This window comes from Oreochromis aureus, linkage group 1, assembly GCF_013358895.1.
Source record: "Oreochromis aureus strain Israel breed Guangdong linkage group 1, ZZ_aureus, whole genome shotgun sequence".
NCBI lineage: Eukaryota > Metazoa > Chordata > Actinopteri > Cichliformes > Cichlidae > Oreochromis > Oreochromis aureus.
In genome coordinates, this window is record NC_052942.1 from 37,117,564 (window position 1) to 37,225,209 (window position 107,646).

The window sequence follows — 107,646 nt, forward strand, 5'->3', positions numbered from 1 at the left end:
ATTTTTTAAAAGCATTTGGTTAGCAGCAAACTAAAGAAAGGAAAGATTGTGTCCTCCGGAGAAGGACACCAGTTTTACCAGAGCATGTGCTTGGATGCAGAGGGTATTTAAAAAAAAGGTTGTGGCTTCCTCTGATTCATTGCAGGGGGTCTTTTTGAGATCCATAGATGCCCTCTCCTGCCCTTCACCCCAGGGTAACTCACTTTTATTGGTAGTGGTGAGACAAAAGGTCAAAGAATTTGAAAAAAATGTATATATAGATCAGTGCCAGCCCACTAGGGCTTAAAACATCCATAACTGTCAGCTAGTTTTATGTGCCACCCCGCAGTGGCCTCCATTTTGTCCTGTTGTCTAGAATCACTCCCACTGGGCATCTGCTTTCATCATCTGAAGGTGTTCTCCACGTGAATGGATGCTCTTGGCTTTAGAGTGAAGCTGACACCAGACAACTTTGTCTATGATGTCTGAACAACCCAGGCCTCTCCTGAGGCATGTCTGTTGGGATGATGACCTATAACTGTGGCAAGTCAGATTCCCGCCCTGTTGAAGTCTGCAGACACGTCTTTCTCATCCACAGCCTAAACACATTTTGGAGACAAATACATCAGTTCTGTTTGTTTGCCATCAACTTTCTGGCAGAATGTGGTCTGGCTTTAAAATTAGATTTTTATAAAACAGCTTTTACTCAGTGCAAACTTTTCACTGAATTTAAACAGTTTCCACTATTCAGACAGTTTAACTGTTATCATTTGGTCCAAATAACTGCCAAGTATGACAATTAAGTGTAAAAAATGTTTAGAGTAAGGAGTCAGGATGTAAAAGAATTGTAAAATATTGCTATGGCTTTGCTTTCTGTTAAGATTGTAGAATTATGGATACCATATATTTTTATATTCATGTATTTCTTATTAAGACAAGCAGGTCCTCTTAACTAACACATTCCCCTGTTCGTTTTATCTAACAATAGTACTACTCCACAATTATTGGAGGTTAAAGGTCAACTAAAAGGGAAGAAACAATCTGGTCTTGTGGCCGTTCATCCTGTAGTAATAACATTTAATCTAATGATTGGTGGTGTTAGACACAAATTTTCATTTGTGTGTGTGTGTGTGTGTGTGTGTGTGTGTGTGTGTGTGTGTGTGTGTGTGTGTGTGTGTGTGTGTGTGTGTGTGTGTGTGTGTGTGTGTGTGTGAGTGTTCCTCAATGTGAATTTCCCAAAAATATTTATTGTTCCTCATATGGAGGTCAGAGGGATGTTTGAGGCCTATGTCATCTTGATTTTCACGTCAGAGCTCCAGGTTTGGCTCATGTTAATAAAATATGTTACAACATATTACATGTTGTAACATGTTACAAGTTCTTGTTTAAGAAGTCGGCTAGCAAAAAGATGGATGGATCGATAAATCGATCGATAAGATCAGGCATTTAAAATTACTGGGTAACGCGAAGACAAATATCATTCATTGGGTTATAACACAATGGCAGCCTTGTCTTTTGAAGCTTTATTTTTCTGGTTGTCATGGTGATACCTCCCTTCTTTCTATGCAAATATAAATGTGCAATTCAGACACTCAATATATTTCCTATAGAAATGAATTTCTTACACATCTGCATTCACTAACACACATACAGAAATGTCATACTTTGTGTTCATGAACACAAAAATGTAGATTCATAATTTTGTGACTCTTTCGCGAACTGCCACGAGACCATGCTGGGGCAAACTACATGAAAGTGGGGTAAAGCAAGTTAGAGAGTCTATTATATCAATACGTTATTAAACTGAAATAATAATTCACACACAGTGGCATTAGTTTGGTATGAATAACAACTCAATGTCTGCTGTTGATCATATTTTTGTATCAAGTATGACTGAATCAATATATAATGATGCATACTATAGACACATATACGGTGATACATCCCTTATCATGGGGAAAATATTGTGACGCACTTGATTAAACCTGGATTATGCAAACTTTATTTCAAAATTTCTTAACATAGATTAAATTCATGAGAAACACCCTCATAAAGATATGAATGTATGTGAAGTATGCCCAACTCAGTCTAAACTCAGTGAAATGAAACCCATAATCTTCATGTGTGCCAGTAATCAGCTTGTGCTGCAGCGACTTCTTTTTTTAACCAAGTCATTTACACATTACCAAAGTCTTCCCTACCTGTGGCACTTATTAAACCTGCAATATCTGATTTTTTGCCACTCTTTACAGGCTGTCATCCTAACAGTGATGTGACCTTTTCAGCTGATAATGGCGTGCTTACAAAGATTTCCTTATTTACACACCCAGGGAAACATTGCCTTTGTTTAGAGTGTCTGGACAAAGGTGAATCTCTTTGAGCTTTGTTTAGTTTCTAACAGTGCTGAGGGTTAGCGTTTGCCTCTTTCTGAGCAGGTAGATTAAACCTGTCTCACAAATATTATTTGTTATAGCTGCTGTAACACAAAAAGTTTGAAACACGGTAAATAGAACTTATGAAGTAGCGAAATGAAAAGATGATTTTACAAATAGCTGGTAGAACACAATCCAGACTGGCCATGTCAGGGTTGGGTTTATCTATATTTTTTGCTATTTTAAAGACAAAAAGATGCTAGATTGCATCCCCTGAAACACTGGCACCTCACTCCTTCTAACACTGAACTGATCTTAAGATTCTTCTTCTTTTGAACTTAAGCCTTTCTCGTTCCTGATACAACGTCTTCCCCTGCAAGGCACATTTTGCAACACCCGCAGGTCATCACACAGGATCTATGCCTTTTGCTTGACTCTCTAATACCTCCTGGCTTTATCCAAGTGCACAGATGGTGAGCCTTAGCATCTTTTGTGTGACCTTCTACATTCTAGCCTGATGTGTCTTCCTGCCTACAGTGACGAAAAATGGAGATGGATGACTTTTTACTTGTTTGCTGCCTTCTCTGTCTTTTATTAGTTTGACTTGGATCTGAAATAGAACACAAGAGCTGCCAGTGCATTTCAGCTTGGTCTCACGAAAGAAGGTCATGGTTTCTTGTCCTGCTTCAAGGTAGGCCTCAAGCAGCTCTACATGCAGTTCCTTGACCCATACACTGACCTTTGGATGCAGCATGCAACAGAATTGTTCAAGAATAAGAATCTCCTCACTTTGTGTCCTCTGTGGTTCTGCTTGGCCACTTCTACTTGTGGTAGAGTCCCCCTTATGCCACAGATATCCCAGGGGGTCTCGTCTGGTGTGATGTCAGGTTTTTGTGGGTTTCGATCTGAAGTATTTTATGCTTTCCAAACAGGACTTTGCGATATATCACATTTTTCACTACGTAAAGGTATTTTGATTTTGCAATTACACTAATTTGATATCTTTGGATAATAAATAAACTAACTAATAATAAATAAATGAACTCTGTATTTCAGTATTGTAACAGTATACTGTTCAACCTTTAATTTAAACGTTAATATGTAACTTTTTAAAGTCGCAGCAGTCTTCAGCAGTGAAGCAGTTCAGATTCAGGGTTTTGAGCTCATTGGAATGACAGCTGAGAAAGAGTTACCAAACTTGGTCTAAGCAGAGCTTCTAAACCAAATGTTCACTCACATGGGATACAAAGGGAAATATATGTAAATGAAAATCCCTGAAAATCCCTAATATATACACAACTTGATTAACTCTTTTTTTTTTTTAACAAAAAAACTCTGCAAGGAAACGTTTGTAGCAACTAGAATGTTAACTAGAAATGGATCTTCAGATATGTTTCTTAGACTTAATCTAGTATTCCAGACAAATGGTTATGGGGGTTATGTTCACACTTTGCTATCTTTTGTGTAATTTATGTTGTAATTAATGGCAGCTTTCTGTGTCAATGCAATAAAAAAAGAAGTATATATAATGACAAGGAGTTGTTTATAGTGACGATCCCACAGAGACTTAACGCTTTGTTTTGCATCAACAAAACATTTTTTGTCTTTAAGCTCATTCTTTGTTTCTTCTATTCCCCAAAAGCTCTGAACACTACCCAGCCAGCAACAAACAGAAGAAAGGTAAATATATGGGCGCTTCAAGCTGCTTTAGAATTTCCCATCAAGAGTTTGTGAAGTAGTCTTTGCTACCACTCAAACAGACCTTTTTTTAATTGTCAAACCCAAAACCATTGATGATAGAAGGTTATTTTCCATGACCAGTTATTACCTCACATTCATTTACTTTGTTTAAATCATTGGCAATGAATATGTTTGAAGAGGAATGTTTGTCTACCAATGGGCCGCTATAACATACTTTAAGAATAAGAACAACTTTATTTATCCTGAGGGAAATTCTTTTGTCATGTACATGCTCAAAGCAGCAGGAGAGACAGAGGAACAGATGAAATAGATATAAGATATACAATATATACAATAAGAATAGTGTACAGTAATATACAGTAGGATAACTCTAACAGAGTAATATACATAACTATCCTGGTGAATAAATAACTTAACTATCAGTGCAGGTGGTTCTAGAAAGTGACAAAGTATTGTGCAATAGAATAAAGGGAGTAGCAGCGTATGATGGGGGGATGAAAACAAATATTCAATAAGTACTCTTGGGTAATATTGCACGGTCTGGGAGGGAACAGAATAACATAGGTAATAGTCTCAGGAGAATCACCTACAGAGTGAGGAAGAGTTAAATAGTCTTATTGCCACCGGTACAAAGGATTTCCTGTGGCGGTCAGTTCTGCATTTCGGGGCAATGAGTCTTTTGCTGCGTTTGCTCCGATGGTCCATCATGGGGGCGTGCATGGGGTGGGAGGGGTTGCCCATGATAGAAAGAAGCTTTTTTAGCATTCTCCTCTCAGACACCTCCTCCAGGTTCTCAAGTCTGACACCCAGGACAGAACCAGCCTTTCTAATCAGTTTGTTCAGCCTGTTGGCATCAGCTGTCTTCACCCCACTTCCCCAGCACACAGCTGCAAAGAACACGACGCTCTCCAACACCGAGTGATAGAACATGGTCAGCATTTTCCTACCAACATTGAAGGACCTGAGCCGCCTCAGTAGGAAAAGCCGACTCTGCCCTTTTTTGAAGATAGCATTGGTGTTCTTGGTCCAGTCCAGTTTACAGTCCAAGTGTACCCCCAGGTACCGGTAGTCCTCAACGATCTCCACATCAGCCCCACTGATGGTGACAGGGGTAGGAGGAGGAGGAGCCTGCTTCCTAAAGTCCATAATCAGTTCCTTTGTCTTTGTGATGTTAAGTTGTAGGTGGTTTAGCTCACACCACTCGACAAAGCTGTCCACCACACTCCTGTACTCCTCCTCCTGTCCATCCCTGATACAGCCCACGATGGCAGAGTCATCAGAGAATTTCTGCAGATGGCATGACTGAGACTTGTACCTGAAGTCAGATGTGTAGAGAGTGAAGAGGAAGGGTGATAGGACCGTCCCCTGCAGCCTCCCTGTGCTGCTCAGGATGTTATCTGAGCGGCAGCTCTTCAGTCGGACATGCTGTGGTCGACTTGTTAAATAGTCCGTAATCCAACCTACCAGTGGGGCGTCCACCTGCATTTCTGTGAGCTTATTCCCCAGCAGTGATGGTCTGATCGTGTTAGAAGCACTAGAGAAGTCAAAGAACATGACCCTCACAGTGCTCCCAACAATGTCCAGATGAGAATAAGCCTGGTCCAGCAGGTAGATGAGGGCATCCTCCACGCCGATACGGGGCAAACTGCAGGGGGGTCCAGCCAGGGCTCCACCAGCAGACGCAGATGTTTCAGGATGAGTCGCTCCAGCGTCTTCATGACATGTGAGGTCAGAGCCACTGGCCTGTAGTCACTGGGGGTCGACGGGTTGATCTTTTTAGGGACAGGAACCAGGCAGGATTGCTTCCAGAGTGATGGGACTCTCTGCATTTCCACGCTCATGTTGAAGATCCGTTGTAGAACTCCAGACAGCTGGGAAGCACAGCACCTGAGGGCCCTGGGACTGACACCATCAGGGCCAGCAGCTTTGCCGGAGTGGAGTCTGCCCAATTCTTTTTTGATGTCATCTGCTGAGAGGGACAGAGTGAGACAGTCTGAGGGGGCAGGAGAGGGGGGGAGGCGAAAGGAGAAGATGGGAAGAGCTGGGTGTGGAGACAGGAGACGCAGGGCAGTCGAACCTATTGAAGTGTAGATTTAGGTTGTTAGCACTTTCGACGTCCCCATCCATCCCAACACCTCTCTTTTGTCTCAGGCCAGTGATGGCCCGCATTCCATTCCACACCTCCCTGGTGTTGTTTTCCTGCAGTTTGTTTTCCAGCCTCTGTCTGTAGGACTCTTTACCCTCTGCAATCTTGGCTTTCAGCTCCTTCTGCACCAGTTTCAGCTGATCTCTGTCATCGTTTCTGAAAGCTCTTTTTTTCTTGTTCAGGGTTGCTTTGATGTCTTTGGAAACCCAGGGCTTATTGTTGGGGAAGCACAGAATAGTTTTTTGGGGACCACAGTGTCAACACAGAAGTTGATATAGTCTGTAACACAGCCTGTGAGATTGTCAATATTGTCCTGATTGGAATCACAAAGAACATCCCAGTCAGTTGACTCGAAGTTGTGATTCATCAGAGTATTTATTTTTCATATTATCAAACCTATTATTAAGCTGTATATTTTAGCCTTAGGGTTGATAACTTATGATAACAATGTTGACACCAGTTTCTTAGATAAACACGTTTTAAAATAACACTCTTTTTAAACGAACGCTTTTGTATTGCAAATATGGCAAGCGCACACAATAAAATACAAGTATTTGTGTGTCAAGGTGAAGATGTGTTGAGTGACAGTGATTATGAGTTCAGAGATGAGAGAAGAGTAAATGACAGCCTGCAGAGAAGGAAATGAAGGGGGAAGGAGATTGCCAGTACCTTAAATTACTCAATAGTATCTGATAGGAGACAAGAAATGAGCAGTGGTTAATTCTAACCACAAAATAACAACGATGTGGTGTCTTATTGCAGAACTGGCCCACATATCTCCAGTCTCTGCTCAGCTGCATAAAAAAACTAAGGCATCAGAAATGTAATAGTTTCAGTTTTCACACATAGTTCCACAAACACATCCTTTAGAAGCAAATTGTTTTACTCACTGACAGGCAGTTCATCACACTGATGTCAGCGGATGAACAGCGGGGGTCAGGATGGGCAAAAAAACCTACCCTTATCACAGGCTGAATGCATTTCTGTGTTCATCTAGTACAGATGTTGTGAAGATGTATGAGACTAATGGCAGTGCTGGAGAGATAAAGCTGTTCTCTTCCCATCAGCTCTCTACCACATCACCATTGTCTGGTTCCTCAAATGAGACTGTGAGGTCCAATTATGATTTGTGATCTTTCAGCACAGCATATAAAAGTCACCTCTGACTGAGGATCCCAGCTTCATAAAGGAATTCATTTTAAGTAAAAGAGCCAGGTCATAAAGTGTGTTGTGTCTCTACAGCTCTGGAATTTTTTTTAAGTACACAGTCTTCTCAGAGATTAGAAATGGGAGTTTTATAAAAGAGCAGTGCCTTGACTAGCAAACCTTCTTTGCATGTACTACTTGCTTTACTAGTATTTTCTCTTAACGTCGTTTTGAAAGTCCTGAAGTCCATTGACAATACGTGGAACCTGTTTCTGTGTTTAATCTTCTATTTCATTTGCTGAGTCTCTTGTCCCTTTCAAAATTTGCCACTGTCCTGTTAACATTTTTTTTTTTTTGATCACCTTGTGAAACCTTATGGTGTACAGATTTGATCAGATTTGATTGGGGTTGTGACATTTTGGCAACAAATATTTCAAATCATACAGCAAGATGTTAATTACAAGCTTCATTGTGGATAGAGCCACCTGAATCTCTTTGTCTGCTCCAGTTTTGTCCTAATCGATGAGCTTGGTCTGCCCTTCATTTACTCCCAGGTGTATACCGTAGGTGTTCACCAATGACTGATCCTCAAAGATGGCCTTGTATCTATTTAACCGCCCCTCACCCAAAGCTTCTCAAATATGTTGTATTCATTAGTTTAATGATACTTCTGCAGCTAGCCATGTAGTGACAAATATGTCGACTAACTCTTCCTAGTATTTAGTTGTTTCTTTGTTTTACTATTTCATTTTTAGATTTCAACTAGCTCACTAGCTAGCTTAGTGCTAACTAATAATGTTACTCTTTGTTGTAACATCTGCATGACCAGCTGATCACTTTATTTGTGCTGGAAACATTTTGACCATTTCTAATTCTCAGTGGGGCCTCTGTAGTTGTTTGCATTTGAGAATCAAAGTTTAATTTGGAAATGGCATATATATCAGACCGGCAGGCGATTACGGTAAGGTTACAATCTAGGAATAGGAATTTTGGCAAACTCAAGAACGTATGCCATTTTGCTGTGAAGCCACAGTGCAGAAAGCCCTTGTGTGCACATCAGATAAATTAAACCAATATCTCTCTTTTTCAGGATTTGTCTTCACTTTTTTGCACACACGTATCATCCACCAATATTGTCTGCTGCAATATGTATAAAACCAAATTTGCTTTAAACAAAAAAAGACAAAAGAAAAAGAAATAATATCTTATAATGTTCTATTGTCTGACACCAGTTACCTACAGCAAGTTAAAGTTCATGGTTAAAAAAGGGTCATTTTGCCTCAATCAGAAAGTAGTCAAAAGATTCTGTGAAGCAACGACACCTCTCACAGAAACACTATGAAATAGCACTTACTGTAATTCCCAATCAAAGACTTACAAGTAAAGCTTATATCTGTGAATACTAGACACCTCATTAGGCAAGCAATGTACAAGAGTCAAGTTCAGCTGCATCAGGTCCCACGCAATGGACCTAATAGTGGTTTAGCATCATTTCCATTTTGACTAATCAACTGAGTAAGGCATCTGCTCTTGCCAGTTTGAAAATGTGTGTGATGAACAGAGTGGACTGAATTACGCCCAGCTTGTAAGTTGCAATTAATCTTGCAACATAATGCAGGCAACATCATGGAATATTCAGTCACACACTAACACACTAGCAGATTTAATGTTGTAGCCCTCAGGAAGAGAAACTGTTGTAAACAAACACATTTTAGAAGAATGGAACCAAAATTTATCTGTAACATCTAATAAAGATTTATGGAACGTTACAGCCTCCTAACATAAGAGCTAAAGCGTGATCGGGATCAAATAAATTAGCCAATGAATATAATGTAGAATCTGTAAAAAAATCATTTATTAATTCAGGCTATATAGGTTATATATTCCCTGCTATGCATTGTGTCCAACTGTAATAGTGGTATATTAAAGTTGAATACTATTATTAACATGCAAGATATTCATGCAAATATAAGATTAATATTATAATGTTAACTTAGGAGAAGGAAAATATCATAAGGTGCCCGGGGAAAAAGCGATCCAATGTCTCAACAGCTGTAATATTCTTAGTTCAGAGTAAAATATCACATGAAGATTAAAATGGTCTTTAAAAAAAAACATGATTTGCTAGTATATTGTCATCCCAGATTTATCAGGCCAGCCAACATGACAACAGCCCACCAGCAGCCTTTTCGCTGGCCAAGATGAGACATGATCGCTTCTGAAGTGTGAGAACATTTCAGCATCGGCTAATTAATTGTAATAAGGCTGGCTGGCACATACGTTGGCAATGACAACGCTTGGGTGAGAGGCGAGGCGAAGCTTCCCTACTAAAGCCGGTGTGGAGTTTGAACTGTCAGGTCACTGTGCTCCAGAGACTTGGTCTGGCACTCACCTAGATACACATCTGCTCTGATAAATCGCCTGCATCACCCAGTGCATACATTTCATTATCGGCTTTAAGGGGGCGAAAACAACAAGAATCGGGGTTTTGAGCAGAACTTGGGTGAGAGGGAGGAACAGGAGCAGAATATGCTGGGTGTATAAAAGAAATGCCCTCCTCATTTTCCTGTTAGTCACATTGACCTCTATCAACCTCTATTGACAGCTATATGCAACTACAGAATCACACAGTTTAATTGTCTTCTATTACTATAGGATGATATTAGTGCCAAATTATTTGAAACTGTTACATTAATATGAAAGCATAAAACAACACAGGTTCAATCCCCATTGCAGTGTGCTATATTAACAACAGCTGAGGATTATTAGCCTTGCTCAAGGGTAACTTGACAAAATGTTCTGAGGGTTTGATAAATTCTGCATGGTTTCTGGCTTTCACAGGGTGGGAAAACCGTATTCTGCAAGTAACACAGTTTAAATGAGGAGGCTTTATCCTGCACCACACACCTGATAAGGGATGATCACTCACTCTGGCTACATCCAAAGGCAATTCACCACGACTCTCTTGTCCATCAGCTCTTTCATTGATTTTATGATTGTTCATGTCCTTGCTTGTCAAGAGCAAAGCTCCTCTGAGTTTGGTCTCAAAATGTAAGAAAATCTCAAAGCATGTGTAAGAGCCATTTTTATTCACAAACTCTACCGCTTTTCAAGTCTACTCAACATAGAACAACACTGCCATCACCTGGCAGCCTCTGCTCATTACTCTTACTTGAACCCATAGCGACAATGCTGCAGAGGGCACCAAACTTGCAAGAAAGAGCAGAGTTATGCAGTCCTGCATGGAACTTGAAATTAAATGGGTCAAGGAGATTTAGATCTAGGCCATTATTGTCAAAGAGAACAATGGGCATGGACGTAGGAGTAATTGGTAGAAAAGGGTAAGCATTTGTCATGTTAGTTCAGACTGAGTTCTGCGCATACTTAATAGGGTTTCACATGATTTACAAAGGCATATTTGCTTTATTACAGCCAATGCCATACTTGCTGTCACTGAGTATAATTAATGTGTCACACTTTGGTTGCTTCCTCTTTCTATGGTTTAACTTTAATAGTAAAAGATTTATTTATATAAATATCCAGCACTAACAATTTCACATACACTGATTCCATTTCAAAACAGATTCAGTCAATCTGAACTCAATCTTTTTACAACTATGAGTAATTCTGAATTGAAAATTTTAATTAAAAAAAAAAATTGCAGTTTTTATTTCTTTCAAAAAGAAGAATGTGACAAAGTTAGAGGGTGTTGTACTTCTAGCTTAAAGCTCACATTAGCATGCTAACATACTAACTGTGCTAACATGCTATCACTGATATTGCCAAACTAAACCGATTGTTTACCGTGTTCACAATATTTATTTGGCACTATATTGATATATTATTTGTTTGTCTCCTTTTTACTGTTGTTGTTGTTGTTATACTATTTTAACATGTTCAAAATAAAGATACATTCTAACTATTACCTAGTAAAAACTGATTGAAGGTCACAGGTGTGTAACCACAACTGGAGCTGTCCCCTCAGAAGTGGTCCTGAGAGTAAATGACCCACCCTGTAATCATGTAAGACGTTTGCAGTCACATGAGTCAAGTTGTGAATCAAGGTGTGAGTTGTTAATGTCACACAGGCCACTGTGAGACATTACCCTACCCCACCCCCATGATGTAAGTTACTATGAGCAGATGATTGGAGAGTGGGTCAACCACTCTCAACACCACCTCCCTGGGGACAAGCTCACTAACGGTTAAACACTTGGGATAGTGCATCAGAACTGAAAAGCCTCTTGGATGAGAGGTGACATGCCTTCATAAACCAAAAAGAGGTCCAGTTCATTTCAAGTGCTTGAGTTTTCCAGGTCAGAAAACAAAGAAAGCAGCTTAAGAACAGACCATGAAATGCCTCGATGGAAGGAATCATGAGAGGTCATCATCGGGTAAACAAAGCACAATCCATCCACTTTTTGAGACACTAAAAAAACTGTACACTTCAAACATGCCTCAAATCCTGATGCTCATCCACTTTAGAGCCTGAAGTCGTTAATATAGTGTCATCAGCCCACAAAGCATTTTCTCAGCAGTGTTGTACAGCTGCTTGTGTTTTTGGAGCTCATACCTAATCTCTGGTGTCCTTTCATGAAAACTTCCCCAGTTTAATGGCGTCCTTTTGCACTTTTAACTTAAGCCAGGTTCTACAGAGCAGTGTGTACCTTAGCAAGCCCCACCCAGCCACACACACATACACAGACAAAGAGAAAGAGAAACAGAGAACAGATAAAATAATAAATTGATTGGGATTCACTGACTGATGTAGAGATTCAGAAATAATTAAATGTTAAATCATAATGAATTATTAAATGTTAAATATGAGCCATATTCATTTAAGCAAATTAAATTGTATAAAAAAGAAATACATATTCACTGGTGGTCTCAATCATTTTACGTTGCTGTAACCATGACCAATGTCCAACGGACACATGGTACTTTCTAGATCTGTTCTTTTCCATCCTTGATAATACAGAAGAAATCCAGTGAAAAATAGGTTTACTCATTTATTAATATTTGTCATTTTTAAATTGAAATGAAAGTGCATAAATGATTAAACTTACATTTTTTTGCAATTCAGTATGGTCTGATCCATCCACATAATGTAACATCATGAACTCAGATACAGCCATGCAAATTTACACTCCAGGCACATCTCTAACAATTTCGTATATTCTGTATCTGTGTATGAGGGTCATACTTCTTTATGCTCTGCAGGTAGGTCCCTTTAGTGGAGGAATAAACCCCTGTGACTTGCACACAGCCCAGCATGGTCACCACCCTGCACTCTACCTCTCTCTCCTTCATGCTGACAAGTGGGATCCATTCTTCTGTGTCTGGGTTGAAGCACTCAGTGAGGGTGGTCTGGCCCCCTACCATGCGCAACCTGCTGTTCAAAGACACCAGGCACATCCCATACTCTGCAGGGAGCAACAGCATGACAATCATGGATTTATTTTAATAAAAAGGTTAAATTAACAGTAATGTGGAAGTTCTGTCTTTTTGCACATACAGTCAAGAGCAGGCATTTAATACTAAACAAATCCCAGATAAGTCTGTCTTTTCTATTTGTTTTTCGTGATTAGATTTGGTAACACAGCTACCTGGATGTGGGTAATATTATGGTGGTTGAAATCCACTGTGAAACTTTACACCTTTTCTTAGATACAGTTGCCCTTGAAACCAAAAGATCCATCTGCTACATAATTTCAGCACCTGACAAAATGTTAAAGAGAGAAAAGCAGAATAGAGATTTGATCTCTGACCTGCCTGCTAGCAGCCTGTGGGCTTCTTTCACCAGCGGGAGGGCGCACATAGAGCTGAGAGAATGCTAGCATGTTGAAGCACTTGTCCACATCCAGGAGGGCCTCGCAGGCCCTTTTCACTGCTCAAAACTGCAGTAGGTCAGCAGCCCTTAGCAAGCTTTTCACGTTCAGCGAGGTTATGTTGACTCTGGAGGAGTAGACACGAGTCACCCAAGGCCAACACAAGCGTCGCGACTGCCCCCAGCAGCTTGGATGAGAGAAATAAATAATATCTTTACTTTCAAACTAAAACGTTTGTACACATTTGAGAACTTCCTATGAAAGTTAACCTCTAAATGCCAATTTCATTATTACATTTTTGTGAAGAGGACCCCCTCTGTACTTCTACACATTTATATTATTTGTGGGTTTCTTTTTTGTTGTTATTGTTGTTTTTACTGCATGGTAGTTACTTTAACAGCTCCACTGTGTAGCAGTTTGCACATTCCTCTAACAACCAAACGATCCCTGCTTTGATCCTGGGAGGAGAGACTTTGTGTTTGTGTCAGGAGAGGAATCCTGAAAGGTGTAAAAAGGTCTCCCAACTCTAAAACAAGCAAGACAACCTACGGTGGTTGTATTGCTATGAGGGAAAAATGGGAAAGCAGGTCCATTTGCATCCAATTTTCTTTACTATGCATAGCAAATGAGTTACAGATGCAAAAATCATATGTTGGAATGAAACTGACTGCTTCCAAACAATCTTTTGCCAAACTTTCCAAGGAAAATAAACCAAATTCAGAATACTTGTACCCAAGTTTGACAGCTTCAGCATTCAAGGTGGCTCTTTCTAGGCATCTTCATTTAACACAAAAATCCTCATCTAAAGCCTCTTGCTACTGAAGAGTGAACTCAGAAAGTAAACAAAGCCTGCTGAGTCTTGGACTGTAATACCAGGTTAGATCTTAGACAAGTGCAATCGAGTTGTTGGCCCTGATTCATACTCTAAATCCATGTTCAAACCGTGATGCATTTGTGCCAACCTATTGATGTGTGGGGGGGGGTTCAGTCTTAGGAAGGAATATCTTTGCATCTCCACAGGATGTAACTGCCTCTCTGGATAGAGATGATAAATCAGTCCTTCAGTTGCCACTGATTGAAGTCTGGGTGACAACAGCCCATTTGCATTTATTCATTTGGCAGACACTATAATCCGCACTGATGTACCGCTGAGGCACAATCCAAAGCACAGCAGATCAAGAGCTGAGAAAAAAAAAAGACCCTTCCAGGTGTGATGTAATACGCAAGTGTGTTGTAATTTTCTTTTTTCCTTCTTCTTTCTTCTTCTTCCTTTTTTTTTGAGAATCTAGTGAAGAATTAAGCAAGAGAAATAGACAGAGGCAGTGCAAACTAGGCCAGTAAGTCAGAGGCTGGGCTCCAAGCAAAATTTGACAACAGTAGCCTAAATCAAATTTGGTAAATCATTCCACCAAACCAATACAGCTCTACCATGAAGTTCTAAATACCCAAGCAGCAACCTCCAGCGCTGAACAATGAGGCCAGTGAGCCAGTACCAAACACAGTTCCTTTAATTGTAACCCAAGGTTGGCAACAGAAGTGACTCAGTCCCCATAGAGGCCCATGTTAAGGTGTCCACCTCCAGCAATGAAATGATCATGTTTTTAAAATTACCTAAGCTTATGGCTTTGGTCTTTACAGTTATTTTTCCCTAAATAACAACTGTATTTGTGTGTTTCAGGTATTGATGAATTTTGGAGTATTTTAATTGAATTATATGATTTTTTAACAAGTAATAAAATGATTAGCTGACGGGGGATAGTCCGTCCGAGAAGATTATACTTCACACAGGGATCACATCAGATGTACATGTTTGATCTCTGATGCAGTTTTGTTCTTGTTCTTTTTTCAGATCAAACCAGGATGGTTTATAAAGTAGGGAATGTAGTCTGAACAAGGTCTGTTATTTTGAAAATAGCCATCCCTGTATGTGACTTCGTGTCCTCTTCATCCCGCTGCACTGTTTGATTGAGTTTCATTAAAAAATAGCCCTATACACACACACACACACACACACACACACACACACACACACACACACACACACACACACACACACACACAAACACCTGTACAGGATCTCACAAAAGTGAGTACACCCCTCACATACAGCTTGTGTGTACAGCTTGTATATATCTGTATCTATATCTATATAGATAGATATAGATACAGATATATAGAGATATATATTGTCGTTAAAATCTGCTAATTTCATTCTTTCGTCTAGAGAGACTAAAAGCTAGCTACGATATTTGTCACTGAGTGATAAAAGTACTTTAGATTTTAGGAAAACAATTAATCTTAAATAGAAATAATAAAATTAATTGTTATTCTAATTTAATATTTCTGATGAGAAGCTTGTTTTCATCCATTTATGACAGTCTGTACAGTCGGCACCCCTCAAAAATTTATTGGACTACATTTGATATTTTTAGTATAATTGCTCATTGTGAAACAAGATTTAAGGCAATACCTCACAATATAATGAAATCTCACCTCACCATTACAGTGTTACAAAACCATCTTAATTACTGCAGTGGAAAATGTTTGCACTGCATTAGTATGGCAATATATTGGAGATAATACTTTAAAGAAATGGGCCCCAATATTTTATCACTGCTGGTGAGAAGTAAGACTTGCCTCTAGAAGGATTTGAGTAAACCCTGAGAAAAAAGAATCAAAGAGGTAATTAATTTGATTTAATTATTGGAATTCCATATTAAGAACACACAATATTATTTTATCAAACTGGATTGTGACAGTGGCAACAGAAAGTCAATCAATGCATATGTCTCCATGAGCATGGCTGTTGAAGTTGTACATAGAAAACTGAATAGTCTATTCAGATAATATATACTGGCTACGAGAAACCTGAGCAAAATCCTAAATGCAGCTGCTTGATACTTCAGAGTTAACGTGGTAAAAACAAACATGGAAGTATTGTTCAGGTAGCTTATAAAGTAATAGAGGTTTATGCAATTCAATAGACATTATATTTAATGTACTACTCGCATTAATCCAAACCTGCTTTCAAAAATCAACTTAAAAGAAACAGACCTGATCTGTAAAGCACAGCGACAATACTGGAGAACAGAAAGATTCAGGACTACAGAGCAGCACAGCTCTATTAAATGCTAAATAACATTAAACAAGTACAATCCTTTAGGACCAGTTATAATAATGACTTCATCTGCATTTTCTAACACCCCAAACAAAGAATTGCAACTGTGGAAAAACTGTTGAAACGTATTAAATCTTTCTTAACCAGATATCAGCTGAGGTAAGCTCATGTAAAAATGTTACATTCAAAATGTTGACAAAAGCACCTTATTTAAAGTATGTATTAGTTACATCATAATGTCCCTTTTACAGATGTATTTTTAGTCAGTTTACACTAAGACAGACAACTTAATGCCATTTAGCAGTTTCAAGTTCCTGGTATTGTGCATGCTGTAACACTGTCTGGAACATTTGAATGTAATACATCACAATGCCGTCAGTAACACCAGTGCTTTTCTTCTCATAAATCAAAATGTCTTACGCAGAATATAGCAGGTAAGAACTGTATAGTGTTTTTGTCAGGTTCATAAAGAAAAAATTATAAAATAATAAAGTGTAAAAGACAACTAACATTTGTAAACTATAAAGTAAATGTAATTAAATGTAATATCCAGAACCCATTGTTTGTTCATTGGTTTGGACATATTAACATATATCCAGTCAGCCAGTTTCCCAAACACAGACCGAGTCTGGTGCTCACAAAATGAATAAAATTTAAAAAAGAAAGAAAAGAATCAGTGAAGGTCTCCACTGAGTAAAGAGTTTAATCACCAGGCTTAATTCAAGGTTGGGAAATTGAGTTAGCGTGTGTTTAGACCCACAAAACATGAGATTTTTTTTTATTGTCAGTTCAATACAAACAACAAACAGAATTGTGCAAAGGTATTGAGCCACCCCTCATTTCTTTATATTTTGCTTCCAAGGAGTCAGACTTCATTTTCATTTGATAATGTAGTGTTCAGTAATAGTTCTCCAGGCTTTCTAAAGATCTTCCAAAGCTTTTCCTTGGACACTGCTTTTTCACTTAGTTCAGTCCCTGTACCTGACCATTTTCAGAGGAACATTTTTGTTTGTTCTGCTACTTCACGCTGACCTATCAATCATTCAAGCAATAAAAAAACACCTAACTCAAGAGATGAGCAACCAGTGGTGTATCTACAGATAACAGATGATTTAGCAAAGAATGAATTTACGTTTTTTTTTCTTTTGGCACATTATTATTAGCAGCCTGCCATAAAAACACAAAGTTTGCTCCCATTTCTTCAGTAAAAACACCAAAGATGACAAAGTTTGACAGGCATAAATTTGTATTTTAGTACCAGTGAGCTGATTTCCAAAGTGCTTTTAGAAAAAACACTACAACAGTCAGTGTGTAAAACAGGACGCTCTTTCGTGGTTTGGGGAAAATAAAAAATAAAATAAATTAATATTAATTTAATAATAATTTTGAAAAGTAAAGGTCATACCGAATATTGACTTTTTATCTTTATAATTGTAGAAAAATGCTGTTTTTCTTATATATACTTAATTTCCACGCATGTTTCCACATGTTTCAATAAACTGCTGTACCTATTTTCTATCTTTCTGCCAAAATTGAAGAAATAAGGGGTGGTTTAATATTTTGACACAGTACTGTGGCTAGATATAGTGCAGACTGCATAAAGTAGATTGATTTAAGGTTTTCAGTTTAATAAAATGCCCTTAACTTGAACCTTTCAAGAAACCCTAGTCCAGAAACGTTTCAATGGAGACATCTTTTAATTTTTCTTGTAGTCTGGGACTAAAATTAATCCATGTCTCAAATCTGCTCAGAAATTTCCCTGACTTCTACTTTATCAGATCCAGTTAACTTGCTGGTTCATCTCTGCTTCTTGGATCAGTCCCAACAACTGAGATCTTGAATACTATACTAAATATAGTCTTAACTGAATTCTTACCTAGTGTCCAACATACACTGCACATGTAAAAGCTGCCCTTGTGATGAACTCCCTACGTATTGTTAGTGATTTCAGGCGCCTCTAGTTTCAATCACCATAGAAAATGAGAAAAATTGTAAAGATCACAAAGATAAAAGATAAAGGTAAATTTCCCTGCAGACAAATTACCCTTTTTAAAAGACTGGTTTACGTGTGCAAATGCTGTCATTTTAAATAAGTTAAACATTTCGGAAATTGTTTTTTTAAATTTTGAATTATAATATGAAAAAAAAGAATACGGGCAGCATAATGCATCCTGCAGTGCAGGCTCAATATTTGTAATATTTCATGTGCCACGGCTACGACTGCATGCTTGCTTTCAGCTCCCGGAGAATGTCAGTGCCACTGCTCCAGGCAATGTTTTTAGCTCTTAGAGGAAAGTTGCCCTCCTGACCTTCCAGTTTGGCTAGCAGCTTCTCCAGAGTGTATCCCTTTCTTGGCATTACAACATCGCGGCCTCTCAGACGGGAAGTAGGGCAGAGATCATTCCCCCCATCCCCCGCATAAAAGATTTGCTCATACTCCACGCCGACATCAGATTGCTCAGAAAGGTAAAGCTCCAGGACTTTTTTCTTGCAGAGGTTGACAGGGCATCGATTGCAGTCGTGAGAATGATAGCACTGCACCTCAATGTGGCCCAACTCATTGAGCTTAGCTGGGTTGGTAAAAACCTTGTCAACAGCTGCCTGGAGTCCTGCAGCATGAAGAATCCATTCTATAAACAAGGTGTTGGAATCAGAGATGACTATGCAGTCAATGACACTTTTATTCTCTGCTATAAATGTCAGCAAGTCAGTCATTCCAGCTGTAAAGGGGATAGTCTCCATCACACTGCGAACCCTGTCTGGGCTCACCTTCTGCTCTCCTGCGGGCATAGATTAAAAAATGTTGAGGGCAGATTTCAGGAAGTAGTAAAACAAAAACAAACAGCATGACAGACTCTCACCTATGTAGTTCATCACCCTGCCCATGTACTCAGTCCAGTAGCCTTTTCTGTACGAATTCTCCACAGAGCCAGGAAGTGTCTTATCAGGAAGACACCTGACAGAAGGAATAAATAAAGAAGATAAATCAGGATAAATCAGCCATAGTGTTTCTCTAATGGTGTATTGAGGTCCTGGTATAAAACAGTAATTACAGAGTAGTAGCGGGAGCAGTGCCACAGACATGAGGAACTGATATTATGCTCAAAGAATAGGAAAATCTTTGTCAAGATAATACATACAGATGGCAAGAAACTTGGGAAAAGTCATATATGCTATCTGAACAGCTGTAGTAAAACTTTCTTGACCTACCTGACCACCCAAGTGTCACTGTTGGCATCGACCACGGTGTGGTCAAAATCAAACACCATCAGAATTTTCATTTTTCACCTTAAAAGCAAAATAGCACAAAAACTAACTTTTTAAAATAAATTAAGCAAGATAATAGCTATTTTTAAGCTCCACCCTTCTATTATTTCGTTTGATAACGGATACTGTTTTCAAGCGGCCTGTTTACGTCTTATCAGCTCAAAACACAAGTAACTGAGCCCACAGTTTCGCTTCTTAAGAATCACCCTTCCCATTAAAGCCGATTGTTACTTGACATCTCAAATAACATTTATTTAACAACATTTATTATTCTTTTCTCCATCAAGACTACGTTAAAACTAACCAACTTTTAAATGCCTTATTTTTTAAAGGCAGTACGTGTAAACTCGTCCCCTTACAAGTATACATCCCACGGGTAGAGCTAGTCAGTCCATTACAACGGTTCCTAACGTGCTGAAGACAAGCGACTGGGATTACATAGCTTTCTGTAATAAACTGTAGTAAACTATACCCAAGATAAATACACATAAAATACATAATAATAATGTAAAATGGTGAGCAACTGCAAAATTACCGGTACGAGTCCGTCACGAATTCACCGGTCTTCCTTCTCCTTATCTTGCTTTGCCGCAAAAAGTGGAACAAATCTCAGCTCATTACCGCCACCTGCAGCTTCTTTTGGATGTTGCGTTAAAACGTAGTAGTTCCTCTACTGCCCACAATGAGCACATAATTTATAAGACATACCATCTTTCTACTTTAGTAAAGGTGTAGATCTTTCAACGTGCAACACTTTTGTGATAGTTTTGACTGATAAATACTCTTTGTTTTATTAATATATTCCACCATAGCACTAACTATCAAACCACACTTCCCATATTTGGCCTCCGGGTGGCAGTATCCCACAACTGCACATACGAGAACGCAGAAGAAGAAAACGTCAGTTTATTTCCTGGTTTCCTGGTTGTATAGTCTGGAGAGTCTGTGCAGATTGTTTTTCCGTATCTTTAATCTAATCGATCGGTGTTTTTCCACCAGCATGTTAAAAGGTTTAGGGACGTGGTTGGGTCTGGAGGGCCCGACCGTCACGAAGACGTCGGTTGACCAGGAAAAGCTGAACGTGGAGCAGGAAGAGAAGGTGGTAGAAGCACAAACCGAGGTAAACAAACAGCAGCCAGCTGACCAGGATGGAACACCAGAGGCGGAGCAGGAAAACTCGGAACAGTCCACTGGACTGGGCGGTGAGGAACAGCTAATTTCTGGATAATTAACTCTTAATTAATTCTAAGCTATGTGCTCAAAGTTACTCAGCGTGACGTAAGTCTTTCTATCTGTGTTGACCCTGAAGGCTTTCCTGTTCATCTTTTTTGTTTGTTCTTCACCCCGAGCAAGAGCAATGTGACTTCAGGAGTATCTGTTCCCTCATATATGTATCTTTTATTGCAGTGGTAATGATTTTATTAACGGACTCTTTCTGTATTTGAAGGTTACATCTTCAGTTTTGCTTCTAATGCCACCAAGAAAATTTCTGAGTCAATGGTGGAGACTGCCCAGACAATCAAGAAGACAGTGGAAGAAGGAAAAATTGATGGCATCATAGACAAGGTATTTTGCTCTCAAATTCTTTTTGACTGGTTTTGCATATTTTAAAAATGGCTTGGGGTTCATATGTGCATTTGTGAGTTCATAGGTCAGTTTTCTGTATTCGCTTACCCTAACTGGCACACAAAGCTGGTTATCAGTTCGCTAATTTAACCCAGGGTTTCTCCTAGAACTCTGAAACTTAAACTAGATCAATTTAAATGTTAAAGATTTATTAGTCTAATAAAGAAGACATGGAAATCACTTTGGTTTGTTGCAGGTCAAAGTAAAATTAACTTGATTGATTGAACAGGTATTCTTTATATGTGTTCTGTGTTCTGTCAAACTGTGAACATAACCTGCTCCCAACATTTGGATTTTGGATTTTCTCAGCTGCAAACTCAGTGCTGTTTAAAGGTTTGAGAGTAAAGTTGTTGTTTTTTTATTCAAATATAGGCTTAGTCTACATACAAATTTGATAGGAGTTCAGCAAGTACAGTGTAGGTGTCCTATTTTAGGATCAGATATTAATACTTGTAGAACAATAAAGTTGTTGTAAAATTGTTTATTAAAAAGTAATAGAATAAAGTTGTGTCTAGAAATCTATGTTATTTATTACCTAGGCTTATTAGGGAAACAAAGATGCTATAGACGCTATAAAAGAAAACTTTACACCCTCCTGTTTGTGCACAGAAGTTTGAGGGATCTTCCAAGAATAGTGACACTATTTTCTGGAGAATTGATTAATCAGTAGGCAGTGAGTTCATATCTGTTGATCTCTAGTCTGGATCTTAACTTGCTCCGGATGGCGATTTACCCCAAGTAAGACGTGAACCACCTTTATAGTACAGAAAACCCAGGGGTTAACCCTGAAGTTACCTGGATATTGTAGTATTATTAAGTAGTTATGCCTCTGGACTTCAGGGCTTTATTTATTATCCACATAAACATACTGTCCTGTAAATAGGCTACACATTCTCTTGTTGTTTCTTGTTATTTTTTGGCAATTTTTGATCAATAAAAATAGCTTGAGTAGATTAAACATTACAAAAAAAAAAGGTTTTCAAAGTATTTTTAAGTCTAAAAATGTTGAAGTCTAAAATTTGTAACAAAGTTGCCAGATTTTTTTATATGCAAGTAAAATCCTGGATTTTATCATGACTTTTTCAGTACTTTTTGCTTTGTTAACACTTTCTATTTATGCATCCACTTTTCCAATCTATTTATGCATGTGTGTGTGTGTGTGTGTGTGTGTGCGTGTGCGTGTGCGTGCGTGCGTGCGTGCGTGTTTCTAGACGTTTTTAGGAGACTTCCAAAAAGAGCAAGAGAAATTTGTCCAGGAGAAGAAGGCCAAGAAATCAGGTAAACCAGACTTTAAAGCATGAATGTTATTTAGTAATGACCTCTACAGTCACCAAATCTTAATCTGATAAAACACCTTTGGGATTACAGTGACAAATCTGCAACATCTGCTGTGTGATGCTATCATGAAATCACATCGCTGCACGATATTTCCACAATTTTATTGAATCTGAGCAATGAAGAATTAAACTGGTGCTACAAGGTGAATGAAGTGTAGTCATAACGTTTTCCAAAGGCAATTATTGAACCACTATGAAAATAAACATATCAATCAAAAAGTTCAGCTATTAATTTCTGAAAGTGTAACTTGCACTTTGAAAGTGATACACTTGGTTTAAAATTGGAGTCTTGTGAGACCTGACTGGGATAAACTGTGTAATCTTCAGCTTTACGTTGCACCTGTGAGGGGCAGCAGAAATGATGATATCACGATTTTATCAGCATATGTCACATACTGGCCAAGCAGCTTCTATTTACAGAGAACCAGGTGTGTACATGTGTACATGACTGTGTGTGTGTGTGTGTGTGTGTGTGTGTGTGTGTGTGTGTGTGTGTGTGTGTGTGTGTGTGTGTGTGTGTGTGTGTGTGCACGCATGTTTGTGTAGAAGCAGCAGTGCCACCGTGGGTCGGCTACAATGAAGAGGAAACAATCCAGCAACAAATTCTCGCTCTGTCCGCTGTAAGAAAAGGCATCATGCACAATATGCAGTATGAATGTATGAATGGGTAGCTATTTTTGTGGCTGCTGTCTTACTTATTTAAATTTATAAATCATGCTTTGAGTAGAAACTGAGCTATTTGGTTGCTGATTCTAGGACAAGAGGAACTTCCTCCGCGACCCTCCCGCTGGTGTTCAGTTCCATTTCGACATGGAGCAGATGTATCCTTTAGCTGCAGTCATGCTGGAAGAAGATGAGCTCCTCAACCGCATGCGCTTTGACCTGGTTCCTAAACAGTCAGTGCTCTTGAAACATTTATGTGTGTGTGTTTATGTGTATTTAAGTGTGTGTCTATGCAAATGTACCTGTTTTTGCCTCCATTTATAGCAGAGTCAATCTAAAACTGATATTTAAAAATGGATGGTGACATGTTTGTGTTTGACAGTGTGAAGGAGGAGATGTTTTGGCGGAACTATTTCTACCGGGTGTCTCTGATCAAGCAGTCGGCTCAGCTCACAGCCCTGGCAGCCCAGCAGCAGCGGAAGGATAGTGTGGACAAAGGGGCCAGTGTTTCACCTGAAGACGTCGTCCTAACAGGTCTGAATTTTTAGCTCTGCAAGAGAGGTAGAGACCACCAAGCAAACTTTGTGGTATCCCAGCTGCAGGAAGGCAGGGCAGATTTACAACCTCAATTCAACAGTGGAAAAATTAAATGTAGTGTCTTTATAAAAGTGGTTTATACAGTCAAAGACCTTCACAGTCCTGCAGGCATCTAAACACCATGTAAGAAAGAAAGCGGTACAGCTCTCTTAAAGTTACAAAGGTATCAGTTTAAAATGTAAAAGCAGAAACTGTGAAAGGAGCTGAAAGCTATATTTATTTTGCTCTCTAGGAAACGTTGGCTTCCCTCTGCCAGATGGTCTGAGAATTCAAGAGGACTAAAGATTACTCGCTCAGATCTTTTGTGGTCTAGAGCCACAGAGAGCTTTATATCCAAACAGCACTACTTTAAATTGTTCTTTGACACACTGGAATCGATGGCAGAAATTGCTGCCATGTGTTCTTTTCTTGGGCTTTATTGATACTCTGGCAACAGCATTCGGAATAAAAGGAAGGTGTCTGTTTGATGTGAAGTCATAATGAAGGAAATGGAAAAACCCAATCCTCTTAATGCATCGCTGAAAACTCTTTTCCTCCCTCATTTAAATGGGCACATACAGTGTTTGTAAAGACTGATGTGGAATTTATTGTCCTTGTCTGTTTGAGTAGCTCATTGGCTGCAGAGAGAGAGAGAGAGATTGTAAGAATTCAGCAAACACAAAGGCTTTCAGAGGCGCTGAGGGTAGTTGTCCAAAAAGCCAAGAACAAGTTGCCCAATAGTGATGGTTTATGTAGATAGAATGCTGATTGGTTGATAAGCTAAAGGAACCAGGAAAAAAATGATCACCAGGAAGAAGTATGTCATGTAATGTAGGTTTTCTCTCTAAGCTTAAGGATCAACACTGGTGGAAACATAAAGAGCAGCCCACATTACCAGTTGTTCCACATATTTTTAACACTACCCCCACATCACAATACTTTGCTACAATGTACAAAATTGAGCTAAGTACTGTGTTAGTACTGTTTGGGAATCTCTGTGTAGCACCTGTGGACTTCCAACACAATATCTGAATATGTGATTCAATTATTTTATTTAGGGAAAGAAATCTGTCTTTTTTAATTATTCAACATAAACATGAAAAATGTAATTTGTTTTGTATTTTCTGCTTGGGTGAACTGGGAAACAAATTAGATATTTTATTTAAGGACTCAACGGTAAAGAAGTCATATTATGTAGTGTTATAGAGCTATCTAAATGGATCAGGCGGCATCCATGGTAAAAGCGATTATAAGGTTTGTGGTCAGATTTTGATAAATGACCTCAGACACTGTCCAAAGGTCAGAGGTTAAAGAGTAAGTCCATTGTAATAACAATGTGTTATTTCTTTGTAGACAATGTCAGACCAAAAACGCCACCAGTTTCCATCAGTGACATACAGAAGGTAAAAGCACTACACACGTTGAACTTTCCCAACCACCTTTCAAGAAGTTAAGAAAAAAATCAAGAGTCGCTTTCCTCTTTCTCTGCTGCCTGTTTTCCTCCTAGCCAACACATGAAGAAGAGGAGGAGATTTCAACAAGTCCGGGAGTGTCTGAGTTTGTTAGCGATGCTTTTGACTCAACGGCCATAAACCAGGAGGACCTGAGGAAAGAGATGGAGCAGCTGGTGCTGGACAAGAAGGACAGTCCTCCTTCTCCTGATGGTTGGCTTTGGAAGAGTTCCTATGCTTTTTTTTAAGCTCGAAGTATTTCTTGTTCTGTAATACTTCCTCCCTTTTATATCCAGATGAATCAGCAGATTGGGAAAAGGAGCTGCAGCAAGAACTTCAGGAGTATGAGGTGGTGACTGAGTCGGACAACAAAGATGACCAGTGGGATCAAGAGATCGAGAAGATGCTCCAGTCTGATGACAGCTAGTGTGTTTGATGCGTTTACAGTCACTTATCTGGGCTGAAATTAATGAATCGTGACCAGTGATGCACGAGGGGAGGAACTTTACACAACTCTCATTTCTATCTCGTATCTGATGAAGTGTCGTAGATCCAATTATAGCAAGAATGTGTCAACTCTGCTTGAGGCAGCAGTCATTTTCTGGCATATTAGTGAGTTCATTGCTCCCTCCTAAATGAGTTTTCTCTATTTGGTTCTCCCAATCAGCTGTCTTTTTGATGAGAAATATCATTAGATGATACTCCAGTACAAGTACTATGAATTTTATAATGGAGGGAAATGGTCTTTATTATCTTTTGTTTGTTTGTTTTTCAATCTTTGTTGGACAGTCGTGTATACGTCTTGCTATAATCTTAGTACAGAGAAGTCAAATGTAAAGTAACATGTATGTAAATAAAGAAGATTGTAACACTAAACTGCCGGGTGCATTTCTCTCTAATTATATCTGCCTGTGCGCTTCATTGCTACTGCTGTGTTTCATTCTGTTTTATATGTTAGCCTTTAATAAAAAAATGTGTCTGTTATGGATAATTATGCCTCAGGTTCAAGGTGGACACAAAGTCAAGGAAAGCTCATTGAAAACCTTCTTTTAGCAACTTTTAAACTATGCTACAAATCTTTTAAATCAGCTCTAGCATGCTACACAATGTTATTCTACCTTAAAATATTTATGACGTTACTATTTTTTTAATTTTTATGTTTTGTGACTGTCTGCACAGTCGGAGGCATGTTTGGTGACTTTCAGTGAGGATTTAGTGCCTCCTCGCCCAGATCGAGCACTGGTGACAGTTTTCAGTGTCAGGTAATGGATTCTGTTACGTCCCCACATGAAGGCTAGGCGAAGAGGGTGGGGGACAGTAACAGTTGGATCCGGGTTGAAATGAAAAGGACGCCAGGCAGCAGTGTTTAACACAAAATAAATCTTTATTATAATTAATATAATAATTAAATATATAAATAGAATTGGCCGCTTCAACTAAGAAAACAACTATAAGGCTTCAACAGAAAAAGACAGCAACGCTGCTATTAGCAATAACCAGGCAGGCCAAACCAAGAAATGGAGGCCGCCGTCACTTAAGCAAAACCACTGCCCAGTTGAGCTACTCACAACAAGCCACGCACAGTGGGGCTGGTCACACACACAGCAGGCCTTTTCCACACCTAGACCAGACGCGCACACGCACTGACCAGCACAGAGGAAATCCACCAGCAGCCTCTCCCACATCCACACTGCTCTCCTCCAGCTTATATCACCTCTGAGGGTAATTGGTGGTAAACGAGGGCAGATGAGCAGCAGGTGTGTCCTAAAGGAGAAGGCAGGGGCAGAGAGAGACAAGGGGAGGGGCAAGAAAGAAGGAGGAGGAGAGGGAGAGGACAACACCACGCCCACACACTCCCACATCCTCACAGGATGTAACAGATTCATTTGTATATACATTCCTACTGCTTTTCACACAAGTGGTCACGCTTTATAATCCAGTTCCAAAATCACTGGTACAGTCTTTAGAATATAAGTGAAAGAAAACAGTAATTTACAAATCATTATCAAAATTTAATCCCGTGTGCAGCTTGAAAACAGTAGTTTCAGTACTGTGTGTCTAAACAATGGAAATTTATCTTAGAGTTTATCAGGCATCTAAAGTGATATTGTATGTAGTTGTCATGTGTTACTCTATAAAAAGCTTTGAAATGAGTGCTCATTGAAAAAATAAAGCAGTCCTGCATATTAAGCAGAGTATCCAAGAGTATCCAAAGCAGATAACACAGTTCAGCCTCAGGGTGGAGCCAGAGCTACAACAATGGTGTTAGCAAGCATACTGTATATGAGTTTATCTCAGGGGCGATTCTAGGATCAGAGCTTTGGGGGTGCTGAGCACCCAGAGAGCTGCCCAGCCAGGCAAGATAAACTTTACACGTCACGATGAGACTTCTTCCCCGTCTCTGTGAGTCCATGCATCCTTAAATGTCTCCAGTTGTCCCGAGTTCCCTCTGACTGTCTCCTTGGTGCATTTAAACCCCTGTTCCTCCCTGTCCTCATCGTCTGTTCATCTCCGCTATCAGTCACCATCTCTGTGCAAGTCTGCAAATTTCTTTATTAAATCATAAGATTCTTAAATTCATCAAGTCTCTCTCTGCCTGGGTCCTCGTCACAAAACATGACATCACCGTTTTGTACATTTTAACACGACCCCCACATTTGTGAAAGAAAAGCAAAACACTTTTTTGAGAAGTCTGTAACAAAACCATCAAATCTGATAAAGGTTATTTAAATGATGCTCATAGTGAGTAAGAAGTAAACTGAGTGCATGTTTTGGACAGAGATTCACTTTTAATGTGTATGTATAATATAATACAGATACATAAAAACACTCCCAAAACAGAATAAATTATTACAAAATATTAATAAAAAACTATAAAAATGGAGGCAACTTTGCCTGTGGTAGAATGTATACAATGTATGAAAAAATCTTTACTGCAGATACTAATTTAACTAATTTAATAATACTAATTTTGTGTTGTAAGATTTATGAGTTTCATGCTTTCATAGTGGTACTTGGGAGAGCTTGACATTTTTCTCAGGTGGTACACACTGTAAAAAGTTTGAGAAACACTGATAAGTGTTTCTCTGCCGCATAAGTCTGTATGCGGCAGTCATACAGACAACTGGACAGTCCAAAAGTTGGCCTACCTATTACTGGCTGAGGTTTTAGGAGAGTTGTGGCTGAACCACATAAAAATATATCATTAATTTTAATCTCCCCAATCAATGATAATGTTATGTTGGAATGTTGTTAAAGAGGGTCAAAAATCTTTCAACCCAGTTTGTTTTGCAGATTCTGTACAGCAGCTTTAATATAGGGAGGACAAAACTTCCAGACTGTATGAGTAAAATCAGGTTTTTTCTCTTCGTCAGTTTAATAGTTTCTGTTGTGCCTGTCACTGTTCCCTGTCTGTTTTCTTACCTGGTTCTTCCTGACCTTCTACTTTCTCCTCACGTTCCCCTCTTTCCTCTCTCCCTCTTTGGACTGACAATCATACACAAATAGATTGTATTCAATTAGATGAAAAAATTACATTAATATGAAAAAAAAATTTATTAAGATCACTAACGAAAAGTCCTCTCTCAGTGTACTTTCAACCAAAAGGCAAATAACCAAACCACATGAACATCTAATAAAAGATATAAAATATTGAAACACTGATCCAACATTATCCTTTATTGATGGATCATTTGTTCTTACACTTTTACCTGAATGTGGTTCCTGTTTTTGAAAAAACTTCCTTATATCCATCATGAACCTGGCTGTCTCTCTGTACACACACACACACACACACACACACACACACACACAACAGGAGTTATAAGGTTAATGGGCATTCAGTCAGTTAGCTAGTTATTATCCATTTCAAACAGGACAGTGGTAACAACAGCAGGCTACGGACAATTTTAAGTTTTAGATTTTAAATAGGCTGTATACATTTCAGTGGGAGCAACAGGACGGTCAGATGTCGCTGAATTTACTACAGAGTAGGACGGATTGTAGGGTAGCAAACATCATTGGAAAACACGTTTTCAACACTGCAGGTTACCTGGGTGTAAGGTTTTTCAGCTAAAAAGAAACATGACTCCTATCTAACTACATAAAGAGTAACTGAAGGTTAAATGCTGCTAATATGTCCTGTTTCACACCAGGCACTCCACCTCCTCTCCGCTGCGTCTCAGCTGGCTACCATCGCTCTGGCAGCAACGACCCTAGAGCCAGAGTGGGGGCGAGCTGGAACAAACCATTTTGGGAGGGGGGAGGGGTTATCTATACTTTTGTTGTTAAAATGTTCCGTCTCAACCAAGTACTGTATGCTTTTTATATTTTTAGTAGTGTGTCACACAAACAGCAAATATTGTCAAAAAAAAGTAAGAAATCTTTGGGGGTGCTTTGATTCATTTTGGGGGTGCTGAAAAAAAAAGGAAAGTAAATAATGAATACATGAAAGGCCAAGGCTTTATCAGTGAACTGTATGAATATTACAGCCATGACAGTCATTCATGCCTCAACAAAAAGCAGTCATTTAATATTCAGTGCTAAAACAAATACACTTTTCTTTAAATGTTTGCTTAAAGAAGGTTGTGAAACATTAAAAATGATAAATAAACAATAATCATTTTTGGTTAAACTGGGGGGAGGAACACAAGTATTTCAGCAGAAACCAAACAGGCATTCACGATACTCAGTCTAAAACAGCAAGACGTAGAGAAAACACACACAGACAAATAAAGAGAAAGACCGCAGACAGGAAAGATTTGTAACCGACACAGTCATGTAACCTATGTTGTAAACATCAAACTCACATGATCTGTGTGCTCTACACGTCCTATTATCATTCTCAGCTTTCAGCCTAATTTTTGAAATGTTTCGAAATGTTTCATACAGTCATGCCACTTATGAAGTCACTAACATAGAGGTTTTTGGGGGAGTTTTTAAATGATGAAGAATAAAATCCACTAAATCCATTGTGACAGAAATGTGAAAATTTTATTTGCTACTGTCAATGACATGAAATCATTTTTTTTACTAACAGTTGGCAGTAGAGTCTTAAAAAGTCAAGACAACCCTCCAGCAAATTAAATGAACATTCAAGTATATCATTAGTACTGAAGGCCAGCCTCTGCTTTCATGCAGTGTCTGACTTAATCCTATAGTACACTTAATGCTGTATTTGTCACACTGATGCCTGTTCTTTTCTATGCCATATTTGTATAGAAGGCAGGGAGTTTCCAGAACAGAAGCATGCCACCAAATATTAATTATTGCAGATGAATGGAGTTTTTTCAGTCTCTTGTGAGATCCTAACGAATAATAATTTCATTTCTCTTAACTACAAGCGTATATTCTCAAATGTGTCTTTCTTCCACTTAAATGTTATATCTGGAAGGTCCTGATATTTTAGAGGTCCACAGTGTTGACCATGCAATTATGCCTCATTCTTATGTTCTTCCTACGAGAGTAAAAAGGACGCTCTGAAGCCCTTTAAATTCCCAGAAACGCCCACATACGTACCACCTCAAAACTGCGTTAAAGTACTTGCAGTATAATGTGTAGTTTCTATGTACAAACAATGCTTTGTTCTAGCCAAATGTGAAGTGGAATTCGGAGTAGGGTGCAGATGTGTGAGAAAAGAAAGTCCTTCAAAAGAGTGATTCACTCAGCGTGGAATGATGTCCTGGATGTTTGGTAGTAGAAAGTCTGTAATCATGCGAAATGAGACAAACACATATCTCTGCTTGTGCCAGCCAGACAACAGACCTGCCCCAGCACGCTCCTTACAGTCTATATGAGAGTGGAAGGAACAGATGCCACACTGTCTGTAGTGTTAATGCTACTCCTACCACTTTGGGGATACTGAAATGAATTGCAAAATAAATGCTCATTGGGACTAGCAATCAATACAAGAATCAATAAACCATGTGTGTGAGCTCTGCCTTGTGTTCGAGGTGTTTCCAGGCAGTTTTATGGGTAGGCTAATTCTCAGTGCTGCTGTGAGATGTCTTCTCTCTTTGTTCTGTCTCTCATTCTAATTCACATACATGTCACTCACATCACATCATCACAGCTAGACTCCACCAGCTGGCCTCAAGTCAGCTGCACAACCATCACCATGGTGATAAAGCCCAGCAGATGAGGACCCGTGTGTGGTTTACTGCTTGTGTGCGACACTGCTTTAATAGTGTTTTAATAATGCATAGGGGCAGACTTCTCTGTGCGTATGTGTGTTGTTGTGTGTCTAGCCCCCATAGCCTGCAGATCTTCTGTCTGACTTCAAGATAAAGAGGAAGAAGAAGAAACAGAAACAGAAATGAAGAAAAACCCCATTAAACTGTCTGAGCTGCACTTCACACTTTATGTGCAGCACATAATATGCTGTTATTACATTTTACTGCGGGTGTTCAGACAGCCTAGGTGAGGACTGCAGAGGAAATAAACGTAAAGAGGAGAAAATACACCAGATAATTTCAGCATTAATGATGATGAACAGCGGGCTGTAAGAAACAAAACATTGAAATGAGAGCGCAGAAATAAGGCACTGTACTCCCAATAGTCTGCTAAAGGGTGGAGGCTGCTATCAAACAAAGACAACAAAGAAAGTTTGTTTGTTTTTGGTTTGTTTGTTTGCTTGTTTGTTTGTTTGTATTGAAACTATACCTCCACTGAATTCATGTTAGCATAGAAATATTTCCTATGCATATTTTTCTTTGTAAACTTCACAACTGAATTCCTCAGTTTGAATGTTCCAAGTGAATAAGTTAATTCTTATCTTTCATTTATTTAAGTGGTAAGGTGAATATTTTGTCTGTTTGTTTTGCTATACATAATACACGCTCTAATTCACAATACTAATTATCTTGCTACATGTGGTCTATTGTGTCTCTTCTCACACTTCCTTAATTCGTCAACCTCCCCCACCTCTTCTCTAAGCACAATGCATTTCTGCATTGACTTCACCTCCACAGAGTCAAAGATGCTTTCATTTATTGATTTGTTTGCTTGTGTTACAAAGACAGTGACCATATTTATTTTGTGTTAGGCTGGGGAAGATTAAATCAATAATCAAACATGACTGTTTTAGTTGATACATTTAAACTCCTGTTGTTATATATGGGTCCACATATAGCATTAGCTCAGACTAGCAAAAAGCTAAGCTAACGCTCTGTGGCATTAGCTACATGTTTTAGTCTTTCACCAGCTCTAGCTAGCTTTGATACACAGTACTGTGTATTGGACTGCATTAACTGAAATACACCACTGTCTTATCTAGAAGAAACAGTAAGAGGGAGATGGATAACTTTCTGAGAAGTATCTTTATTGTTCACACTTCATCTCTACCACCACATACAATTTCCTCCCTCTGAGCCCATGTCCATGAACTAACCAATCAGGAGCTAGAGGCTTTCAGACTGAGATAAAGGTGTGGAAACCAGTGACAGACATTTAACACAAATGGCAACCTTTATACATATATGGTGTCCATATCCTTTACCATTATCTACTTTCATAATTGGACTTGAAGCATCTTGTACAGCTTCTAATTTAAAATCACTAACACCACATTCTCATGTGCTAAATGTGTCATATGCACACAATGTCAAAGATAAGTCTTCACTCAGAGACACCCAGGGGCCCCAGCGAGGAACGTGGTAAACTGTAAGTTATCTTTTCTAGACACAAGGTTTCCTTTCAGTCATCAGACACACTTGTCTGGTGGCTGGACTGCAGCTGTGTTTGGTTTCATATATTGTGCTACTTATTACAGTTTTTATTTTGCACAATTCTGAAATTCTGAGTTCAAGTTGTTAGAACGATGAGCAAAAATTTTCACATTTTCTTGCTTGTGCAAACAATTTGTGACATGTCACTTTGACTTGTCACTTTGTGACAAGTTATTATGAGCTAAGTAGCTTTATTCTCCAAAAGTTGTCATCACAGTACTCCATCGGATATGCAGAGGACATTTTTTAAGATATGGTTTTTCTTGCAAAACAAACCTCTAGATTGAGCATGAAAAAGTGTGCTAACAACAGATGTGGCAAACACAGCATATTTTCACTTCTTGGATTGCAAGAGGAAGGATTCACTGCTTTAATTATGAGAATCTGTTGATCTGGCGCTATATGTGGTGATTCTCAGCAATATTTTGCTATTGTCAAGAAAAATGTGTAGAATAAGACTTTTAGGAACTAAAAAATGGTGAACGCACTTACTGACAAAACTAATGATTTTGACTTTTCTGGTTTCCACAATTTCACCTGAAGTGGACGTTTTAGTACATGTGACTTGTTCCGATTGACCTCCTGAGTGAATTAGTGTGTCCTGCAGTTTAACAATAGTGTTTTGTATGAGCTGCTTTGAGTTTCCAGAAACGTACCCAATGGAGTGAAGTTATACTGCAATATTTTTCTTTTCTTTTCTTTATTTTTTTCCAATATGCAGTGCACACTGGCTTCCTAAGAAAGTTCTGCTTACATTATTGTGCAATAGTTGAGCACTATTGGTCCAGCATACAATTGAGGATAATACTGTTAGTATTGTTGAAACTGCTATCAATGGAAATGATTGCTTGGAAAAACTTTAGGTTGCAATTATATGATTTCACCTCGTGTCACATCATTTGGAGAAGGACCTGCTGCTGCTTCATTCTCTCTGGTTGTTTCTAAAAGGAAGTTAGTGGTTTAAAGTTGTGCTCAGCCATTTTGATAGATATAGTTTCATATCTGACAAGTTTGTTTTTGTTTGTTTTATTCCAGGCTAGCATTCCAGCCAGTGGTACCCTGGGTAGTCTGTTCTACTTTTCCTACAACCAGGAAGCCTGTATGCAGTGTTGATTTCCATTACCCCCAGAAGTTGGATGTCTTATCTGGGAGTCATTCGCAAGTTGTCCACTTTCCACTCAGTGACTCGCTTCTAGCGGTAAAGTGAGAAAAGCAAGAAAGAATCGAATTTGTTTTGTGCTTTAGCAAGGTAGAGCCATTTGTGCATCATTAGAAAGACAGCACAGTGTTTGTTTTTTGTGGTTAACCCCCCCCACACACACACACACATACAGCTCATTCATGGATCATGCCTATGACTTATTTAGCAAGTCACAAATACACGAAATACACAAAGGTTGCAGTAGAGATTACAAGTTTTACAGTTCTACTGCTGTTTACAGATCTGCTGCATTTGATCTCGGAATTTCTGAGTCCCAGTTTCCCACAAGTTTGACTTGCAGCTCCACCAACCACAACTTCACAGTCCAAAATGGCAGTAGTGCACATAAACATTACTAAAACTGTAAAAACTTGTACAATGCACTACCACTGTTGCACAGTTGTGACCAGGCTTCTTTTGTGAACTTGTGAGTGACATCATTCCGACCGCCGACAACTGCCTTCAGAGTCAATTGGGACAAAGCACAGAATGCAAGTGCCTTAGCCCCATTTACAAAGCCCAATTAGCTAATTATGTGTCAGGAACTAACAGCTTTAAGTTAAACTATCTTTGTTGTATACTCATTTGAATAATTATTTTAAAAATGGTGTGAAATGTACTGAGGTCAGATGAACTTGTGGCAAGTCTAGAACTGATTGAGGACCCTGTTGTTTCTGTTGCAAAAGCTAGCTTCTCTTTTATGACAGAGCTATAAAGTAATTATTGTGAACCCCAGAAAGCTTTGACCATTGTTGCTTAATTTAACATAAAAGAGGGCCCTGTGAGAAACATCAAGACCAAGAGATCACAGGCTAACATAGTCTGAGCAAGACTGAAAGTGAGAATTAAATTTCAGAACACTTCAGATTTAGGTCAAGATGGTCGAACTAGTTACTAAAGTGAAACGTCACACAAGGTGTGGAACAAGAAAAAACTTGTCAAGGCCTCGCATGTAGCTAAATGTGTTGTAGTTGTTAGAGCCTTACATTTCTGTGCGCACAATGCAACAGAATGCCTTGGCAAGTGTCTCATTCCAAGGTGGTGTGTGTGTTTCCCCTAACACTGCTGAGTATTTGCACAGTTACTTTTTATTGTGTTGGCAACATGTTTGTTCCACAATAAGACTTGAGCTTGAAGAGGATTTTCTTTTGGATCTCATTCTTTGGTAGCTGCTGGTGGGAAACCATAATTGCAGTATGACTGACTGAAACACTTTTTTTGCTTGTTTGTTTTTCCTGTGAAGCTGACATTTGCGCAACATGACATTACCGTGTGCATTGTAAAAGTATTTGTCTTACAATTCAGCCTAGATTCTGACTGCATTTGGAGCATTCCACAGGGGATACTATTACCCAATCAGGGGGCAGAATACGCAGGACATTACTTGTGTTGGCAAACATGATCAAACATTTCCTCCTCTGCTGCACCTTAGCCGTTTAGCACAAAGCCTTTAATAGGTCATGTATTTAGGGAAGGACTTCAGCCACTCACATAGTCTGTTATGGTTTTGCATAGTGATGGAAGATAAGATAGCTAACTTTCGCAGATGCGTAATCGTCTGCTAAGTCCTACTTTGTCTAACACTGCTGCCTCTCATCAGCATTTTCTTCCTCTTCTCAATTGTCTGTCTGGCACCCATTAACCAGCTGGATTTGCACTCTCACCACTACTTTCAAAACTGCACTGCACTTCTCAATGACAAAGGTCTTTCACTTTGAGTTCTGTTCCTGTTTGTCCTTTGTGTTTGTCTTTGGGTGTGTGCATGATTCCAAGCACACCTGCCAGCGCACACACAGTGAGCCCTTTATTACCTTAACCCACGCAATGCAGCTGACAAACTCAGCTCCAGACAAACACACACACATGCACGTATTACCAACCAATCATGCAGACAGTTAAACTGAAAAGAGGAGCCAGGTGCTCAACCAAGCCATTTCCTTCTCTCTTTCTCATCTTTCTCCCTTCTTTTTCTTCTATATTTGTCTTTTCAGAGGAATACAAAAGCTTAAATTTGATATTTTAAGAGGTATGCAGTGGAAAATAGGTTTTAAATTGTTTCGTGAGTACAACAAATGGTATCAGATATCAGTGCTGTGGGTTTAAACATTAACCTGCGGCTCAAGATATTTCCTGGCTTTTTCCGTTTTGTGCAATGCAAATCAGAGTCAAGTTCATTCAAACATAATTTTATTAACAAGAAAACAGCATTGAGTATGAAATGCTGCTTTAACCACAACTTCTTTTTTTGTTTTGGATATTTTATAATACTTCCACACAAGACAGTGCATGAAAAGAGTTTTTGAACATATACAAGCATGCACTCTGTGCATGTGTGCACCATGAAAAAAGGTTCTTGTTTATTTTTTGTGCAGCTTTGGGGTTTCCTGAAAGTTGCCAGTAGTAACACACTCAAGCCTTTGTTGCTCGATATCTTGCAACATAAAATTTATCGCGATTAGGGAGAAATGCCTGCTGAGTCATAAACTCAGCTCAAATATGTAGAGTAATACTTCTTCTAGTCTCATGCAGCTGAAGATTATTTTATAACCTAGTTGATAGACTGTATCTAGGACACCACAAGGAAGGAACAGTGTTACAGCTGTTCGTAATGTTACACTTTTTGTTTTTTGCTATTGAGGACATTATTTTTCAACCCGAGGGCCTTGGTTGTCTGTTGTTCATGCTAAATATCACATTATGACAAAATTTTAGTCTTTTGCACTTCACCTGTGGGGTTTTTTTTCATTGATTTCTTTGCATCTCTGTTCAAAGCATCTCCAAGGTGAAGCTGTGGTTTGTGGTGGTATTTGAAGTCTGAAAGCATGCCAGCTGCTTGTGGCATTGACGTTGTACAGTCATAACTGCCTTCCTGATATCAGTATCACAAAAAATAAGTCACTTTTATGGCATGTTGATCTATTGATACGGTGGAGACAGGCCTGACTTTTCAAGTGTTCAGGCACTTAAGAAGTAGCCTACTTAATTGGCATTTAAGCACGCATGGAATAACTGATTTGAGCTTTAAGCAATGCCCAACTCAGAACAAACCTTCCCACAGTGAACAAAATAAATCGATATGAATCCAATTATACATTTTAGGAAGTTTAGAAGATGTGATAACAAAGCATGATGTAATAAATGTCTATATGCCAATAACAATGACATTAAGTGGGCAGTTATTCAATAAAGCTATGCGGTGCTGAGGTTTGTCTCCTTGAAAATGTTCTTAGAAGTAGAATGAGTAATTGGATTCTTCCTCTTCAGTTAAGCCCTCTCTTTCTCTCTCGCTCTCTTCTGCTCCCTCTCGCTTCCCCCAAGATCCAGGGATAGTCACTCTGTCTGGCTTTCCGTTTAACACCTTGCTGCTCTGACAGCAGTCAAGTGAAACTCGGAATTTTAAAAAGAGAGAGAGACATACGGACAAAATTGTATGGCTTCAAAATAAAAGCACCAATGTCCAAAGTGTGAAATTGAAACTTAGTCAAGTTCAGTTTCCTAAAAAATAATTACTCTCTGGCTAAATTTAGATCTGACGTAAAAAAAAAAACAAAAAAAAAAACGTCCATTCAGGTCTAAGCAAAATAAATAAATAAAAAATAATTAAATAATGCAAAAACTCATCTTGTAATCTCAGACAAATTCTGTGTGTTTGTTAAAAGTATATGCATCTTTAAAAAAAAAACAAAAACAAAAACGAACAAACGTCAAGGGAATAATTTGGGGATGGTTCGATGTTGAGGGTTTTATTTTGAAAGTCTAAATGAAAAGTTCCCTTATTATAGTAAACTCGACAGCTGCCGGCGTGGACACCTTGTTATCTGTGGACAGGCTTCGCGGTGGTCGGCTTCAATCATCGTTTTACGGGGACACTTTTTTCAATCGCTCACTTTCCTTAAAAAAACAAAAAACGTTTTTATTGTTTCACGTGTGTCGAACTGCTGCTGCCGAAATTACCGAAAAAAAATAGCAGCAAGGGTCCAGGAATGAACTTTTCCTTATCCCGATTAACATTTTCGCTTTCTTTGATTGGAGAATCCCGGACGGTGTGGAGCTACACTTTTCCATTTTTAGTGGGTTCACTGCGAGTGGAACAGTGGGCGAAAGTGTTAGCTGAAGACTTTGAACATCAGAAAGTGTGGTGGTGATTCTCACGAGGAGACCTGAAACCTCGAATACTGACGGGAGAAATATTCAAGGTAAGCCTACGCGCTCATGGAAGAATAATACTGCTTACGTTGGTTGGCTTTAGAAAGTTAAACATTTAGATATAGATATATATAGATATGTATATATATCGTATTATCTCTCTCTCTCTCTCTCTGATAGATAGATAGATAGATAGATGTGTGTGTATGTATTTATGTATGCGTTTGAGTATCTCTGATATACATTTGCACCTCAATCAATTTATGAAAACATTTTGTGAATAAAATGTAAACTAAAATAATCTTACTAAATAATCTTTATGCTATAAAGTGATAATTAATTTACAAAAACATTAAAAAGGAGAGAGAGACTAAGGCTCATTTGTTACATGCCCTGTAAGATAATAATGGTGGTTCAGCGTTAGTATTTATTATAAATGGCTTGGTTAACAGTGGTCGACCCATTTTTAATGTGTTATTTTGCCTCGTTTATTTCACATTAATTTCTTTTTTCATTGCTTATGTGCGTGCTTGAGCTAGGAATACATCAGTGCGTTGTTTACAGTAAAAAGGTTGTGACATTGGTTACCATTTTCTTCACCTCTCTCAGCCTGTATCTGTACAAAGAGGTGATGTCTGGGTTCATGCTGCTGCGTGAAGGCAGCCATCAAAGGTAGTGACAACAGCTCGAACTTGCTCTCCTTACAGCTGTAGCGTGCGGTTTCCTGTCAGTGATGAGATGCACAATCAAAAGACTTCACTCATGTAGAAAAAAAAAGACTCCCGTACAACAGAAGATGGGCAATGGCCCAAATTAAATTAGGTAAAGCAGCACATGCAGATATGAGAACTACTGGAAACTGAAAGTGATAAAGTAACAAATGAGAAGGGTATTTTTTTTTAACCATACATCTTGAGAAATGCAAATGCTGCTGTGGTTGTGTGACTCATTGCAGAAAGCGCTTCTCCTTTGTGCTGACTTCTTTTTTTTAATAATGAGGAAAAGAAAGCCGTTGATGGCAAACCGAACCCCTTGGCGATCACCTAAGGCCACACTGGGGGTGATTTAGACTTAATAATATGCAGTCTTTTGTCCGTGCCAGAGTTCGTGTGTGTGTTGTTTTATTGATTTATTCATATCCCCGAAGGAAATGTGTGCAGCATTCCACCTGCTCCTCCAATTTCCTCGCAGAGTATGTTGAGATACAGATAAAGGAGCCATGTAATCACATGCACAGACATGCACCCTGCATCACTGTGGTGCTATGGGAAGGTGTGCAAGGTCCAATGCAAATGTACCCTCAGGAACATTCCCCATGACCCATATTCCACCTAACCTTGAAAAATTTCTCTGCATTCCTGCTTTGACTCAGCTTTCCTGGGGTTTAGTTGAGTGTCTGCTGCGTGTGGTGAGATGAGAAAAAACGAACAACTTATTACAAACACTTTCCATTGAGTGTTTTAGAATCTCACTTTGAGCCTCATTCAGTAGCCGCTCACCATTAGTGCTGTAAATCAACATGACAGCAGCAGCACTGATGGGCCCGTTGCTTCATGTAATGTGCTTCAGAAAAACAAAGACATCTTATCTTTTAGGAAACGGTTGCACAAAAGTGTAGCCCAGTGAAGTCTCCTCCTAGCGGCACCATTTAATCCAGTGTTAGAAAAGGCTTGAAATTCTCATTAAGGACCCCTTTTTTGTCCTTTAATTGATTCTGTAATTTTTCTTGATGAAAAATCATATAGGGCCATAAAATAAGTAAATCCAAACACATATATAGATTTCAATGCAATCAGTGAATATTCTAATTTAAAAGTAAGTGACAGCTTTGTAAGTGTAAGCTGTCAGTATGGGTGTGCACAGCTCTTTTAACCACTGGCTTAACCAGCCTCTGAATCAGCCAGTGGTCTTTGACCCTTATTCATGCTCGCTGTCACTTCAGCTCTAAAGCCTGACAACAAAGAGCAGCTTTTGTTCCCTGGCTTACTCTTCTTCCATGCACATTCTTTGCTGCTTCACTCTGCTGCTTGTAGCCGAGTGGGGTGAATTTAGATTGAAAACTGCCACAGGAAACAAACTCGGGCTACTTTAATGGCACATGCAAAATAAATATGTTAATATGTCTGTAATTTAAAATGCTACAGTTTGTTCCAAGACTGAGGGTAAAAGAAATGGTGAAACTGGATGGGTCGTTTTTTTCACATATTTAACTCAGGTGAACAGTCAGCAGAATAGAAGGACACATATGAAAAGCAGTGACAGAAAATGTTACCCTGAGGTACTTTAAATCTTTGAGAATGACAGGAAATGGTATTTTCAAGGTACTTTTACTGAAACCAGGTCACGTATGTCAAGGGGTTTAATAGGAGGTGCTTATCATTTGTAAGAAAACATTCTCATTAACTCATGAAGGATTAAACTAAGAATAGAGTAAAAATGTAAACGTTGCCCCTTTTCACAAGTGAATTATATAATGTGACACCTAAGTTTTATGAAATGTTTATATGAAACAAACATTTACTTTTGAAGAGAAATTCTAATGTGAGCATCCTAGCATGCCCTCAGTGGCAACGCTGAAATGCTGGTCCTAGTAGTTTCGTCTACTGTCGTCAGAGCTTGATCTTTTCGTGTTGGGTTGAAAATCAACCCAACTGACAAATTATAATTCACTAGAAGATAAGTCTGTCACATGCATTTAGATTGAGATACTTTTGGTATACTTTGTTGCTCAGTTATGGCTGTATCTAGCAAATGTGTGTGCTGCATAGATGCCAGAAGTCATGGCGTGGGCTGTGTGTCCCAAAATAACACAACACACTTAACATCTAGCCCACATTGCACAGATCTTTGTCTGAGGCGATGCAACACATTTCAGTTCATCTGCTAGAGGTGTGAATTACCAAAGACCCAAAGGTGCAATATTATCATAATACCTAACTCAATGATACAATTTTATTGTTATTCTGATACATTTGCTAAATATTGCAATAAGTTATTGTGATATATTGTGTTTTATCATCTTTTTTCTGTTGCAAATTATGTCTTTAGTCATTTTTATTCTACAGCAAAGTGTGATTGTTAACCAGCCAGACTGACCAACACAGTTTATTCAAACTTGTAATTAAAGTTGCATGCACCTGACAAACTGAACTTTTTCTATTGCAATCCAGTCCAGCTTACTAACTAACTAAAATACTTTCTAGTTCAATGCAAGCATGTAGACTGTTGTACCATTAAATACATTTTGAACCTAGAGAGCGATCACCATTTCTGAGATGTGAGGTGTTGTATGAATCCAGTGCCTGTGATGTCCACATGTGACAGGTTAATGCAAACCTTTCTGCTGTACCTTTCCTCAACTTTGCACTTCCCTTCTCTGTAGAACCTAGGTATGGCTGTATACATGAAAAAGCATTGAGATGGTGTTAGATATCTGGATCCCATTGTCTTCATCAAGCCCAGGTGATCGATGTGTTATCTTCTTAGCTCACTCTGAATTGGGAGGTAGCTCTAGTGTTTACTTTGGCATCCATAGCTGATTATTTTCAGAGTTTTTACTATCATACAGTACTCTTTACAAATCCATCTACTTTGTCTTGTCCTTGTAAAAAAAAAAGAAAAGAAAAAAAGTCCAAAATAAGTCCATGTGTCTGATTTAGATGTAGATGGCACTGCTTTGGTTTTCTTTCTTTTGCTTTACATCACCCACACCAAAAAGTACCAGTAGTCGGTACTTCGTTTTCACATATGCCAGAACCAACTCCCCGAAGCCTAAAGCTATAACAAGATGAACACCTGCCTAGAAAGGTAACTACACATTGGTGTCAACGCAGCCCGTACAGTTGTAAGCGCTGGCCACAATGTTGATAACTACCTTGGACTACCTTATATTGTAGTACAAGTGTAAACGAGGTTGGTTATGTAGGTCAAAGTACAACCACAGCAGGTTTATTGGTACCCCAGCACAGTGTATTTGTGGTAGCAAACTGCTACCAAACATACGCCGCAACTGTAACTATAACAACTATAACCCTGCTTGACTTATTCAACCAAGCTGTAGTCTCTATTGAAAAGGCATACATAAAACAAATTTAAACTACTGGATTTTTTAAACAGATTTGTCTCTTGTAACAGCAATTACCTATCCTCAAGCTTCACAGCCACATCATTAATGACACCTTGGTAGTTCAAGGTTAGGCCCCCTCGGACCTTCAGATTCCCTAAAATTTTTGTGTTAAAGATTCAAAAACATTTGAGAAACAATCTTCAGAGATTTTGGTCCATATTGACACAATAGGATAACGCATTTGTTGCAGACTTCTCATGTCCACTTCTCAGTGTAGTTTATGTTTGATGAATGAGAATGAAGAACGGCAAAGACAGTAGGCCTTGATGAGCAGAAACGTTTCAAGCTTTTGTGGCAAAATATATTAGGTTTGGATAATTCACTAGCAAATATAAAAGTGTTACATATCCATGTATCTTGGAACACAGATTGCGTACTCCGTCTGGTATCATTTTCTGCCGTCTGTGTCACACATTGTTTTGACTTTTGTGCCATAGTGTGAGAACTTGTAAAGATGATTCATATAGGCAGGTGAGTCAGACCCACATATGTCATTACTGGAAAACAGAATCAAGCAGACAGGGGAATCACAAGTGTTGTCTCATTAACACAGTTGTGGGTAGTTTGAATGGATGCATGAGTTCACATAAATGCCTAGGCAAAGGCTCTTATCATATCATCTTATAAATGTGTAGGAGTGACAAACGGAGTGAATTTAGTTTCTGGATGTGTGGAGTCTTTGTGCTGAAAGGTGAGAAATTCTAAGACTGCTACGGTATGCGAGCACTGCGTCTCACTAACACATTTCCACGTATGCCAGGCTTTGGTCATTGCGTCTCTTTCACACCAACATTCACACACAAGTGTAGGAAGTGAAAGAAAAGGGGAAATTCTTGTGCTGAATTGATGCCTGGCCAGTGTACAGGAACAATAGAGAGTGAGTGCAGAATTAGAGTTAGTTTACGCGACAAGCTGAAATAATAAGAGAGAGTGAATATAGTTGTTTAAATTATTAGTGTCATTGCAAACTTTGCAAAGAGTCGCACCCAATTATGTAATTGCACATAAGAGTTTTGATAATAGGCATCATTCTCACCTCAACTAAGCTTACACTGTGTGTTCACTCTGGATGTGGTGACAGTGGCCATTTATTTTTAACCTCTGATCTCTTCGTAGATATGCTGTCCATAATGAGAAAACTGTAATGAGCAGTTCTTGGGTGATGCTGCTACAATTCATACACTAATGATGTGTGTGAATTCACCACCACTGCGATGCAGGATATCATCTGATCTTTCACCCCAACTCTAAATTTAAAGTTTGGGCGTTGTGTTAAGTACGTATTGGGACCACGTTATAAATGTGCAAACAAAAAGACATAACAAATTAAGACAAACATTTTAATACCTCAAGATTGACCTGCTTACCTATTTATTTATTTATATACACAGGAACTCTCTTTGATGAGAGTTTAGATATGGGGAGTTCATAAAATGTACTTTCATGAGAAACGGAACAGCTGACAAAGTAACCACACCCATGTTTATTCACAACTTCACCTTTTATACCAGGGCCTGAAACTCCCCAATATTAAAAAAAAATTGGGGGGGAAGTCTTCGTGTAAAGGGGGAATTTATACTCTTTGAAGTGCGGGTGATCAGGGCTGGTTCAGCCTGCTATTTCCGGGTGGGCAGTTACAAAAAAAAAAAAAAAAAAGCTGGGCCGCTTGGCAAGCCACCTAGTTACCCACAGATTGCTGGCTCTGTTAGGATCGCCTCTATCTAAGATTACTATTGCAGATTATACCTTACAAAAAGAGGGATAATGAAACAAACAAATGACTGAACTAATATTTAGAACATAAAATTATTTCAGTTCGTATGTATATGTATATATGTAGGAGGTGGTCAGCTGACATTTTGAGCCAAACTAAATTAGGGTTTCGTGGAAGAATAATTTTGGGAATTTTAGCTCGAAAAAGTCCAAATTGGTGTGTAGGTGTAAAGGTCATATGTAGGACTTTGATGACACTATTGTCATGTTTTTATAACCTTAGAATGAGCCTTTTGTATCTACAGAGGGAGTCCTGTTCCACCGAGTCCACCAGGAGAGACAGAGGTGTGTGTTTAGGTTAAGGTACAACAACAGCTCATTTCTACATGCCCTAGCATGCTACCATGGTACAAGGGCCGCCAAACAAGCTCATCACTTTCTGCTTTTTAAGATTCATCCAAGCTTTGGTCTCTTTGAGCTTTCGTTTCCGTTGTAATAACATACATGAAACAGACCGATGGAATTGATGTTTTTCCTTAACAGATGTCTCTCTCATGAGACGTACTCATAACAGCAATTATCCCATGCTTAAGCTTACTTCTTCCTAAGCCACTTCATTAAGCACACCTTGGTATTACAAGGTTGGATCCTTTTTGCCTTCAGAACTGCTGTAACATATTCAAAACAAAACATTCCTCAGATGTGTTGGTGCATAGTGACATGATAATATCACACAGTTGTTGCAGACTTATTAGTTGTGTGATGTGAATCTCCCATTTCGCATGTGCTTTGTTAGATTAAGATCTAGTGAATGAAGAGGCCATTTGAATTTGAGTTTGTGAAACGGTGCATCATCTTCCTGAAATCAGTCATTAGATGATGGCTGTTCTGTGATTGTAAAGGGATGGACAACAACAATACTCAGGTAGGCAGTGGCATGTTGGAAGTTAGAGGCCCAAATATGTACAAAGACCCTACCACTACCACTCTGACCTGCTGACCTGTTGATACAGGACAGAATGCTTTTATTAACACCAAATTCTGACCCATCAAACTATTGCAACAGTTTATCGTCTACCTTTGGTGAGCATATGTGGATTGTTATTTGAGTAATTGTTGCCTTCTTATCAGTTTAAAGCAAGCTCCTCCTCTGAACAACAAGACATTTTTACAGAGAACTGCCGCTCAGTTGACATTTTCTCTTTTTCTGACCATTCTCCCGAACCGTAGAGATAGTTGGGTGAAAAATTACAGTAAATTGACACCAACAATCACGTCGTGTTCAATATCTCATAAATCACTTTTTTCTTGACATAGAGGCTGAAATTATGATACAGAGCTCCACAATGAGTCATGTTATTATATCATATTGTATCATGCTATTCTAGTCAAAGTTGTAATTCAGATAAATTGAATAAAGTTTTCTATAGATTATTATTGTTATTAGTTTTCATTATTATTCATCCCCACATGTTTATTAATTTGTGATCCTTGATAAATGAAAAGACAGTAACATATTTTAAACTACAATATCTGTTTAACTGAGGCAGAGAAATACTACTGCACTCCTTCCTGGCAGGTCACTATATTACATATTAGTTCCTTAAGCATGAACCACTTGAAGTTACACCTTAGCACCTTTTGCTTTTGTCACTTTTAAAGTATCAGAGAACGAAATGCCAAAACCACACTTTGACACGGAAAATACAAAGGTTTCATTTTCACACGTCTTTGTGTTAGATAACTGAACTGAAAAGTAAACTGTGGGATATTTTGATATTGTCTTCTTGGCTTCATGTCAAGAAGACATCTTATGTCAAACCACAGTTCTGCAGAAGTGTCGCAGCTCAGAAAACATCTTCACAGAAAAGCTAATGTTCAGTTATTGCTTTCAAACTAAATGCTTCAGTAAAAAGTGGCGAGGCTTCTGTGTTGACTGGGATGACCATAGTAAAGATATGTGACACAGATACACAGATAATGATAGAATAGACAAACTCCCTAAAATTTAGAGCATTCTCATGTCGGTATATATAAGAAAACGCATACCAGCCACTTTCACAAGTTAATTCAATATGACTTTATTTACTTGACAGATTGTTATCTCAAGGCAATTTGTACTGTAAGCTAAAAACCCTATCATTTTTATAGAGAGAATCCTAACAACAGACATCCTCTATGAGTGAAGAACTCTTTTGACACGAGGAGACCTCAAGCAGAACCAGGCCTTGGGAGGGGCAGCCAATTGCCTTGACCAATTTGGGTGTGAAGAGAAGGAAAAAGGAGAAAAGAGGAAGATATAGAGGCAAAAAACAACAAAGAGAACTGAGCATGTTGACATCACTGACTTGTCAAACTCTTAAACTGAAGCCCAGGCAATAAAGCATCAGTGAAACTGCCACATAATGCAAAAAAGTAAGGTTGCATTTTGTGTGTCCATCAAATAAACTTCCTGTTTGTGTGTGTTTGTTTGCTTATTAGTATGTCTGTGCATTACTGTGTGGGTTGTGTAAGGCTTATATCTTTCTCAAGTATCGAGTGTGGGTGTTATAAATAGCAAGCTGACCTCTCAGGATATGCAGTGTGATATTTCCCTGTCTTTCTCTTTTCTTTTTTTTTTGTCTGTCTGCCTGCTTTGTCTGTGGTTCAACAGGTTCCTGTCTGCTTTTTTGATTTTTTTCCAGACATTCTCACTGTCACGCATACCATGCAGTAAACCCACGCGGCGTAGTTGCAGATGTAGTATTTGTTAGGTTTTAACTTCCATGCTATGAGCTTGTCTGGATGTGGTGATGCTTGAAGCAACACGTGAACCTTGTGACACCAGTCTAGGATGAGTTTCTGTCTTTGGTTGAAATTGAAAATGACAAAAATGCATTTGTGGTTATTTGAGACATGTCTGTCTGTTGACAGTCATGTGATTGTCTAATATGATGCAAAGTGGATTTTTTTTCAAAGAAAATTCCCAGTTGTATATTTTTCTGCTTTAAACACTAACTGGTGCACTGTGTGGACATGGAACCTGTCAGCATAAGCTTGCTTGACTATTCTGCACTTGACCTTGGAGGAAAATCAGCTCACTGTAGGGTTATGGAAAGACTGAATTGCTGATGCATGTATATGTGTTCTCATTCCCATTACAAGGGGAAGACTGTTTCCATTGATAAGAGCTTAGAAAGGTCGCTGTGTTTATTTTGAGGCTGAACTCATTTGTGTTCACTGATATGAAAGGACAGATAACAAACCAGGCGTCCAAATGAGAATGGTATCACTAAAAAAAATGCCATTACATTAAACTGGGGACTTTTTGTTTCGTTTTTTAATGACTTCATGTAAAAAGAATATAATTGATATGCTTGTTTTATTTGTTCTAACATTTTCTATATGTGGTTAAAACTGCCTGTAAATGCACACTGTGCTCTTTCATTTGACAATACACATTTTAGCCACTGATTTTAATGGTGCTAAATTGCTGTTCTCCTTGCATAAGCATTTACGCAGTTATGAATTTGTTCCTCTTTTAAAACCGTTTCACTTTTTGTATTTCTGCAGAACAGGTGTTAGCAACCGAGCCGCAGCTGATGGATAATCTGAAGTTTGCGCTCTTCTTAATCATCCTCACCACTGGTAAGATCACCACATCTTAGAGACACTTTATCTTTACGATGGTTTGTTCATCATAAAGTAAACTGCATTCATGTTGTGCCACTTCCTACATTATATGTTATGTTGCCCTTTTTAACGATATTCTAGAAGAGACATTAAATGAACATGACAGAATTCTCAAAAATAGATTATCAGTTTTTCATAGCATTTACTTTATAGTATTTTTTCTCTATGTGACCTCTGTTTGTGAGCATTAGGCAGCTAGAGTGTCTCAGATACTAAGGAAATACTTTGCTGACACATGAGAGTTAAAGTTTCCACTACCATAAGAACTATCTTCGGTCAGTATCATAAAGCAAGGCAGGACACATGGGCTCCAATAAGAATCAATGCAACGCCGAGCTCATGAACTGATCATAAGTTCAAAATTTGTAAATTGTAACTGTGACCTATTACCCAAGTGCTGGCAGACACATTCATTTACATGTCAGTTTTCTGCTCTGAACCTAAATTCTAGCCAAAGTAGTGACATTTTAGCAAACAGTGCAGGTAGATGGCAGGATTGTGTTTCTGAATGCAGAGGTGTAGTATTCATTGCTTTCAATCATGTAACCAAAGCAAAGCCCTGGAGGGGGAAAAAAATATAGCAACAGCATGCTAGGAAACACTCAGTACTCTAGAACTGCAATACAACCCACTAAGTTTCCTACTAGCTTCAAACCACAAATATTTAGATCACCTCAGTGAAGAGAAGTGAAAAATATTATTTGAGCACTTGTAGTCCACATTGCAAAGTCCCTGCTAGAGGTCTACTTTAGAAAAGTTTAACTTCTCTCTTTTGGATAATCCCTGACCTTAAACTACCACCAGGATGAAAGCACATACAGTTGAGGGCAGCAAGAGGTTTTTTTTATCAACTGGACTGGTCACTAATACCATTGTGAAGTAGATGAAATTTTTCATTGTCAAAACAAGTGGGAGAACCAATTAGCTAATGTTAGCTAGCCATCTAATCCATCAGTTGTTAGTTTTAGGATCACTATAATCGAAGTTATATTCAGTCGTAATATAGAAGTCATATATTGGTTTACTGTAAATTTACTTAACAGTTTGATGGTCTGAGCTGTTCTTTCAGTGTGAAGGGATTGATGAAATTTGGCTACCAATGTTATATAAAAAGTTTAGAGGAGTGTGTTCACATACATATTCTTCAGTTTTTTAAGAAGTTGTAAACAAACTGAGTGGAACTATATTAAAAACTGTCCAGCATTTTGGCTAAACAAACGTGCAGCAGAGGAAAGACACCAATTACATTTTGAAACACTCGTTATATTTGGTAACATGCTGTTGTTAAAGCCCTTGTGTTTATTTATGAGGACCCAAATGCAGACGCTGAAGGCAGGATGTTTATTGGAGGCCGAAAAACAAAACAAAACAAAACAAACAAACATTAGAAACGAAGGCAAAAGTACAGTGAGATAAACTAACAAAAAATATACTGGGAAAAAAACTAAGATTAACTATGACAACTGTGACATTAGAGCATGAACATTAATCTGAAAAGGTGCATGACGTGAGGAAGGAAGAAAAGAAATTGTCAGGGGGCCGACTCAGAGGCTCATGGCACCAGAGTCCATAAAACAACAGTTCGGGAAACCAGCTGTGGGGCCAGCGGCGGCGATGGAGCAGATCAGGAAGCCGACAGCGGGCCCAGCGGTGGTGACTGTGGTGACATAGCCCTGGAAGCCGACCACGTGGAAAGTGTTGGCAGTGAAGTGCCATGGGCGATAACCCTTGGGCGGCTTGGCTGGCTGCCAGCGGCGACATGAACATGTGCGAAGACAGGCTTGGGAGGCAACCAGCCCGCTGGACTGGCTTGGTAGATGACTGTGGATGGGCAGGCCGTGCAGGACGTGGACAGGCAGGCGAGGCAAGTGGCGACCTCTGGCTGGATCAGGGCGTGGCCAGATGGCGCGTCAACCACTGGCTGAGTCGTGGCAGGGTCAGACGTGGTAGGTGCAGGTGGTGGACCTGAAAGCAGCGTGGCAGCTGCAGGTGCTACGCTGCAGCTCCACCACAGCTGCAGGTGGTGGAGCTGAAGGCAGCGTGGCAGGTGACAGCGTGAAAGCCGTAGGCGGCGTGGCCGCAGCAGGCGGTCAAGCTGTGGAGGGCACTACAGCCACGGAAGGTTGAGCAGGTGGTTGCTTGCCATATCAACTTCAATTTCCAGGCAGTAGTTAGCAGAGATGGGCAGAAATGCGTTACTTGTAACGCGTTACTGTAATCTGATTACTTTTTTCAAGTAACGAGTAATGTAAGGGATTACTATTGCAAAAACGGTAATTAGATTACCGTTATTTTCCCGTAGGAACGCTGCGTTACTGCGTTACTAAAACCGTGATTTTTGCGAGAATGTCTCATGACAGTGGCGTAAGCGAGTGCGACGTTCGTGACAACAGCTGTGCAGATCAACAATGGATAATATATCGAGTGCGGGAGAGGTATGAGCGTGCAGCGTTTAAAGCGTGGAAGTACTGACCTTACTTTGAGTTTGATTCCATAAAAGTGACAAAAACATTAGTGTCCACTGTTCACTGCGTGGGAAGAAAACTTCTTTTACAGCGAAAAAACCCCTAAACTTCTAAGCAAGCAGTGAGTGCGCTACGACGTAATGTGAAACTCACAGAGAAACTTGCGGATTCTTCCACTGACCGCTGCAGCACACCTGCACCAGGGTAAACCTCCGCCTACCCCAGTCCTGCTTTACAGGTGAAAATAGAGCAACAGGACCGCTGAGTCTTTGATTTTATTTATTTTCTGCTGTGTTTTACTTTCATCTATTTGAAAGAGTGAGTGTAAACACAAAAAAAAATATTTCATTTTATGTGCTGGAAATGCAGAAAATAGGTTTAAATGTTAAACAAATTTCTTCCAGTCAGAGAATGTTCCATATAATTAAGTTTTTGCTTGATGCATAAAGTTAAAAGATTTACTGTTTTAAAAAGAGACGTTTCCATTTGATTACATTTTGTATGATGGATTATGCAGAAAAAGTAGAATTGGGCTGAAAGATCTATCGCTTTATCACCTATTCAGGTTGTAAATCGTGTTTTTAAAAAGTAACTACGTAACTAAGTAATTAATTACTTTTGAAAATAAGTAATTAGTAAAGTAACTGGATTACTTTTGGGGGGAAGTAATCAGTAATTAGTAACTGATTACTTTTTTCAAGTAACTTGACCAACACTGGTAGTAGTAGTAGTTGGGTAATCTTGGGAATCCTGATGAAACCTCTCAGCAGGATTCCCAAAGTTATATTTTCATATATTGATATCAGCACTTGCCTGAGGTTCTTAAAGCCAGAAGAAAAACTATTAGGGAGTGTGGTTTTTCTTTTTCGAGCCCCGTCTTTGTGGAACAACCTTTCTCAAGATATTAGGCAGGCATGCTCTGTGGGGGTTTTCAATACATGTCTTAATTTTATGCCTGACATTTTTACTTGTCCTTATTGCTGTCCCCTTTTGTTTTTTCTGTTTTCAAACTGTATTGTTTTTATTTATTTGTCTGTTTTACCTGTAAATAGCTTTGTTTGAAAGCATTTTATAAATGCAGTTATCATTATTATTATTATTAGTAGTAGTAGTATTATTGTTATCATTATTATTATCATATGGTTGCAAAAACCCTTGACACCATAATTCTCCTCCCGCCCAAAGAACAAAATAGTTAAAATTTTCTTTTTAATTTTTGTGCCCATTATTGTCCATGTGTTACCCTGTGAAATGTGTTAATTATGTTTTAACACTGTGTGCTTTATTTTAACAGTTTCCAGTGACAATGACCTGGACTGGAACTTTTGCGGAAAATGGCGCCATGGCAACAACCCCCTGAGCCTGAACCTCAACATCTCTACTGGCTGTAAAGGGATCTCCATTTCAGCCAATGAGAGCTTTCTGTCCATCAACGGGCAGATGACAGCCCAGTGTAGGAGATCTGAAGTGATTACCTTCAAGCACCTTGGATATGAATCAGCGGGGGACATCAAGTTCTGTCTGGACTGGGAGCCACTGCTGGACCTGTTAATGCTGACAGTAAGTGATAACAATTTTTAATTTAAGTCTGGGTTCTAAATGCTTTTTTTTTTTGTTTGTTTCATCATTTCACACCCATTATTTTACTCAATAACATTAAAGTTCAGGAGAACTCAACTAAAAAATGAGTGTGAGCTAATTAAATGAAAGATGTGGAAAAAGAACGTGTATAATAATATACCACCACCACTTATAAAAGCCATATAACAAAATGTAAAATTTATATGATATTCTGTATACTGCATACACTACACTAGCTAAATTCAAGATTATTATGATAATTTCTGTTTTTTGTTTTTGTTTTTCCTGTTGTGATGTTCAGGTAGGAAACAAGAAGCTTATTCTGTGCTCACCTGCAAGCCTGCAGGATTCCTGCTGTACTGACCTGAGTGATGGCCCAAACACAGAAGGAGCAGACTACGGCATCCTCAATGCAGGGATTAAAAATGATACCATCACCGACAAAATACGGATGGCTTACAACTTTCAAGCACATTCCACCAACTACAGTAAGGAAGATTACACATAGTGTGTCAGCATATTCTTGATAGAAAATCTGTGAATGAAATATATTTAGCAAAAAATAAAATTGATGTTCTTTACTATTTTATTTGTTCCAATAAGTCAGTTTGTCTGTATTGATGTTAATATTTAGCTTTGCTGAACCAACATTTCAATTTCTGTTATCAAGTGCAGCATGTCAGAATCAGAACTTTCTCTTCTTTTCTGTTTTTGCAGAAGAATTATGTGAACAGGCAAAACGGGAATCCGGCCCCAACAAGTAATTTCCTCTCTTTTCCTCAAATGCACCAGCTTATTGTAGGGATATCATGGCAGGATGTTTTTGACTACATCCTTCCTGAAGTACACAAACTTTGATTACAAACGAGGAGTGAAGACATTAGCTGTCTGATGTAATGTTGCTCCATTCAAATGAAACATGAGAAACTTAGAATCATGGCTGTGCCTGATGTTTGTGTCCAGGTGTGCTGAGCCTCCGTACGCTTACAAATCTGACGTGGAGATGAAGGAAGATTTCAAAGCCCCATTGTCACATCACCTGTAAGACAAACACACAAAAGTTAAAGACACTTGTCTTCAGATTAACCTTTTCTTTTTCAAACCAACCAGTCTGAGAAGGCTTTGATGATTTAGTTTTAGAGAGTGGATGCTCTTTGTGATAGTGTGTCAACTGTTGTATTGCAGTGTTACTGTTCTGAACTACCTGATCTTACAATCAATCAATGATCAAAGTTGTATTTGTAATCAGTGATGGGAATAACGGCATTACAAGTAATGGCTTACTAACGGCGTTACTTTTTTTATGGTAATCTAACTAATTACTATTCCTATCGTTGCAGTTACTAACAAGGATCCGTTTTTTTTCAACAAACAGACGGTTGAAGCTGTGTTCAGCTTACCGCATCTTATATCAGCTGCAGGAAGTAGCTGTAAGTAATCTGGACGCTAGTTTTAAGCAGCTGCGGAGCGGACGGTAATCACGATCAAGCACAACACCTGGAGCTCAGGGGCAAAATTTCAGTGCTGCTGTTTGACTGAGGAAGAATAAAGTTGTCGTGGTAAGTCGATCACATGACCACTTAAAGACAAAGGAACAAGGTGCCAGTTTTATTGTGTCGATAAAGCCACGTCAGAAACCAGAGTCATGATAAACAAGATAACCAGCGCTTTTTCCTCAATAGTTTGCACGTTAGCGCCAGCACTCTCTGCTTATGAGCAAAAAACAAAACAAAACAGGCGGAAGGTGACGTAGAGAGAGAGAGAGCAGAAAAGAGAGAGGGAGTTTTGAGATGTGAGATTTGTGACGTTTAGCGTGTTTAGTGTAGTTAATGTGTTGTCTTGTGTGTTAGTGTGTAGTGTTGTGGATAGTTTTGTGTTGTGTGTCAGAACAATGAGGCGACTGCTGTTCAGGTAGAAACAGCAGTGACACACCTGCTGCTGTCAGACCTGCAGGTATCAGGCTGTGATGTTCTCCATGTAGTGGACACAAAATATGTTTTTGGAGTGGCACAAATAATTTGTGGCCTCTTATTGAAGAACAGCTGATTGTTCTGTAAATAGTTTGAAATGGTTATTTAAAAAAATCAAGGTAAATGGATGCAAATAAATTTGTTGTTTGCAAAACTTGTGCATAGGATTTTAAAATTGACAATTAATATTTGCATTTAAAGTTATGAAATATGATTCATTAAAGATGTTTTATTGTTTCAAAAATATAACTTTTTCTACTCTGATTTTATGGTTTTGTCTGATTTTAGATAAATTCTGGTTGTACAGTATGACAAAATGAGAACATAACTGTAAATTCAGGCACGCGAAACGCTAAAAGGATGATACCGAACAAGGCAAAGTGAATAGTTTTAAAGGTAAAATGTGGAGAGAAAATCAAGAGTAGTAAAAAAAATGGCCAATTATACCCTGGACCCCACAGGGTTAAACGTTGTTTGTTTGTTTTTTAAAGTAACGCAATAGTTACTTTTCCAAGTAATTAATTACTTTTAGAATATTGTAACTCAGTTACTAACTCAGTTACTTTTTTGAAGAAGTAACTAGTAACTATAATTGAATTACTTTTTCAAAGTAACTTGCCCAACACTGTTTGTAATAAACTATACTGAAACAAAATGAAATTGAAAAATAATTGAAATTTAATAAAAACTAATGGATAGCTTAAGAAGATGATCATTCTAGCAGGGATAAACTAAAAAAAACATTTTGCAGTTCATTGTAAATAATTTATGTTGCCCACTCTGGCATACAGATATGTTTTATAGGTTAAGAGGAACACAGAGGGCAGAAAACATGTCAGGTTTTGGATTTGTGTACAGTCAATAGTGTCAGTTATTATCTAGTGTAGTAATGAGTTTAAAAACTGGAGGAGTGAAGAATGAAGTTAGCCATACCTTTGCTTGCTTTAGTGCTAGGACTGTGACAAAATGCAACCTTTCCTCCTTAGACACAGAAAACTGTCCCGCTCTGCAGAGTAATATCACCTCTTAAATCCAATTATTAGGTTTCTGTAGGTTTCACCTGAATCACACATCTGCAGAAGTGAGATTTCACTTTCAGTCATACGACTGGGATGAAGATTCATATTTTTAGAGTTTGCCACAGCACTGCTGACATTAGCAAAAAAAACCTTCTTTGCATCTGAGACTGTGTGCTTCCATTTTTAATCCAGACTTACTTTATAGCACATTTTTGAATAACCTAGAGTATTCATTCAAGTAGGTGGGAGGTTAGTAGTGATGGATGTTGAAAGTGACATTTTTTCTCAGAAAATCGGTGTTGGAGGTTAGTCACACCAATCAGAAAGTGACTGATGGCAGCATTCGATCAACGGACCCTGACCATAACCCTGACCCTAACCCTAACCCTTTTACAGGATGGATGTTGCAACAAATAAATGCAGGAATGGCTTGGCGCGCAAAGAATAACGTCACAACAATGTGATTGGTCACTTGCAATGTTGAACCTGGAACAACATTTTCATGATGATCTCAAACGACGATATCAGACACTAAAATAGAGTCATTTAGATTAGTAACCCAGGAATCTCAAAGCAGAGCCACAAGCAGAGCTACAGAGTGTGACAGGTTTTGCTTTCATTGTAAAAACTCACAGTTCTTATATGTGCTCTCTTTTCCAGGCCATTGCTGGTAGACCTGTCAAGTTCAATATCACTGTCCACCTCCCTGCTGCTTTAAAACAAACTGCGAAAAATGTTAGCAAAGTAGCCTTCACTTTCTTCAAGAACATCTCCCTGTTACAGGTAAGGCTGTTTGCCTTCAGTCGATACAGACACATATGAAAGGATTTCAGGTGACCTCATTTAGCTGTCAGCCTGCCATTTTTTCCAGTCTTCACATTTGCGATACTATCTGGAATACTTTTGTACTTTGTGTGCAAATATTTATGCTGCATTATGTAAGAGGAAGGTCAAGTTGTGTGTGTTTGTTTCAGGAGGCTCACAAAACTGCCAAGCCTATCAATGATGTGGTGGAAATCACGGTGGAGAACGAGATCATCAAAGATCTGTCTGAACCCATTAGGATTGATTTTTACCACGATGCTGTATCTGTAAGTTTGTGTGTTCCTGTGGCCTTTAGCCTGTATCAGTACGCTCCCCACTCACTTTATATTACTTAAAGCTAATTCCTTAAATTGAACACCTACTGTACCAAATAGTAACTGCTGAAATTTACTGCAATGTACTGCAGTACAGATGTCAATAAACACACAGGCTGTCCAATGTGGCTCAGGTGCGGATGCTGTTAAAAGAAAAACAAGACGCTTTTACTTCCGTGACGTCTGCATATCTACCTCCACGGTGCAGCAAACACACAGAAACCACTTATAGGTTTCTTTTCTAACCTTATGTCTGGCAGAAACAGACTGTGTTGTTTATGCAATTTATGAGGCTGTTCACTGCTTCTGTGCAATGCACACAACAACACATAAAAGCACCTTTCACTAAACTGTGACAAGGATATTCTTTGACATTGTGGTGACATTGCAGCTCATGCCCCCTCTCTCTTCTTTATTTCAGAAAAAAAAATCAAGGACATGTGTTTCTTGGGACACCAGAAAAGGTGGGAACCATTTAGAGATGAATATTATGTGCTACTTTACATATTTATCTGTACTTTCGTTTATCATAATTTTCAGTAATGAGGACTGATTTGATATTTCCCTGTTGCAGATTCTCTGCAGGTGAACTGGTTGAAGGATGGATGTGAGACAGAACAGAGAGGAGAAAACCACACCGTGTGTCTGTGTAACCATCTGACATACTTCACTGTGCTGGTGGTGAGACATGCGGATACACTGCTTTTCATACAACAAATAAACAACAGACAGAAACCAATAGTGATGAGATTAGTAATGATTTTTAAAAGATACACAGAAATCAACAGTCTTCATTGTACCCTGGTGTGTTGTGAAGGCCATGTTGCTCACTGCACTGTTTCCTATGGCAGGACCTGAATCGTCGACCAGTGCCCCACCTGCTGGAGCTTACTGTCATTACATATCTGGGATGTGCCATATCTCTGATCAGCTGTGTTGCTCTTATAATATATCTCTGCAGGAAAAGGTACAGATGTATTTATGTAATATACAATATATATGTATTTTATTATTTTATTATTTATTTTATTATTTTAACTTTCCACTGTCTTTCAAGGAGGCGATCAAAGGAGCAGTCCTTGCCCATCCACGTGGGCTTAGCTGTGTCCCTCGCCTTCCTCAGCCTGAACTTTTTCTTTACTGGAGTCCTGGCTAACGTGGGAGGGGAAAGTGTGTGCACTTGGGTTGGAGCAGTACTTCACTACGCCCTCCTCTGCTCCTTCGCCTGGATGGGCATCGAAGTGTTGCACACTTTCTGGTTGGTCTACATGGTCTTCACCCCCCGCCTGAAGCCCTACATATGGAACCTAGTTGGTTTTGGTGAGTTTCATTTCTGAAATGTAACTCAGGACACATAAAGGTAAAGCACATGTAAGACTCTTGATTATTCTTTTCCAGCTCTTCCTGCTGTTCCCGTTGTCATCCTGGCTGCAATAGGTGATATTTATGGGCTCGTAGAGGTGCCACCAATGGAAGACCCTGATAATCCATATAAGATGTAAGCCTTTCCTTATCTGATCTAAAATTATTTGAACAGTGAATGAATACAAGCAAATGCTAGAAATGATAAAATCATGCTTTCCTGGCAACAGCAAAACATTTCAAGAGGATTATGGGAATCTTTAATAAAACACTGAGCATGTTTTGAACATCATTTGGCCTTTAAATTAAATTATTTTTATGGATTTTCTTCTTTGTCTTCTGACTGTTTGATTTTTCCAGGTGTTGGATGAATATAACTGAGAATAAAGGCTGGCTAGCTTTCTGTTTGACCAACATGACGATTCTGGCCCTCCTGGTGTCGTCTGGCCTTGTGATGCTATTCCTGGTCTACAGGCAGATCCGCACCAGGGATGAATGGAAGCAGAACCGCGTGGCGTTTCTCAGCATCTGGGGCCTCAGCTGCTTATATGGGACTACTTGGGGTCTGGCCTTCCTTGAGTTTGAGCCCATTTCTACCTTTATTCTCTTCATCACCTGTATCCTCAACTCATTTCAAGGTCAGTGCTTTTGCTGTATAGTGATTCCAGCAAAGCCTGTAATGCAATGCAACTTTACCTCAGTGTGTTATGTAGATGTTTTTGTAGCACAGTAGATGGAAAGAATGGAAATGACAGACTCCTTGGACACATGCCATTGGCTTCACAAACATGATGAGCTCATGTTTTTGAACTACTTTGCATTTGTTCTTATTTATGAATACATTCCAGAAAGCTGTCAAAAGAGGATGCTGATGCTTCTAAACATTAAATTACATCATTGTCATCAAATGAATACACCGATTCAAAGAAAAAGTGACTTGGAATAATCTCCATGTGCTTTTATAGCTTTAAACTATTTATAGTTGATTGTTGGATGGGAGTATATTCATTGTTGGCTCATACACTGTGACTGTACATGGAGCCAGTGGCCTATTGTATCAGTGTGGGAATGAGACAATGGCCATGATTAATCAAGGCCTTCAGTTGCTGTTGCCTATCAGAGATAAAGCTGTTTCCTCTCACATGCAGCATGCTTGTTTTTGATTCAGCACCAAATATGTGATTTATTAACCCCATTATTACTGCATAGTGGTATCAGAACTTATTTCAGAATGTGTTCTATGCCAGCCATATAACATGCAGTGGCTAAATGCTACATCGATAATTTTATTTCATGCCCCTACCTACAGGTGTATTATTTTCTTAAACATAGAAACAATTTAGAGCCCAATCTAGCTGTTTGCTGACATGACATTATCTGCATGTATAATGGCTTCAAGTTTGTATAGATTAGGATTCTCTGCAACTTCCCTGTTGCTAACACACACGCTTGGAATGGTATGAACACAAAGACCATCTGATCCAAGCAAAGGCAGGCAGAATAGAAATGACTAATCTATGACTCGTAACAGTAAAACAAGATTAAAGATTATTTTAAAATAGAATAGAATAGAATAGAATAGAATAGAATAGCTCTTTATTGTCATTGTTACAAAATCAATGAAAGGCAGTTTGGCATCTCTCCATGTGTGTGAAGTTCACAATAGTGTAAGTATTTAAACGATAATGCAGACAAATTTACATTTACACAAGAAAGATATGTACAAGTTATACATACACCTGCATACATACGGATACACTGATAAACTGAATTGTTACGATATCTTTGTAAGAACTACCACATAAATGATACCACTGATTATTTATTGTAGAAGACCTGTATTATATTTTTTCAGCAGAAGTTGTCATAATAATATGCAAAGGTTTCTTTTTCACAAAACAGAATATAATTTCTCATTTTTGTTCTTAGTTTTTAGAGTCATTGTTCAGCTACATCCAGGCAGCTGATAAAAGCATGAGTGTATTGGTTTATATTCCACTTCTGTACACTGTAAAGTAATTTATTTTTAAAAATTCTTTAACTAAAAAAAATATTAAAATTATGCAATATCTTTAATTTTAGAAAAAAATATTTTAAGGCTTTTGAATCATTTTAGAAACATGTGAAATAAGCTATTCTGCTGAGGAATGGGGGCATTTACTGCAAATAACAAATACTAAAGGCTCATTTTTGTATATAGTATATCTGAGAATGTTTTGCCACTGACTTATTCTTACTGCAAATCATGCTCGTTTACTGCTAGCATATTTACTGCAAATTTTCTGTCCCTATCACACTAACGTCAAAGATTTTGTAAAACAATCAGATACTGTAACAACTGAGTGAAAACAATACATTTTGAATCTTGGTTTCTCGTCTGTCCCTCACAGGTTTCTTCCTGATGCTGCGATTCTGCATGCTGGACTGGATGCAGAAACAGGCTGGTGGCTCTGGTCTTGGCAGCAGCAGCACCGGATCTACCAGGCAGCACATGCTCCAGGCTCAGGAGAAGAGTTAAATGAACAAAGATGCAGAAGCCGTACTTTGAATGTAAAAATACTGCCAGTATGCCACCAGTGATGGAGGAGCTGGAGGTTGGCCAGGACGTTTCTCCTGGATGATTGTTCTGATGAAATGTGACTGTCAGGTGTGGTAACTGCAGGAGAATATGAGCTACAGCTAAAACAAAAGTAAAGCGGGTTCTCCATGTATCCTATGTTTCTTAACTCTGTAACTTGGAAGTAACGAGCACAGGTCAGCTGTACAGGCAAACACAAATATGACCTGCTGTGAAACTGTAAAAGTGAAGATGGGTCAGTATCTCTTCCCAGACATAATCCAGCTACAGTAACTTCCCAAATTTTGAGTGTACAGTTTTTACAAAAACATAGTTTGTACAAACTATGTTTTTTGATCACTCTAAATTATTTATTCTTGAGCTTGTGTTCAATTTAGTAATAATCACAAGAGGAGAAAAAAACATTTTACAAATTATATTTGCTGTTTATTTATATCTCTAGATGTCACACATTCTGAGTTATAATTAATTTTGGTGGCTAGCTAAATATAATATATTAATACTTCAGTCAAGTTGCATTACAAAAAGGCATTTAATCACTTGATTCTTCTAATTTAGGCCAGTGGCAAAGAAATGACAGTATCACTCAGGAACTCCGTATTCAGGCCTAAAGCCTGCGTTTGCAGAAAAGCTAGACTGGCTCTAGTTATACAGGAGGGGATGTCAAAGTTCAAACTAACGTATGTGAAATTAGAAACTGTAAGTTGGAAATAATTATGAATTATTCCCAACACGGAAATTGCGGAACACGGAAATGGATGCAGGTTACTGTGCTGTGATTTCTGTTTTATTGTATAAAAAAAGAAAGCTATATAATACTACTGATGATGTTTTGAACTTTAGATAAGCTTTTTATTTTATATTTTGTATCATGCACGCTTTTGTATAGCTGCTTCCTAAGTTGTTTAAAGTAGCACTTTAGTCATTTAAACATGTACTTGTTGAGCCTCAGTGAGTTTTCTTTTGTACTGTTTTGATATGCAGATTATAAATTCCATATTTGTCCACACTGTAAATTAATAACTGAATATTTTATAAATGAATCCAGAGTGACTGTTTTTTTCCCCAAACCTGATTATCAGACCTTTGTCTTTAAAATGGGCCAAAATGCGTTTATTTGGTTGGATGTGTTCCAGTATTAAATAGAAATGTACAATTGTTATGTATTTCATTGGTGTTATGTTTCAGTCATGTCCAGCAGAACTCACATGTGTAAGCTTTTAGATACTGTGATGTTTGCACTTTTTTCAAAATTTTAAAATTAAAATATCTGTGTATATTTAGGTTTTCTGGACATATATTGACTTTTAATAAAAAAAAATCTTTTGGTTAAAAAATGTCAAACTGCTGTGTGTTTGTCTAAATGCATGCCACACTGCACAACAAGAACATTTGCAGCTTGCTGTTTTCCTGCTCCCTCCCTCTTATCTGCTTCCTCCCCTGGGTTTTGTTTTGTTTTGTTTTTTCTTAATTGTTGCTTTCTTGCTGCTTGTTTTCCGTCTCTTTTGTGATACAGTGCGTACGTATTTGGTGGAAGAAGCCAGCCCGATAGTTCAAAGAAAAACTTCATGGCTTTTCTTAATGCCTTAAAAGACTTTCATTAATGAATTTCATGATATAGCGCTTTACTATTTTTTTACCCTATAGTAATAAAGTACATCCTTGCTCCTAGCATCTGCATGTCACATTATTCTGTCTTTTCAGACATGGTGTCTTTCAGAGGACAGGTCTTTGTTCCAAAGATTCAATGGAAACATTGTTTCATCATCCTTAACATGTAATATATTCATAATAAACTAAATAAAACAGAACACTTTACATTGACTTTCCCTATTGAAATGAATAATAATACATTATATTAGATATGCAGGGCCTAGCCTGGCGACCCCTACTGAATACAGACACCCTGGTTGGGAGGCAAACCCCTGACCTGACGTTCCAAAGGGAACAATCCAGTACAATATACACATTGTGCAAAAATCAAGTCTTAAAATCAGTGTTCAAATTCATAATTGGTAGAGTTTAGCATTTAAAGGATAAAAAGATTATTGAAATTACATGTATAATTCCTTGAAGCTTAAAACTTCACATTTTGAGGTTAATCAAAGAATTTGAAACTAGCACATGGTGAAAATATGCAAACACCCCAGGACCCTCTTGATGTGAGGCATCTGAGCTTAAAAAGTTACTGTTGCATTACTAAATAACTTAGCTGCCAACAGTTACTTGCTCTGTGGTGAGCCTGTCATGGTTTTTGCTGTTTAGGAAACAAGACCCATCACTTAAAATTGAATTATTTTGTAATACACTACTTTGTTTTTTATGCATTGCACAAAAGGTCTACTAGAGAACCTACGGGCCTCAAGAGCCAGTGTCCTGCAGGTTTTAGATCTCACCCTGGGTCAACACACCTAAATCAAATGATTAGTTCATTACCAGGCCTCTGGAGAACTTCAAGGCATGTTGAGGAGGTAATTTAGCCATTTAAATCAGCTGTGTTGGCTCAATGACACATCTAAAACCTGCAGGACAACGGCTCTCGAGGTCTGGAGTTCCCTACCCCTGGTCTACAGCTATGAATGTGTCCTGGATTTTTGCGGGTGTGCTGACATGGATAAATTTGTTTCATCACCTGACACCTTACTAACAGAATATTGGCACATTCTGTTCAAGGACCTCTCTGCCCCATGCTTCTAACAGGAATGCTCTAATTACACATCATCAAGTGCCAAAGGGCCAATATAACTGAGAGAAGTGATTAGGGACATGGCAACAACAATGTGATGATACTATTATTATTTTTTTTCAGTAGTTACAGACAGGACAGACATGACTGGGGGATAGGAAAGGGAGAAAGAAAGAAAGAGTGAAGGAAAGAAAAACAGAGGGGAAGAGGGGAAGAAAAAAATCAGCTGGATCACCTGTTGAGAGAAAAAAAAAGTGATGATACTATTATTTGTAGCATCCTGTGATTACTTTTTTGTCATCTTTCTTGCCTCAGTGAAAACACATTTAGTCCCTCTTTTGTACTGGAACAATAATATGTTGATCATGGGCAAAGAAGATCTGTGGGGTGGATGCATTGGGGAAAAACCAAGCTGGCAGCAGACGTGTTGCAGGCATCACACAGGTGTCTCCAGGCTCTTTCACGTCTGTCACATATACTTAGTGTGAACCTGTCCTCGGAGCATGGTGCACTGATGGTCGATCTGTAAGTTCTAGTGTTCTCTAACAAATGCCAATTTAGCTGGATTGTGCTTGTCTGTGAGCACGAATAAAGAACACTGGGCCCTCATGCAAAGTGTTCGTGTCATCAGAAACATGCACCCGAGTAGCCCACTGGAGGACACTTTCTGCTGTTACTCTTTACACAAAGGAGCAGATAACAGCATTGCTGCTGGGTTGATGTCCTTCTACAGACATGTCCAGGTCTTATTGTCCATTACCTGCCACCTAGTACCACTCTCCTGAGACTGTGCTGGGAGACACGGCAAATCTTACATTGGCATGGATGTGCCATCCTGGAGGAAGTAGACTACCGTTGTAACCTGTATGAGTTGTCGGTAGCAGTAGCGACGAGGAATCTAGAAAACGCTAGAGAAAGATCAGTCAGAAAGGAGCAATGGTCTGTCACCACTACCTGCAAAGTCATTCTGTTTTGCTTCTCCACTGCACCTGTTGCATTTATTTGCACCAACACTGGTCCAGTGGATTTCCAACGATTTATGGTTCCTAACTGGACAAGATGCTAACTTAACTAACTTTAACAGAATTTGTGTTATACTGTGAAAATCATGTTTCTCTCTCTCTCTCTCTCTCTCTCTCTCTCTCTCTTTTAGCAATATATGTGATTTTGAGCTCTTAAAATGTTAAAAACATAGCGCAGCATCTGATGTTTTATGTTTAAAATTTCCTCGCTTAGTGCTCAAACCAAACTTACGCCCACGGTGATGATATGACAACATAACGTTCTCTGAATGCCATTTTCTTTTTATTTATTTCAAAGTCTTCCTGACAGATATGTTCGTACACGTATACGCAGTTATATACGAAGAGTCAAAAATACTGCAAGATCACGTGACGACGTCTCCTCCTGAGCAGCAGCCGGTTGTTTACGGGGTGATGAGGACGCACTGCTGGCCAGCTGTCAAAGTCATTAGACAGGAGGAAAAACAGCGCAGGTACCACTGGGGAGCACGGCTTTGAACCCGTCGTCAATTAGCGGGCATAGTTTATGTGTGTTCGTGTTCGGAAGTTTTAGCACTATCTGAATTTAGACAGAGAAACGGGAGAAAAGGGAAGTCCGTTTGCTACAAGCTAGCCGCAAAGAGCCCAGACGGTACAGGAGGTAAGAAGCTCCGCATTCAAAATTAAAGCCAAAATTACAATTAGCCAATTCAATTCGTGAGAAATTAAAGCTGTGTCGCTTGTTAAAAGATGGGGAATTTCTGCTGTTCGGGAAAAAGCAAAGCAAAACAAAAACAAAAACAAACAAACAAAAAAGCAACTTCGTGGTTTTCTCAAAGAAATCAAAGCTATGATATGCAGTGAGTCGGCTCAAACAATAAGCTAACGGGCTAATATAATTTGGATAGTCTCATGTTCTAACTGTTGTTAATGTTAAGGTAAGCTAGAACAATTTTTCCATTTTATTATTTGTTACACTTTTTTGCTCATTCACTATATATCACTATATATTCATCGCGCACGTATTTTCATTTTTGGATAGCGGTAAATGCTTAGTAACGAAAAACCTGATAAACGTGAACTTGACTGATAAAATTGACAACAAAATGTAGCAAGGTTGCCTTGAAAAATAAAGAGAGAATGTGCGAGAAAATAGAGAAAGCTCTTTTCTACCAGAGAGACACTAGATGTTTGTAACTTTATTTTGAAAGTCTTAAGCGGAAGTAGGGTTATTGTTTTAGTAAGAAAACACCGGCTGCTGCTGTTTTGCGTTGACAGATGTTTTATTTTATGCCTTTGTGAGGTAGGCAGGGGACTGGCAAGAGAGCTATTAGATCATATCCGTATATAGAATAATTCTCTAGCCTTAAAAACAACATTTTACACAGTTAATTTAAGAGGAAAACAATCTTCACATTATTATTTATTAGATTCCCAACAAATGTATTTCACAAAGGAGGGAATAACGTGCCATTGAAAGGGCTGCTTCTGCTCAGCACAACAGTACCGTGTTTTACAAACCAAAAGACAAATATTAAAGATTGTTACGGTGGTCCACTCTAATAATTACATAAAACAATAGACGAACTGTGACTACAGCAAACAAAAAAAAACCAAAAACCAAAAAACTGCTTGCTTTTGTTACTAGAGACTGTGTGTTATCGTCTTTACCTGCCTGTAGCTCCTCCTGCACTGCTGAACACACATCTTGAATGGAATGCACGGACAGATAAAACCTTTTTTTCGTTGTAATTGCAGAACATGCTGGCATGCTTACATACTTGTTGAGACCAGTAGAATACATGATGTGTACAGATAGATTTCAGTATGATTCGTTTCACCTACTGATTCCTGATCATTTTTTCTTCTATAAAAACTACCCTCCTTGCCATCTTGTCTTTGTTGTGCAATGTACAACTGTAAGCAAAATATAAGAAAGCTTGGAAGCAATTTTGAAATAGTTCTCATTGGGAATATTTCTTGATTCCTTTACAAAAGAGATCTTCAAAAGCAGGATTTGGCTAACTATTGGTTATGTTTTTTGGGTCTGTTAATGAAAAGAATATGAAGTGAATGAGGATGCAACCACTTGGTTCATGAACACAATTTTCCTCTGAAATGCAGCAATTTTCCTGAACAATAACAATTTTTGTTACCAACCTCATTTTTTTAAAATCATCTTTGTCAATGTGGAAAACAAAACAATATGCTTATTTTGTTTTTATGTTATACATTGTCTTTGCCTTACGTAATTTATCTGTATTTGTCTCTCTATTGTTTTCTCATGTTTTTAACTAATTGTGAACCACTTTGGTCAACTCTGTTGCTTTTAAATGTGCTATAGAAATACATTTGATGTGATTTGAATGCTACCAATTTTCAACCAGCTTTGGGGTTGCAGTTACTGGAGCATAATATACAGTACTGATTATCTAATGGATAAAAATAACAGGGACATGGATTCAATTCAGTCAAACAATCTAACAGTTAGATTTATTGTGCTTGGAAAAATCTATATATGCAGTAGTTAAGTGTTTCTTAACATTGGACAGTTGACCTACTCAGCAGTGTACTTTGTGGTTATTTTTATATTATAGCCTGATTTTGAAACCACAGGGAGAAAGTCGGTTGAAATCCAGAATATCACCATTGCATGAAAAGATCTCCAGTGATGGCTGCTTAGTTTTAACTCTCTTTGAATGCTGAATCCTTCTTGTGTTGTGTAATCTTCAGGATCGTTAGCGGAGTTGCATAATACCTGTTGCATTTCGCACATATGGAGATTCACACCAAGTCATCCTTCGCTTTAATGAGGCATAGGCAGCTTAACGCAGCCATGAAGGCAGCACTATCTTTTCTGTTGTTGAGTGATGAGTCAACAGCTGTGAGCCTGTTTGACTCATTGATTGGTAAATTATCATGAGGTAAACAGGTGGTGTGCTGGTGAGTTTGTGCGTGAGGAACAGATGCCTAATGATTGAAGTGAAGCATGCACCTCACATGCACATAGGCACAAGCAGCAGCCCATTAATGATGATTAATGCAGAATATAATAAGAGTTAATAAGCAGCTCATCATATCAAGTTGTGGTCATGTAATTGAGCTGTAAATTGCACATTCCACACTGACAATACAGAAAGCCACTGATATTTTAAACTGCTCCTCCCATATTCAGACTACTTTTGCAGTCTTATAATTTCTAATTTGGTTTTTATTTTTAAATAATTATTTCCCTTTTAACAGAAGTTAAATGCTGAACAACCTTCAGCATCCTCCACGCACAAAGAAAAAGGTCCATGTCATAGCCTTATACATTGTGTTTCTCCACTTGACTACCTCTGCCAATAAGTGATACACTGAAAATCAATCACTGGACATTTCTCTGACTGCTGAGAATTTATTTACTCTCTTCTTTACCAATAAGAATTTTCTTCTTCTGGTTCTGTTGGACAGGTTGTTTCAGAGGTTCTCAGAAAAAGACAGGGGACTGTAGGACACACAGCCGGTCTTCAGTTCTCGCTGGTTTTGCCCTGTTGCAGCGGCACCATGGCCAATCGTGAAGAGTCCAAGAAGATGAATGGCAATTCTGGCGACTCTTCTACCCTTTTGGAAACACCCAAAGAGAGCATGCAGCTTAAAAAAGAGATCTCATTGCTTAATGGAGTCAGTCTGATTGTAGGAAACATGATAGGCTCCGGGATCTTTGTGTCCCCGAAGGGTGTCCTCATTTACAGTGCCTCTTACGGACTCTCACTAGTCATCTGGGCGATTGGAGGTCTATTCTCAGTAGTTGGGGCCCTTTGTTATGCTGAGTTGGGCACCACAATCACCAAATCAGGAGCCTCTTATGCATACATACTGGAGTCATTTGGTGGTTTTATTGCATTTATTCGTTTGTGGACATCTCTGTTGATCATTGAGCCCACGAGCCAGGCAGTCATAGCCATCACATTTGCAAACTACCTGGTGCAGCCGCTCTTTCCAACATGTGAGCCACCGTATGCGGCATCCAGGCTCATTGCTGCAGCATGTGTTTGTAAGTACTTTAGTTCTGTTTATGTCCAACTTCTTTTTGCTCTAGCCTTTTCTGCAGTAGTAAGTATTCTTCTCTTTTCAGGCCTGTTGACATTCATCAACTCTGCGTATGTAAAGTGGGGCACCCGTGTTCAGGACATTTTCACCTACGCTAAGGTGGCAGCCCTGATCGTCATTATAGTCACTGGCATCGTCAAGCTATGCCAAGGTGAGTGGTGACGACAGTACTCACCTTTTCACGTAGTTTGGAAATTATGATTAAATAACATCCACAGACAGATGATCCCTTGGCTTTAGTGTGTGTTGGAGGTTTTCTGGGTGTCAGGAAAATTAATTTTGTTTTGGACGCATAATTGATGGGATGTCTATTTGTCAGTTACAAACTTTTTAATCAGTATTTCAGTCCTGAATTATCAGTGCAGCTAAAGAAAGTTAATAATGTAGCTGTAAACCCAGTCTTGAAATAGTACAGAACCTTCATAAAAGTGAATGTATCCTCCAGGTCTTAAAGAAAACCAATGCAAAAGCAGTCTTGGAACTCAGTGGATAGTCCTCTAGTTTACCTGGTCAGGCCAACAACTATTTATGGAGTCTTCAAGTAAAGTCAAGACATCTTACTCTTCTCTGTGCTGGTCATCGCCTGCAAATGCACACTATTAAAAAAAGAAAATAAAACAAAAAAACTAGATCATCAGATGGCAGCCACCAGTCTCAAGTAATCCTTCTTTTGATCAATACAAAGACTGGTTAACTTCATCCACACAAAGTCTACTCTAATGTGGTTGGTGAATAAACCCAAATTATAAACAGAAACCAGAATGCTCCCAGTTCCAAAGATCAAGTCAATTAATATTAAGGTCTGTATAATCATACAGATATGCATTAATCCTGATTAATGGATTGCTTTAGATTATTATTATTTCTCAAGGCCCTGCTGACCTTCAGAAATAATAACACTTCTGCTTAGGAGTAAAGCAGAGATCTTTGCATGGAAGTTTATGACAAAGTGACTCTAGATATTGCTTCAGTAAACATTTTCCTAAGGACTTTATGGTCTTAATCGCAAGTTCAATGTCGTAATGAATATGGTATAAAATTTTGAAAATTACAGGTTCATTTAGAATAAAATGAGTGATAAACCAGGGGCTACCTCAAGTTAGCTACTAATTACCATATGAATGTGACCTCAGAATCCTTTTATAACTGCTTGGTGCTACAAACCAAACTGAAATCTCGGGAACCATCAACACCAGAACACCTAATGCTGTGTATCTGTGGCATCTTGTCACTGTTAATTTTTGAATGCAATGAAATTTCACAGACTTTTGCTTTGATTGTCATGTTTCCATTTTAGGTTACACAAGCAACTTCGAATCATCTTTTCAGGGGTCATCTACCGACCCTGGTGACATTGCACTGGCGCTGTACTCTGCCCTGTTCTCTTACTCTGGCTGGGACACTCTCAACTTTGTAACTGAGGAGATCAAAAGTCCTGAAAAGTACATTTTCTTTTCAGTGGTTTTTTTTTTTTTTTTTTTGTGTGTTTTTTTTTTTTTAAATATTATTATTATTTTCCTCATTAGAAAAGATGTGACAAAAATACTCAGCCTGATCAGATACCCTGTTTTTCCAGGAACCTGCCCCTGGCGATTGCCATCTCTATGCCTATTGTCACCGTTATTTACATCCTCACTAATGTTGCCTATTATGCTGTTCTGGATGTCAGAGCTATACTGACCAGTGATGCAGTGGCAGTGGTGAGTAAACAAACTGAAGAGAAGCTAATGAAATGGAAAACTATGCATGTGTGTGAGTTTAAGTTGTTGAACCAATTTCTGTTTACTGCTTAGATGTTTGCTGATCACACGCTTGGTGTAATGAGCTGGACCATTCCCATTGCTGTGGCTTTGTCCTGCTATGGAGGCCTCAATGCATCTATTATAGCTGCATCCAGGTAGAACAAATATGCAATGATTTAAGAACTGCAATAAATATGCTGTGGTGATTTCTTTTTTTTTTTAACCGTTTATTTTTAGGGGATAATTTTTCTGTAAATAGCATAAATGGCATCCATGTTATCTATTATTTTGTGTCCAGGTTGTTCTTTGTGGGATCTCGTGAGGGTCACCTTCCAGATGCTCTGTCCATGATCCATATACAGAGATTCACTCCGATTCCTGCTCTGATCTTCAATGTATGTAAATAGAAAAGTAGATTATAGTGGGAATCCTCTCATTACTACTCCTTGATTGCATTGTTGAAACTCAAGGGTGTCAGATTCATTTCATGTGTGGGGAAATGAAAGGACATAATACAAACTGCTATTGTGGGGAAAAAAGGATCTGGGTGATATATTGCAGTCCTAAGGGAAGGGTTACCACGGACTGCTAAATTGTTACATTTGCAGTGTTAATATTGTTGCAGACATGCTGATTTTGGTCCTTGTTGTGTAAGTGCATTGATTTTTATGGCTGAGAATAGTGTTAAGTTCAGCTAACATCAGGCCACCATGGCTGAAGCGATGATTATAGAGACCTTGTTGATATGCATGGATTGTTTAAATGTTAAATAATGCCACATTCATGTAGCAGCAATGCTCAAACATTGAACAGGGCCATAAACCGTAAGGGGCCCTTGGCACCCTTGTCCCAATGCACTTGCTCAAACTATGAAATAAACTCAGATTCTGGTGTCATTTTCCCCATCTGCTGTCCAGTGTGTCATGTCGCTGATCTACCTGACAGTGGAAGATGTCTTCCAGCTTATCAATTACTACAGCTTTAGCTACTGGTTCTTCATGGGGCTGTCCATCGCTGGCCAGATCTACCTGCGCTTGAAGGAGCCAGACAGACCCAGACCTCTTAAGGTATCCTAATGTGAATATGCCTAAGGACAGTACAGAGAAATGCAAAGTATTTGCAGTAGCTTTCTTTTTGTTTTACCATTAAATCATTTATTTAAAGACATAATACTAACTGATTATTGTAGTGGCGAAATAAGAGAATGTAGCTTCATATTTTTTCTAATTTACTCTTTTTATGGGCACCAAAGTACTAAAACTCCATGTTCAGTGTGAATATGGGGTGCATGTAATGTTAGAATGTGGTGTTGCTCATTTTTATGTGTAATTACTACTGTGTAATTATATGTAATTATTGTATAAAAAGTAATGGAACAGTTTTAATTTGGCTTTATTTAATGCATTAGAAATAAAAATTAAAAAAACAGCTTCTACACACACTTTTCTGCTTTGCCAACATTATGCTGACTGTTTCACTAATAAGTAAAGTTACAGTAACTGGATGGATGTTACACTGGGGTATGAAGAATGTCACAGTGTAGGTTTACTCATCTAAAATCAAAAATAATGATGATGAAGCAAATATTTTCATACTATGTTTTTATTTAGGAGGGTCTGTTTTTGAACTCGTGACTCTCTCTCTGCAGCTCTCATTATTATACCCAGTGGTGTTCTGCCTCTGTACCATTTTCCTGGTGGCAGTTCCTCTCTACAGCGACACCGTCAACTCCCTGATCGGCATTGCCATTGCCCTTTCCGGTGTTCCAGTCTACTTCCTGGGTGTCTACCTGCCAGAGTCCAAACGACCACCTGTCATCACTAAGCTGCTGCGTGAGTGCACCACATGGAAAGCAAGAAGGATTTGTCATTTTCACTTAACTTCACCTGAGCCAACTAACCAACACGGTGTTGTCTGTTCTCTGCAGGTTCTCTGACTGACTTCACCCAGTACACCTGCTTCTGTGTGCTGACTGAGATGGACAAAAGTCAATAGACCCTGTTACACTTTAAAACCCAGGAGTGTGTGCATCCTCACAGCCACCAGAAGTGGCTTTCAGCTGGATAGAACAAACACTCCTTTGTTGCACTGTCCACCGTCATCTCAGAGTTGTTTACAGCACTGAAGGTGCTGCAACAGATGTACATATTCACCTAAAGAGTTTTGTTCTGGGAAAACATTTCGAGGTGGAGTAGAGAGGTGGTTATACAGTTTATTTATTATTAATACTTATTAGGTTTAGCAGGTAATTTTTTATATATACTATATGCCTTTTAAACAGTATATGCCTTTGAGACTTCACTGGTACTATGAACATGACTGCAGGGACCAGAGCACTATGCAGGTAAATATTCTCTCCTGGGTTCTAACTAAAAGGTGTGAGTGTGTTTAACATTGATCTAAACTATTGGTCCTAATTATTTTCTAATGAAAAAGGGGAGAAAATACTGCTGCTGCTATTTGAGAACAGTGACTCATCCCTGTAATGTCATTGCCTTTATTTACTCTTGGCCTCATTGCTTGTAGTTTCTTGCTGGGGTTTTTTTTTTTTTTTTTTCAACCAACATAGTTTCCATGTGTTGAATTCTTTTGAGTGTTTCAAGCTGACCAGCTGAGGTGGGTTTAGTGTAATTCACCCTGTTTCACAGTATGAGATGCTGTAAGCCTTTAACACATAACTAATATGCACTATTTCTTTTTGTTCTTAATCATGTCCACACAGACACTTTGTTCATTCCACATCTTTAGTCCAGTTGTGGAACTTATGCACATCCTGTCTTCTAAAGTAAACTATGCTCCAGACATCTTGTATCTCAGAATCTTCATTTCATCTCAAAAGAGGACCTTTTAGTTTTAGATTTGGAGCCTTGGTTTTAGTCCAGTCTGCCAGCTGTTGTTGTATGCACATAGCTCCTTTATTGCTTTTGAAAACTGTCTGTAAAATTCCATAATTATTAGTTTAAATGATCTGTCCTGTCAAAACCTGCAAATGAGAAAAGTTGCAGAAGAAACAGCTAGCCTAGCTGGACTACAGATATAAACCTGGGACATTCTGAGTAAACGTCACAGAGCGATCACTGTTAAAAACCAACTTCTCAGTTGTGTAAAAGTAGAATAGCCTGTGTTATTCCTTTCTGCTTACTTTAATTGATTTGCTACACTGCAACGGCCATCATCTTAAGCAAGATGTAGCAAATTGTGGAAATATATGTAGCAATATGTGTGACTTGGCAAGGTAGATGTTTTATAATAGAGGTTGTTTTGGGGTTTTTGACAGGGAGAGTTAGATAAAAGCAGCTCAACTGATCAGTCTGATTCTCAGTACATCAAATACTGCTGTTTAGTCAAAGCGGTCCCTGTCTCAGAGATACGATCCTGAGCCTGGTTTTATCCCAGGAATATAATGAGTGTGTCTGTGTATGTGACATCCTTTGCCTGGCTTGAAAAACACCGGGAACATTTCAGAAGCAAAGCATTTAGTCTGCTCAGGGCCTTCCCTTTTGAAATTAGACTAAATAAAACATTCAGCAGACGTCCTGCCGTTTCATCTGCTCTGTGCAGCTTGAAGTTGGTTTCATTAAGATTGATTAGCATTTTTAGTGAAATTAAAAGTATCATTTTGAGTCCAATTCTGTTGAGCCCTGTTTAGTCTCATAACTATTCTTGACTCACCGCATTTTAACATTAAACCACATTTGTTTCCCCAAATCCAATGAAACGACTAGCAAATGTAAGTAACTGAAAGCAAAATGAGAAATTGAGTGAAGCAGGACAAAAATTACAGGCTGAGCCCTAGATATACATTCTTTAGTGTTTTGAACCATCGGTTTCTAGTCAATTTCTAATCCAGATGTTTATAAATGCACTATAGTGGCTGTTCATTTGGAGACTTTTCTAAGCAATCAAAATGACTGTTGGGGATTTTCAAGCTAGTTATCATCATAATATATAGTTATTAATGATTATTTTAAATCAACAACTTTATGTTTATGGCGCAGGACAAAAACACAAATACTGATTCAGGATATTTTTTTCATGAATTTATGAACTGTCATAAAATGTTATGCATGCTACATGTAGTCTGCTACATGTAGCATGCATAAGATGGGATTTCTTTCTTGGTTTATATTCCGTCTAGTCTCAGCTACAGACACACAGAGTAAAAGGTTATTTGTGGAAAGGGAAGTAGAAAGATTAACTGAGCAACTGTGGTAATCGATCTAAATTATATTTGTCTCCACTATCATCGTCATCATCATCACTGATGTCATGTTCACCATGGTGGTCCAGCTATTGGAACATTTGCCTCAGGTGGTACTGCATGCGGTGTACAATTCTGATCTAATGAACTATGGGTATTGTATTGATTCTGTTCTGCTACTGATCTCATCTTACTGCTGCTTTCTGCCATTTGGTGATAACTACAATGATGTTGTATTGGTGGGTATACTGTTAGCAAACAACAACGTGGTCCAAACCAGCTACGCTCATGGCCATGTTTCATACACTTTGCTGCTTACATTTTTATTCAAGTTTTTTATTTATTTATTTTTTAATACATGTTTCTGTGATATAGTGAAAAGCAGTCATGAGCAATTCATTCATTTGTTAGATTCGTTCATTCATTCACGACTTTTAATAGCAAACAAATAAATTTTTTGGCATTAGACCAAAACCTTTGACCACAGCTGTTCAACCTGTGTGCAACAAAAGCTACCTCAGCTGTTCCAGCTTGTATAAAATTGCAGCTCACTTAGATTTGGTCTGCTGAAAACACTGAAGTGACAAGCCAGATTGTGAGACTTCATAAAGATGACACAGTGTACAAGAACATCTACAGGATATGAGATACAAACTGAAACACAGGTGCACAGACTGTACATATAAATAAATTGTTTGGCTCTAAAATGTTGCACCATACACAGTTAACCATGAAGTTTGCTTGGATTATCATTTGAAGCTGACCTCTTTCTTGTGGTCAGGTTTGTCTGTCAACAAACGGCATCCCTTGTTTTCCAAACCTGAAAGATTTTAACATGAAAAACAGCCAAAATGACAAATGGCAGCATAATCTACAAATAGATGAAACCCCTCAAAATATGTATATGGATCAGATATGTCCAACATTAGTGTGTACATGCTCAGCACTACTGGCATGTTTGCATAATGCTGACTGACAGATATGGATTTGAGGCTGCAAGACTGCAACAGGAATAGGTGAGTTTTCTAACATGGCTGAGTGCTATTCTTTCATTTTTGCAGATTGCAGTTTTACTTGAGATCAAATACTGTTTATTTATATAGCACTAAAACACAACAATGGTCACCTCAAAGCACTTTATATTGTGAAGTAAAGACACTCCATCAAACAGATGTGCAAACCCTAAAACCTACAAGACCATGCAAAATTATTTTAATCTGAAAATAAATTTGGTTCACATGTCCAGAAATTGTTCAAAAAAACATAACAAAAACAAAAGAACATTTTCGGTTTTTAAATGACAAGAATGGAGTGAGAAAACAGTATTTTGATTCTGCTGTTAACATCAAGGGTGATACAACTCACATATTTTGGCAAATGAGCTGTATTAATCCATTTTAAGCAATTTAACCACAAGATGGCAGTAAAGCAACAGAGTTTCTGTTTTTGTATGAACTTGTTCTATTGTTGCTTTCACTTACAATAATTCAGCAATTCTTTATTAATATTAATACTTATATTCAAATAGCTCAAATGTTCTTTAAATAAGATATAAGACAAAAAATACTTTATTTATTCCAAAAGCTAGGAAAATACTTTGTTACAGCAGCCAGTTTAAGAGAAAGTACAAAAAAATGAAGTCCTCAGTAAATGTAAGTTGTATTATCTAATTGTGTGTACTGTGTATTACTTGGGTGACAGTGCTGAAATGTAACATCTAGAAGCACCAAATAATGCCTGAAATGCTGTTATAATAGCATAAAACACAATTTTCTGCTGAGATAAATTATAAGAGCAAAACCGCTGATCATAGCTACAGCACAGCATAGATATGAAATTGCAGTGAGTGCCGGAAACTGGCCCACTGGCTTCGGGTCCTACAAGAGAAGAGTGCAATGAGCAGAGCAAGGTCTTCATATACAAAAAATGCAGCAAAAAAAGTATCTATTTTATATCTCTTTAAAATGACTTAGTACTACTAAGCAATATTGAGTACTGTTTTTGTTGTTGTATGAAAAGCAGTGTATCTGCTGTGTGTCTCACCATCAGAACAGTGAAGTAAGTCAGATGGTTACACAGACACACAGTGTGGTTTTCCCCTTTCTGTTGTGTCTCACATCCATCTTTCGACCAGTTCACCTGCAGAGAATCTGCAACAGGAAAATATAAAAGTCCTTAAACCTCATTGGTGGAAATCATGGTAGAAATTATGAAAGAAAAAATATGAATTATAATTAAAAATGTCAAATACGCTCGACCGCTAAAGGATTCCAACTTTTGGAGTTATTGTGATCAAAGTTGTCATTGTTGTGTTTAAAATTGTAAACCTTAAACTGCAGGCACACTTGCATGTAAGACTCTGGTTTCCTTATTTGCTAAGGAATGTTTAATTCCTGCCATTTATGGGCTCACCTATGCTTGTATATGGTGGACCATTAAAGGGGTTAAGCCATATATTAGACCCTTTTATGACTAGAGATGTTGTTAAACAGTTGTAACCACATATGACTAGCAGGAAGTCACGTATACAGAGACACACACACACACACACACACACACACACACACACACACACACACACACACACACACACACACACACACACACACACACACACACACACACACATGCACTCAGATCCTTGCACATGCACACACACACACGCTTGTGTGTTCACTGAATAAAGGTCTACAAGGGAAGACTGGAATTGAAGTTGGCTGGGATCAGGTGGGGAGCTTGTAGGTCCAAGATCCTGACCAGACCAGCTTTGCAAGTTAAAATGGATTGAGCTCTAATTGTCTTGCTTTGTTCACTCTTGATAAGTCTCTGAGCTAGCGAGGCCTGCGAGTGCAGACCTAACACCAACCTTTTCTAGTGTCCCAAGAAACACATTTTCTCAAATTGCTTTCCTGAAATAAAGACAGAAAAAGATGTGAGCTGCAAACATCTCTCAGTAAGAAGGTGCACATATTTGTTGTACATATTAAAGTATTAGTTCCTTTAAATTAATTTCCTGTTTGCGGCATACATAATCTGGCTTGTTGTGTATCACCATAATGCTAAATAATATTTAGATCACAGTTAACATACAAAGAGGTAGGTTCATGTGTTGCCATGACTACTTCACAGAAACTATGTGCATTAGACAGTCCATTAACACCACAGTCTATTTTTGCTACACATGGTTTCTGTGCTTGTTGCACCTTTGAAGTAGACAGGCTGATATTACAGAACTTAACAGCATTTTGCTTTTGTTTTCTGCACCTGAGCCACATTTGTCAGCCTGTGTGTTTATTGATATTTGCACTGCAGCACATTGCAGTAAATTTCAACAGTTACTATTTGGCACAGTAAGTCTCAGTTTAAGGAAGTAGCTTTAAGTAATATAAAGTGGGTGGGGATTGTACTGATACAGACTAAAGGCCACAGAAACACACAAACTTACAGATACAGCATCGTGGTAAAAATCAATCCTAATGGGTTCAGACAGATTTCTGATGATCTCGTTCTCCACCGTGATTTCCACCACATCATTGATAGGCTTGGCATCTCTGTGAGCCTCCTGAAACAAACACACACATCTTGACCTTTGTTAAGGTTCAGATATTGAGGAGGAATCCAAAATAACCACTGATCCGGGCTGGTGCAATTAGACGACATTTTAATGTACACACGTGCGGAGTCCAAACACTGTGCAGTGTTGAACTACCTTACAATAGTCAGACAAAGGCTTTATAGGGTTGGCAGTCTCAATACAGCATACGTCACTCCAAAACCACAACCGTTCAGTTAACTTTGAACACAGTTTTAAAAAAGAACATTGTCTTCGGCTCGACCCCAGGTGCTTCCTGTCACCATCCTGCCCAGGCTTATCTTCTGGAACATCAGGTCCACGTTCTGCACAAACTGTCACTCATGCACAACTTTGCAGTCGCAAGCAAAACATAATTAAACTCTTATCTACTAAATGAATCTACTTATATGTATGTGTATGTGTGTCAGCTTCTGCTGCCCTTTATTTCACCTCTCAGCTCCCCAGCTAGACCTTGTAACCTTTCCACTAGACAGAAGGCCACAACTGAAACTATGTGTGTGTATGTGTATATGTCTGTACATGTGTGATCCTCACCCTGCACTTTGATTGACCTCAGCTTAAGCAACCAGGCTAAGGCCATCCTGTGTGTAATGATCTTAACTTCTATGTAAAATGTATAAAACAAATGTTTCAATCTAATACAACTACTTAAAACTTAATCAAAGCTTAATCAGAAATATAAATGCATAAAAGATGATAATAGCATCATCCAAACTGCTCCTCAGAATTACTTGCACTGAGACTCTGGTTTTGGTTTCACTTCCTGCAAAAGCATGTAACTTCAAAAACATATAACTTCCTGTCTTCTTTTGGCACAGAGTTACTCTTTCACCCTGCAGTCTGCATAAACATTTAAAATTATAGATTCAACTCCACAGTTTAAAGTGGTTCTTCTTGGACCTGTAATAAAAGCTTAATTGGGTGCCAATATGTTTAAACATCTGAATGCACTATCAATATTAATAATTAATGGAATGATAATACTGATCATAAAAATAGCAGCAAATAATAACAGCAAAATATCCTTTTAATCTCTACACCTTCCTCTTACATGATGCACCAAAATTATTTGCACACAAAGCTACAAAAGTATTCCAGATAGTATCGCAAATGTGAAGACTGGAAAAAATTGCAGGCTAACAGCTAAATGAGGTCACCTGAAATCCTTTCATATGTGTCTGTATCGACTGAAGGCAAACAGCCTTACCTGTAACACAGAGATGTTCTTGAAGAAAGTGAAGGCTACTTTGCTAACATTTTTCGCAGCTTGTTTTAAGGCAGCAGGGAGGTGGACAGTGGTATTGAACTTGACAGGTCTACCAGCAATGGCCTGGAAAAGAGAATTCACACATATGAAGGACTTTAAAGAGTAGATCTGATGCCAGATTTGTGGGTCACTCATAGAAATGACTTATTTTAGGGTTTTTATTTAAATTAATTCTTCATTACTGAGTTCAGTTCTGACATGATTCTTAATGTGAAAACAAGTCTCTTTAACTTGCACTTTGTCTTACAGGTGATGTGACGCTGTGGCCTTTGAAATCTTCCTTCAGCTCCACGTCAGATCTGTAAGCGTATGGAGGCTCAGCACACCTGGACACAAACATCAGACACAGTCACATTAAAACACTCCTGCTTCATAGTTTATATCTCAGCTGTAGTCAAAAACAACCTGTAATAATATGGTAATGCAACAAGTTGGTGTATTTGAAGATTAGAAAGGAAATTACTTGTTGAGGGCGGATTCTCGTTTGGCTTGTTCACATAATTCTTCTGCAGAAAAAGAAAAGAAGTTCTGATTGTAACATGCTGCACTTGAAAGCGTAATGATAATTTGGAATGTTAAGCCCTTTCTTGATTCAGCAAAACTAAATGTTAACAAACACTGTGGGCAAACTGGTTTATTGGGCAGAAAATAGACCAGAACACCAAGTTTTATTTCTTGCTAAATATAATAAAATTACACTTTCTGTAGATATAAATTCTTGCTTACTGTAGTTGGTGGAATGTGCTATAAAGTTGTAAGCCATCCGTATTTTGTCGGTGATGAAATCATGATGGATCGTGACATTGAGGATGCCGTAGTCTGCTCCTTCTGTGTTTGGGCCATCACTCAGGTCAGTACAGCAGGAATCCTGCAGGCTTGCAGGTGAGCACAGAATAAGGTTCTTCTCTCCTACCTGAATATGAAAATAGAAATAAAACAATAAACAAAAAAAATGTAATTCTCATAATAATCTTGAGCAAATTAGCTAGTTTAGCATAAACAGTGTAAAGAATACCTTGTACATTTTAAGTTTTGCTATATGCTTTTTAAAATTCTGTGGTGTTATGACTCTTTTACATTTCATTTACCTGTAATTTTGTTAGTTTAGTTTCTTGCTATTTATTATAATATACAGGTTGTGAATGGCAGCTGACTTTGTCTGATTTACCGTCAGCATTAACAGGTCCAGCAGTGGCTCCCAGTTCAGACAGAACTTGATGTCCCCTCCTGATTCATATCCAAGGTGCTTGAAGTTACTCACTTCAGATCTCCTACACTGGGCTGTCATCTGCCCGTTGATGGACAGAAAGCTCTTATTGGCTGAAATGGAGATCCCTTTACAGCCAGTAGAGATGTTGAGGTTCAGGCTCAGGGGGTTGTTGCCATGGCGCCATGTGCCGCAAAAGTTCCAGTCCAGGTCATTTTGATTGTCACTGGAAACTGTTAAAATACAGCACACAGTATTAAAAAAAATATTCAACTTACGTGGCAGTGGTGTGATCTCTGGCTCTGCTGCAGTGGAGGGGCAGTGCCAGGTGCAACGAATCATACTGCTGAACTCTGTTCCTTCTTTAGTGATGCTGGGGACCTGCAGTGGAGCATGGAGCCAACTGGAAAGCTGGCCATGGAGAAATCAAAGGTGCCCAGCTGGAAGCACTGTGTGTGCCATAATGTTAAATACTAACATTACAATACAAACTAAATAGCGGTTACACAGAGAAAATGTTAATAAATGCTCCTATTTTTTTTTAATGTTTCTAAGTGAATATTCCTAAACACAGCAGCATACAACAACATATAATGTATGACGCAGCACAGCATGGATACAGCACACATGTATGAACAAACTATCACAAAGTGTGGTTCCAGTGTGTCGATCTTACCAGTGGAGAAGATTATTAAGAAGCGCACAATGTTCTCCATCAGCCAGGGTTCTGTTGCTCACACCTGTTCTGTAGAAATAAAAAAAGTAAAGCAGTTTTTACACAAACCTATAATTCTTTATTTACTACAAGAAAACGTTAATTCAGTATACTCCACCATTAAAAATCAGCAAAACAAATAACCAAACAGAAATAACTTGAACATATTCATCTAAGCTCCCACTGCGGAACTAACAAATGCTGCATCTGTGGCCATGCAGAGGTGGGTTGCGTATGAAGTGTGAACATATGGTAAGAAATGGAGGAACGGAAGACGGAAACCTGCTGAACCACAGACAAAACAAACAGATGACTAAAAAGACCTCTGGGGGTCTGAATGTTTAAATAATACAGAGCGACGAGCACCAGTTCATTTACTGAGCTACTTTACATTTCTGACAATTCAGCACTTTAGCAGGTGGTTTAAGATTATCTTCATGTCTGCTTCTATTTATAATTCATGGTCTCTATTCTCAGGTGTCTCTTGTCTTTCCCCTTAGTCCCAACCAATCAAGGTAGATGGCTAACGTCTCCCTTCCCAATGCCCCTGTGCTTGATTCTGCAGGTCTCTTATCGTAGAAAACAGTTCTTCATCCCCACAGTGGACGTCTGAGGTGTATGATTACTTTGATTTTCTCACTAATATTGTAGGGGGTTTACCTTACAATAAAAAGTAAACAGTATCACAATCTATGATATCAATTTCCTGTCTATATGCAATTGATATATTTACATAACAATAACTCTTACAATTAGAACTGTATCATGCTGGTGATGCTCACCACTATTTTTCTTCTGTGAGCAATGAGCTAATTCTGCTCCTGTAATTGCTGTTATAAAGACTATGTCTCATGAGTTAAAAAAAAAAAAATCTTCCTGTATTCTATTACAACAGACTCTAAAGTCTAGATGTGTTACTGAGAGTGCTAATTGATGTGCTTGTGTGGTGGGAGTTTACCACCCTAGGGCTTACAGACATCTGTGCTTTTGATTAAAACAATTCATAATCTGTTGTATTTTTGGAAAGGTTATCAAGGAGAAGTATTTGTATGTGTGTCAGATTTGACATGTAACAGTGCCACATTGTGGTTAGAGGGGGCATCACACCTTACTAAAAAGGACTACCATTGGAAGGAGTTTACCCACATCAGCAGAATGATCTGTAGATCTCTACTCTGGAGCATATCCAAGAGCTCTGCGGGGGGAGTAGCAGGTTCTGAAATTTTTCAGCTGCTTCTAACTTCTTTGTGTTTCTATGGTCAGTATTAGTAGTAAATAGATTATTAGACACCAATTCATTGATTTCCCCCCCTTTTGGCAGGAAACAATTAAACATTAATATCTGATCCTAAAACAGGAAGCTACTTGGTAACTACACATCAAGTTAAACTAAGCCTATATATTGGAGTTTGTTCATTCATAACAAAAAGTTCCCATGTCTCCTTTATTAGGCTGTGGGACAGTAAACTTAAACTAAATGGTAACTGTATCCAGTTTGTAGTTACAGAGCTGTAATGTGCAGCCATCACCTTAGAAATAAACAGCAGCACTGACAGGGATGCAGCCACTTAAATTAAAATGTTTATTTTATCACTCTCTGTGCTGAACCACCAGATTAACCAGTTTCTGCACCAAAACTTGTGTGTTGCATTTCACCATTTGATAACATTCCTGGAATTTACATTCCTGAAAATTTTAAATTCTGTTAACACCGCCCCTTTCATGTGAACATCCAGGGGGAAACCCTGGAATAACTTTATGAGGTGATAACTAGCTTTGTGTGACCATGTGTCCCGATTGCTGAATCCAGATAGTGGAATGATACCCCGGGTATGCCGAACACCCTTCATAGTTCAGGGCCCTGGATAAGCCCAAATCCTGCTTCACAGTACAGGTCTCTGCTCTTAACTGGCTATAGGTTGAGTAGAAGTTACCATGGTCACTTAACCAGGTTGAACAAATAATAAATAAAGATTCTGACATTAATCCATCTAAGCCTTTGAATTCAAACTAAATTGATAAAGTAATAAGATATTTATACATGTTTTACAAACCAATGATATAGGATATTAATACATTTTAACCTCCTCTTTAGAATGCAGGACAAACTGACACAGAGACGTTTCATGTTTATTTTCAAAGCTTTCTTTTTATACACATCTACATATTTACAAAAACCTTAACAGAACAAGCATCCAAGAGAAACAATTTAAACTCCAGAGGAGATTTTCTGAACCAAACTCACACACCCACAACAGAATTGATGCACCACGCTTTCACATTATGCAAAAAAAATCTAACACAGTTATACGTACACGCACTACCATGCACAAAATGCAAACACCCTAAACTGCAACCACGCGCGGCCCGAGACATCTCACTAACAGAAGGATAAGAGCACGAAGCATACGAGGCATACCACACTAATGTGCAACATTTTCTAACACACATCCACTTTGAACAAACATCCACACATGAATTCACTCCACCACAGTTTAAAAAAAACAAACAAAATACAAAAACAAAAAAAGGACACACGGGACCCTTCTGCACATAACTCACCTACTCCATCACCATCTGTGTAGGAAAGTGATCTGATCAGTTAGTGGCCACTGAACTTCATAACTGTGACAAAATACTTTTGGCACATTTTTAACCAAGGTATTGTTTCCCGGTGTTTTCCAGAAACGTTGTCCATTTGTTGAGTGCTACACATAAACTGCTACACTGTGAGAAGTGATTTCTTTCTTTATAACCTTTCAGTCTCTGCTACACAGATGTTGCACAGAGTTAAGGGGTTACTTGTGGAAAGGTAACTGGAAAGATCCACTACAAGTGGGGTGAAGAGCAGATCAATCGGAATCGTATTTGTCTCCATCGTCATCATCATCGCCATTGTCGTCGTCACCACGGCAGCCCAGCTCATGCATCACTTCCCTCTGGTAGCGCTGCCAGCTCCTCCTGCTGTAGGAGTGTTCCTCCTCCCAGTAACCTGCACAGAAGTCAAATGTAATGCTTAGCAAATAAACACCATTCAACACTTGTTTGCACCAAGTGACACTGAGGCTGAAAAATGAAGCAAACACACGGGGAGCAAGAAACAACAGCTTAGTGAACTGAACTTTACTGAACTGCCATTTGAAGTTGGTAAATACTGCGAAATTTGTACTCTAGTTTTAGTAAGTGTTTCATCAGTCCGTTGCTTAGCAACAACTAGCACGGATCTGTGTGTCTAGCGAGTTTATAGATGCAATCTACAAACCTCAGCATTGAACCTTCTCACCCATATATGTTAACTTCCTGGTCTGAAAGACCACAAAAACCATTGAGTCACGTGGTGGCTCCATCCATGTCCTACATACAGTCTTAAGCAGAACACTTTTCTTAAAAGTAATGCAGTAGTTTCCTTAATTACAACCAGGAGAAAGTAACACGATACACTACTTGTTACATTACTTTGGCATTTCTCCTTAAAATGAACTGAAATGCACTCTCATAAATATCAATGTAACAATACCAACATACAGGCTACAGTCCCACACACCAACACAAATCTGTATTTTAATGAGGATACGCATATGAGCTTTCTCTTAGTATTTGGGTATGAATGCAAAACTGACAACAAAAAGCAAAAGATGAAAACCAGCACAAAGACATTCAAATGGATCGCCACAGTGATTCTACTTTAGAAACATGAACCGGTAGAAACGGACACTGCAGCCTGACTGCTCATCTGTTTTTCACCCTTTGAAGTCGAGTCTGGTAGCTGGGCTGGGGTTGGATTTCACTCAGCTTTAATATCACTCTGGGTTCTTAGCTTAGCGCTAACATGATGTCTGTTCAGGAGCTTGCAAAGACCCGAAGTTCTGTTAGCAGCATACTAGCAGTTGTTTCTGTCCTGGATGCAGTTTGCACTTCACCATCGATCTCTCATCCTCTTTTACAATAAAAATAAAAGTATTGTCTATATCCACTCTGTAGACCACCATTTTCCTCCTCTGGCACAACAACTGAAATCAGCTAAATGTAGTGCTAGCGCAATCGATTGGCAAGCAAAGGAAGGAAGGAATTGAACTCCTTGGAATGAGTTCTTGTAGAGAACCAATTCTCAAGTTTTGTAATGCAGAAACCTAGACAATCAAAAGTTTAACTAAGACCTCAGGATCCTGTGTATGAGTGGAAATGACTAGAATATCACACTAACCTGGTTTGACTAAATAACTTTTGGCATCTTGTCATCAGAGTAAAAGATGAAATGGGAGACATTTGTTTAAATTAACAGGAGTTCAAGTAGAGACTGCAGCACTGAATAACTGACATGTTTCTAAATACATACCACCATAGCGCTCCTCTCTGTCACTGTCTGTATCACTCTCCTCATCAGGGTAGTCATTCCTCCAGTTGCCTTCCTCGTTCTCATCATCCTCATCTTCATACACTTCCTCTTCATGAACCACAAGGTCAGGAACCTGAGATTAAAAACACCACATTTATCAGAAAAGCATTTTTGTGGTTTGATATTAAAAATTCCCAGTGAGGTTTGAGTCATCACTGATAAGAAGAAACCCTAACTGTATACTTTGGCGAATTACTTCTCCAAACATCCAGGGCTAGAAAACTAAACAATCTTCTTGTTTACATTTTTACTTTCAATGCTTTAAAATAAACACCATTTAAAAATCATCAGTTAAGTTACAAAAAAAACACAACATTTTTCTCATCTTAACCCCTCTTCCACCCTTTTTAGATTATTTTAAACTAGTGCCAAATTGTAATGAACTACCACCACCAGAAGGTGGCAGTAATGCAACAAAATGTTTCTACATTCCCCAGGCACCATTAGGCAATATTACAAAGTGGTGATGCTTGTTTACAAACAAGCGATCATTTTGTAGCAGGCAGGAGTTCAGACGAAGGATGAGGCTGAACTCCTGAATGACAGAATATTCCCCTGTAAAGATCAAATATTTCTGCTTTAAAGGCCACCTGTTTACCACCTGACCATCATTTATTTTTCCAAATATAAAATTTGGACCACTTCACCCATTCACTCACTCCAGTTTCAGCACTCATTCATCTGTCCGTCCATCCATCCACACACACCAGTTCTCCCTCATCAGCATAGGCCCTGACAGACAGGATGTCCTGGATCCACCCTGGTGTGACCGTTTCCTGGTAGTAAAGATCATAGACGTAGTCATCGTCCTGCTCTCGGTGCTCTTCCCCCAGTCTATCTCCAGATATGCTCAGACGCTCCCGCAGCATCTTGGTGTTGTTACAGAGAATCTCATCTGGTTCTGAGGACAGTATCTTTAGAAAAATAAAGCAAGTGATTAGAAATGGAACAAATTAATGAGCTGATAGTCAGTCTAGTTGGGCCTAATGGCAAATTAAATGACATTTACATCAATACTGAAAAAAAATCTCACAGCTGTTTACTGGTAACTATCAAAACACATATTGTTAGGAAGAGGCAAGTTGTGAGCTTCATGTGTTTGCCAGTAGGCAGTGTAATAGCAGTGGCTGCAGTAACTCCAGACATTCTCACTAAAGTAAGTGATCTTTCCTACAGCTGAAGCACACGACTGAAATTGTGACTGAAACGGTCGAGCCTGAATGCTTCTTAAAAAGAGAAATGAACGTGACTCTTCGATCAGACACCTTAACACTGCTGTCCTGGCTGGTTGGTATAGTTAAACTAATTATATACCTGCAACACCATTTAACTTTTCTGAGATGTTATGTCACAGTCTAGAACTAGCTAGGCCTGCAGTGTGTGTGTCTCTCTCTCCCTGTCTATTTGTCAGCGTGAAAGCTCAACTAATGCAGCGTGGTTCGTGCGTGGTTTTTAAACTCCAAGGAAAGATGGCTGCTGCTCCTGCTAGCCTTGCTAACACTAGCCACACTTCCAATCCAACATTGCCAGACCAGCGATCAATGTGATTCGACTGGGGAAGAATGCACTTCCAAAAGGTTTTTAATAAACATGCACTATTTGTTTAACAATTCTGCCTGTTTGCTGAACAATTTCTTACTTTTTGACCAGTTAATGGTCAAAAGCAGTCAGTTAATTTTTTCTCTAATTTTTAATGACTATAGTACATGGATTACCAGGAAAATCCTTACTTAACAGAACCGGAAATGTGCTTGGAGGATGAGACATCAGAAGATTGGATCTGTGAGACCGATCAATGATAATTGTGTCATTAACAGTCGATGACTGTGCCAGCCATGTGGTTGAGCTAAGACTGGATGACTTTCTGCAACTAAATTATATTGATATTTGTAGCATCTGCCTTCTGAAAAGCACTTGTTAAACTGCACAATTGTGTTCAGTAAAAGCTTAATGCCTGGTAAATTGTGGTAAGCTGATAACCTGTGTTAAATAATCCCAAATACAATCAAGCAGCCCTATGAGGACACCCATTTATGTTTTTTAACAGTTTGAGGCCAGCATGGTATTTATTTTTTTTAACTGACTGTTTCTGTAATTTAGCCTCCACTAAGTGAAATAGGTGCAACATATCAGGACCCTAAATTGAGTATAATAACTGATCATTGGGCTGTTCATGAGTATGCTTGCCAAAGCGCACTAGGACAACTGCTGCAAACAAAACCTAGAATCTCCAACTATCAACTTACCTTGCCTGAAGGTTTATCCTGGTCCTCTCCATCCTCATGGATCAGATCCACCACCTGGATTTCACCCAGCCCCCAGCATTTGTCTGTCTCTTTCCCTGTTTCCTCTACACACTCAGAAGCACCCATCTGTGGTGTCTGTTGCTCTGCTGGGGCTGACAGACCAGCACGGTGGCTTGAGAGTATTCTGTAGCGTTCCTCTCTCCGAGTACTCCACTTTGTGCTGCGTAAATCACCAAGTATCCGCTGTGAGCTGGCAGCAGAGGGACGCAGTGCATGTGCCGTGCGAGGCCGAGCCAAAGCATGTCGAACCTGCGTCTGAACGGGAGCATCCTGGTGATGGGATGACAAAGATAACAACCCATGAGGCTTTAACATAAACATGGATATCCCTTTTAATTCCCAACTCATAGAAGATGCCAGAACTGCACACTCATCTTACTCGCGGTTCCACTAATTTAATGCAAATATTAACAAAATCCAACAATTAAAAACCCCACATCCAATTTTCTTCAACGAGGAAGCAACCAATTTGTAACAACAGACAATTTAAAACACTAACAATTACCTATTTACAAAACAAACTAAAAGAACAGTAGCAATAGGACATGTGCAAAGATGCAAGATTCACATGTTGAAAACACAATGACCAGAATTTTCCCTGCGCATAAAAATGTTTGGTGCCCTCAAAAGACAATTTGGTCTAGCACAAAAATGACAATCAACAGGACTGTGTTCATCAAATGGCAAGAAATAAAAGGAAAATCCAGAGAAATATGTAAGATAACAAAGACACTTTGCCTTAACTGTATGTGACTCAACTATGGTTATTTGCTTGGTCACCTCCCAAAAGCATAGTTATCACCAGGAAAAACTTACTGTTAAAAAAAAATAAAAAGACATTACATGCACCTAAAAATGCAGAAAAGACAGAAAAGCCTGTTAAGGAGTGACTCCTTATCCCCCTCCCAAATAGTTAACTTTGTCATCAGAGCCCAGGAGTGGTGTATTCCTCATTTTGGCTGTGAGATTTCACTTCCTAATGACATTAAAAACTTTAAGACTGCATACTTCTGACACAAGACTGAGCTTCAAAAACCCTATATAAAGGCTCACCAGAATCAATATTGTGATATCAATTTTTCAGTCATTGCGCCCATCACTCACTAAAGGAAGCATTCTCAAAATGTAATGAAGTGGAAAAAGCTGCATTAGCCATCTATCCGTTTTACCGAATCCCACAAAGAAAAACATAGTGGTCGGTCACACATTACACAAACAAGTGCAGTGCTACAACTGTATATAGCAGTGTTTACAGCTAATCTAATTAGCTTACGTAATGGGTCTGATTTTGTCTATTGATTTGCGCATGTAAATATTTAATTTACTTCAAACGTTAGTCATACCACAGCCTGGATTTTGATTGTCACGTCATTTTCAAGGCCCAAATTACGTCAAAAAACAAGCTAACAGCAGTTTGTGGGGTAGCTAGGGCTAGCAGCTAGCATGATTGCTAACAACAATAAGCACAAAGGCGCGTTGTTTTCAGACAGCAAGTGACGCTCTCATCAGCTTCATTCAGCTTGCTATCAGCCACTCAGCTCTTCTGAGTGGTTTCAACTATCGTGATAACTACCGCCCCCCACCACCACTATTTGTCAAAAGCTACCCCTTCCACTGACCGCTGCTCTGACGATAGCATTGGGCCCCTCACCTGTGTTGCTACGGTCGCCACGAGTTTGAAGACAGAGTTTTCCACTTCGGCTTCGTTGGGCTCAGGTACCGTTTCGCCTGAGCTCTGGGACGTTTCGGGACGGATACGTTTGCATGCCAGCAGCAAAGCATCTGCGGGGTCGGTTCCCCTTTTTCTTTTCACTCGGAGAATCGTAGTATTTGGATCCATGTTGTCTCCGTCTCTCTTTAGTGTGTCTGGCAGTTGGAAAGAAAGGAAACGCGAGAGATCGCAATCCTCCTTTATTTCCGGTGACTACGAATTTGTAGAAACTCGTAAAACTATAGTAATTTCTTTGATGTAGTTTACTTGATACGTTCCCTCGTATTATTATATAGTTAAATTAACTAAACTGCCGCCACGAGTTTCCAATGTATCACTGTAATCCACAATGTCAATAAAACATTAAACATTTTATTTCTTAAAACTTCAAAGTAAAAGCACTTCCTGTTAACGTTGTCCAATTAAAAGCTGACTTTGTGACTTCTGCTATTTTTTTTTAGACATTACGTCATTGTGATTGCTGTGTTTTGTTTTGTTTTTTCTAATACATAAGTAATGTTTTTTTGTTGTTGTTGTTGTTTTGTTTTTGTGATGATGGAGCTGCAAAGTTCTACAATGTTTTATCTCCGGACAAAAGAGTCGCAAGTGGTTCTCAAACGTTTTGCCAAACTTAAAAATGCTTTCAAACATATCAAAAATAGTCCAACACCCCAATCTATGTTTTAATCAGTTAATAAAATAATAATAAAAAAATAATAAAATGATCAGTGTTGATATATATTTTTTATTTTTTAAACTGTACTTATTTTATTACAAAAAATGTATTATACACAATATTATACATAATATAACATTTTATCATAAAATTAAATTCTGTTATCACACAAAGATGGTGCTGCACTAACCTGAAAATAGTTTCAGATGGAATAACTGTTTTACAAAGACCTTTTACTTGTGAAATTTCATAATCCTGCTTATATTGCCTAATAGTGCAAAGATTTTGTCCACAAAATAGACTTCAGCTGCCCAAAGTAAAACAATAGTTATGCAAAATAATGTAGATTATTACTTTTCGTATTCCCTACAATGATGACAGTCATGCAGACCTTTGTCACCATGTTGCAGGCGTTTACTGTCACCGGGGGGCAGTGTCAAAAACAACCTATCTGTTATTTACTCCTGCAGTTATTGTCTGTCTGTTATGTGACAGCTGTGTGCAGGCAGGAAAAGGACCCAAAGTGCAGACTCCAGAGACAAACGTAAACTCAAACAGCTTTAATGCTGAACTCAAAAGGTAACAAAACTGAGAGTTCCAGATAAACTTATACAGACAGAACACACAGCTAGATAAGGGTAGATCGCGACAATGACAAACTGAAACACAGGGCTTAAATACATAGAGGGAGCAATCAGGGAATGGGCAACAGGAGGGAAACACAACTGGGGCAAATCAGGCCTAACGAGACAAGGGGAAGCAAAACCAGATACATTAACATCAGACAAGGACCTTCAAAATAAAACAGGAAACATGACACAGACTGAACTAAAGACAGACTCCCACGCACGCACTGCAACAGAGGGAACAGAGACGTAGGGCAGACATAGACACTAGCTGGGCACGGGGATATAACAACTAAGGATAACACAGAGACATAACCCATAAGAAAGAACTCTAACAAAGAAACCAAAGACTAGAAAAGATAAATAATATAATAAACTCAAAAGCCCTGGGTCAACGACCCAGGCATCCTAACACTGTCTCTTTATTACAATTTGAATCACCCCTACAGTGAGTCAGCCAAGATAACAAGCATTTTAGTGAGTGTATACTTGATGAAACAATGCAGAAATATTAAAATACCACAGAGTATATAACTGAACTGATTAGTCTGCAGTGAAGTCACCTGCTTTATGAAGATAAATATCTACCATGACTGGCCAATAACAGTAACAATAACTAATAGCATTCTGTAGTATATAGGTTAAGTTTGTAGGACAGATACATTACCTGACCTATACCTATAGTACCTTACCTATAATACAGTATAAAGAATATGGATGATCTTCACAGTAACTGCTTTTTAAATTAAATGATTCACAAGTTAATTGTTGAATATGCTAACAAAAATCATATCTGTATTTGATTCCAAAATAAGAAAGAAGAGAAAAAAACGTCAACAAATAAAATGAGTCTTCATTACCATATATGACTGTCACCGGTAAAATGTTAGAAAATGCAGTGTAAAATGTAACTAAAAATTGAATGCAACAGTTTCCAAATCTCATAAAGCCATATTTTATTCACAGTGGAACATAGATAATATAAAAATATTTAAAAGTTATTTAAATAAAAAAATGTAGTAGATGGAGAGGACAGCCAGCTGCTGTCGGCCAAAGCTAATTTAGAATGGACAGAGGCACGTTTTACAACAGCATAATAGGAATAGGAGAGTGGAAGTGTTGAACTGCCCAGTCTGCAGTCCGGACCTTTCACAAATTAAAAACATTTGGCACAGCCAATCCAGCAGCTGGTCTCTGCGTCCTAAAATTCAGTTAAATTCAATTTTATTCATATGGTGCCAAATCACAAGAACAGTCACCTCAAGACACTTTATACTGTAAATTATTGCATATTTATACCTTGTATATTGCAGTGATAGAGACTGTAGCCTCCTCTCTAATAAAAGAAGAGAGGATCCTACACACTGGCAAATATGGCCCTGTCCGAACCTTTTTCAGACGTTTTCCTGGCGTCTAATTCGAGCTGGGCGTTTATCAGATTTAAAAACTAGATATATTTTCCGTGTTCTGCTGAGAATAAAATATGAGGTTTTAACTATTTAATTTGTTTGCATTCTGATTTTAGTTACCTTTTACACACCATGTCAACATTTTTGGAATTGGGTTTGTAAGTCAGGATAATTCACTTGTCTTAGCTATTATTTAAACTGGTGGTGAGCTTTTTCTGACAGGTATCTGTTGATGAGTTATTGTTCAATTGAGGCTTCCTGGTCAAAGCCAAAGACCACAGGAACATGAAGACACCTGATAAGAGAGAAAAAAAATGCCACTTTTCTCACAAATGATCAAAATCCAGTGCATACTTCATATGAGAATTAGTCACATACTAACCTTGAAAGCAGTTGAATATTGTGAATACATAGATGCCAGGGAGTGAAACATATGTGATGCTGGTTAACCCCCAAGGTAACCCCAGCACAAGGCTGAGGCCCAGTACTTTAACAGAGTCCTTCCATAAATTCCAGCCTTTGTTTTTGTTTGTCTTTTTCCAGCCAGTGTTGTTTCCAAAGCCTCCACTACCCCTTCTTATCCCCCAGAGCTTAAACACAACTAGTCCCATAACACAGGCATTAAAGAGCACCACCAAGGACGGAAAGGTCACTGTAGTGATGTAACTGGTTATAAGGTGCTTCTTCGGGAACTCGCTGTTCATCCAGCATCTGCTCATTATTGAAAAACAAATATGTATTAAATAAATATAAAACATTTTGGAGGCAGCATATAAATGTCACCAATGTTAACATCAAAGTATGATTTTTTTGTCTTAAATCAAATCTCATGGGTCACTGCATGCATAAAAATCACACAGATGATTAGTTTCTTACATGTGTGCTGTTGTATTGGGGAGTTTGGCATCCCGCATGTGCAGGGTGTATTTACCATAAACACCTGAAATTGCACAAATCACTGCGACTAGTGTCGGGAAGCCTAAAGAAGTAAAAATAGAATGATTTTCAAGTGAAGCAGTAAATATATACATATACAAAGATAAAATTTAAAAAAATGTATGTGCTGCACCTTGAAGTGCAAATATTAGCAAACATGACTTCATAGTGCAGTCTTTCAATTGAAAAAGAAGCTGCTGTACATAAAACAACAACAACAACAACAAACTTTATTTATATAGCACATTTAAAAACCAGTGGTGTTCCAAAGTGCTTAACATTCAAAAGGGTGAGATGAAATAACAGGGAGAATGAGGACTATGGTAAGGTACCAAAACGAGCTGGCAGGTTGAATGGCATTAAAACACACAAGGCAAAAGAATTGCATATAAAAGCATAAAAGAAAGCAAAACAAAATGTGAAGGATAAAACAGTCAAAATTAAAAATGAATTTAAAATAATTAAGAATAAGCCGAAGATAAGAAAAGCGTTAGGCTGACTATCAAGCAAGGACTAACTGGTAGAAAAGGCGAGGCTAAATAGGTGGGTTTTTAACCGATGATTTAAAGGAATGGATGGAATCAGACTCGCGATAGCGATGCGGAGGTTATTCCATAAAACGGTGCAGCTAAGGCAAACGCGGTCACCTCTAGTCTTCAACCGGGATCTCGGGAGTACCAAGAGTGACTGGGAAGATGATCTTTCTAGTAGGGGTGTATGATCTAAGTAGCTCGGTAAGGTAGCTTGGTGCTATATTGTTGGCAATTCGGTAAGTAAGCAGCAAGATTTTGAATTGAATGCGGTACTTAACGGGAAGCCAATGCAGATCAGCAAGGACAGGGTAATAGAGACACGCCGCCCACTACTAGTAAGGAGACCAGCAGCTGCGTTCTGAACAATTTGAAGTCTATGGAGGAGAGTAGAGTTAAGACAAGTAAAGTGAATTGCAATAATCCAACCTAGATGTCACAAAGGCATGGATAAGCTTTCCAAGGTCACTATGTGGAATATAATGTCTGGCCTTGCTAATAAGACGCAATTGATGGAAACAAGATTTAACAACAGAAGACACTTGTTTATTGAACTTAAACGAGCTATCCAAAAATACACCCAGGTCACTAACAGTGTCTGTGAGGAAACTGTTAAAGGAACCGAGGGCGTCACAAAGTTGGCCACAAATAAAAAACAAAACTTGAGTGTGGATCTAGACCACTCACCAACCTTTCAAGGTTATCCATCCTTGAGGCTTGATTATGACACTGAATGCTGGACTTTTTTTGCCATGCTCATTGTAATCACTCGACATTTGCGCACATGCTACAATTTCATATAGTATTATTGGAAACTCAGCAAATCACTGAAGTATTTGTAGTAAAAAAAAAAAGTTGTAGGAAATGAAAAAAATACTATATACATACCATACAGACAAAACAATCTCATTCATCCATTTACCTGGATTTTAATCACCAAGTTTATGATTTTTTTCTCAACTTTGCAGTATTAAAAAAATAAAGACAAAACAACAACAAAAAAACCTACCCATTTCCATTTGGCCTGTTTGACAGCATCTGACAGAATTTGTGTTTTAACCTTACTTTACTCACCCCATCCAACTAAGCTGAGTTTGAGAAGATATTTCCTGAAGGTGATGTTAAAAACCCGGCTTAGCAGAAGATAGAGGTGGAACCCCTCCAGAGCAGTCCAGCTGAAGGTGGCCAGCAGAGACCAGTGTAAAATCAGACCCAGAACCAGACAAACTGAGCTGTCCTCATTCAGCAGCCAAGCCGAGAAACAGGACAGCAGGAAGTTGAGGTGGAGGCAGAGCATTGCTCCTGTTAGCTGCATGTGCAGATTGGTCGACTTCTCAGGACGCCGACGACTAAAGAGAGAAACAGCATTACAGTTTTTTAAACAATGGAAGAAATTTGGCCTTTTTTTAACCTTTCGCTTTGAACCCTCGATTTTAATAACACTAACAATAGTAACTCCACACAGATGAAACTGAGAAGCTTGTGGTTTCCCATAATTATTGTCAGACTAAATATACCAGATAATGTATCCTTTTCTATATGTAACCAAGAGCACGGGAACCAAGACTGCTAAAAATGGGAAGAAGATGATGAAGCTGAAGGAAGAAAGAAGTCAACCCTTTCAAAGTAATATCAGATATGAATGAAGTAAATTTAAATAAATAAATGTAGCAATTTAGAGTATGACCCATATATTGATATTTCTTCATAATTTGCTAGTATATTTATTTATTTGAAGACTATGGCCCCTTTTTATTAATCTATAGGTTTTATGTAAAATAATGATTAATCTTTGCATCCTAACTGCCTATAATCCAAGGAGATAAGTGTCAGAGGATCCAGTTTCTGCTCCTTTTTCTGTTTCTTCTTCCGGCTACTTCCTTTAGGGCAGTGGTTCCCAAAGTGGAGGGCACAGAGCCATTGGCGGAGGGGGGTGGGGTATGAATAAAAAAAAGAAGACTTGGACACTGCTATGGACAGGTTTTTTGACGGAGCTCCCACACAAACACAAAGCAGAAGATGAAGCATCGCCAAATATGCTTACCGAACCAACTTCCAAGCCAAAGACTAGAAAATATGATGAAGCATGTATTGCCATTGGCTTCACCTGTACAACAGTGGTGCCAAGTAGGGGTGGGTTTCAATACTCGATTTTCCGATCATTTATTAAATCCTGAATCGATTATTAAATACAAATTATTTTGCCAGAAATGCCAGGATCTCGGGTTAAAACGCACAAAACTATATCAACAACCACCAAACAGCTAAAAAAGGTAGATGATAGCAGGAAAAAGGATTCCACACAAAGATGTAAACACAAAGCGCGGACCTGACGCATCAGAATCTGTGAGATGTCGGCTTTCTCACCCGACGGCAGGTACACGGACATGCTGTCGGGGCTGAAAGCTGACACCTCACAGCTTCTGATGCTGCAGGTTTTGTCACTCTCTGACCAAAATTCACTGAAACAGCAGCAAAAGATCAAAATTACACTTCACATTTGATAAACATCGTCATTACTTCCCTCTTATTTTCACTGTTTTGCATCCACTACGATAAAATCACACTTCCTGCACAGCTCTCTCTCTCAGTGTATTTTCAAGAACAGTTTCCCATCTGTATTTTATCCTCAGTTACTTTGACACAAAGGTTTCCCCTGCGTCGGGAGCACGCATTGGCTCACTGTCAAAATAACGGACAAACAGTATCTCACATGAACACTTCTTATAATGACTGAAATTTTGGTGATGTTAGCTCTTTATACAGTAAAGTTACAGTGGGATTCTTGTAAAACAAAAGGGGGCCTAGCAAAAAAAGTTTGGGAATCAGTGCTTTAGGGGAAATCGTTTTAATTTTTCACTCTATCCCTAGCATCCTCCTCTGTACCAGCAACACTGTGCATGTGACATCCAAAAACCTCCTCCTCAGTCCTATATAGCTACTATCTCTCCTCTGCACATTCCCAGATCATCTCAAACTTTCCACTTTAGCTTTGTTTCCAAACTGCTCAATCTGAACAGTTCCTCTGATATGTTTTGATATTTCAAATTTTGCTCATCCTGCTTACTCCTCGTGTGATTCAGCCCTATATGCATGCAATGACTACCTGCCAGCTTTCAATAATCCAACATGTATTAATACTAAAATGTTAGTATATGCATATGTAACTGCATTGACTTCCTGAGTCCTGAAGCCCTCTGCAAACATGCAGAGGGCTTCAGAACTGTTCACACTTGACTGAGGCACATGACAGAAAATCTCTCACCTTTTTAGAACAGTTTTTGACCGACGACTGTGGGGTGCCACACTTTAAGAAAGATTATGTGCAAGTGTTTGTCTCCCACCAGATGTGACACAGTACATTTAAACTGGTCTGACTGATGCAATAACCCAGTCTTTCACAACATAACTTCTGTCAGTGCTTGACCTTTAGAATTAAGACTTTTTTTTCTATGAACTAAGCCAACAATAATATATTTCTTTATCAACACATCGCCTCTTTAAAATACTAGAGAAAATATCAAAATATGGCAGAAGTTAAAAGGACATTCAAGTAAAACATATGTACTCACTGTAGACAAATATAGATGATCAAGCTGATGAATGTGAAGACAACCGAGAGTGCTGATCCAATGTAAGTGATGTAGCTGAGTGTCTCCGAATGAGATGTACTCACTGATAATTGTGGGTTCTGGAACATAAAAAGACACTGTTGAAATACAGTCTATGTTAAGATGTTTAATGGAGGCCTATCCACGGGCCTCGTTCAGATTGTTTCGGTATTATGATTTAAAATCACTCCACCTCTTCTTATAACAACTTTTCCACTTTTTTCACTCTAGTTTTGACCCATAGAAGACCGCTGCACTCCTGCTCCAAGTTCACATATGGCATGGTGAACCGTTTTTACAGACAAAGATTTCTGGATGTGGTCCTGAGCTCATTCAGTGATTTCCATGACAGAATCATGTAGGTTCCACCGGAAATAATGAGTATCCAGTATTGATTTTCCGCCTTTTTTGTGGACAGAAATTTATTTAAGACAAATCTGTTGGGAATTTATATAATGAGTGGTAAAATGTTTTTCTAGCTGTGTTTTTATTTTTCCAGCCTTTTATAGCCCCTGTCCCAACCTTTTTGAGATTTGTTGCTGCCAACAAATTCAAATTAAGGGTATTTTCCCACATGCATTTATAAGATTTGAAAATCATTGAATTCTGTTTTTTGCAGCGCTAAATTAAAACTGTTTCAATCAAATGTTATTTAAAAATTGAATGCATGGGTTGCATGAAAAGCATCTCTTACTTTGTTAGAAATTGTAAACATAACACTTTATTATATGTGGGAACTTTCAAGAGAAAACGTTTTTGCGACTAAAATTTGTTGCTTGCATTGAAGTTGAAGACGTCACCCTTCAAGCTCTTTAAAGACTCAGTTCATATGCTGTTCCTAATTAAAGTTGCTATACACTGATTAGACAAGCACAGGTTTTATCAAAAGGCTTTATCACATTCTGTAGAAAGAGGTTATCATTTCACCACAAGCACAGCGAAGAAGCTCAGATGGTTGCAGCTGCAAATAAATTCATTTCCTGTGTTACTGGTTTCACAGCCTTCAGTGCTCCAGTAACCTAATAAAATAAATAAGTACAAATACATTAAGTAGATGTGATTCTTCTTTACATTTAGAAATGAGTATACTGGAGGTTGAGATCTGTAATAATACCTGTTCCATCTCCCATCTCTGATTCCTCCCAAAATACACAAGTTCCATTTTCCACCTGTAAAAAAATGAATAAAAATAATATGAAAACAGGTTATTAGATTTTCAAAGCAAGATGTTGTTGCAACCATTTTGATGTCTTCTTACCTCTTTGTCGTGTCTGAAGATTAACTTGATGGGTTGCTGGAGGTTTTTCACTGAAAGAGTTCCTGCCTTCACCGATAGGACTGAGCCCCTAAACACCTTGCCTTCTCTGCGGTGAAACTGTATTTGCCTGCCTTTTGAACGAGGACTTGGCTGCAATGTGTGGGACACATGAACAAAGTGCTGGGATGAGACTGACTGAAAATAACTCCCCTCTTAACATGAAGACCCACAGGCCAAATCTAGCCCTTCACTAATTTAAATTCAGCCCACATATACTAACACATTTGTTAGTATGTGGTTTACACAACTACACACACCCACGCACTAAACAGACTAAACAGACCGGTGGAACTCAACACCACCTGAAAGCTTAGAAGCTAGAAAAAGCAGAATACAACAAACAGGAAAGCAGATGCAGGCATAATTTACATTGTGATTGTGATGTTCGAATCCACACACCAGCATGACAAGAGACATGGAGTTACAGATGGACACCAGCGACTTTAGGAAGTTGCCGAATTTACAAGAGACATGAAAATACAGCCCAGTATGTTTCTGTGACTGAGCTGAAAAGGCAAGTTTATGTGCACTAATTAGAGGGAAGAGGGGAGGCTGAAGGCTGAACTACAAGCTCAAACATGTTTTCACTCTTGTTTATGAAACTTCCCACACAACTGATTTGTCATTTTCAGGAATGTGAAACAAAACTGGTGAGATTTCTGGGTATATGCACATGGAAATTTAAGATGATAGGTTTGTATCAGGTTGTATTCTGTTTTATTAAATATACTAGCAGACGTTCATATTTGACATGATATAAAGGACAGTATTTCTCATTTCCTGCTGTGGCCTTCAGTGAAACTGAATCTGCGACCCCCACAGATCAGCATTTTTTCTCAGCATTAAAGTTCTCTTTCTGGAGTCACTGACCTTAAAATGACTGCTATTAATTACAGAGGCCACCACCAGGACCTCCACCTCAGGCACACTTCCTCTGCTTCTCTGGAGAGCTGATGATGGGATGTGAACCCTATGTTCATGTGTAGGACTCACATCAACCTGAAAAGCATACACAAAAACAAAATTTCAAATATTCTGTTTTTGTTATTTATTGAGTTCATTAATACAAAATTAAAGCAATTCAGATCAAATGTCATTTTTTTCACTTCCAAAAAGCATTTCAGCTCCAAATGACCTCACCTCTTGAAGCGAGTCTACTTTGAGTTGTTTGATGTGTCCCATGAAGCGACCTCTTGGCTTGCAGGTCATAATTTTGTACTCATAACAACTACCAACAGATATTTAACATAGTTCAGAAATACAAATGGACATAGGTGATATAACTGAAGACAGAAACAATAAACTAATAGAAATAATTAATAAATAAGAAAAAACAATTATTTCATAGTCTGTTATGGTGTGATTTTAATTTATTGATTTCATTTGTTCACAGCTATACTTTATAAAACTAAAAATTAAGCTGCAAGATCTTGAGTTGAACCAAAATCCATATGTTCTGCATAGCTCAGTATTCTTAATTAATCCACTCTGTAGCCCAAAAATATATTTTGGCCAAAAAAAGAAAAGTGCAAAATATTAAAATAAAATAAAATAAAAATAAATTAAACCAATATGTCAGTTTTTATTTAGGGAAAACTGTGATTATAATTATATTTACTTGCTTTAAAAAGTATCAGTTATTTTGGGGAGTGCAACCAACACCCTTTCCAGTTAGACACATTATAGCACTGATCTTTGAAAACCCCTGACAGTAATTTAAAAATAATGTCCTACGCGTCCAGAGTGTCAAATGCATCTCAAAATGTGACAAAGTGTCCTTTCATGTCATAAATATTTATTTATACACAGACACTTTGCCAGGAGCCCTCTGTGTCACATTTGATAATTGAGATTACAGTATAAGTTAAAAAGATTATACACTAAGTATGTTTTTATGATGAAACCAAGTTAAAACACTGAAAAGCAGCCTATGTAGAGATAAAAACATTTTAACAGGCAGTAACTTCTGTTATACGGAGTGAATGCATAAACAGTGATCATATCTCTCTTTCAGGTTGTATTAATTATGTCAAACTAGCATTTATCAACAGCAAGTTTATTTATTTATGAGAAAGATGACATAACCTTTCAAAAGCAGGAATGTGAGATGTACAGAATAAAACGAATTACCGTGTCCATGCTGTGGGCCTTTTTATGCACTCTTCGAGAACATTTTCACAGTAGTCTGCCATAGTGATACACACCAGAAGTGAAGGGATCAAAATTAGCATCATTAATACCTTTAAACAAGACTGAAAGCTGATAAAACATCAAAGTGACATCTAACTCCAGAGGCAAGTGAGAAGCAGCTGTTTGATCAACACTCTAGGAACTTAGCGTTCCTGCTACCTGATAGCTGAGATGCTAGTCAGTAATTTTACTTTTCTCATGGTTTGAGAAAATCCACAACCTTGAGATACTAACAGTTAGAGTGGTATTTCCCTCACAAGCACAGAACTTTAAACATCATAGGAATGACATGGTAAATTCACTCACCCACAGCTTGGGACATAGAAAAACAGAAGATTGTAACTAGAGAAAATGTAATCCACATCGTGGCTCACTCAGCCACAAACACAGGTATGCTCTAAGAGGTCCACAGGGTGTTGCTCTGCTTGGCTGAGGCTTGCTAACTGAGACAAAGTGGGAGTTTCACATCTGTATATATCACATGTTCCTTGCAGAGGCAGGGATGACCCCTGATTGGACGAGGTGATTCATGACAACGTTTTTTCCAGAGGTATCACAAGGCTCAAGTAGTGAGTTATTGCTCTGAGTTATGATAGAAATATTCACACAGACAGTATATAACCACACTGAATACACAGGCAGTGAATCAGTTTGAGAGTTGTCTGCCGGAGACCCTGCTGCTATGGTTACATGAAGGAAAATTATCAGTTGTTTTATCAAGGCTTTATCATTTGAATTAATGGTATGACCTTAATCCTTTCTATGCTATGCTTGGTTGACAGAGAGAGCCAGAGAAAGATAAAGAAACGTTCATAAACACAAGATAACTTGATGAGATCATAACTTGGGCAAAGAACTTAAATAAATTAATGTTAAAACAGGTCTGACAGAAATCTTAAAATCCACCCTAAAGAAAAAAAAAAGAGTTAGGAAATAAGTTTCAAAAACTAAAAGCCATTTCCAAAGTAAAAAAATCCAACACAGAGTACTGTTGCATCCTGTTTCAAACCTTGCTGATAGTTACAGCTATCAGTACCATTACAAAAGCCTCATTTAAATAAGGTTTCATTACTGAATCATAGAAACCATTTAAAATTAATCTATTATGCTTATTTCCAGCTTATTTCTGCTACTCCTTCACTATATTTTGTATGTAAATATTGTATTTTGTACTTCATGTCTTTATAATATATCTACGGGTTTATTTTGATGCTGCTTTCCTGAGTTCCTGAAGGCTCTGGATGTTGTCCTGAGCCTAGGGCTGTCCTGGTAAACCCATCTCTGCAACGTTCAGTGGAGATCTCAGGGGGTGCCTTTGGAATGGCAGACTGGGGTGGTGGTTCCCCTGTTAAAGAAGAGCTCCAACAATAGGGGATCACACTTTTCAGCCTCCTTAGGAAAGTGTATGCCAGGGTACAGGAGAGTCTGCCTGTTAGTCAAACCTTGGATTCTGGAGGAATGATGACTGTTTTGTTCTGACTGTGGAACAGTAGCCCACATCTTAAACCTCTCACGGATATTCAAAGGTGGGTAGGAGTTTGCTCAACCAGTATACATGTGTTTTGTGGACTTGGAGAAGTCATTTGACAGGGTCCCTCAGGGTATCCTGTTGAGGGTGCTTCGGGAGAATGGGGTGCCCTGCCCATTTTTACAGACCATTCGGTCCCTGTACAAATAAAGCAAGAGCTCGGTTCGTATCACTGGAAGTAAGCTGTACTTGTTTCCGGTTGGTGTTGGACAGAATATCCAAGCATTAGGGGTGCAACGATACACAAAATTCACGGTTCGGTTCGATACTTTGGTGTCACGGTTTGATATTTTTTCCACACAAAAAAAATGTTCATGTCTTTTTTAATTTGTAATTTATTGAAATGATAAATATTTCTTTTAACTCAAAAGTACAGTTTTTAAATTAAATGTTGCTGAAACAACAAAACAATAAAAAATAAATCTATCTGATAGAGAAATCACTCGTCTGTGGAAAAGAGAGTTTATTACAGAGAAATGGCTCTTTCCAAAATAAAAGCTATACAAAAACAACAAGGAATATTGTAACGGGGCTCAAGTACTCTCAGCATTTCCTGAAACCCGGTGTTTTCTACAACAGAAAGGGTCGCATGTCGACAGCAATAAAAGTAGCAATTGCCCTGTCGATTTCTTTTGCCCTCTTAGAATCATGTGCTAACGGCTGTCTAAATGACTCGGGTAAAGTTTGTAGCATGCTTGTTGTTGTTTTTGTCTGCTTCCACTTGTCTTTGCACTAGCGTGATGTGCAGTTATATTCGTTGTGTTCCCACCGATGTAATTGAGCATTGCGTGGCACATCCGACATACTGTTGTACTTTTGTCCATGACGCGCTTACCATCAGGGTCATACTTCACATAAAAACCAAAATAGTTACAAACGCCAGATCTGAATGACGGTAGATGAGGTTCAGTTTCGGGTAGCGTTGAGGCAGTTGCCATGTTGCAACAAGCTTAACTTCTGTCTCGCTAGCTTGAGTGAATGCATACGGGCGGCGCTCAGTCGATCTACGCTCGACAATGCGGCCTAGGTGGAGTAGTCGAGCGCAGATCCACTGAGCTCTCAACACAGGCTGCATCGTCAGAAGAAAAGTTGATAAAATAAATTAAAAATTTTGTATCGTTCGATACATATGCGTACCGAACCGAAAGCACTGTATCGAACGTTTCAATACCGATACATGTATTGTTGCACCCCTACTAAGCATGGCCAGGTGGTGGAGGGTCGCTGTTTTTGTTTTTTTTGAGATGATGTGTTCATCATGTGGCAACCTTCTGCTTCGACTGGAGCAGTTTGTGGCTGAGTGTGAAGTGGCAGGAATGAGAACCAGCACTTCCCATTTCAAGACCATGATCCTACCGGGAGGAGGCCCCAGGGCAGACCCTGGATTCACTAGAGATTGTATCTCTCAGCTGGCCTGGGAACGTGAGTTGGAGGAGGTAGGTGTGGTGTGGGAAGTCTAGGCTTCTCTGCTTAGACTGTTACCCCTGGGCCCAAGCTCGGATGCGAGGCAGGAAAATGGATGGATGAATGGATATTTTGATATTTGTATTTACTTATTACTTACTATTTTAATTATTATTACACATTTAAAAAATTGAAAAACTAGAACTACTTTTAAAAATAATTTATTCTTATAGATAAAGCCACTAGTGATGGGCATAACGGCGTTACAAGTAACGGCGTTACTAACGGTGTTACTTTTTTCAGTAACGAGTAATCTAACTAATTACTATTCCTATCGTTACAACGGCGTTATAGTTACTAACAAGGAAACGCGGTCCGTTACTATTTTTCAACAAACAGACAGTTGAAGCTGTGTTCAGCTTACCGCACCTTATATCAGTTGCACGGAAGTAGCTGTAAGTAATCTGGGCGCTACAGCTTTAAGCAGCTGTGCGCGCTCCCACAGATGGCAATGACTTTCTGGTAAACCATCACTTTTTGGCACAACACCTGGAGCTAGGAGGGCAAAACAATCGCATAAGTGCTGCTGTTTGGCTGAGGGAGAATAAAGTAGTCGTGGTAAGCCAATCACATGATCACTTTAAGATGACAAAGCAACAAGGTGATATATACCAGGCCACGTAAAACCAGAGTCATGATAAACAATATATACGCGTGTTTTTTCCTCAATAGTTTAGTCACGTTTACTGTCTAAGGACAGTGCTAGCAAGCACTCTCTGCTTATGACTAAAAAAAACAAACAAACAAACAAAAAAAACAAAAAACGGCTTCCCGTGGCTGTCATGCGACCGGCTATTGTAGTTAATAATACAACAGCTTCTTGCCATTTTTTGTGTTTCTTTTTATCGCTGTGTAACTGATTTCAATTGAAAGCCTGCGTGCGCTAGTACCTCTTGCCAGGAGTTCCCAGAATCCTTTGCAGTTTGAAAATGTGACGTCACATTTTCAATCTCTATCAATCCGGGGTAAAACCGCAAAGGATTGTGGGAACGAGTGGCAAGCGGTACTAGCGCACGCAGGCTTTCACATGAAAATAGTCACACAGCGATAAAAAGAAACACAAAAAATGGCAAGAAGCTGTTGTATTATTAACTACAATAGCCGGTCGCATGACAGCCACGGGAAGCCGACGGGTAAAGAGATTGGTTTTTATCGGATTACGTTGTGGAAGAGAAATTGTTCAAGTCATGTTTCCGAAGTAACAAAGAACCGACGGATGGGCTGGATTTCAGCCATTCGAAGACCAAATATAACGTTCCAGAACACTCCAGCTCACATGTTAGTCTGCTCCAAGCATTTCCACAAAGGTACGTCTTCTGTTGTAGTTATTACGTAATTTATCATAACATAACATAATTGTTGATGTAGGTAGGTTACAAATAAGTCTTATATTGATTTGAATTGAATTCGTTGCGCTATGCTGCTTTGTTCACTGTGGCTTTGCGGGCTAATGTTTGTTGTGTTTTGTAGGAAAACCAGCCTACAAAATGCTGGAATACCATCCAGACTGGGCACCTCTATCAACCTGGGTCATACCGAGTTTAAAGCTGCTACCACAGCCAGATTTGATCGGTTAAGAGAGAGAGCGATATCAAAACAGCCACGAAACGTCCCGCGTATATGTGCCCAAGGGTTGTATTAAAGCAATCAAGTGATGAACAGTGTTGGGCAAGTTACTTTGAAATAGTAATTCAATTATAGTTACTAGTTACTTCTTCAAAAAAATAACTGAGTTAGTAACTGAGTTACAATATTCTAAAAGTAATTAATTACTTGGAAAAGTAACTATTGCGTTACTTAAAAAAAAAACAAAGAACGTTTAACCCTGTGGGGTCCAGGGTATAATTGGCCATTTTTTTACTACTCTTGATTTTCCCTCCACATTTTACCTTTAAAAACTATTTGCTTTGCCTTGTTTGGTATCATTCTTTTTAGCGCAACCTCACGTGCCTGAATTTACAGTTATGTTCTCATTTTGTCATACTGTATAACCAGAATTGATCTAAAATCAGACAAAAAACATAAAATCACAGTAGAAAAAGTTATATTTTTACTGTAACAACCATAAACATGTTTAATGAATCATATTTCATAACTTCAAATGCAAATATTAATTGTCAATTTTAAAATCACATGCACAAGTTTTGCAAACAACAAAGTTATTTGCATCCATTTACCTTTTACCCTTTTTTTAAAGAACCATTTCAAACTATTTAAAGAACAATCAGCTGTTCTTCAATAAGATGCCACACAAATTATTTGTGCCACTCCAAAAAAATCATTTCTGTCCACTATAAAGGAGAACATCACAGCCTGATACCTGCAGGTCTGACAGCAGCAGGTGTATCACTCCTGTTTCTACCTGGAGACAGCAGTCGCCTCATTGTTCTGACACACAACACAAAACTATCCACAACACTACACACTAGCTACACAAGACAACACATTAACTACACACTCCAAACACGCTAAACGTCACAAATCTCACATCTCAAAACTCGCGCTCTCTCTCTTTTCCTGCTCTCTCCCTCTCTCTTTCTCTCTCTCCCCCCTCTCTCTCTCTCTCTCTCTCTCTCTCTCTCTCTCTCTCTCCTTCTCTCTCTCTCTTTCTCTCTGTCTCTCGCTGTCACTCCTAAAACTTTTTGTTTTGTTTTGTTTTTTTGCTCATAAGCAGAGAGTGCTTGCTAGCGCTAACGTGGCGAAACTATTGAGGAAAAAACGCCGCGTATATCTTGTTTATCATGACTCTGGTTTTAGTGGCCTATCAACACAATTTAAAAAGTGGCACCTTGTTGCTTTGTCTTTAAGTGTTCATGTGATTGACTTACCACGACTACTTTATTCTTCCTCAGTCAAACAGCAGCACTCATGCGATTGTTTTGCCTCCTTAGCTCCAGGTGTTGTGCTAGACAGTGATCATGATTACCGTCCGCGGGAGCGCACAGCTGCTACAAGCTGTAGCATCCAGATTACTTACAGCTACTTCCGTGCAACTGATATAAGATGCGGTAAGCTGAACACAGCTTCAACCGTCTGTTTGTTGAAAAATAGTAACGGACCGCGTTTCCTTGTTAGTAACTATAACGCCATTGTAACGATAGGAATAGTAATTAGTTAGATTACTCGTTACTGAAAAAAGTAACACCGTTAGTAACACCGTTACTTGTAACGCCCTTATTCCCATCACTGGTGATGAATAGCTGTTTTCCATGATGTTGTTTTGCAATGGTTTTTTTTTTTTTGGTTGCATTGTTGATTTGTTTTTCACCAAAGCAGCTAATAAAGCATAATGGAATACAATTTTGCCTCTTTCTTATAAGATTCTATAATAGAATGAAACAATAATGCCAGTTATAAATAAAGACAATAAATTGAATGAATTACGAAACACCCATTTTATTTCTATTAGATCTGAAAATGTTGCGTAATACTACAACCTGAAGCGACAAATAGATTGCGTTTGCCTGTACAGGAGATAAAGGAAAAAATTTAACAACAGCTGTGAAATGGAATAGTCCAAATCACCAAAGTAAACTGGACCTGGACCCGTGATGAAAGTTGGGCAGCACGCTAACGTCCTTACTCCACTCTGTATGCTCGTATGGGTCTAACCCTTTCACACCTTTGATTTTTTTCTCATACTTTTTTTTTTTTTTTTTGCCTTTTCGTCAAGTCTGTCTTTCTACGGACCTGCCGTGTTCTCCGTCGTTTTGTACATAGCTGTTTTTGGGGCAAATAAAATGCAAGTAGGGATTAAAACCGCAGAATTAATGATTACCGGTGCTGGAAATGCTAGCGCTTGATGCAGTGTTTTGATTTTGTTGCCACTTGTACCCACAAAGCAATGCGCGAGAATTGCACCAATCAATTGTTTTTCATCTTCAGCTGCATTCACACAGACAACTATAAGCCTCAAGTCTTCATGAGCCAGAAACCAGCAGCAATCAATAAATGGGTAACTTATTATGGTATGTATGCATATCATCCCGAAACAACAGGAGCATTATAATCACATCCAGATGGACCAAATTAAAATGTTATCTCATACTTCTAATGTGATTTGGCCCCATATGCATAAAACTGAATTGAACTACATTTAATTTCTTTTGTAAATTTATCTATTAATATCTTACATTTCCAATTTTATGAATAAAAGTAAATGTGGATATTATAGGCATATAAAGCAACTGATGGCTTGGTCATTGTGGCTTTTTATAAAACAGGAATTATGTTTCTTATTTTGTTGGTTTGTTATTTTTGTTGGTTAAGTGAACATGCCCAATACAGTTATAATAAAGGTCGTCAACGTCACAGTTATCTTAGAACATACACGTCAAATTTCCTTTCTTCAAACTTTCCTTCCCTAAATGTAAGTGACTGACAAAAAAAGAAAAATTTACCAGACAAGATTAAAAACATTTTAAAACTGGACATGTAAATGATGTTTACTATTATGTCTGCGCTTTACGGAGCGGAGATGTGAAAATTACTAAATTACTTAAAGAAAAAAAACTTCTATACCAGAGCAATAAC

At 38.6% G+C, this 107,646-nt stretch overlaps 7 protein-coding genes and 1 long non-coding RNA gene across 13 annotated transcripts; 4 read left to right on the forward strand and 4 right to left on the reverse strand.

The window, feature by feature from the left end:
• Window positions 1-10,534: 10,534 nt before the first annotated feature.
• Window positions 10,535-12,744, forward strand: LOC120441197. The gene is made up of 3 exons (XR_005613873.1): window positions 10,535-10,685; window positions 11,661-11,738; window positions 12,565-12,744. It is a non-coding gene; the product is annotated as an uncharacterized LOC120441197 (long non-coding RNA).
• Window positions 12,745-15,853: 3,109 nt separating this feature from the next.
• On the reverse strand, window positions 15,854-20,339 carry phospho2 (phosphatase, orphan 2). Its single transcript, XM_031756460.2, has 4 exons — window positions 20,093-20,339; window positions 19,501-19,578; window positions 19,152-19,246; window positions 15,854-19,070 (listed from the first exon to the last, which is right to left on the reverse strand). Exons 2-4 carry the CDS (start codon window positions 19,569-19,571, stop codon window positions 18,505-18,507), a joined length of 732 nt encoding a protein of 243 aa, XP_031612320.2. The 5' UTR covers window positions 19,572-19,578; window positions 20,093-20,339; the 3' UTR covers window positions 15,854-18,504.
• Window positions 20,340-20,451: 112 nt separating this feature from the next.
• syap1 (synapse associated protein 1) lies at window positions 20,452-26,091 on the forward strand. Its single transcript, XM_031756466.2, has 9 exons — window positions 20,452-20,759; window positions 21,005-21,123; window positions 22,395-22,461; window positions 23,067-23,140; window positions 23,277-23,416; window positions 23,566-23,717; window positions 25,113-25,162; window positions 25,267-25,423; window positions 25,507-26,091. Exons 1-9 carry the CDS (start codon window positions 20,558-20,560, stop codon window positions 25,635-25,637), a joined length of 1,092 nt encoding a protein of 363 aa, XP_031612326.1. The 5' UTR covers window positions 20,452-20,557; the 3' UTR covers window positions 25,638-26,091.
• Window positions 26,092-37,928: 11,837 nt separating this feature from the next.
• adgrg1 (adhesion G protein-coupled receptor G1) lies at window positions 37,929-61,250 on the forward strand. Its single transcript, XM_039614508.1, has 16 exons — window positions 37,929-38,331; window positions 46,272-46,535; window positions 47,673-47,747; window positions 51,552-51,817; window positions 52,140-52,326; window positions 52,556-52,598; window positions 52,802-52,879; window positions 55,385-55,610; window positions 55,802-55,918; window positions 56,388-56,430; window positions 56,541-56,647; window positions 56,818-56,933; window positions 57,024-57,286; window positions 57,365-57,464; window positions 57,689-57,966; window positions 59,719-61,250. Exons 2-16 carry the CDS (start codon window positions 46,526-46,528, stop codon window positions 59,844-59,846), a joined length of 2,037 nt encoding a protein of 678 aa, XP_039470442.1. The 5' UTR covers window positions 37,929-38,331; window positions 46,272-46,525; the 3' UTR covers window positions 59,847-61,250.
• Window positions 61,251-63,975: 2,725 nt separating this feature from the next.
• Window positions 63,976-72,229, forward strand: slc7a6 (solute carrier family 7 member 6). Of its 2 annotated transcripts, none has more exons than XM_031727498.2 (10): window positions 63,976-64,087; window positions 67,047-67,629; window positions 67,711-67,836; window positions 68,983-69,127; window positions 69,262-69,385; window positions 69,479-69,582; window positions 69,726-69,822; window positions 70,345-70,494; window positions 71,076-71,259; window positions 71,355-72,229. In XM_031727498.2, exons 2-10 carry the CDS (start codon window positions 67,140-67,142, stop codon window positions 71,420-71,422), a joined length of 1,488 nt encoding a protein of 495 aa, XP_031583358.1. In that variant the 5' UTR covers window positions 63,976-64,087; window positions 67,047-67,139; the 3' UTR covers window positions 71,423-72,229. The 2 variants fall into 2 exon arrangements, with proteins under 2 accessions (XP_031583358.1, XP_031583352.1); XM_031727492.2 differs by having other exon boundaries at window positions 63,991-64,254.
• LOC120440612 lies at window positions 71,963-80,969 on the reverse strand. Of its 5 annotated transcripts, none has more exons than XM_039613395.1 (11): window positions 80,531-80,969; window positions 80,374-80,437; window positions 79,659-80,146; window positions 79,217-79,403; window positions 78,954-78,996; window positions 78,738-78,816; window positions 78,431-78,553; window positions 77,074-77,190; window positions 76,495-76,537; window positions 75,672-75,778; window positions 71,963-75,505 (listed from the first exon to the last, which is right to left on the reverse strand). In XM_039613395.1, the coding sequence occupies exons 3-11, from the start codon at window positions 80,037-80,039 to the stop codon at window positions 75,377-75,379; spliced, it is 1,209 nt and encodes a 402-aa protein (XP_039469329.1). In that variant the 5' UTR covers window positions 80,040-80,146; window positions 80,374-80,437; window positions 80,531-80,969; the 3' UTR covers window positions 71,963-75,376. The 5 variants fall into 5 exon arrangements, with proteins under 5 accessions (XP_039469329.1, XP_039469326.1, XP_039469335.1 ...); XM_039613392.1 differs by having other exon boundaries at window positions 80,374-80,442; XM_039613401.1 differs by having other exon boundaries at window positions 79,659-79,930; window positions 80,531-80,906.
• A 1,555-nt stretch (window positions 80,970-82,524) lies between these two features.
• slc7a6os (solute carrier family 7 member 6 opposite strand) lies at window positions 82,525-89,175 on the reverse strand. Its single transcript, XM_031756462.2, has 5 exons — window positions 88,766-89,175; window positions 87,055-87,384; window positions 85,516-85,722; window positions 84,749-84,881; window positions 82,525-83,404 (listed from the first exon to the last, which is right to left on the reverse strand). The coding sequence occupies exons 1-5, from the start codon at window positions 88,952-88,954 to the stop codon at window positions 83,265-83,267; spliced, it is 999 nt and encodes a 332-aa protein (XP_031612322.1). The 5' UTR covers window positions 88,955-89,175; the 3' UTR covers window positions 82,525-83,264.
• A 375-nt stretch (window positions 89,176-89,550) lies between these two features.
• Window positions 89,551-100,562, reverse strand: LOC116333273 (adhesion G-protein coupled receptor G1-like). The gene is made up of 12 exons (XM_031756467.2): window positions 100,428-100,562; window positions 100,062-100,116; window positions 99,072-99,159; window positions 98,802-98,930; window positions 97,872-98,021; window positions 97,728-97,782; window positions 97,541-97,632; window positions 96,575-96,693; window positions 94,077-94,351; window positions 92,413-92,515; window positions 91,919-92,247; window positions 89,551-91,831 (listed from the first exon to the last, which is right to left on the reverse strand). The coding sequence occupies exons 1-12, from the start codon at window positions 100,483-100,485 to the stop codon at window positions 91,719-91,721; spliced, it is 1,566 nt and encodes a 521-aa protein (XP_031612327.1). The 5' UTR covers window positions 100,486-100,562; the 3' UTR covers window positions 89,551-91,718.
• Window positions 100,563-107,646: the final 7,084 nt, after the last annotated feature.

Coding starts and splice junctions, on each gene's coding strand:
- phospho2 (XM_031756460.2), bottom strand. CDS start 19,571: ATGAAAATTCTGATGGTGTTTGATTTTGACCACACCGTGGTCGATGCC. Junction 19,247..19,500: donor AGTGACACTTGGGTGGTCAG/GTAGGTCAAGAA, acceptor TCCTTCTGTCAG/GTGTCTTCCTGATAAGACAC. Junction 19,071..19,151: donor CAGGGTGATGAACTACATAG/GTGAGAGTCTGT, acceptor CTATGCCCGCAG/GAGAGCAGAAGGTGAGCCCA.
- syap1 (XM_031756466.2), top strand. CDS start 20,558: ATGTTAAAAGGTTTAGGGACGTGGTTGGGTCTGGAGGGCCCGACCGTC. Junction 23,718..25,112: donor TGAAGACGTCGTCCTAACAG/GTCTGAATTTTT, acceptor ATTTCTTTGTAG/ACAATGTCAGACCAAAAACG. Junction 25,424..25,506: donor CAGTCCTCCTTCTCCTGATG/GTTGGCTTTGGA, acceptor TTTTATATCCAG/ATGAATCAGCAGATTGGGAA.
- adgrg1 (XM_039614508.1), top strand. Junction 56,431..56,540: donor TTCTTGGGACACCAGAAAAG/GTGGGAACCATT, acceptor TCCCTGTTGCAG/ATTCTCTGCAGGTGAACTGG. Junction 56,934..57,023: donor ATATATCTCTGCAGGAAAAG/GTACAGATGTAT, acceptor CTGTCTTTCAAG/GAGGCGATCAAAGGAGCAGT.
- slc7a6 (XM_031727498.2), top strand. CDS start 67,140: ATGGCCAATCGTGAAGAGTCCAAGAAGATGAATGGCAATTCTGGCGAC. Junction 67,837..68,982: donor CATCGTCAAGCTATGCCAAG/GTGAGTGGTGAC, acceptor TTTCCATTTTAG/GTTACACAAGCAACTTCGAA. Junction 69,823..70,344: donor TTCCTGCTCTGATCTTCAAT/GTATGTAAATAG, acceptor TCTGCTGTCCAG/TGTGTCATGTCGCTGATCTA.
- LOC120440612 (XM_039613395.1), bottom strand. CDS start 80,039: ATGATTCGTTGCACCTGGCACTGCCCCTCCACTGCAGCAGAGCCAGAG. Junction 78,554..78,737: donor GCCACAGCGTCACATCACCT/GTAAGACAAAGT, acceptor TCTCTTTTCCAG/GCCATTGCTGGTAGACCTGT. Junction 76,538..77,073: donor TTTACCACGATGCTGTATCT/GTAAGTTTGTGT, acceptor TCTTTATTTCAG/GAAAGCAATTTGAGAAAATG.
- slc7a6os (XM_031756462.2), bottom strand. CDS start 88,954: ATGGATCCAAATACTACGATTCTCCGAGTGAAAAGAAAAAGGGGAACC. Junction 85,723..87,054: donor AGGATAAACCTTCAGGCAAG/GTAAGTTGATAG, acceptor ATTTTTCTAAAG/ATACTGTCCTCAGAACCAGA. Junction 84,882..85,515: donor ATGCTGATGAGGGAGAACTG/GTGTGTGTGGAT, acceptor TTTTAATCTCAG/GTTCCTGACCTTGTGGTTCA.
- LOC116333273 (XM_031756467.2), bottom strand. CDS start 100,485: ATGTGGATTACATTTTCTCTAGTTACAATCTTCTGTTTTTCTATGTCC. Junction 98,022..98,801: donor TTAATAGCAGTCATTTTAAG/GTCAGTGACTCC, acceptor CACACATTGCAG/CCAAGTCCTCGTTCAAAAGG. Junction 91,832..91,918: donor AATATTCAACTGCTTTCAAG/GTTAGTATGTGA, acceptor CTCTCTTATCAG/GTGTCTTCATGTTCCTGTGG.